A 136,006-nucleotide genomic window follows, 5' to 3' on the forward strand; every position below is an offset into this window, starting at 1 on the left:
CAAATAAAGCACATTATCACAGCAGGAGTTGCCAACTGGTGCAGTAACAAATGTCTTGCAAATTACCATTTTTTAGTAAGCAGGAAAGTTTTTCAGTTTTGAAAAAAATCAGCACATAGTTTTGCTGTCCTCTGAATAAATCATCATATACAAAATTTGTGTTTTGGTATAATTTGGCCAAAACCAAGCTGGTTTCTCTGATTTGACCTTCGTGATTACCTCTATTGCTAGAAACTTAAGAAACACAAGGAAAGGTTTCTGGATGCTGCATTTGATTAGATGAGTTCAACTATACTGCTGGGTTGTTATATTGTACTAGTCCATAGCACAATAGTCATCCCTGACATGCTTTTGGCCTAAGTCAATGAGCCATCTCCCCAGCTGAGATTTCTAGAGGAGGGGTGGTTTTCTCTCTCCTATTTGTCCACCTGGACTAAACTATATTTTGGAATTTTGAATATGCCAGCTTTGTCCAGTTTTGGTGACCAGCGTTTCTTTCAGCCACCAGCTGACAAGGGTATACAGTTAGGATGCTGGGAGCAGTGCTGGAAGAGAAGCAGGAGTGTGATTCTGAAAGACAAGACATAGGTTTTCGTTAAAGCCTGCAAATGCTATCAAAAACATATAGTTTCTAACAATTAATGTGCTTAATATTATGCAGATGAGCAATTCTAGCACTTGAATTATTCATATTATGAACTTAAAGATGGACATGAAGAAAGGGTAGACCTACACGTTTTGTATATAAAAGATACATTTTATGTTTTTTTAATGAGATTTAAATGCATAAGTGATCTATTTGATTTTCAGAGCACTGTAAACTGCTTTATAACTTTTAGCTCTTATAAAATCACTTGTGAACACTGGGTAACAATGGTGATTTCTGATTGGCTGTCAGTGATGTCATACATGTGTCAATATTTCTCATTAAGAACACAGGTATGACCTTTTTACCTTGGAGTTTCCATACTATAATAGCTATAAGGCACTCACGGTTAATAGATTTCTGAGGGATTATTGCAATCTTCGAGTAGCTGAAGTCACTTGGCTTTTGGCTGGTGCCTCGTACTGCACCTGAGGTGTGTGATAATCCCTCAGAAATGCACTGCTTGTTGAATCTCATGGCTTAATTACAAACATTAACTGAAGTCAGCCACACATTAACTAGCTTGCCCAGATGTTTCTGTACCTGATGGATGGATGTGATGACTGATGAAAAGAAATCATGCAAAAAGGTTCGCTTCTGGTGAGTTCATTTGCCATGGAGAAAGAGGAGAGCAAAGTAGTTGCACTACCCACTAACAAGAGAATTGAGACCTCTCAACTGCAGGAGGATGCACAACAAATTCAAAATTCTCCATCTGGGGGAGGAGAAGCTCAATTTAAAATCCTGAGGATCACCACTGCTTCCACCTGCACATTGCCCTGCACCTGGATTTCCCCTTAATGAGACCCATGCCCATGTAGCTCCCTGCTGTACAGTCATAGATCTCAGATGCTATGCAGGCAACTCCTTCTCCAAGGATTTTCTGTGATCCAGGGGAGGCAATTTTGTCCCCCATCAAGGAAAAAAATCTCTTCTTTACAGAACTTAAAGCTCTTTTTCCGACTTGGTTTTTCTTCCCCCAATATTAGCCTTTACTCGCACTTTACTGCTTTAAGGACTGTGATATATTTTTCATATGTTGACATTTGTTGACTCACATTTCCTTTATCGGTCTCTGTAATGCAGATGAGAAACAATGTGTACAACCTTCCTTTTAGTTGGTTTTACAATATTTTCCTTAACAGTATTTACCCAATATATAAGATTCTAACTAATTTAATTTCTGTAAAAGACCAGACTCTTAGAAAATCTACTCGCAAGAGGAAACATCTTGGACAGAGGAAAATTTTTTTGGCAGCCCTTCAGATCCAGGCCAAATACTCAGCTGAAATTATTTGTAAACCCACTCTAAAACCCCACTAACTAATTGATCACTGTCCTAATGTAATGATACCTGCAGCAGTGCTATAAGATTCAAGCCCACAAAGCACGTACAAACATTAACCTAACATCTGCGTCTCTTACTAATAACTTACAGAAATTAGGACTAAAGGTTGTGCAGATTGCCAGCGATCCCTTGACATTAAGGAAGGCCTCAATGGCCCTACTAAGGCAGTTTTCCATATGTTTTGCCTGGGAAGCACAACATATCTGTAAGAGGAACTGAAGTGTAGTAATTTGGTTTCAATCAGTATTTGTTTTCATGCTTAATTTAACATTGATTATAGAGTTGCTATCAGTGCTTCCATAATATTAATAAAGTCATGGTTAAATGGGCTGCATTTAAACATCTGTAAAGAGTAAGTCTTTGTGCTTCCAAGTACAAGCAAGATTCATTTTCTGAAGTTGGAAACAAATATTCCCCTATAAGTATTTCACTATATAATTGCCCTTAGAAGTTTTGCAAACTCTTATAAAAGTTTTGGAAGAAGATTTTAAATTCAATGAACCTTTAGTTTAGTTTTATTACATTTTATTTCTTTGGGTAAACCTTAAATGTGACTGATAAATGATGGTCTTGGTGTGGCTTGCTGTGTGTTCTGTCATTCCAGCAAGAGCAGCATGCAAGGACAATGCAAAGCTGCATGCTTCAGCAGAGTTCTCCTGCCAATGCACTATGTTCCTTTACTTCTCAGTTAAAGGAGAGGTGCTGTATGATATTAAGAGATACCACAGTGTGTGTAGAAGAAGCTGCAGAGCTAGGATAATTTCGCACATAGAGAAAGGATTGCATATAAAGATAGTCATACTGGTTTTCTTCATCTTTGGCATTAGCTGTAGTGGAGGGAATCAATGAAGGATAATACTAATAAATAGAAGAACAGACATCTTTACGTTTCTCTCTCGTTCTACAAGCAAACATGGGATTTCTAATATCACCAAATGGAGAGATATTACATGAACTATTTCATTACCATAACCACAAGACTGCACTCTTTTGTTACATATTCTTATTCTTTTAGACTATGTGTAGGTATTGAGCCCATGGGCATACAAATGAGAGTCTCTTCTTTCTGGTGTTTGTCTTTGAACTTGATCAGTGACACAGAGAAAATGCAGCAAGTTGTGCTCCCTGAGGCTGTTCATCTCCCACCAAAACGTCTTCAGTGGGATAACCACAATTCCTTTTCTTCTGGATTTCTAGTTTTTGTGGGGGTTCTGTCTACTGTTCCACTGTGGTCTTCCACTGGAGATTTGGCAAAACAGGAACAGTTAAAGGAAGAATCAGGTCTGTGATTCAGAATGATCATACTGATCCCAACATCTACAGGTCCCAGGTAGGGCAAGAGATCAGGTTTATTCCCAAAGATGTGCTGGGTCTCTGCTTTGTTACTGAAGACCTGTTCTTGATTTCAAGCAGCACCGCCCCATGTGGGCATCATTAGCAAGCATCCTACCATGTATCCTTTTAGCAGGAAATCTCACTGAAGTACTCAAGTCCTTTCTAATTGTTATGGAACATGTTAATCATAACTCTGAAGAAAAAGTCGCACCCTGTTTTGTTGTCCACTCTGTTGCCTCTTTCCTCCTGCCCATGGAATACACTGCCAACATTCAGCTCAGTCAGCAGAATATGATATGTTTTAGTTATCTCAGCATCTGGATGGAGAGCACTAAAAGGTAACTGAATCCTGACAGGGTTTATGTGCTGCTGGTGAGAAAAAGGACCTGCTTTAAGATTTTTCCTAAGTATCAGTTTCATCTTTCCTAAGACCTCTCAGCTACCTCCAGGTTCTTCTAAACCTTTTGGTCTTCTGGTAAACGAATGTACCAACAGTAGTGAAAATACCTTCCTTCTGTATGCAGTAGGACACCTCCCTTTTCACTCCCAGACAAGCACACTGACTATAGCAAACTACACTCCCACTTAATTTTTTTTATGTTCTGTCAAGAACATAAGAAATTATGTGCCAGGCCAGCCCACAGGTCCAGCCAGCTCACTGTACTGTCTCCAAGAGTGATGGATAATGAGATGTACAAGAAGTCAGAACAGGCAAGCATACCATCATTCATAGTGCTTCAGGATACTCTCTCAGAAATTTGTGGCTCAGAGACTTCCTGAGCCTTTTCCAACCTTACTGCAAATTTTTCATGATGAGGAGCAAGAACCACACATAGTTCTTACAAGGCAGATGAAACATGGATTTATACAGTGGCATAATGATGACTAATCTTTTCTATTCTTTTCCTAATTTTTCCTGAGCTTCTATTTGGTTTTTGTTTTGTTCTGTTTTCTTTTTAACATCATATGTTGAGGTGGAGTTTTGTAGAATTGTTTTATGGAATTATTTGTTCCAAGGATTACTTTTCCTATGTGCACTGCTCTATATTTCTCTAGCCTGAATTTTATCTGCCACTTTATCTGCTGGTCACATTTATTAAATCATTTCTGAAAGTGTATCTTCCATGCATTTTATAAATGCATAAATAGACTTAATCCTTGTAATTCTCATGTCAATTCTATATAAATAATAAATGTGTGCAGTACTAGATTCAGTTTTACCAAAAGTCTCCTTAAAGCCATGTTTTACAAGGACAAGGTTGCAGGAAGACTTTTGGCAAGCATCTCTGAGCAAGCTGAAATATTTTTAGAATTCAAATGGTTATCTCACTTTTATAATTGGGAATCAGAGACAGAGCACTAGGCAGAATTTAGGCAATTGAATATTCTCTTAGGAATTAATTCAATTACTTTGATGTTTGGAAAAGCTCTTTTGTGAGCCCATTAGCAAAGTGTGATATTCTTACAGCAAGGTGTAGAAGAAATTGCTATAAGGTTTTTCAATATTAGCAAATGTTTTAGCACACCACCTCTTTATAATCTTCAACACCTGCTCATTATTTTGAAAGAGAAAGTAAATAAATGAGTAAATAAATAAATGAACAAACACATCCCCAAAATCCTAGCAATAGAATTTTTTCAAAGTCCTCTATAACTCAGGTTTTGGTCTTCATTCATGTCCCAAACAGCTGCAGCATTTCATCTTCTGAAGAGCTCATCTGGCATCTGAGAGCTGAGTGCCATTGTGCTAATGACTCCATAAACAACCCCACCAAATCCTGTATGATAAATTTCTCCCTGATTAGTTAAACAGATATTGTATCATGCCAGAGGAAGGAGTTTTTGTTGACACAGCATCTCCGGAGACAGTGGTATGTTTTCTTTTAGTATTTGAATGTCCAGCAACTGGAGTAGTGAGAATGACAAAATCATTCAATATTATTTAGTCCTGATAATCTTTCTTACCTTCATTTTCTTCTTTCTTCTTTCTTTCTTTTTTTTTTTTTTTTTTAATTTTATTTTTCAAGAGACCTTTTATTACACTGCCAGATTCTGTCTTGTAAAAATGAAATGGAGTTGAGTCTTTGAAGGGCAGAATGTGAAAATATTGTTAGCTCCAATCACAATATGCTTTTTTTAGTCTATGATCCATTGGAGCTACTTCTGTGTTTCAAAAAGGAAAGAAAAAAAAATTGTACTCATTTTATATTTTGAGGTTATTTTATTTTTAGTCCTTGAGTTTTACAGTAAATGCATCGGTGGGTCACTTTTATGCATTATTTTTATATCTTTGTAATACTATTTCCATGACCATGGTGGTTTTATAGTGGAGTTTCCACTTAAGGCCGTTAGTAAATCTTTCCACAGAAGCCAGACCTTTATAAATGACTATTGTTAAAGAAATGTTACTGGCTCAATGGGTGTGACAATAAATGTAGAAAAGACCTGGCTTTTGGTTATTACTCTTGTATCAGCTTTCCCATCCTGACTGGAGGAAAGGAATAATTGTGTCTTCCCTTCCCCTCAATCTCTACACTTTTGTTTGGGCAACGATTAGACACACAGTTTTCAGAGAGAAACAAATGGTGCACAGGGCAGTGTAATCACCATGGCCTGCTCAGACATAAAATATGGACCCTTGGATAGACTTTCAGAATACTATGACGTGTTCTAGATAAACAGCAATTTACTGTAATGGGAATGCGAATTCAGTATGCAACGTCTTGGGTTCCTAAATAGTAATGCTTTTTCCATGACATGTAAGGAACATTGCCAGTGTTAGCTAACCACTGTAAGGAAAGCCCATGGACGTGAACATATGATCGACTGGATTTTACAGTTCTGTGTCCTACAGGGCTCTAATTACCATGCTTTGAATATTAGAGAACTCAACGTGCTTTTAATCAATCCCATGGGCTCTGCTATTTCCATTACTTAGTCTCAATCCCTGTTTAAAAACTGGTACTGAGAATTTGTTTCACATACTTAGTGAATCCCTAAGTGCATTGCTCCTGAAAGCAGACACTCACACTAAATCTCGATAGTTTATATTCATTCCAAATGAAAACAGCAGAACAGTGGGATGACTGTGAGAAACTATGACATAAAGCTGATTCAAGACCTACTCAGACTCTTTGACTGCAACTGAGGGTTAAAGTGCTTTTATCTATGTGTGTTATTTACAAAAGAGCAGACGGAGTCCATACATAACCCTCAACAGAGGAGTCAAGGCTGTCTGAACATCTTCCAGTCCAGCTCCCTTTCTGATCAATGGCCCTCTATTATCATATCAAGACATTCTGTTCAAATATGTGCATGCAGGTCTTAAATAATATTGTCCACTAGGCAAAAGAAAAGCTTTGTTAACTGACACTAATGAAGTAACTAGAGATTAAAACATAGGTAGAAGAAGAACTTGCTGAACAGTGGCCATGACTTGAGAGGAGAAACAAGAAAGTATGTAAGTCGACTTGATATCAGTGTGAACAATCCTGACTTTTTCTGAACTGTATACAGCACAATATGGTGAGATTTTGTTCCCCTATGACAACAATCCCCAGCCGTACCCAGGGATTTAGCCCTTCTGGGAAACTGCAATATGACTACAACATAGGTCAGCAGGTTAGAGATGGATTCAGCAAGGGTCAGCTGAGACAAGTAACCTTGTGGTATGGCCTTCCTTAGTGTGAAATATGATTTGAATCTTGGAATCATCAACTTATGGGGGTGTGCTAGTTCCACTATGTTTTGATATGGCTTTCTCCTTACTCCTACAGGAATGGGAAAGTTTCATTTAATATTTTTATTTTGTGACAATTCTTAAAGTTCCAATTCCTTAGAAACTGGGGATAGCTCATTAATTTTTGACTGGGTACGGACACGGGTAGAATGTTCTAAGAGCACCAATTAGTAATCAAAACCACTTCCAAAATTCAAGATATATTATGAGAAAAAAATATACCAGCACATTCACTGCCTGTATGTCTGAACTTAGATCTCAGATACTTAGAAGAGGGATGTAAAATGCTTGCATGTGAGAGAAGAGATCTTAAGGAACCATCACTAAAGAAGAAAAGAAAGGTTCTTTGCATTCAAGTCCACTTCCCTTCTGTTAAGAACAACAGTTTCTGTTAATAGCTTTTTGTATATGGAAACCTATCCATTTGTACCCAGGCAATGGTCACCTGACCTGTTCAAACCAATCATTAGAAAGCGATCAGATGGACATCTGTTCATCTCTTCTTAGATTTGACCCAAGGTGACAGAAAAAAATCATGAGGGTGAGGGTACGGAAAGATTTTGGCAGGATATAAGCAGCTGCTGCTACCTTCTAGATCCTTGGATTTCAAATGGAGGTGATTTGATTTCCAGCGTGACAGATTTGGTGCTCTCTGTCATACAGGGCCAGATTCAAGAAAAGAAGACCAGAAACATTCCTCTGGGCAATACTACTCTGGTGCTTGTTGCCCATTTGCAAATTGAGGCTTCAGTGAATAAAGGTAGACATTTTTCAGTCCAAAGTGGTGGCTTAAATTTACCTCATTGAATTTAATGTTGAATCTTCATTTGACTTCTGTGAAGTCTGAAACTTAAATTAAGGTGTGAGTCTCTAATTTGGTAAAACCTTAAAAATGCTTGACCTGTTTGCAAGTAACAAAGGGGGTTTTTAGTAAGCTTGGAGTAAATTACAAAAAGGGAAGTAAACATAACTCCTACTGTCATAAATCCCACATGTTTTGTTCTTATTCAGAAGTTTTTGTGTAGGAGATACAATTGATGAACACTCATTAACACTGAAGTGTTTCTCTTCAGAATACTTTCCACATGTGACTTACAGAAATGGCAAAAGTGTATTGAAATTATCTTTTCCATTACAGAGCTTGCTATCTCATTTCTCACTTTCTGAGTAAAATTGTCTGATCATCTCAATCATCTGATTGATGAAGTGTAATTAAATTTGAGGAAGATCTTACCTGAAATGAGTGTTTTGTTGTTGATGATCATTAAAATAGATTATGTATAGGAAGTATATTGTTTTGGATATCTGGGTCTATTTCCTTCTGAAGGATGAATTCAGTAGTCATGTATCATTATTTCTGTCATTCTTGGCTCTGAAAAGCTGTCCTTACTCATTTTCAGTAAGACAAGCGTATTACATTGTAGCCTAGCCTTTAGCTAGATAATATTTGTGAATCTATAGCCACTGGTGGATCTTTTTGCTAAAGCTATGCATAGTGAAGAGAAACAAGGTAAATGTGTCAGCAATCTGCAGAATTTCTGTTCCAGAAATTTCTCATTAAAAATGTCTTTGTTCATCTCTGTCTTCAATTTAAGCTCTAATCCATAGCTCATTAAAAGCAACAGAAAGGACTTCACTGACTTTTGTCCTTGGTATTTATTGATTTTTTTTAGTGGGAAACAGAGATACTCAAGAAGCAAGTAGTGAATCCAGAGAAAACATCTCTGTTTGTTTGTAATCATTAGTTTATCATTTTCACTTTTGCATTGCAATGCAGCTGATGTTCTTCCTGCAAATATCGAGAAGTTTGCTTTCCAAAAAGCAAATGTTGGAATATATTCTATAAGCATCATGTAAGTTCTCATATAAAGTTACATTTTATAGGAAATTTTACTGGTCTTATATCCATTAGCCAAAAATCTCAGGTGCTTAAGTCTGTGGAAAAATAAGCTACTGTCTGTTGAAATTTCAATAAAACAGTGAAAAAAGTTGATGTTAAAGAAAAACTGACATGCAAAACTAATATTATTTTAAAGACTCAAAGGATTTTTTTAAAAATTTTTGATTTATTAGGCACATTAGAATTCTTTAGACTTAATTTCTTTCAAAGATCCTAGATATTTTAAATATTAATTCTCAGTTTGAAGTTGAAGTGGAACAACTTCAGTTCAGAAATTTATCCTTTTCATGTTTGTTTTAAAGAAAACATTTTTTATCTGTTTGTTTTTTGTTTTTTTTTCTAATATTTTCTCTGTAAATATTTCTGATGTAGGGAGTGGCACACAAAAAAATCTATTGGGACATTAATAGTGGCAAAAAGAATTCATGATATGACAAGTAACATGAATGTAACTTACTCTCTAATTTGACATAGATAAGACCAAGATAAAATCATGTACTTTCAGGGACTAAATATGGAATATATTACAAGTCACTGCTTTGGCATTTCTAGAATAGATAACTGCTAAATATTGACATGTGATCACTGAGAACACCTAAAGCATCTTTAAATCTGCTTTTTTAATATAATTACATTTCAATTTAAGAATAGTTTTCACATAGATCGCATAAGCATTTCCACTCTTAACAATCAAATAAACCTCTAAACTCTCACTCGCTCTTTCTTAACTATGAAAAACTGTAAATCTTTACAAAATTTTTTTGTAACAACATATACACCCAGTTAGTTTTATTCCTTATCTTAATGTAAGAAACAAACCAAACAAAATAAGGAAAAAATTGAAATATTCTTAACAAGGTCTGTTTACCCTACATGTCAATCTTGAGCCCTGTCCAAACCCTGTTAAATGAATTGGAAGACTGTGGATCACCGAGTTCCAAAATAACATCTCCCATTTGGAGAATAAAGGCCAATATTTTAAAATACATAATTAAAATTCCCTGTAACTGTTGCTTTGCTAACGACAAAGGCTGAATGAAATGACAAATTTAAAACTGTTCCCCAAAAATTTGTGTATGTGCTTAATCCTTATTTGTGTATAGCTTGTATGAATCATTCCCAATGATAATTATCTGAGGGACTGAAATTCTGATCTTGCCAAGAAAGCTTTGTCATGAACGTTAAATAGACTATCAATGAAAAAAGTGTTGGTTTCTCTCTTCTGGTTTTGAATTGTTCAGTTGTAGTCAGGTTCTCTTTTAAAATTTTCGCTTAATAGTGGTTGTTGTGGTTTGAACTCAGAAAATTGCCATGTGGCCAGTTGTTTACTTCCCCCCAGCCTGGTGAAATAGGAGAGGGACAAAAGAAGAAATTTGTAGGTGGAATAAAAAAAAAAAAAGTAATACTAACGAAACCAACAGTAACAATAGTAGTTGAAAAATTAGTAAAATTGCAGCAGTGACTCACCAAGCGGTGACCGGTACAGAGCTCATTCCCAGCAGTGATCCAACCGCACCAGAAAATCCCTCCAGGCTGACCTGGAAACCAAAACCAAAGATGCCCATGGGAGAGCACTTGTCCGCCTATATCATGATGTCACATGAGATGGAGTGCTCCAATGATCGATCGGGACACAGCCCTCCATCTGTGCTCCCTCTCATCCCAAGGAAAGTTAACTCTATCCTGGCTAAAACCAGGACAGTCTCCACCCCTTATTCCATATCATTTATTTTATGCTCAGGTTCCAAACATTTTCTAAGGAATCACCATCTCTTTTCCTGGGTTTCACAGATGCCATTCCCTCAGTTTGTAGGCCATCCTTCAAAAATGTCTACTGAGTTCATTTAGTCCATAACTTTGAGTTCCATCTGTCATATGACAGTCTTTAAGACGGAGGAATGAGGTGGAGTTGGCTCAGTCAGTGGAGCAGGAGCCTTTGGATGTGGCAGGAGGATGCCACCAATTGCAGCAACAGGATTATTTGACAGTTTGATTCATTGGCTATTTTCATTGGCTAAAATCAAATCTCTTTGAGGCACACATCAGACTTCTCCATCCTTCCACATTACCCACCAAGTGCACCCAGGTTCTTGGGCAAAAGTAATCCCACTCATGGGTTTACCTTTACCCAATGCAGTAGTAACCCAGATGGTCTTCCCCAGCATATTTTTAATGCTCACTATGGGGGCTTTATCCCCATCTACAGTATGTAGGAAGTTTGACTGAGCAGGGCCAGCTTGCTTGGCAGATCCTCTGGTATTGACTAACCAGGTGGCTTTTGCTAAATGCACATCCCAGTGTTCTGGGGCTTCACCCTATTCCAGTGCAGCCTGGATCAGTCCATGGTAAATGGTGGGGCTGTGTCTCCACCCCTGGGGCAGTCGATTCCAGGTGTATTGGACACCCCTCCAGGTAAAAGCAAACTGTGGCCTGCATTCTGCTGCCAGAGGGATGGAGGAAAATGCATTGCCAATATCAATCACGGCGTACCACTTGGCTGCCTTTGACTCGAGTTCATACTGAAGTTCTAGCATGTCTGGCATGGCAGCACTCAGCAGTGGCATGACTTCATTCAGGCCACGATAGTCTGCTGTCAATCTCCACCCTCCATTAGACTTTCACACTGGCCATATGGGGAGTGTGTCTTGTGGATCACTCTTTGGATCTCTAATTGATGAATCAGTTTATGGATAGGGATTACAGAGAGATGTTGCTGTCGGTGCACTGTTGTAGTGGCATTTGGCACCTGTTGTTCTTCAACCCTCAGCAATCCCACAACAGAAGGATCCTCTGAGAGACCAGCTAACACAGACAGCTGTTTAATTTCTTCTGTTTCTAAGGCAGCTATACCAAAAGCCCACTGATACCCTTTTGGGTCCTTAAAATACCCCCTCCTGAGATAATCTATACCAGGAATACATGGAGCATCTGGGCCAGACACGGTGGGGTGTTTTTCCCAATCTTTTCCACTTGGGCTGACCTCGGCATCCAATACAGTCAACTGTTAAGACACCCCTGTCACTCCTGAAATACAAATGGGTTCTGCCTCTTTAAAATTTGACAACATCAGGGTGCATTGAGTACCAGTGTCCACTAAAGCCTCGTGCTGCTGGAGGTCAGATGTGCCAGGCCATCAAATCCACATGGTCCAGTAAACTCAATTGTCCCTGTCCTCCACCTGGCTGGAGGCAGGGACCCTCTAATGTTGGCCATAATATCCGCTAATGACAAATGGGTTAGTGTGGTGTGCATGGGTTTCAGCCTTATCTTGGCCACTCACTTCTTATGAATACAAGTCAGAAGTTCTTCTCATAGAATCGTGAGCAAAGTCAAACTTTCTGCTCTGTTTGGGCACTTGATTACTGGAAACTGGAGGAGCATTTGTCCTAAAATAACTCCATTATGTACTTGTTCCTCTTTCCAACTCACATACCTGCTCTTCTAGGGGGTAGGTATGTTTTCCATCCCATTTCTTCATGTCTTTTCCATAGTCATGCAGGTGATGCCACAGCTTCCCCAGTTGTGTATACCAGTTTTCTCAAGTAGATAAATGACTGCTCCTAATAGCCAAGATACTAGTCTGTGCAGGTGGGGAGTAGGACATGCTCTCTTTAAATTGCTGGAATTCTTGATATAATTTATCCACAGCCACAACAAGGGAAGAAGAGAGACTTTCTTCATATTGTCATAGTCGGCAAGCCAGTTCATCCACTGTTAGTCCCTTTATATCTCTCCAGTCCATTACTGAGGGAATCCTCATTAGTTTCTTTTCCTCCACTGACTAATGTGATTAATTCAGCGGGTTACCACATCTGGTCTGAGGTTGCATGATATGGAGTGCTCCAAAGTTTCATCCAGACTCAGGCTTCCACCTGTGCTCCCCCTCAGCCCAAGAAAAGTTAAGTCTATCCTGGCTGAAATCAGGACAGCAGTCCTGCAGTTTTCCTGCAATTCTAACTCTAAGAAAATGTCTTTTTTCTTTTTTTTTCTTTTTTTTTTAATTTATCCCCCTAACTTTGTGACAAAGAGCTTACTGATGTGCAAATTCAAAAAAATTGCCAGGGCTTTTTCTTTAAATGAAGCAAATTTCATAATGATATCAGAAAATTTTGTATCATTCATGGGCTGTGAGTTGGTTTTCAGGACATAACCATTGATTGCAAAAGTCAGTGTATCAAAACAAATGTAAAATCACAGGTACTTAAGCATTCTGCACTATCATTCAATTCTTTTACACTGAAATTAGTAAAAAAAATATGTGGGCCAAACTCCCCTCTCTTGTAGTAGGTAAACCTTGGTTTCAGCCAGTGCCCTTGAAAGAGAAATAAACAATAATGCAGGTTCCCTTTCCAAGAAGCACATTCCTCCTATAGCAGCTCTGAGGGAGAGGGAGAGATAAAACACAATAAAAAAATCTATCTTTATAGCATTCTCTTTAAATGATATTACATAAGGTTGTCAGAACTCAGGGTGCAAGAGCCCCCTGTTACCATTTTACAGTCAACATTTCCATCCTTCCCATGTATAAATACCACGTAAGTTTTCTTGATGAGGGATACCAATTAAACTCAGACACCAGAGTGAAGAGAGCAAGGTGTATTTTACTGGAAATAACTAAACAATGTAACAGAATAATGCAGAAAACATACACAGAAAGAAAAGACAGAATCGTGCACTTAAACAAAGAGGAAAATACAGGGTAATGCGTCAAATCGTTACTACCTGAGAGAGACAAGAGTGATTAAGAAAGATCCATCACCACTTGCACACGCTACCATCATCCAGACCCGCAGATGCTGGGCAGCCCCGGTTACAGCGAGGATTTGGAGAGCCTTTCCCGGCAAGGGGGAAGTCCTACGCGGTGCCTCCACCCGTAGGTGAGGCGTCCAAAGTCGCTGTGAGCGGGTCCAGCCTTATACGCCCCCAAATCAGCAAGCCAGCATAGCTGGCACCTCTGTATGAGGCGGAACTATCTGGTTTCACTCTCGCATTAGATTCCCCCAGAGCCTGGCCAGGGCTCAAGGGAGAAGCTAAGGGAGTTTCCCTGCTTATCTGATTTATTTATGCTCTCTTTAGAACAAGGCCACCCGCCTGGTCCCAAGGCCGGACAGCCGCCTTCATGGCCTTCTTACCTTGCCTCTACGCGAAGAAGAAGAAAGGTACATCCAGGATAGACATGTTTTCATGACATGCACCGTCAGTAACGAGCATATGATAGCTAAGCTCCATCTTTCATTAATTCCTTACTACGTGATTTCCTTAATGACTACATACTAAGTTAGCAGCTTGGGCTCGGGGCCTGTTGTTCAGGCTTCAGTACTTTAACACTTCAGCACTTTTTACATCAGTATAGGTGGTTTGTTATAACCTAGCATGATGCCTACTAGCACGACGGTTATCAGTTTCCAAATAGACAGGATTGATCTCTAGGTCAGGTCTGGCCTGGGCCTATTGTCCAAGCCTTAGCCCTTCAGCCCGGCGCTTAACGCTTCAAGGGAAGTTCAGCACGCTGGGAAAAGGGATATATAAGACCACTCTTGTGGACACTGTCTGGACAGGGCTAGGCTGGGTTTGGAGAGCCTGGGAGGGTCTCCGGGGTCCCAGCTCTCCCGCAGTGCTGACTGCGGTGGCTGCTGCCTCTTCTTTCCTGCAATGCTGACTGCACCCACCTGGTGGGGCTGTCCTTGGGAAGGGCACCAGAGCTGGAAAAGCCCCTGGAAGAGGGGCGAGGACAAGCTCTTCTCCAGAGGTTTGCCAGAAACTCTCCAGAGCATCCCTCTTTCAGCCCGTGAGATGCTCTCTGTGTCAAGGGAAGGTGCCCACTACTCCACAGTCCTGGGCAACCTGGTCCAGGTGACCCTGCGTGAGCAGGCAGGTTGGACCAGAGGACCTCCACAGGCCCCTCCCAGCCTCAGCTGTTCTATGGGATTCTGTGCTTTCGTCTGACTCCTCAAGCAAACCGAGCTCAGCCCCGATGCCTGCTGGAAAGGATTCTGCCGCAAGGGAGGATGATCCCAAACTCCTCCACTAGGATTCATCCCAAAACAACTTCTACCTAGTCCAGAATATCGTAGTGCACACGCAGACAGAAGGGAGAAAATGTCCTTTAATTGTGGACATCAGGAGCCCAGGAGTCACAGGGGTTCAGTCAGTAACGGGAAATCAGCACCTGCAACGACAGAGCCAGAAAGCACTGGTAAAGCCACAAAGGCAGGAGCAGGCATGGCTTGGTTCCCCTTTCTTTGGGAAACACAGTTGACAAGGAATTGTTGATATCCCAGAAGAGAGCTGCTGCTGGCCTTGGCTCCGCGGTGGCTCTGGCACCTTTTCCCCTCTAAGGGAACGCCCTCAGAGAGCTGTGCGTGTGCAGAGGTGCACAGTGCCCCTGTGCCACACAGCAGGGCTCCCCTGGGGAGCTGCCATGGGGTAATTTCCAAACCCTGCATAGCAGCATCCCTCGCCAGTCAGTTGGACTGGCTTAGAGCAGTGCGGAGAGTTGGCAAAGATGAGCAGCGAAGCCTGGTACACACCCGGGGCTCCTTTTGCACCTTCCTGCTCTTTTTCCTCCTGGCCCTTCTTCTCCTCTCGTCTCTTCTTTGCTGGGTGGCATGGCCTCTCTTCTTCCCAGGTTTCTTCTCGCTTTCTTTTCCCGTGGCCATTGTTTTTCTGAACAGAGCCTGCAAACCTTTCCATCCCACTGCATGATTAGATAGGTAAAGGCAGGATCAACTGGAATCAGTTCTTGATTTAACCAAAGATGACTCGTTTTACCTTCTGTGCTCTGCGAGGCTCTTCAGTTCTCCTGCGCATCCCGGGGAGTCTACCACGGTCTCAGGGGTGCTCAGAGACAAAGCAACGGGTGCCTAAACCAGAAATGTGGTCATTAGCAGGGGGCGAGGGGTGCCCTGAAGTAGTAAGCAACTGTCTGGCACGTTGCTACCTTAGCTCTACAGGGGAGATCCCTTAGGCTGGTTTGCATCGGCCCTTTCTTCCAAGGGTCTCGCTCTGGAGCACGGTGTGCCCGTGGGTGTGGGACAGTCCATCTGTGGGGGCCATTCGGCAGAGAGCCTGTGCTGCCCTGCCAGGCAAGGAAAGGCTTGCCCACTTCCTTCTGCCAGAATTCCTTCTGCCCTCCCAAGACAGAGCTCCGTGGACGTCCCTTTGGTGCAATACCACCTTCTGTGGTGGGAGGCTCTGCTTTGGAAATCTATCTTTCTGTGGCGTTTTGTGGGCATTTCCTCTGATTAAGCGCATGCCTAACGCGTTGGAGAAAATACCTTTCCCGTTTTACTTACAGTGTGTCGTTCCATGGGGGGAAAAGAGAAAATGCCAAACCACGAGAGCCTGAACGCCAGGAAGAGGCACAGCAGCTGCTTGGAGCCAAGAGGAACTACCCTGCTCCTACCTAAGACACACGGTGGCAGCGCTGGTGGAGGGATCTGCCATACCTCCGCCCTTTCTGCTCCCACCGCCGTGTCTGCCCCTGCTGCTCTCTGGAGGACGAGCAGAGGGGCTGGTGCTGGATCCAGGGAGGCTTTTGCCTGCTGCTCCGCTTCTGCTTCGCCCGCAGGGCCATGCTCCTTTTCCAAAGGCAGCTCTGGAAAGCAAAAGCGTGTGCAGCAAAGTGACTTGTTGGAAGTGGCCAACAGCTCAAGCAAAACCCACGGGAAGCCCTCCCCCAGCTGTCTGCTCAGGCTGTGACAGCCCTCAGTCCCTCCTCCTACCTGTGGATGTGTCCACGGGCTCTGGTGACATCTGGCCAGCCATCTCCTCCCCAAAGATGTCGCTGCCGTTTTCAATCAGAAATTCCACCAGCAGCTTCACCTGCACACATCAAAGCCTTGGTTTCAGTGCAGGCGTCTGGAAAGGTGTCAGGCAGCCCTTCCCGCTGCTGACCCTTGCTTCTGCACAGAAGGCTGTGGCTGTGGGGCTGCTCTGCCAGGCAGCCACTCCCCCGGCATTTGCTCGGGAGAGGAGCAAGCTCTGACGGCCCAGGCAGGCTGCAGCCAGCCGGTCAATAGAGCGTACCTTCTCGGTCACCTCCAGCATGGCCTCGAAGGGGAGCAGGGCCTCGTCGGGTGGGCCCAGCAGGTTTGGCCCCAGGCAGATGGCCAGGTTGCTGGAGGTCATTCTGCTGGTGGACACCTGGTGGCCAATGTTCTGCAGCAGTGGGAGCAGCCGCTTGAGGAGGAGGAGATGGGCTGCCGGCAACTTCTCGGCCACCCTGAGGGAGCAGGAACACAACGTTAAGGAAGCAGAAGTTGCCCCCAGCTGTCCCTGAAGCTTGCACAAGGCAGGCGGGAGCCAGTGTCTGTGTTGTGCCCCTTTCCACGTGCTCCCAGTCAGCGATCAGGAAGAAAACAGAGTGTTGCTTCCCAGCGCCCGATTTCCCCCAAGCCCACGCAAGGGAAGGCTCCCTGCCCACGCCCTTTCCCCCAAAATGACACCCCAGCCCAGCAAACGCGAGCTGCCAGAAAATGCAAGCTTCTAAGGAGCCCGTGCCTTTCCAGGCAAGTCCCAGGCCCCCCCCACTCCCTACGCAAGAGGCAGGCTGCTGGCCACACTTACACTCTCAGCTCTTCCACCCTTGCCTGCTGGCTCGGCCTCTCCATGGCTCGCATCCAGTCCTGGTAGAGGTCCACGTCCAGGAGCTTGCCGGGGATGCTGCGGAGAAAGTCCTGCAAGGCCAAGGGCTTCAGGTGAGCCTCTGAAGATCCCGGGCCAGCCAGGAGCTCTTCCAGCGGCAGGGCAGAAGCGCTCACCTTCAGGACGGCAGCCAGCAGGATCTCGGGCTGGCTTGGCAGGTCCACATCTGCGCCGCGGTCCAGGGCCTCCTTCAGGTTCCGAAGTTCCGTCGCGCCGGCAGCTCTGCGGAAGATCCCCTCCGTCGACGGTCCTCGCTGGTGCAGGATGTCCAGGAGCTCCTGCGGGAGACGCAGGAGGACAGCTGCTTGGCTGAAGAAACAAGTGAGGGCAGAGGCCAGAGCTCTGCCCCAGGCTGGGCTCCCTCGCCCCGCAAAGGGCCTGGGACCAGCAGCGTGAGGCGTGGGTGAAGAGCCCAGTCCCCCAGCCAGCCCCGGAGCCGCTGGGGACGCTGCCTCTGGAGCAGCCGGGGGGAGGGCTGGGGCCCCCCTGTGCAGGCTGGCCTACCTGGATGGGCCGGGGCAGCGTGCCGGCCTCCCCGCAGAGGGCTGCCAGGGGCTGCCCAAAGAGCGCCCTGCTGCAGCCGGAGCCCGCCTGCCCTGGCGCCGGGGCAGCGGCCGGGCTCCGCCGCAGAGCAAAGGGCCAGGGCAGCCCCCTCCTGCTGCTGCTGCTGCTGCTGCTGCTGCCGCCGCCGCTCCCTCCCGCTGCAAAGGAAAAGAGAGCAAGAGCCCGTCAGTGGGAACCGCCAGGCCAGCGCTCCCGGAGCCTGCCCAGCCCAGCCCTGCCTGCAGCGCGGCGCTGAGCGCTGCGGCGGGACGGCACGGGCAGGGAGCCGGCAGCTGGAACCAGGGCTCTGGCTCGGCGGCTCCGGCTCGCAGCCTCCTGAGAGCCGGCGGGACAGCCCGGCCCAGCCCTCGCCCTGCCCTCCTCCAGGCTGCCAGCAGCAGCAGCAGAGGGAGGCTCCCTGTCCGGCAGAACCACGTGCAGCGGCCGCTGCCCAGCGGGTGTCCTTGCTCGTCCGGGTGACCTCCGTCCTCCCTTGGGGTGCCCAACCTGCAGGGTGACACTCAGGGAACAAGCGAGCAGGGCTCATTCCCGGCTCTGGCCGAGAAGCAGGGACCCCTCTGCCCGGCTCTGGGGGCAGAGCTCAGGCAGGCAGCACCTCGAGTGCTCAGCACTGTCGAAGGCTCCCGAGCGCTCCGCTCTCTCCTGCTGCAGCGTGATGGGCACCGATTTCCTCTGGGCAGAGGGCAGCAGCAACAGCATCCTCCCTTGTGCAGACGTGCCGGTCCTGGAGAAAAGAAGGCCCTCCCTGCCCTTCGTTCCCAAACTCACCCGATGAGCGGCGAAGTCCCCCTCCCTTGGTAGATGGGGCTGTTGGAGGCCCTTGCTTGGGATCAGCCTGCAAGAACCAGGCTGCGCTTAGAGAGCAGCCCCGCAGCAGAGAGGGCCACCGGCAACGGCCACCCGGCACCAGCAGCCAGAGGGCGGCAGAGCGGGGACTCTCTGCCCTCCCGGGCTCCCTGCCTCACGCAGCAGGTTTCCTCCCAGCACCGCCGGCGAGGACACGCGGCGTTCCTGGTGGCTCCCCAACCCTCTTTGCTCCTGGAGTGGCACCGCGGGACCCTCCCTCCCTCCTGCACAGGCTCACCCCAGCGGCCGCACATCCGTGGCACGCCGGCACAGCCAGAGGCCGGTGAAAGGCAGCCATTCTCACCTCTGCCCGACACTGCATCAGCCGCTCCAGGCTCCTGGCGCTGAATGTCCTCCACTGGGCAGGAGAGAAAGAGTGGAAGGAGGTGAGCAGCGATGCCTCTGCTGCTCGGCTGCAGGGCCAGTGCTCGGGGTCAGCGGCCACACTAGAGAGACACTCACGGCGTGGCGTCGGCTCAGCTCCTTCTGCAGGAGTTTGATGGATGGGACACTGGCCACTCGGGCTCCCTTTCCTCCATCGGGTGTCCTGTGCACCGGGAAGGGGCCAGGAGAGAGCTGGGTGAGCCCCAAGCCACCTCTTGTGTCTTGTCAGGCAACTCTGCCGGAGAGCTGCCCGCAGCCGCAGTGGCAGCTCTCCCCAGCTGGGGAGCTGAGGTCCCCCATTCGGCTGTGCCTGAAGCACCCCCCTAGCTTACCCCAGCAGCTTGCCCACCCACAGCTGCTTCAGTGCGCGGGAGCTGCAGAAAGAGAGGAGAACCCGCGTCAGGCCCCGCTGCCGCCCAGCCTGTCGTCACAGGCAGGCGCCTGCACAGCCTTGCCCCTTGGGAAAGGCAGAGGGGCAGCACAAGCCCAGTGGGGCAGGACAGGCCTGCTGCCCAAGCCCTGGCTCCCTCTGTGCTGCCAGAGCAGCTGCCCCTGCCCTTCCCTTGTGGGGTCCAAAAGGTGACCAGGGGATGCAGGATGTGGGAACGCACCCCCCCATCCCTCCCTGCCGGCGCGCTGCCCGCTCCCTGCCCAGGCTCTGCACGGAGGGCAGAGGCCATTCACAGGGTGGCGTGGGCACGCTTGGGAACCTCTCCTGCCCGGCCGTGGGACGTGGCCCCACGACTCACCCGAAAGTGGCAACGCAGGTGCCGGTGGGCCAGATGAGGAGGATGGAGGCCCTGTCCTCCTCGCTGCCTTCCTCCTCCTCTTCCCCTTTGACCTCCCCCGCTGCCTGCTTCCCGCTGCTCAGCACCCACAGCTGGTCCAGGGCCAGGCGGAGCTGTGGGCGCAGGGTGGTGCCACGTCTGCGGAGAAGAGAGACGGGCAGGGAGCCTGAGGTGGCCGCCTTGGGGTGCCCCCGGGCAGAGCCCGGCCCCCCACCTGCCCTTGGGACGGACGTTGGTGCATCCGGCACCAAGGCCCCAGGGCCCAGGGCTGGTGCCAGAGCGTCCCTGGCCTGGGGCCGGGGCCAGGGATGGGGAAAAGGCAGCTGGGCTCCCAGGGGCTTACTGCAACTTGGCAACCACCAGTTCCTCTTGGAGGAGGAGAAGGCGCCTCTCGCTCCTCTTGCGGCCCCGGGTCAGCCGCACGTCCGTGCTCAGCACCGCCTCGGCCTCGGTGAGAGCCTCCCTGGGGAGCAGAGCGCGGCGGGCATGAGAATGGCCCCGTCTGCGGGGCCCGGCCGTGCCCGGCCGTGCCCGAGCCGCGGCGGGAGCTCACCTGGAGCGCCAGCAGCAGTTGGCCTGACCCATCCTGCCCGGGACAGGAGGACCCTCGCTCTGCACCAAGGATGTGGCCCAGCCGGCCACAGCGAGGACGGGAAGCGGGGTGCCGGTGCCGGGGAGCGCCGCTCGGCCTGGCCCTGCCTCCTCCCGGCGCCGCTCCGTGCCAGCACAGCCCCGTGCTGCCGGCTCTGGCGGCTGTTGGCTCCAACGGACCAACGCTGGGCCCAACGGAAAGTGGGCGGGGCCTCGGGCTGGGGGTTCCATCCAGCATGGCCCTGGCTGCCTTGCCCTGGGGAGCCCAGAGCAGGACAGAGCAGAGGGGAAGGACCCCCCCTCCACCTGCTGCCAGGGGTTTGCCTGCTGCAGCCCAGGAGGCACTTAGCCGCCACTGCCCCAGGGGTACTCTGCTGGCTCCAAGCTGGTCAGCCTCGGGTCCACCGTGACCCCAGGGCTCTGCACAGCTGCCTTCCAGCGGGCTCTCCCCCAGCACATACGGCTCCAAAGGCTTCTTCCTCCCCGGGTCCAGGACGGCGCTCTTCCCTCTTCCCCTTCTTTGACCACAGCAGGCTCCTGCCAGCCCCGTTCTCCAGCCTGCCAAGGGCCCTCCGCTGCAGGAGCCTCCCCTCCCACTCGTGTGCCCTCTGCAAGCTGCCTGAGGCTGTGCTCTGCCCCACCATCCCATCCGGATCCCTGAACGTGGACGGGACGCGCATGGTGCGGGGCAGGGCTTTGTCACAGAACGATCAGAAATTGAGGGGGAAAATCCTTTCTGGTTTTGTTTTTTTGTTTTGTTTTTGGTGTTATATACACAGTGCTTCTCCTTGTCATCCCTTCAAGCCATTTAAAGGTGTACAGGCTCTCTCGTTTTCCCTTTCAGTCTCACACCTCTTGGCAGTACTGACCTCGCATGTAACGTTGGATCGGGCTCTACTCTGGCACAGACTGTTACATAGTAGTAGCCTACATTAGTAGCGAGCAGATTATCTGCATTAATGGTGCTGACACCAGTGACAGGAGGTTGCATCTAGCTGCTGAGCCAAAGGCTAAAACTCACAGGTGTCTGCTGAACTCAGTGGGCTATTGATTGAATTCACCACGTTCCAAAAAGAACAGGTACAGGAGAAAGGCATATTCCATCTTGACTGCTACGATGCATGTTGTAGGAGCTGTTGTAATAGACTATTGTAACTAATTTGTTATGTTACAATAACATAATTGGCGGGTGCAATACACTTGAATGATCTGTAAATATTAAACCATAAAGATGTAAAGTGTGCCATGCGGATTGGAACAGTGTAACCGTGTCTCAGAAACCCCACCTAGAGCTAATATGTAACTGCTGTCTGAAGAAAAGCCCCCCAAAAAGATGAGATCATGAGGCTTTTAAAAGATCCAATAGGAGAAAAGCGCGCCAAGAGACCAAGGCTTCGAGACTTTCGAAAGACCCAATAGGAGGAGGACACGCACCCAAGCAACTCAAATGCCCCAATGGAAAAGAGCAGGACAACTATCTGCCGGGAGGAGATTGGTTAAAGACGATGGCACAAGAGTATAAAAAAACGCTGCTTTTTGGAGCTCGGGGTGCGTGTGGCAGAGGTGCGGCTCTCCTCGCACCCAGCGCTGCTTTGCCTATTGCTTCCCACCCTCAGTCGACTGAACCCAAATAAAGCTATATATATTTATAAAAACTGGCTTTGTCTGATTATAACAGTGTGAAGGGAAACTCTCCACGCCCCTCCACCCACTCCCTTCTAAGAGAAAGCACGAGAGAAAAAAGATGCAACTTCTAGAGCAATGGGGCTTTTAATAGCCAAGGAAATTTCCCTCTATCCCGCCCATCCCGTGAGCTGCTTTGTCTGACACTCTGCCTTGCTCGCTACCAGCATAAGCCTCTTCCCAGAAACATTAAACAAACAAAAAAATTGCTGTACAGCCAGTTCCCTTTGTCAGGCTATGGAAGGCGTAGAATTTCTCTTTGATTCCTCCACAACTTTCCACCTACAACCAAAACCGCAGTGAAGTTTTCCTCCATTTCAAATGCACGCTGATGGCTCTTCCCCAGGGAGCGTCTTTCCTCTGTCACTCTGTGGGCACAGCAAGGCCAGCCCCGAGCCTCACGCACCATCCGAGGCCACCACCCTCCTCCTGTGGCCATGAGCAAGATCCCAAACTCCTTTTCCCCTGCAGGAGAGAGTTGCTAATAGAAATGGATGCACATGGCACAGTCTGTTCCAGAAGAGTCGCAGCTGGTCAAAGCTTTCCGTGCCCTGGGCTGGTGCTTTTCAGGACCAGCTCCTGGGTCAGCTTGCCCCCAGGCCGGCGACAGCTGTATTTCATGCAGGCAACTCAGGTTTAACCCTTTGTCCCCTGAGCATCCGCACAGGTCCAGCAGCGTAGCAAGGCGCAGTGGGCTGCGCTGGAGCAACCCGCTCCGCTGGCCTTGTGGCAAATGTCTGCGTCCCTGCCCTTCTGTTCTCCCTGCAGGGTCCTGCTCAATCCCACGAGCTGTTCTCCCTGGGAATGACCATCGTGGCGAAAGGCAGACTCCACTGTGAGCCGTGACTTTCACCCACCGAGCAGCCAGCACAGCCAGGGACACGCTTGTGCGAAAGGCCCTCCCCGTGGCAAAAAGGGGATCCACGGTCAGCTTTGGACGCCGTGTGTCTGCTGTGCCTGTTGATACCGTGCAGTGCCTCGGTTAAAACAGAAGCGAGGAAGAGAGCTAAAAAAATGCCCTTACAGGAAAAATGCAGGAAATCAGAGTGAGTCTTTGCAGGAAAAGTGCAGGACATGGGCATCTTCTGGCTATTTTACACTCCAACAGGAAAGATTGTGGGCCTGTGTTTTGCCGGTTAGGGATACCAATTAAACTCAGACACCAGAGTGAAGAGAGCAAGGTGTATTTTACTGGAAATAACTAAACAATGTAACAGAATAATGCAGAAAACATACACAGTAAGAAAAGACAGAATCGTGCACTTAAACAAAGAGGAAAATACAGGGTAATGCGTCAAATCGTTACTACCTGAGAGAGACAAGAGTGATTAAGAAAGATCCATCACCACTTGCACACGCTACCATCATCCAGACCCGCAGATGCTGGGCAGCCCCGGTTACAGCGAGGATTTGGAGAGCCTTTCCCGGCAAGGGGGAAGTCCTACGCGGTGCCTCCACCCGTAGGTGAGGCGTCCAAAGTCGCTGTGAGCGGGTCCAGCCTTATACGCCCCCAAATCAGCAAGCCAGCATAGCTGGCACCTCTGTATGAGGCGGAACTGTCTGGTTTCACTCTCGCATTAGATTCCCCCAGAGCCTGGCCAGGGCTCAAGGGAGAAGCTAAGGGAGTTTCCCTGCTTATCTGATTTATTTATGCTCTCTTTAGAACAAGGCCACCCGCCTGGTCCCAAGGCCGGACAGCCGCCTTCATGGCCTTCTTACCTTGCCTCTACGCGAAGAAGAAGAAAGGTACATCCAGGATAGACATGTTTTCATGACATGCACCGTCAGTAACGAGCATATGATAGCTAAGCTCCATCTTTCATTAATTCCTTACTACGTGATTTCCTTAATGACTACATACTAAGTTAGCAGCTTGGGCTCGGGGCCTGTTGTTCAGGCTTCAGTACTTTAACACTTCAGCACTTTTTACATCAGTATAGGTGGTTTGTTATAACCTAGCATGATGCCTACTAGCACGACGGTTATCAGTTTCCAAATAGACAGGATTGATCTCTAGGTCAGGTCTGGCCTGGGCCTATTGTCCAAGCCTTAGCCCTTCAGCCCGGCGCTTAACGCTTCAAGGGAAGTTCAGCACGCTGGGAAAAGGGATATATAAGACCACTCTTGTGGACACTGTCTGGACAGGGCTAGGCTGGGTTTGGAGAGCCTGGGAGGGTCTCCGGGGTCCCAGCTCTCCCGCAGTGCTGACTGCGGTGGCTGCTGCCTCTTCTTTCCTGCAATGCTGACTGCACCCACCTGGTGGGGCTGTCCTTGGGAAGGGCACCAGAGCTGGAAAAGCCCCTGGAAGAGGGGCGAGGACAAGCTCTTCTCCAGAGGTTTGCCAGAAACTCTCCAGAGCATCCCTCTTTCAGCCCGTGAGATGCTCTCTGTGTCAAGGGAAGGTGCCCACTACTCCACAGTCCTGGGCAACCTGGTCCAGGTGACCCTGCGTGAGCAGGCAGGTTGGACCAGAGGACCTCCACAGGCCCCTCCCAGCCTCAGCTGTTCTATGGGATTCTGTGCTTTCGTCTGACTCCTCAAGCAAACCGAGCTCAGCCCCGATGCCTGCTGGAAAGGATTCTGCCGCAAGGGAGGATGATCCCAAACTCCTCCACTAGGATTCATCCCAAAACAACTTCTACCTAGTCCAGAATATCGTAGTGCACACGCAGACAGAAGGGAGAAAATGTCCTTTAATTGTGGACATCAGGAGCCCAGGAGTCACAGGGGTTCAGTCAGTAACGGGAAATCAGCACCTGCAACGACAGAGCCAGAAAGCACTGGTAAAGCCACAAAGGCAGGAGCAGGCATGGCTTGGTTCCCCTTTCTTTGGGAAACACAGTTGACAAGGAATTGTTGATATCCCAGAAGAGAGCTGCTGCTGGCCTTGGCTCCGCGGTGGCTCTGGCACCTTTTCCCCTCTAAGGGAACGCCCTCAGAGAGCTGTGCGTGTGCAGAGGTGCACAGTGCCCCTGTGCCACACAGCAGGGCTCCCCTGGGGAGCTGCCATGGGGTAATTTCCAAACCCTGCATAGCAGCATCCCTCGCCAGTCAGTTGGACTGGCTTAGAGCAGTGCGGAGAGTTGGCAAAGATGAGCAGCGAAGCCTGGTACACACCCGGGGCTCCTTTTGCACCTTCCTGCTCTTTTTCCTCCTGGCCCTTCTTCTCCTCTCGTCTCTTCTTTGCTGGGTGGCATGGCCTCTCTTCTTCCCAGGTTTCTTCTCGCTTTCTTTTCCCGTGGCCATTGTTTTTCTGAACAGAGCCTGCAAACCTTTCCATCCCACTGCATGATTAGATAGGTAAAGGCAGGATCAACTGGAATCAGTTCTTGATTTAACCAAAGATGACTCGTTTTACCTTCTGTGCTCTGCGAGGCTCTTCAGTTCTCCTGCGCATCCCGGGGAGTCTACCACGGTCTCAGGGGTGTTCAGAGACAAAGCAACGGGTGCCTAAACCAGAAATGTGGTCATTAGCAGGGGGCGAGGGGTGCCCTGAAGTAGTAAGCAACTGTCTGGCACGTTGCTACCTTAGCTCTACAGGGGAGATCCCTTAGGCTGGTTTGCATCGGCCCTTTCTTCCAAGGGTCTCGCTCTGGAGCACGGTGTGCCCGTGGGTGTGGGACAGTCCATCTGTGGGGGCCATTCGGCAGAGAGCCTGTGCTGCCCTGCCAGGCAAGGAAAGGCTTGCCCACTTCCTTCTGCCAGAATTCCTTCTGCCCTCCCAAGACAGAGCTCCGTGGACGTCCCTTTGGTGCAATACCACCTTCTGTGGTGGGAGGCTCTGCTTTGGAAATCTATCTTTCTGTGGCGTTTTGTGGGCATTTCCTCTGATTAAGCGCATGCCTAACGCGTTGGAGAAAATACCTTTCCCGTTTTACTTACAGTGTGTCGTTCCATGGGGGGAAAAGAGAAAATGCCAAACCACGAGAGCCTGAACGCCAGGAAGAGGCACAGCAGCTGCTTGGAGCCAAGAGGAACTACCCTGCTCCTACCTAAGACACACGGTGGCAGCGCTGGTGGAGGGATCTGCCATACCTCCGCCCTTTCTGCTCCCACCGCCGTGTCTGCCCCTGCTGCTCTCTGGAGGACGAGCAGAGGGGCTGGTGCTGGATCCAGGGAGGCTTTTGCCTGCTGCTCCGCTTCTGCTTCGCCCGCAGGGCCATGCTCCTTTTCCAAAGGCAGCTCTGGAAAGCAAAAGCGTGTGCAGCAAAGTGACTTGTTGGAAGTGGCCAACAGCTCAAGCAAAACCCACGGGAAGCCCTCCCCCAGCTGTCTGCTCAGGCTGTGACAGCCCTCAGTCCCTCCTCCTACCTGTGGATGTGTCCACGGGCTCTGGTGACATCTGGCCAGCCATCTCCTCCCCAAAGATGTCGCTGCCGTTTTCAATCAGAAATTCCACCAGCAGCTTCACCTGCACACATCAAAGCCTTGGTTTCAGTGCAGGCGTCTGGAAAGGTGTCAGGCAGCCCTTCCCGCTGCTGACCCTTGCTTCTGCACAGAAGGCTGTGGCTGTGGGGCTGCTCTGCCAGGCAGCCACTCCCCCGGCATTTGCTCGGGAGAGGAGCAAGCTCTGACGGCCCAGGCAGGCTGCAGCCAGCCGGTCAATAGAGCGTACCTTCTCGGTCACCTCCAGCATGGCCTCGAAGGGGAGCAGGGCCTCGTCGGGTGGGCCCAGCAGGTTTGGCCCCAGGCAGATGGCCAGGTTGCTGGAGGTCATTCTGCTGGTGGACACCTGGTGGCCAATGTTCTGCAGCAGTGGGAGCAGCCGCTTGAGGAGGAGGAGATGGGCTGCCGGCAACTTCTCGGCCACCCTGAGGGAGCAGGAACACAACGTTAAGGAAGCAGAAGTTGCCCCCAGCTGTCCCTGAAGCTTGCACAAGGCAGGCGGGAGCCAGTGTCTGTGTTGTGCCCCTTTCCACGTGCTCCCAGTCAGCGATCAGGAAGAAAACAGAGTGTTGCTTCCCAGCGCCCGATTTCCCCCAAGCCCACGCAAGGGAAGGCTCCCTGCCCACGCCCTTTCCCCCAAAATGACACCCCAGCCCAGCAAACGCGAGCTGCCAGAAAATGCAAGCTTCTAAGGAGCCCGTGCCTTTCCAGGCAAGTCCCAGGCCCCCCCCACTCCCTACGCAAGAGGCAGGCTGCTGGCCACACTTACACTCTCAGCTCTTCCACCCTTGCCTGCTGGCTCGGCCTCTCCATGGCTCGCATCCAGTCCTGGTAGAGGTCCACGTCCAGGAGCTTGCCGGGGATGCTGCGGAGAAAGTCCTGCAAGGCCAAGGGCTTCAGGTGAGCCTCTGAAGATCCCGGGCCAGCCAGGAGCTCTTCCAGCGGCAGGGCAGAAGCGCTCACCTTCAGGACGGCAGCCAGCAGGATCTCGGGCTGGCTTGGCAGGTCCACATCTGCGCCGCGGTCCAGGGCCTCCTTCAGGTTCCGAAGTTCCGTCGCGCCGGCAGCTCTGCGGAAGATCCCCTCCGTCGACGGTCCTCGCTGGTGCAGGATGTCCAGGAGCTCCTGCGGGAGACGCAGGAGGACAGCTGCTTGGCTGAAGAAACAAGTGAGGGCAGAGGCCAGAGCTCTGCCCCAGGCTGGGCTCCCTCGCCCCGCAAAGGGCCTGGGACCAGCAGCGTGAGGCGTGGGTGAAGAGCCCAGTCCCCCAGCCAGCCCCGGAGCCGCTGGGGACGCTGCCTCTGGAGCAGCCGGGGGGAGGGCTGGGGCCCCCCTGTGCAGGCTGGCCTACCTGGATGGGCCGGGGCAGCGTGCCGGCCTCCCCGCAGAGGGCTGCCAGGGGCTGCCCAAAGAGCGCCCTGCTGCAGCCGGAGCCCGCCTGCCCTGGCGCCGGGGCAGCGGCCGGGCTCCGCCGCAGAGCAAAGGGCCAGGGCAGCCCCCTCCTGCTGCTGCTGCTGCTGCTGCTGCTGCCGCCGCCGCTCCCTCCCGCTGCAAAGGAAAAGAGAGCAAGAGCCCGTCAGTGGGAACCGCCAGGCCAGCGCTCCCGGAGCCTGCCCAGCCCAGCCCTGCCTGCAGCGCGGCGCTGAGCGCTGCGGCGGGACGGCACGGGCAGGGAGCCGGCAGCTGGAACCAGGGCTCTGGCTCGGCGGCTCCGGCTCGCAGCCTCCTGAGAGCCGGCGGGACAGCCCGGCCCAGCCCTCGCCCTGCCCTCCTCCAGGCTGCCAGCAGCAGCAGCAGAGGGAGGCTCCCTGTCCGGCAGAACCACGTGCAGCGGCCGCTGCCCAGCGGGTGTCCTTGCTCGTCCGGGTGACCTCCGTCCTCCCTTGGGGTGCCCAACCTGCAGGGTGACACTCAGGGAACAAGCGAGCAGGGCTCATTCCCGGCTCTGGCCGAGAAGCAGGGACCCCTCTGCCCGGCTCTGGGGGCAGAGCTCAGGCAGGCAGCACCTCGAGTGCTCAGCACTGTCGAAGGCTCCCGAGCGCTCCGCTCTCTCCTGCTGCAGCGTGATGGGCACCGATTTCCTCTGGGCAGAGGGCAGCAGCAACAGCATCCTCCCTTGTGCAGACGTGCCGGTCCTGGAGAAAAGAAGGCCCTCCCTGCCCTTCGTTCCCAAACTCACCCGATGAGCGGCGAAGTCCCCCTCCCTTGGTAGATGGGGCTGTTGGAGGCCCTTGCTTGGGATCAGCCTGCAAGAACCAGGCTGCGCTTAGAGAGCAGCCCCGCAGCAGAGAGGGCCACCGGCAACGGCCACCCGGCACCAGCAGCCAGAGGGCGGCAGAGCGGGGACTCTCTGCCCTCCCGGGCTCCCTGCCTCACGCAGCAGGTTTCCTCCCAGCACCGCCGGCGAGGACACGCGGCGTTCCTGGTGGCTCCCCAACCCTCTTTGCTCCTGGAGTGGCACCGCGGGACCCTCCCTCCCTCCTGCACAGGCTCACCCCAGCGGCCGCACATCCGTGGCACGCCGGCACAGCCAGAGGCCGGTGAAAGGCAGCCATTCTCACCTCTGCCCGACACTGCATCAGCCGCTCCAGGCTCCTGGCGCTGAATGTCCTCCACTGGGCAGGAGAGAAAGAGTGGAAGGAGGTGAGCAGCGATGCCTCTGCTGCTCGGCTGCAGGGCCAGTGCTCGGGGTCAGCGGCCACACTAGAGAGACACTCACGGCGTGGCGTCGGCTCAGCTCCTTCTGCAGGAGTTTGATGGATGGGACACTGGCCACTCGGGCTCCCTTTCCTCCATCGGGTGTCCTGTGCACCGGGAAGGGGCCAGGAGAGAGCTGGGTGAGCCCCAAGCCACCTCTTGTGTCTTGTCAGGCAACTCTGCCGGAGAGCTGCCCGCAGCCGCAGTGGCAGCTCTCCCCAGCTGGGGAGCTGAGGTCCCCCATTCGGCTGTGCCTGAAGCACCCCCCTAGCTTACCCCAGCAGCTTGCCCACCCACAGCTGCTTCAGTGCGCGGGAGCTGCAGAAAGAGAGGAGAACCCGCGTCAGGCCCCGCTGCCGCCCAGCCTGTCGTCACAGGCAGGCGCCTGCACAGCCTTGCCCCTTGGGAAAGGCAGAGGGGCAGCACAAGCCCAGTGGGGCAGGACAGGCCTGCTGCCCAAGCCCTGGCTCCCTCTGTGCTGCCAGAGCAGCTGCCCCTGCCCTTCCCTTGTGGGGTCCAAAAGGTGACCAGGGGATGCAGGATGTGGGAACGCACCCCCCCATCCCTCCCTGCCGGCGCGCTGCCCGCTCCCTGCCCAGGCTCTGCACGGAGGGCAGAGGCCATTCACAGGGTGGCGTGGGCACGCTTGGGAACCTCTCCTGCCCGGCCGTGGGACGTGGCCCCACGACTCACCCGAAAGTGGCAACGCAGGTGCCGGTGGGCCAGATGAGGAGGATGGAGGCCCTGTCCTCCTCGCTGCCTTCCTCCTCCTCTTCCCCTTTGACCTCCCCCGCTGCCTGCTTCCCGCTGCTCAGCACCCACAGCTGGTCCAGGGCCAGGCGGAGCTGTGGGCGCAGGGTGGTGCCACGTCTGCGGAGAAGAGAGACGGGCAGGGAGCCTGAGGTGGCCGCCTTGGGGTGCCCCCGGGCAGAGCCCGGCCCCCCACCTGCCCTTGGGACGGACGTTGGTGCATCCGGCACCAAGGCCCCAGGGCCCAGGGCTGGTGCCAGAGCGTCCCTGGCCTGGGGCCGGGGCCAGGGATGGGGAAAAGGCAGCTGGGCTCCCAGGGGCTTACTGCAACTTGGCAACCACCAGTTCCTCTTGGAGGAGGAGAAGGCGCCTCTCGCTCCTCTTGCGGCCCCGGGTCAGCAGCACGTCCGTGCTCAGCACCGCCTCGGCCTCGGTGAGAGCCTCCCTGGGGAGCAGAGCGCGGCGGGCATGAGAATGGCCCCGTCTGCGGGGCCCGGCCGTGCCCGGCCGTGCCCGAGCCGCGGCGGGAGCTCACCTGGAGCGCCAGCAGCAGTTGGCCTGACCCATCCTGCCCGGGACAGGAGGACCCTCGCTCTGCACCAAGGATGTGGCCCAGCCGGCCACAGCGAGGACGGGAAGCGGGGTGCCGGTGCCGGGGAGCGCCGCTCGGCCTGGCCCTGCCTCCTCCCGGCGCCGCTCCGTGCCAGCACAGCCCCGTGCTGCCGGCTCTGGCGGCTGTTGGCTCCAACGGACCAACGCTGGGCCCAACGGAAAGTGGGCGGGGCCTCGGGCTGGGGGTTCCATCCAGCATGGCCCTGGCTGCCTTGCCCTGGGGAGCCCAGAGCAGGACAGAGCAGAGGGGAAGGACCCCCCCTCCACCTGCTGCCAGGGGTTTGCCTGCTGCAGCCCAGGAGGCACTTAGCCGCCACTGCCCCAGGGGTACTCTGCTGGCTCCAAGCTGGTCAGCCTCGGGTCCACCGTGACCCCAGGGCTCTGCACAGCTGCCTTCCAGCGGGCTCTCCCCCAGCACATACGGCTCCAAAGGCTTCTTCCTCCCCGGGTCCAGGACGGCGCTCTTCCCTCTTCCCCTTCTTTGACCACAGCAGGCTCCTGCCAGCCCCGTTCTCCAGCCTGCCAAGGGCCCTCCGCTGCAGGAGCCTCCCCTCCCACTCGTGTGCCCTCTGCAAGCTGCCTGAGGCTGTGCTCTGCCCCACCATCCCATCCGGATCCCTGAACGTGGACGGGACGCGCATGGTGCGGGGCAGGGCTTTGTCACAGAACGATCAGAAATTGAGGGGGAAAATCCTTTCTGGTTTTGTTTTTTTGTTTTGTTTTTGGTGTTATATACACAGTGCTTCTCCTTGTCATCCCTTCAAGCCATTTAAAGGTGTACAGGCTCTCTCGTTTTCCCTTTCAGTCTCACACCTCTTGGCAGTACTGACCTCGCATGTAACGTTGGATCGGGCTCTACTCTGGCACAGACTGTTACATAGTAGTAGCCTACATTAGTAGCGAGCAGATTATCTGCATTAATGGTGCTGACACCAGTGACAGGAGGTTGCATCTAGCTGCTGAGCCAAAGGCTAAAACTCACAGGTGTCTGCTGAACTCAGTGGGCTATTGATTGAATTCACCACGTTCCAAAAAGAACAGGTACAGGAGAAAGGCATATTCCATCTTGACTGCTACGATGCATGTTGTAGGAGCTGTTGTAATAGACTATTGTAACTAATTTGTTATGTTACAATAACATAATTGGCGGGTGCAATACACTTGAATGATCTGTAAATATTAAACCATAAAGATGTAAAGTGTGCCATGCGGATTGGAACAGTGTAACCGTGTCTCAGAAACCCCACCTAGAGCTAATATGTAACTGCTGTCTGAAGAAAAGCCCCCCAAAAAGATGAGATCATGAGGCTTTTAAAAGATCCAATAGGAGAAAAGCGCGCCAAGAGACCAAGGCTTCGAGACTTTCGAAAGACCCAATAGGAGGAGGACACGCACCCAAGCAACTCAAATGCCCCAATGGAAAAGAGCAGGACAACTATCTGCCGGGAGGAGATTGGTTAAAGACGATGGCACAAGAGTATAAAAAAACGCTGCTTTTTGGAGCTCGGGGTGCGTGTGGCAGAGGTGCGGCTCTCCTCGCACCCAGCGCTGCTTTGCCTATTGCTTCCCACCCTCAGTCGACTGAACCCAAATAAAGCTATATATATTTATAAAAACTGGCTTTGTCTGATTATAACAGTGTGAAGGGAAACCCTCCACGCCCCTCCACCCACTCCCTTCTAAGAGAAAGCACGAGAGAAAAAAGATGCAACTTCTAGAGCAATGGGGCTTTTAATAGCCAAGGAAATTTCCCTCTATCCCGCCCATCCCGTGAGCTGCTTTGTCTGACACTCTGCCTTGCTCGCTACCAGCATAAGCCTCTTCCCAGAAACATTAAACAAACAAAAAAATTGCTGTACAGCCAGTTCCCTTTGTCAGGCTATGGAAGGCGTAGAATTTCTCTTTGATTCCTCCACAACTTTCCACCTACAACCAAAACCGCAGTGAAGTTTTCCTCCATTTCAAATGCACGCTGATGGCTCTTCCCCAGGGAGCGTCTTTCCTCTGTCACTCTGTGGGCACAGCAAGGCCAGCCCCGAGCCTCACGCACCATCCGAGGCCACCACCCTCCTCCTGTGGCCATGAGCAAGATCCCAAACTCCTTTTCCCCTGCAGGAGAGAGTTGCTAATAGAAATGGATGCACATGGCACAGTCTGTTCCAGAAGAGTCGCAGCTGGTCAAAGCTTTCCGTGCCCTGGGCTGGTGCTTTTCAGGACCAGCTCCTGGGTCAGCTTGCCCCCAGGCCGGCGACAGCTGTATTTCATGCAGGCAACTCAGGTTTAACCCTTTGTCCCCTGAGCATCCGCACAGGTCCAGCAGCGTAGCAAGGCGCAGTGGGCTGCGCTGGAGCAACCCGCTCCGCTGGCCTTGTGGCAAATGTCTGCGTCCCTGCCCTTCTGTTCTCCCTGCAGGGTCCTGCTCAATCCCACCAGCTGTTCTCCCTGGGAATGACCATCGTGGCGAAAGGCAGACTCCACTGTGAGCCGTGACTTTCACCCACCGAGCAGCCAGCACAGCCAGGGACACGCTTGTGCGAAAGGCCCTCCCCGTGGCAAAAAGGGGATCCACGGTCAGCTTTGGACGCCGTGTGTCTGCTGTGCCTGTTGATACCGTGCAGTGCCTCGGTTAAAACAGAAGCGAGGAAGAGAGCTAAAAAAATGCCCTTTGCAGGGAAAAGGCAGGAAATCAGAGTGAGTCTTTGCAGGAAAAGTGCAGGACATGGGCATCTTCTGGCTATTTTACACTCCAACAGGAAAGATTGTGGGCCTGTGTTTTGCCGGTTAGGGATACCAATTAAACTCAGACACCAGAGTGAAGAGAGCAAGGTGTATTTTACTGGAAATAACTAAACAATGTAACAGAATAATGCAGAAAACATACACAGAAAGAAAAGACAGAATCGTGCACTTAAACAAAGAGGAAAATACAGGGTAATGCGTCAAATCGTTACTACCTGAGAGAGACAAGAGTGATTAAGAAAGATCCATCACCACTTGCACACGCTACCATCATCCAGACCCGCAGATGCTGGGCAGCCCCGGTTACAGCGAGGATTTGGAGAGCCTTTCCCGGCAAGGGGGAAGTCCTACGCGGTGCCTCCACCCGTAGGTGAGGCGTCCAAAGTCGCTGTGAGCGGGTCCAGCCTTATACGCCCCCAAATCAGCAAGCCAGCATAGCTGGCACCTCTGTATGAGGCGGAACTGTCTGGTTTCACTCTCGCATTAGATTCCCCCAGAGCCTGGCCAGGGCTCAAGGGAGAAGCTAAGGGAGTTTCCCTGCTTATCTGATTTATTTATGCTCTCTTTAGAACAAGGCCACCCGCCTGGTCCCAAGGCCGGACAGCCGCCTTCATGGCCTTCTTACCTTGCCTCTACGCGAAGAAGAAGAAAGGTACATCCAGGATAGACATGTTTTCATGACATGCACCGTCAGTAACGAGCATATGATAGCTAAGCTCCATCTTTCATTAATTCCTTACTACGTGATTTCCTTAATGACTACATACTAAGTTAGCAGCTTGGGCTCGGGGCCTGTTGTTCAGGCTTCAGTACTTTAACACTTCAGCACTTTTTACATCAGTATAGGTGGTTTGTTATAACCTAGCATGATGCCTACTAGCACGACGGTTATCAGTTTCCAAATAGACAGGATTGATCTCTAGGTCAGGTCTGGCCTGGGCCTATTGTCCAAGCCTTAGCCCTTCAGCCCGGCGCTTAACGCTTCAAGGGAAGTTCAGCACGCTGGGAAAAGGGATATATAAGACCACTCTTGTGGACACTGTCTGGACAGGGCTAGGCTGGGTTTGGAGAGCCTGGGAGGGTCTCCGGGGTCCCAGCTCTCCCGCAGTGCTGACTGCGGTGGCTGCTGCCTCTTCTTTCCTGCAATGCTGACTGCACCCACCTGGTGGGGCTGTCCTTGGGAAGGGCACCAGAGCTGGAAAAGCCCCTGGAAGAGGGGCGAGGACAAGCTCTTCTCCAGAGGTTTGCCAGAAACTCTCCAGAGCATCCCTCTTTCAGCCCGTGAGATGCTCTCTGTGTCAAGGGAAGGTGCCCACTACTCCACAGTCCTGGGCAACCTGGTCCAGGTGACCCTGCGTGAGCAGGCAGGTTGGACCAGAGGACCTCCACAGGCCCCTCCCAGCCTCAGCTGTTCTATGGGATTCTGTGCTTTCGTCTGACTCCTCAAGCAAACCGAGCTCAGCCCCGATGCCTGCTGGAAAGGATTCTGCCGCAAGGGAGGATGATCCCAAACTCCTCCACTAGGATTCATCCCAAAACAACTTCTACCTAGTCCAGAATATCGTAGTGCACACGCAGACAGAAGGGAGAAAATGTCCTTTAATTGTGGACATCAGGAGCCCAGGAGTCACAGGGGTTCAGTCAGTAACGGGAAATCAGCACCTGCAACGACAGAGCCAGAAAGCACTGGTAAAGCCACAAAGGCAGGAGCAGGCATGGCTTGGTTCCCCTTTCTTTGGGAAACACAGTTGACAAGGAATTGTTGATATCCCAGAAGAGAGCTGCTGCTGGCCTTGGCTCCGCGGTGGCTCTGGCACCTTTTCCCCTCTAAGGGAACGCCCTCAGAGAGCTGTGCGTGTGCAGAGGTGCACAGTGCCCCTGTGCCACACAGCAGGGCTCCCCTGGGGAGCTGCCATGGGGTAATTTCCAAACCCTGCATAGCAGCATCCCTCGCCAGTCAGTTGGACTGGCTTAGAGCAGTGCGGAGAGTTGGCAAAGATGAGCAGCGAAGCCTGGTACACACCCGGGGCTCCTTTTGCACCTTCCTGCTCTTTTTCCTCCTGGCCCTTCTTCTCCTCTCGTCTCTTCTTTGCTGGGTGGCATGGCCTCTCTTCTTCCCAGGTTTCTTCTCGCTTTCTTTTCCCGTGGCCATTGTTTTTCTGAACAGAGCCTGCAAACCTTTCCATCCCACTGCATGATTAGATAGGTAAAGGCAGGATCAACTGGAATCAGTTCTTGATTTAACCAAAGATGACTCGTTTTACCTTCTGTGCTCTGCGAGGCTCTTCAGTTCTCCTGCGCATCCCGGGGAGTCTACCACGGTCTCAGGGGTGCTCAGAGACAAAGCAACGGGTGCCTAAACCAGAAATGTGGTCATTAGCAGGGGGCGAGGGGTGCCCTGAAGTAGTAAGCAACTGTCTGGCACGTTGCTACCTTAGCTCTACAGGGGAGATCCCTTAGGCTGGTTTGCATCGGCCCTTTCTTCCAAGGGTCTCGCTCTGGAGCACGGTGTGCCCGTGGGTGTGGGACAGTCCATCTGTGGGGGCCATTCGGCAGAGAGCCTGTGCTGCCCTGCCAGGCAAGGAAAGGCTTGCCCACTTCCTTCTGCCAGAATTCCTTCTGCCCTCCCAAGACAGAGCTCCGTGGACGTCCCTTTGGTGCAATACCACCTTCTGTGGTGGGAGGCTCTGCTTTGGAAATCTATCTTTCTGTGGCGTTTTGTGGGCATTTCCTCTGATTAAGCGCATGCCTAACGCGTTGGAGAAAATACCTTTCCCGTTTTACTTACAGTGTGTCGTTCCATGGGGGGAAAAGAGAAAATGCCAAACCACGAGAGCCTGAACGCCAGGAAGAGGCACAGCAGCTGCTTGGAGCCAAGAGGAACTACCCTGCTCCTACCTAAGACACACGGTGGCAGCGCTGGTGGAGGGATCTGCCATACCTCCGCCCTTTCTGCTCCCACCGCCGTGTCTGCCCCTGCTGCTCTCTGGAGGACGAGCAGAGGGGCTGGTGCTGGATCCAGGGAGGCTTTTGCCTGCTGCTCCGCTTCTGCTTCGCCCGCAGGGCCATGCTCCTTTTCCAAAGGCAGCTCTGGAAAGCAAAAGCGTGTGCAGCAAAGTGACTTGTTGGAAGTGGCCAACAGCTCAAGCAAAACCCACGGGAAGCCCTCCCCCAGCTGTCTGCTCAGGCTGTGACAGCCCTCAGTCCCTCCTCCTACCTGTGGATGTGTCCACGGGCTCTGGTGACATCTGGCCAGCCATCTCCTCCCCAAAGATGTCGCTGCCGTTTTCAATCAGAAATTCCACCAGCAGCTTCACCTGCACACATCAAAGCCTTGGTTTCAGTGCAGGCGTCTGGAAAGGTGTCAGGCAGCCCTTCCCGCTGCTGACCCTTGCTTCTGCACAGAAGGCTGTGGCTGTGGGGCTGCTCTGCCAGGCAGCCACTCCCCCGGCATTTGCTCGGGAGAGGAGCAAGCTCTGACGGCCCAGGCAGGCTGCAGCCAGCCGGTCAATAGAGCGTACCTTCTCGGTCACCTCCAGCATGGCCTCGAAGGGGAGCAGGGCCTCGTCGGGTGGGCCCAGCAGGTTTGGCCCCAGGCAGATGGCCAGGTTGCTGGAGGTCATTCTGCTGGTGGACACCTGGTGGCCAATGTTCTGCAGCAGTGGGAGCAGCCGCTTGAGGAGGAGGAGATGGGCTGCCGGCAACTTCTCGGCCACCCTGAGGGAGCAGGAACACAACGTTAAGGAAGCAGAAGTTGCCCCCAGCTGTCCCTGAAGCTTGCACAAGGCAGGCGGGAGCCAGTGTCTGTGTTGTGCCCCTTTCCACGTGCTCCCAGTCAGCGATCAGGAAGAAAACAGAGTGTTGCTTCCCAGCGCCCGATTTCCCCCAAGCCCACGCAAGGGAAGGCTCCCTGCCCACGCCCTTTCCCCCAAAATGACACCCCAGCCCAGCAAACGCGAGCTGCCAGAAAATGCAAGCTTCTAAGGAGCCCGTGCCTTTCCAGGCAAGTCCCAGGCCCCCCCCACTCCCTACGCAAGAGGCAGGCTGCTGGCCACACTTACACTCTCAGCTCTTCCACCCTTGCCTGCTGGCTCGGCCTCTCCATGGCTCGCATCCAGTCCTGGTAGAGGTCCACGTCCAGGAGCTTGCCGGGGATGCTGCGGAGAAAGTCCTGCAAGGCCAAGGGCTTCAGGTGAGCCTCTGAAGATCCCGGGCCAGCCAGGAGCTCTTCCAGCGGCAGGGCAGAAGCGCTCACCTTCAGGACGGCAGCCAGCAGGATCTCGGGCTGGCTTGGCAGGTCCACATCTGCGCCGCGGTCCAGGGCCTCCTTCAGGTTCCGAAGTTCCGTCGCGCCGGCAGCTCTGCGGAAGATCCCCTCCGTCGACGGTCCTCGCTGGTGCAGGATGTCCAGGAGCTCCTGCGGGAGACGCAGGAGGACAGCTGCTTGGCTGAAGAAACAAGTGAGGGCAGAGGCCAGAGCTCTGCCCCAGGCTGGGCTCCCTCGCCCCGCAAAGGGCCTGGGACCAGCAGCGTGAGGCGTGGGTGAAGAGCCCAGTCCCCCAGCCAGCCCCGGAGCCGCTGGGGACGCTGCCTCTGGAGCAGCCGGGGGGAGGGCTGGGGCCCCCCTGTGCAGGCTGGCCTACCTGGATGGGCCGGGGCAGCGTGCCGGCCTCCCCGCAGAGGGCTGCCAGGGGCTGCCCAAAGAGCGCCCTGCTGCAGCCGGAGCCCGCCTGCCCTGGCGCCGGGGCAGCGGCCGGGCTCCGCCGCAGAGCAAAGGGCCAGGGCAGCCCCCTCCTGCTGCTGCTGCTGCTGCTGCTGCTGCCGCCGCCGCTCCCTCCCGCTGCAAAGGAAAAGAGAGCAAGAGCCCGTCAGTGGGAACCGCCAGGCCAGCGCTCCCGGAGCCTGCCCAGCCCAGCCCTGCCTGCAGCGCGGCGCTGAGCGCTGCGGCGGGACGGCACGGGCAGGGAGCCGGCAGCTGGAACCAGGGCTCTGGCTCGGCGGCTCCGGCTCGCAGCCTCCTGAGAGCCGGCGGGACAGCCCGGCCCAGCCCTCGCCCTGCCCTCCTCCAGGCTGCCAGCAGCAGCAGCAGAGGGAGGCTCCCTGTCCAGCAGAACCACGTGCAGCGGCCGCTGCCCAGCGGGTGTCCTTGCTCGTCCGGGTGACCTCCGTCCTCCCTTGGGGTGCCCAACCTGCAGGGTGACACTCAGGGAACAAGCGAGCAGGGCTCATTCCCGGCTCTGGCCGAGAAGCAGGGACCCCTCTGCCCGGCTCTGGGGGCAGAGCTCAGGCAGGCAGCACCTCGAGTGCTCAGCACTGTCGAAGGCTCCCGAGCGCTCCGCTCTCTCCTGCTGCAGTGTGATGGGCACCGATTTCCTCTGGGCAGAGGGCAGCAGCAACAGCATCCTCCCTTGTGCAGACGTGCCGGTCCTGGAGAAAAGAAGGCCCTCCCTGCCCTTCGTTCCCAAACTCACCCGATGAGCGGCGAAGTCCCCCTCCCTTGGTAGATGGGGCTGTTGGAGGCCCTTGCTTGGGATCAGCCTGCAAGAACCAGGCTGCGCTTAGAGAGCAGCCCCGCAGCAGAGAGGGCCACCGGCAACGGCCACCCGGCACCAGCAGCCAGAGGGCGGCAGAGCGGGGACTCTCTGCCCTCCCGGGCTCCCTGCCTCACGCAGCAGGTTTCCTCCCAGCACCGCCGGCGAGGACACGCGGCGTTCCTGGTGGCTCCCCAACCCTCTTTGCTCCTGGAGTGGCACCGCGGGACCCTCCCTCCCTCCTGCACAGGCTCACCCCAGCGGCCGCACATCCGTGGCACGCCGGCACAGCCAGAGGCCGGTGAAAGGCAGCCATTCTCACCTCTGCCCGACACTGCATCAGCCGCTCCAGGCTCCTGGCGCTGAATGTCCTCCACTGGGCAGGAGAGAAAGAGTGGAAGGAGGTGAGCAGCGATGCCTCTGCTGCTCGGCTGCAGGGCCAGTGCTCGGGGTCAGCGGCCACACTAGAGAGACACTCACGGCGTGGCGTCGGCTCAGCTCCTTCTGCAGGAGTTTGATGGATGGGACACTGGCCACTCGGGCTCCCTTTCCTCCATCGGGTGTCCTGTGCACCGGGAAGGGGCCAGGAGAGAGCTGGGTGAGCCCCAAGCCACCTCTTGTGTCTTGTCAGGCAACTCTGCCGGAGAGCTGCCCGCAGCCGCAGTGGCAGCTCTCCCCAGCTGGGGAGCTGAGGTCCCCCATTCGGCTGTGCCTGAAGCACCCCCCTAGCTTACCCCAGCAGCTTGCCCACCCACAGCTGCTTCAGTGCGCGGGAGCTGCAGAAAGAGAGGAGAACCCGCGTCAGGCCCCGCTGCCGCCCAGCCTGTCGTCACAGGCAGGCGCCTGCACAGCCTTGCCCCTTGGGAAAGGCAGAGGGGCAGCACAAGCCCAGTGGGGCAGGACAGGCCTGCTGCCCAAGCCCTGGCTCCCTCTGTGCTGCCAGAGCAGCTGCCCCTGCCCTTCCCTTGTGGGGTCCAAAAGGTGACCAGGGGATGCAGGATGTGGGAACGCACCCCCCCATCCCTCCCTGCCGGCGCGCTGCCCGCTCCCTGCCCAGGCTCTGCACGGAGGGCAGAGGCCATTCACAGGGTGGCGTGGGCACGCTTGGGAACCTCTCCTGCCCGGCCGTGGGACGTGGCCCCACGACTCACCCGAAAGTGGCAACGCAGGTGCCGGTGGGCCAGATGAGGAGGATGGAGGCCCTGTCCTCCTCGCTGCCTTCCTCCTCCTCTTCCCCTTTGACCTCCCCCGCTGCCTGCTTCCCGCTGCTCAGCACCCACAGCTGGTCCAGGGCCAGGCGGAGCTGTGGGCGCAGGGTGGTGCCACGTCTGCGGAGAAGAGAGACGGGCAGGGAGCCTGAGGTGGCCGCCTTGGGGTGCCCCCGGGCAGAGCCCGGCCCCCCACCTGCCCTTGGGACGGACGTTGGTGCATCCGGCACCAAGGCCCCAGGGCCCAGGGCTGGTGCCAGAGCGTCCCTGGCCTGGGGCCGGGGCCAGGGATGGGGAAAAGGCAGCTGGGCTCCCAGGGGCTTACTGCAACTTGGCAACCACCAGTTCCTCTTGGAGGAGGAGAAGGCGCCTCTCGCTCCTCTTGCGGCCCCGGGTCAGCAGCACGTCCGTGCTCAGCACCGCCTCGGCCTCGGTGAGAGCCTCCCTGGGGAGCAGAGCGCGGCGGGCATGAGAATGGCCCCGTCTGCGGGGCCCGGCCGTGCCCGGCCGTGCCCGAGCCGCGGCGGGAGCTCACCTGGAGCGCCAGCAGCAGTTGGCCTGACCCATCCTGCCCGGGACAGGAGGACCCTCGCTCTGCACCAAGGATGTGGCCCAGCCGGCCACAGCGAGGACGGGAAGCGGGGTGCCGGTGCCGGGGAGCGCCGCTCGGCCTGGCCCTGCCTCCTCCCGGCGCCGCTCCGTGCCAGCACAGCCCCGTGCTGCCGGCTCTGGCGGCTGTTGGCTCCAACGGACCAACGCTGGGCCCAACGGAAAGTGGGCGGGGCCTCGGGCTGGGGGTTCCATCCAGCATGGCCCTGGCTGCCTTGCCCTGGGGAGCCCAGAGCAGGACAGAGCAGAGGGGAAGGACCCCCCCTCCACCTGCTGCCAGGGGTTTGCCTGCTGCAGCCCAGGAGGCACTTAGCCGCCACTGCCCCAGGGGTACTCTGCTGGCTCCAAGCTGGTCAGCCTCGGGTCCACCGTGACCCCAGGGCTCTGCACAGCTGCCTTCCAGCGGGCTCTCCCCCAGCACATACGGCTCCAAAGGCTTCTTCCTCCCCGGGTCCAGGACGGCGCTCTTCCCTCTTCCCCTTCTTTGACCACAGCAGGCTCCTGCCAGCCCCGTTCTCCAGCCTGCCAAGGGCCCTCCGCTGCAGGAGCCTCCCCTCCCACTCGTGTGCCCTCTGCAAGCTGCCTGAGGCTGTGCTCTGCCCCACCATCCCATCCGGATCCCTGAACGTGGACGGGACGCGCATGGTGCGGGGCAGGGCTTTGTCACAGAACGATCAGAAATTGAGGGGGAAAATCCTTTCTGGTTTTGTTTTTTTGTTTTGTTTTTGGTGTTATATACACAGTGCTTCTCCTTGTCATCCCTTCAAGCCATTTAAAGGTGTACAGGCTCTCTCGTTTTCCCTTTCAGTCTCACACCTCTTGGCAGTACTGACCTCGCATGTAACGTTGGATCGGGCTCTACTCTGGCACAGACTGTTACATAGTAGTAGCCTACATTAGTAGCGAGCAGATTATCTGCATTAATGGTGCTGACACCAGTGACAGGAGGTTGCATCTAGCTGCTGAGCCAAAGGCTAAAACTCACAGGTGTCTGCTGAACTCAGTGGGCTATTGATTGAATTCACCACGTTCCAAAAAGAACAGGTACAGGAGAAAGGCATATTCCATCTTGACTGCTACGATGCATGTGGTAGGAGCTGTTGTAATAGACTATTGTAACTAATTTGTTATGTTACAATAACATAATTGGCGGGTGCAATACACTTGAATGATCTGTAAATATTAAACCATAAAGATGTAAAGTGTGCCATGCGGATTGGAACAGTGTAACCGTGTCTCAGAAACCCCACCTAGAGCTAATATGTAACTGCTGTCTGAAGAAAAGCCCCCCAAAAAGATGAGATCATGAGGCTTTTAAAAGATCCAATAGGAGAAAAGCGCGCCAAGAGACCAAGGCTTCGAGACTTTCGAAAGACCCAATAGGAGGAGGACACGCACCCAAGCAACTCAAATGCCCCAATGGAAAAGAGCAGGACAACTATCTGCCGGGAGGAGATTGGTTAAAGACGATGGCACAAGAGTATAAAAAAACGCTGCTTTTTGGAGCTCGGGGTGCGTGTGGCAGAGGTGCGGCTCTCCTCGCACCCAGCGCTGCTTTGCCTATTGCTTCCCACCCTCAGTCGACTGAACCCAAATAAAGCTATATATATTTATAAAAACTGGCTTTGTCTGATTATAACAGTGTGAAGGGAAACCCTCCACGCCCCTCCACCCACTCCCTTCTAAGAGAAAGGACGAGAGAAAAAAGATGCAACTTCTAGAGCAATGGGGCTTTTAATAGCCAAGGAAATTTCCCTCTATCCCGCCCATCCCGTGAGCTGCTTTGTCTGACACTCTGCCTTGCTCGCTACCAGCATAAGCCTCTTCCCAGAAACATTAAACAAACAAAAAAATTGCTGTACAGCCAGTTCCCTTTGTCAGGCTATGGAAGGCGTAGAATTTCTCTTTGATTCCTCCACAACTTTCCACCTACAACCAAAACCGCAGTGAAGTTTTCCTCCATTTCAAATGCACGCTGATGGCTCTTCCCCAGGGAGCGTCTTTCCTCTGTCACTCTGTGGGCACAGCAAGGCCAGCCCCGAGCCTCACGCACCATCCGAGGCCACCACCCTCCTCCTGTGGCCATGAGCAAGATCCCAAACTCCTTTTCCCCTGCAGGAGAGAGTTGCTAATAGAAATGGATGCACATGGCACAGTCTGTTCCAGAAGAGTCGCAGCTGGTCAAAGCTTTCCGTGCCCTGGGCTGGTGCTTTTCAGGACCAGCTCCTGGGTCAGCTTGCCCCCAGGCCGGCGACAGCTGTATTTCATGCAGGCAACTCAGGTTTAACCCTTTGTCCCCTGAGCATCCGCACAGGTCCAGCAGCGTAGCAAGGCGCAGTGGGCTGCGCTGGAGCAACCCGCTCCGCTGGCCTTGTGGCAAATGTCTGCGTCCCTGCCCTTCTGTTCTCCCTGCAGGGTCCTGCTCAATCCCACGAGCTGTTCTCCCTGGGAATGACCATCGTGGCGAAAGGCAGACTCCACTGTGAGCCGTGACTTTCACCCACCGAGCAGCCAGCACAGCCAGGGACACGCTTGTGCGAAAGGCCCTCCCCGTGGCAAAAAGGGGATCCACGGTCAGCTTTGGACGCCGTGTGTCTGCTGTGCCTGTTGATACCGTGCAGTGCCTCGGTTAAAACAGAAGCGAGGAAGAGAGCTAAAAAAATGCCCTTACAGGAAAAATGCAGGAAATCAGAGTGAGTCTTTGCAGGAAAAGTGCAGGACATGGGCATCTTCTGGCTATTTTACACTCCAACAGGAAAGATTGTGGGCCTGTGTTTTGCCGGTTAGGGATACCAATTAAACTCAGACACCAGAGTGAAGAGAGCAAGGTGTATTTTACTGGAAATAACTAAACAATGTAACAGAATAATGCAGAAAACATACACAGTAAGAAAAGACAGAATCGTGCACTTAAAGAGGAAAATACAGGGTAATGCGTCAAATCGTTACTACCTGAGAGAGACAAGAGTGATTAAGAAAGATCCATCACCACTTGCACACGCTACCATCATCCAGACCCGCAGATGCTGGGCAGCCCCGGTTACAGCGAGGATTTGGAGAGCCTTTCCCGGCAAGGGGGAAGTCCTACGCGGTGCCTCCACCCGTAGGTGAGGCGTCCAAAGTCGCTGTGAGCGGGTCCAGCCTTATACGCCCCCAAATCAGCAAGCCAGCATAGCTGGCACCTCTGTATGAGGCGGAACTGTCTGGTTTCACTCTCGCATTAGATTCCCCCAGAGCCTGGCCAGGGCTCAAGGGAGAAGCTAAGGGAGTTTCCCTGCTTATCTGATTTATTTATGCTCTCTTTAGAACAAGGCCACCCGCCTGGTCCCAAGGCCGGACAGCCGCCTTCATGGCCTTCTTACCTTGCCTCTACGCGAAGAAGAAGAAAGGTACATCCAGGATAGACATGTTTTCATGACATGCACCGTCAGTAACGAGCATATGATAGCTAAGCTCCATCTTTCATTAATTCCTTACTACGTGATTTCCTTAATGACTACATACTAAGTTAGCAGCTTGGGCTCGGGGCCTGTTGTTCAGGCTTCAGTACTTTAACACTTCAGCACTTTTTACATCAGTATAGGTGGTTTGTTATAACCTAGCATGATGCCTACTAGCACGACGGTTATCAGTTTCCAAATAGACAGGATTGATCTCTAGGTCAGGTCTGGCCTGGGCCTATTGTCCAAGCCTTAGCCCTTCAGCCCGGCGCTTAACGCTTCAAGGGAAGTTCAGCACGCTGGGAAAAGGGATATATAAGACCACTCTTGTGGACACTGTCTGGACAGGGCTAGGCTGGGTTTGGAGAGCCTGGGAGGGTCTCCGGGGTCCCAGCTCTCCCGCAGTGCTGACTGCGGTGGCTGCTGCCTCTTCTTTCCTGCAATGCTGACTGCACCCACCTGGTGGGGCTGTCCTTGGGAAGGGCACCAGAGCTGGAAAAGCCCCTGGAAGAGGGGCGAGGACAAGCTCTTCTCCAGAGGTTTGCCAGAAACTCTCCAGAGCATCCCTCTTTCAGCCCGTGAGATGCTCTCTGTGTCAAGGGAAGGTGCCCACTACTCCACAGTCCTGGGCAACCTGGTCCAGGTGACCCTGCGTGAGCAGGCAGGTTGGACCAGAGGACCTCCACAGGCCCCTCCCAGCCTCAGCTGTTCTATGGGATTCTGTGCTTTCGTCTGACTCCTCAAGCAAACCGAGCTCAGCCCCGATGCCTGCTGGAAAGGATTCTGCCGCAAGGGAGGATGATCCCAAACTCCTCCACTAGGATTCATCCCAAAACAACTTCTACCTAGTCCAGAATATCGTAGTGCACACGCAGACAGAAGGGAGAAAATGTCCTTTAATTGTGGACATCAGGAGCCCAGGAGTCACAGGGGTTCAGTCAGTAACGGGAAATCAGCACCTGCAACGACAGAGCCAGAAAGCACTGGTAAAGCCACAAAGGCAGGAGCAGGCATGGCTTGGTTCCCCTTTCTTTGGGAAACACAGTTGACAAGGAATTGTTGATATCCCAGAAGAGAGCTGCTGCTGGCCTTGGCTCCGCGGTGGCTCTGGCACCTTTTCCCCTCTAAGGGAACGCCCTCAGAGAGCTGTGCGTGTGCAGAGGTGCACAGTGCCCCTGTGCCACACAGCAGGGCTCCCCTGGGGAGCTGCCATGGGGTAATTTCCAAACCCTGCATAGCAGCATCCCTCGCCAGTCAGTTGGACTGGCTTAGAGCAGTGCGGAGAGTTGGCAAAGATGAGCAGCGAAGCCTGGTACACACCCGGGGCTCCTTTTGCACCTTCCTGCTCTTTTTCCTCCTGGCCCTTCTTCTCCTCTCGTCTCTTCTTTGCTGGGTGGCATGGCCTCTCTTCTTCCCAGGTTTCTTCTCGCTTTCTTTTCCCGTGGCCATTGTTTTTCTGAACAGAGCCTGCAAACCTTTCCATCCCACTGCATGATTAGATAGGTAAAGGCAGGATCAACTGGAATCAGTTCTTGATTTAACCAAAGATGACTCGTTTTACCTTCTGTGCTCTGCGAGGCTCTTCAGTTCTCCTGCGCATCCCGGGGAGTCTACCACGGTCTCAGGGGTGCTCAGAGACAAAGCAACGGGTGCCTAAACCAGAAATGTGGTCATTAGCAGGGGGCGAGGGGTGCCCTGAAGTAGTAAGCAACTGTCTGGCACGTTGCTACCTTAGCTCTACAGGGGAGATCCCTTAGGCTGGTTTGCATCGGCCCTTTCTTCCAAGGGTCTCGCTCTGGAGCACGGTGTGCCCGTGGGTGTGGGACAGTCCATCTGTGGGGGCCATTCGGCAGAGAGCCTGTGCTGCCCTGCCAGGCAAGGAAAGGCTTGCCCACTTCCTTCTGCCAGAATTCCTTCTGCCCTCCCAAGACAGAGCTCCGTGGACGTCCCTTTGGTGCAATACCACCTTCTGTGGTGGGAGGCTCTGCTTTGGAAATCTATCTTTCTGTGGCGTTTTGTGGGCATTTCCTCTGATTAAGCGCATGCCTAACGCGTTGGAGAAAATACCTTTCCCGTTTTACTTACAGTGTGTCGTTCCATGGGGGGAAAAGAGAAAATGCCAAACCACGAGAGCCTGAACGCCAGGAAGAGGCACAGCAGCTGCTTGGAGCCAAGAGGAACTACCCTGCTCCTACCTAAGACACACGGTGGCAGCGCTGGTGGAGGGATCTGCCATACCTCCGCCCTTTCTGCTCCCACCGCCGTGTCTGCCCCTGCTGCTCTCTGGAGGACGAGCAGAGGGGCTGGTGCTGGATCCAGGGAGGCTTTTGCCTGCTGCTCCGCTTCTGCTTCGCCCGCAGGGCCATGCTCCTTTTCCAAAGGCAGCTCTGGAAAGCAAAAGCGTGTGCAGCAAAGTGACTTGTTGGAAGTGGCCAACAGCTCAAGCAAAACCCACGGGAAGCCCTCCCCCAGCTGTCTGCTCAGGCTGTGACAGCCCTCAGTCCCTCCTCCTACCTGTGGATGTGTCCACGGGCTCTGGTGACATCTGGCCAGCCATCTCCTCCCCAAAGATGTCGCTGCCGTTTTCAATCAGAAATTCCACCAGCAGCTTCACCTGCACACATCAAAGCCTTGGTTTCAGTGCAGGCGTCTGGAAAGGTGTCAGGCAGCCCTTCCCGCTGCTGACCCTTGCTTCTGCACAGAAGGCTGTGGCTGTGGGGCTGCTCTGCCAGGCAGCCACTCCCCCGGCATTTGCTCGGGAGAGGAGCAAGCTCTGACGGCCCAGGCAGGCTGCAGCCAGCCGGTCAATAGAGCGTACCTTCTCGGTCACCTCCAGCATGGCCTCGAAGGGGAGCAGGGCCTCGTCGGGTGGGCCCAGCAGGTTTGGCCCCAGGCAGATGGCCAGGTTGCTGGAGGTCATTCTGCTGGTGGACACCTGGTGGCCAATGTTCTGCAGCAGTGGGAGCAGCCGCTTGAGGAGGAGGAGATGGGCTGCCGGCAACTTCTCGGCCACCCTGAGGGAGCAGGAACACAACGTTAAGGAAGCAGAAGTTGCCCCCAGCTGTCCCTGAAGCTTGCACAAGGCAGGCGGGAGCCAGTGTCTGTGTTGTGCCCCTTTCCACGTGCTCCCAGTCAGCGATCAGGAAGAAAACAGAGTGTTGCTTCCCAGCGCCCGATTTCCCCCAAGCCCACGCAAGGGAAGGCTCCCTGCCCACGCCCTTTCCCCCAAAATGACACCCCAGCCCAGCAAACGCGAGCTGCCAGAAAATGCAAGCTTCTAAGGAGCCCGTGCCTTTCCAGGCAAGTCCCAGGCCCCCCCCACTCCCTACGCAAGAGGCAGGCTGCTGGCCACACTTACACTCTCAGCTCTTCCACCCTTGCCTGCTGGCTCGGCCTCTCCATGGCTCGCATCCAGTCCTGGTAGAGGTCCACGTCCAGGAGCTTGCCGGGGATGCTGCGGAGAAAGTCCTGCAAGGCCAAGGGCTTCAGGTGAGCCTCTGAAGATCCCGGGCCAGCCAGGAGCTCTTCCAGCGGCAGGGCAGAAGCGCTCACCTTCAGGACGGCAGCCAGCAGGATCTCGGGCTGGCTTGGCAGGTCCACATCTGCGCCGCGGTCCAGGGCCTCCTTCAGGTTCCGAAGTTCCGTCGCGCCGGCAGCTCTGCGGAAGATCCCCTCCGTCGACGGTCCTCGCTGGTGCAGGATGTCCAGGAGCTCCTGCGGGAGACGCAGGAGGACAGCTGCTTGGCTGAAGAAACAAGTGACGGCAGAGGCCAGAGCTCTGCCCCAGGCTGGGCTCCCTCGCCCCGCAAAGGGCCTGGGACCAGCAGCGTGAGGCGTGGGTGAAGAGCCCAGTCCCCCAGCCAGCCCCGGAGCCGCTGGGGACGCTGCCTCTGGAGCAGCCGGGGGGAGGGCTGGGGCCCCCCTGTGCAGGCTGGCCTACCTGGATGGGCCGGGGCAGCGTGCCGGCCTCCCCGCAGAGGGCTGCCAGGGGCTGCCCAAAGAGCGCCCTGCTGCAGCCGGAGCCCGCCTGCCCTGGCGCCGGGGCAGCGGCCGGGCTCCGCCGCAGAGCAAAGGGCCAGGGCAGCCCCCTCCTGCTGCTGCTGCTGCTGCTGCTGCTGCCGCCGCCGCTCCCTCCCGCTGCAAAGGAAAAGAGAGCAAGAGCCCGTCAGTGGGAACCGCCAGGCCAGCGCTCCCGGAGCCTGCCCAGCCCAGCCCTGCCTGCAGCGCGGCGCTGAGCGCTGCGGCGGGACGGCACGGGCAGGGAGCCGGCAGCTGGAACCAGGGCTCTGGCTCGGCGGCTCCGGCTCGCAGCCTCCTGAGAGCCGGCGGGACAGCCCGGCCCAGCCCTCGCCCTGCCCTCCTCCAGGCTGCCAGCAGCAGCAGCAGAGGGAGGCTCCCTGTCCGGCAGAACCACGTGCAGCGGCCGCTGCCCAGCGGGTGTCCTTGCTCGTCCGGGTGACCTCCGTCCTCCCTTGGGGTGCCCAACCTGCAGGGTGACACTCAGGGAACAAGCGAGCAGGGCTCATTCCCGGCTCTGGCCGAGAAGCAGGGACCCCTCTGCCCGGCTCTGGGGGCAGAGCTCAGGCAGGCAGCACCTCGAGTGCTCAGCACTGTCGAAGGCTCCCGAGCGCTCCGCTCTCTCCTGCTGCAGCGTGATGGGCACCGATTTCCTCTGGGCAGAGGGCAGCAGCAACAGCATCCTCCCTTGTGCAGACGTGCCGGTCCTGGAGAAAAGAAGGCCCTCCCTGCCCTTCGTTCCCAAACTCACCCGATGAGCGGCGAAGTCCCCCTCCCTTGGTAGATGGGGCTGTTGGAGGCCCTTGCTTGGGATCAGCCTGCAAGAACCAGGCTGCGCTTAGAGAGCAGCCCCGCAGCAGAGAGGGCCACCGGCAACGGCCACCCGGCACCAGCAGCCAGAGGGCGGCAGAGCGGGGACTCTCTGCCCTCCCGGGCTCCCTGCCTCACGCAGCAGGTTTCCTCCCAGCACCGCCGGCGAGGACACGCGGCGTTCCTGGTGGCTCCCCAACCCTCTTTGCTCCTGGAGTGGCACCGCGGGACCCTCCCTCCCTCCTGCACAGGCTCACCCCAGCGGCCGCACATCCGTGGCACGCCGGCACAGCCAGAGGCCGGTGAAAGGCAGCCATTCTCACCTCTGCCCGACACTGCATCAGCCGCTCCAGGCTCCTGGCGCTGAATGTCCTCCACTGGGCAGGAGAGAAAGAGTGGAAGGAGGTGAGCAGCGATGCCTCTGCTGCTCGGCTGCAGGGCCAGTGCTCGGGGTCAGCGGCCACACTAGAGAGACACTCACGGCGTGGCGTCGGCTCAGCTCCTTCTGCAGGAGTTTGATGGATGGGACACTGGCCACTCGGGCTCCCTTTCCTCCATCGGGTGTCCTGTGCACCGGGAAGGGGCCAGGAGAGAGCTGGGTGAGCCCCAAGCCACCTCTTGTGTCTTGTCAGGCAACTCTGCCGGAGAGCTGCCCGCAGCCGCAGTGGCAGCTCTCCCCAGCTGGGGAGCTGAGGTCCCCCATTCGGCTGTGCCTGAAGCACCCCCCTAGCTTACCCCAGCAGCTTGCCCACCCACAGCTGCTTCAGTGCGCGGGAGCTGCAGAAAGAGAGGAGAACCCGCGTCAGGCCCCGCTGCCGCCCAGCCTGTCGTCACAGGCAGGCGCCTGCACAGCCTTGCCCCTTGGGAAAGGCAGAGGGGCAGCACAAGCCCAGTGGGGCAGGACAGGCCTGCTGCCCAAGCCCTGGCTCCCTCTGTGCTGCCAGAGCAGCTGCCCCTGCCCTTCCCTTGTGGGGACCGAAAGGTGACCAGGGGATGCAGGATGTGGGAACGCACCCCCCCATCCCTCCCTGCCGGCGCGCTGCCCGCTCCCTGCCCAGGCTCTGCACGGAGGGCAGAGGCCATTCACAGGGTGGCGTGGGCACGCTTGGGAACCTCTCCTGCCCGGCCGTGGGACGTGGCCCCACGACTCACCCGAAAGTGGCAACGCAGGTGCCGGTGGGCCAGATGAGGAGGATGGAGGCCCTGTCCTCCTCGCTGCCTTCCTCCTCCTCTTCCCCTTTGACCTCCCCCGCTGCCTGCTTCCCGCTGCTCAGCACCCACAGCTGGTCCAGGGCCAGGCGGAGCTGTGGGCACAGGGTGGTGCCACGTCTGCGGAGAAGAGAGACGGGCAGGGAGCCTGAGGTGGCCGCCTTGGGGTGCCCCCGGGCAGAGCCCGGCCCCCCACCTGCCCTTGGGACGGACGTTGGTGCATCCGGCACCAAGGCCCCAGGGCCCAGGGCTGGTGCCAGAGCGTCCCTGGCCTGGGGCCGGGGCCAGGGATGGGGAAAAGGCAGCTGGGCTCCCAGGGGCTTACTGCAACTTGGCAACCACCAGTTCCTCTTGGAGGAGGAGAAGGCGCCTCTCGCTCCTCTTGCGGCCCCGGGTCAGCCGCACGTCCGTGCTCAGCACCGCCTCGGCCTCAGTGAGAGCCTCCCTGGGGAGCAGAGCGCGGCGGGCATGAGAATGGCCCCGTCTGCGGGGCCCGGCCGTGCCCGGCCGTGCCCGAGCCGCGGCGGGAGCTCACCTGGAGCGCCAGCAGCAGTTGGCCTGACCCATCCTGCCCGGGACAGGAGGACCCTCGCTCTGCACCAAGGATGTGGCCCAGCCGGCCACAGCGAGGACGGGAAGCGGGGTGCCGGTGCCGGGGAGCGCCGCTCGGCCTGGCCCTGCCTCCTCCCGGCGCCGCTCCGTGCCAGCACAGCCCCGTGCTGCCGGCTCTGGCGGCTGTTGGCTCCAACGGACCAACGCTGGGCCCAACGGAAAGTGGGCGGGGCCTCGGGCTGGGGGTTCCATCCAGCATGGCCCTGGCTGCCTTGCCCTGGGGAGCCCAGAGCAGGACAGAGCAGAGGGGAAGGACCCCCCCTCCACCTGCTGCCAGGGGTTTGCCTGCTGCAGCCCAGGAGGCACTTAGCCGCCACTGCCCCAGGGGTACTCTGCTGGCTCCAAGCTGGTCAGCCTCGGGTCCACCGTGACCCCAGGGCTCTGCACAGCTGCCTTCCAGCGGGCTCTCCCCCAGCACATACGGCTCCAAAGGCTTCTTCCTCCCCGGGTCCAGGACGGCGCTCTTCCCTCTTCCCCTTCTTTGACCACAGCAGGCTCCTGCCAGCCCCGTTCTCCAGCCTGCCAAGGGCCCTCCGCTGCAGGAGCCTCCCCTCCCACTCGTGTGCCCTCTGCAAGCTGCCTGAGGCTGTGCTCTGCCCCACCATCCCATCCGGATCCCTGAACGTGGACGGGACGCGCATGGTGCGGGGCAGGGCTTTGTCACAGAACGATCAGAAATTGAGGGGGAAAATCCTTTCTGGTTTTGTTTTTTTGTTTTGTTTTTGGTGTTATATACACAGTGCTTCTCCTTGTCATCCCTTCAAGCCATTTAAAGGTGTACAGGCTCTCTCGTTTTCCCTTTCAGTCTCACACCTCTTGGCAGTACTGACCTCGCATGTAACGTTGGATCGGGCTCTACTCTGGCACAGACTGTTACATAGTAGTAGCCTACATTAGTAGCGAGCAGATTATCTGCATTAATGGTGCTGACACCAGTGACAGGAGGTTGCATCTAGCTGCTGAGCCAAAGGCTAAAACTCACAGGTGTCTGCTGAACTCAGTGGGCTATTGATTGAATTCACCACGTTCCAAAAAGAACAGGTACAGGAGAAAGGCATATTCCATCTTGACTGCTACGATGCATGTTGTAGGAGCTGTTGTAATAGACTATTGTAACTAATTTGTTATGTTACAATAACATAATTGGCGGGTGCAATACACTTGAATGATCTGTAAATGTTAAACCATAAAGATGTAAGTGTGCCATGCGGATTGGAACAGTGTAACCGTGTCTCAGAAACCCCACCTAGAGCTAATATGTAACTGCTGTCTGAAGAAAAGCCCCCCAAAAAGATGAGATCATGAGGCTTTTAAAAGATCCAATAGGAGAAAAGCGCGCCAAGAGACCAAGGCTTCGAGACTTTCGAAAGACCCAATAGGAGGAGGACACGCACCCAAGCAACTCAAATGCCCCAATGGAAAAGAGCAGGACAACTATCTGCCGGGAGGAGATTGGTTAAAGACGATGGCACAAGAGTATAAAAAAACGCTGCTTTTTGGAGCTCGGGGTGCGTGTGGCAGAGGTGCGGCTCTCCTCGCACCCAGCGCTGCTTTGCCTATTGCTTCCCACCCTCAGTCGACTGAACCCAAATAAAGCTATATATATTTATAAAAACTGGCTTTGTCTGATTATAACAGTGTGAAGGGAAACCCTCCACGCCCCTCCACCCACTCCCTTCTAAGAGAAAGGACGAGAGAAAAAAGATGCAACTTCTAGAGCAATGGGGCTTTTAATAGCCAAGGAAATTTCCCTCTATCCCGCCCATCCCGTGAGCTGCTTTGTCTGACACTCTGCCTTGCTCGCTACCAGCATAAGCCTCTTCCCAGAAACATTAAACAAACAAAAAAATTGCTGTACAGCCAGTTCCCTTTGTCAGGCTATGGAAGGCGTAGAATTTCTCTTTGATTCCTCCACAACTTTCCACCTACAACCAAAACCGCAGTGAAGTTTTCCTCCATTTCAAATGCACGCTGATGGCTCTTCCCCAGGGAGCGTCTTTCCTCTGTCACTCTGTGGGCACAGCAAGGCCAGCCCCGAGCCTCACGCACCATCCGAGGCCACCACCCTCCTCCTGTGGCCATGAGCAAGATCCCAAACTCCTTTTCCCCTGCAGGAGAGAGTTGCTAATAGAAATGGATGCACATGGCACAGTCTGTTCCAGAAGAGTCGCAGCTGGTCAAAGCTTTCCGTGCCCTGGGCTGGTGCTTTTCAGGACCAGCTCCTGGGTCAGCTTGCCCCCAGGCCGGCGACAGCTGTATTTCATGCAGGCAACTCAGGTTTAACCCTTTGTCCCCTGAGCATCCGCACAGGTCCAGCAGCGTAGCAAGGCGCAGTGGGCTGCGCTGGAGCAACCCGCTCCGCTGGCCTTGTGGCAAATGTCTGCGTCCCTGCCCTTCTGTTCTCCCTGCAGGGTCCTGCTCAATCCCACCAGCTGTTCTCCCTGGGAATGACCATCGTGGCGAAAGGCAGACTCCACTGTGAGCCGTGACTTTCACCCACCGAGCAGCCAGCACAGCCAGGGACACGCTTGTGCGAAAGGCCCTCCCCGTGGCAAAAAGGGGATCCACGGTCAGCTTTGGACGCCGTGTGTCTGCTGTGCCTGTTGATACCGTGCAGTGCCTCGGTTAAAACAGAAGCGAGGAAGAGAGCTAAAAACATGCCCTTACAGGAAAAATGCAGGAAATCAGAGTGAGTCTTTGCAGGAAAAGTGCAGGACATGGGCATCTTCTGGCTATTTTACACTCCAACAGGAAAGATTGTGGGCCTGTGTTTTGCCGGTTAGGGATACCAATTAAACTCAGACACCAGAGTGAAGAGAGCAAGGTGTATTTTACTGGAAATAACTAAACAATGTAACAGAATAATGCAGAAAACATACACAGTAAGAAAAGACAGAATCGTGCACTTAAACAAAGAGGAAAATACAGGGTAATGCGTCAAATCGTTACTACCTGAGAGAGACAAGAGTGATTAAGAAAGATCCATCACCACTTGCACACGCTACCATCATCCAGACCCGCAGATGCTGGGCAGCCCCGGTTACAGCGAGGATTTGGAGAGCCTTTCCCGGCAAGGGGGAAGTCCTACGCGGTGCCTCCACCCGTAGGTGAGGCGTCCAAAGTCGCTGTGAGCGGGTCCAGCCTTATACGCCCCCAAATCAGCAAGCCAGCATAGCTGGCACCTCTGTATGAGGCGGAACTATCTGGTTTCACTCTCGCATTAGATTCCCCCAGAGCCTGGCCAGGGCTCAAGGGAGAAGCTAAGGGAGTTTCCCTGCTTATCTGATTTATTTATGCTCTCTTTAGAACAAGGCCACCCGCCTGGTCCCAAGGCCGGACAGCCGCCTTCATGGCCTTCTTACCTTGCCTCTACGCGAAGAAGAAGAAAGGTACATCCAGGATAGACATGTTTTCATGACATGCACCGTCAGTAACGAGCATATGATAGCTAAGATCCATCTTTCATTAATTCCTTACTACGTGATTTCCTTAATGACTACATACTAAGTTAGCAGCTTGGGCTCGGGGCCTGTTGTTCAGGCTTCAGTACTTTAACACTTCAGCACTTTTTACATCAGTATAGGTGGTTTGTTATAACCTAGCATGATGCCTACTAGCACGACGGTTATCAGTTTCCAAATAGACAGGATTGATCTCTAGGTCAGGTCTGGCCTGGGCTTATTGTCCAAGCCTTAGCCCTTCAGCCCGGCGCTTAACGCTTCAAGGGAAGTTCAGCACGCTGGGAAAAGGGATATATAAGACCACTCTTGTGGACACTGTCTGGACAGGGCTAGGCTGGGTTTGGAGAGCCTGGGAGGGTCTCCGGGGTCCCAGCTCTCCCGCAGTGCTGACTGCGGTGGCTGCTGCCTCTTCTTTCCTGCAATGCTGACTGCACCCACCTGGTGGGGCTGTCCTTGGGAAGGGCACCAGAGCTGGAAAAGCCCCTGGAAGAGGGGCGAGGACAAGCTCTTCTCCAGAGGTTTGCCAGAAACTCTCCAGAGCATCCCTCTTTCAGCCCGTGAGATGCTCTCTGTGTCAAGGGAAGGTGCCCACTACTCCACAGTCCTGGGCAACCTGGTCCAGGTGACCCTGCGTGAGCAGGCAGGTTGGACCAGAGGACCTCCACAGGCCCCTCCCAGCCTCAGCTGTTCTATGGGATTCTGTGCTTTCGTCTGACTCCTCAAGCAAACCGAGCTCAGCCCCGATGCCTGCTGGAAAGGATTCTGCCGCAAGGGAGGATGATCCCAAACTCCTCCACTAGGATTCATCCCAAAACAACTTCTACCTAGTCCAGAATATCGTAGTGCACACGCAGACAGAAGGGAGAAAATGTCCTTTAATTGTGGACATCAGGAGCCCAGGAGTCACAGGGGTTCAGTCAGTAACGGGAAATCAGCACCTGCAACGACAGAGCCAGAAAGCACTGGTAAAGCCACAAAGGCAGGAGCAGGCATGGCTTGGTTCCCCTTTCTTTGGGAAACACAGTTGACAAGGAATTGTTGATATCCCAGAAGAGAGCTGCTGCTGGCCTTGGCTCCGCGGTGGCTCTGGCACCTTTTCCCCTCTAAGGGAACGCCCTCAGAGAGCTGTGCGTGTGCAGAGGTGCACAGTGCCCCTGTGCCACACAGCAGGGCTCCCCTGGGGAGCTGCCATGGGGTAATTTCCAAACCCTGCATAGCAGCATCCCTCGCCAGTCAGTTGGACTGGCTTAGAGCAGTGCGGAGAGTTGGCAAAGATGAGCAGCGAAGCCTGGTACACACCCGGGGCTCCTTTTGCACCTTCCTGCTCTTTTTCCTCCTGGCCCTTCTTCTCCTCTCGTCTCTTCTTTGCTGGGTGGCATGGCCTCTCTTCTTCCCAGGTTTCTTCTCGCTTTCTTTTCCCGTGGCCATTGTTTTTCTGAACAGAGCCTGCAAACCTTTCCATCCCACTGCATGATTAGATAGGTAAAGGCAGGATCAACTGGAATCAGTTCTTGATTTAACCAAAGATGACTCGTTTTACCTTCTGTGCTCTGCGAGGCTCTTCAGTTCTCCTGCGCATCCCGGGGAGTCTACCACGGTCTCAGGGGTGCTCAGAGACAAAGCAACGGGTGCCTAAACCAGAAATGTGGTCATTAGCAGGGGGCGAGGGGTGCCCTGAAGTAGTAAGCAACTGTCTGGCACGTTGCTACCTTAGCTCTACAGGGGAGATCCCTTAGGCTGGTTTGCATCGGCCCTTTCTTCCAAGGGTCTCGCTCTGGAGCACGGTGTGCCCGTGGGTGTGGGACAGTCCATCTGTGGGGGCCATTCGGCAGAGAGCCTGTGCTGCCCTGCCAGGCAAGGAAAGGCTTGCCCACTTCCTTCTGCCAGAATTCCTTCTGCCCTCCCAAGACAGAGCTCCGTGGACGTCCCTTTGGTGCAATACCACCTTCTGTGGTGGGAGGCTCTGCTTTGGAAATCTATCTTTCTGTGGCGTTTTGTGGGCATTTCCTCTGATTAAGCGCATGCCTAACGCGTTGGAGAAAATACCTTTCCCGTTTTACTTACAGTGTGTCGTTCCATGGGGGGAAAAGAGAAAATGCCAAACCACGAGAGCCTGAACGCCAGGAAGAGGCACAGCAGCTGCTTGGAGCCAAGAGGAACTACCCTGCTCCTACCTAAGACACACGGTGGCAGCGCTGGTGGAGGGATCTGCCATACCTCCGCCCTTTCTGCTCCCACCGCCGTGTCTGCCCCTGCTGCTCTCTGGAGGACGAGCAGAGGGGCTGGTGCTGGATCCAGGGAGGCTTTTGCCTGCTGCTCCGCTTCTGCTTCGCCCGCAGGGCCATGCTCCTTTTCCAAAGGCAGCTCTGGAAAGCAAAAGCGTGTGCAGCAAAGTGACTTGTTGGAAGTGGCCAACAGCTCAAGCAAAACCCACGGGAAGCCCTCCCCCAGCTGTCTGCTCAGGCTGTGACAGCCCTCAGTCCCTCCTCCTACCTGTGGATGTGTCCACGGGCTCTGGTGACATCTGGCCAGCCATCTCCTCCCCAAAGATGTCGCTGCCGTTTTCAATCAGAAATTCCACCAGCAGCTTCACCTGCACACATCAAAGCCTTGGTTTCAGTGCAGGCGTCTGGAAAGGTGTCAGGCAGCCCTTCCCGCTGCTGACCCTTGCTTCTGCACAGAAGGCTGTGGCTGTGGGGCTGCTCTGCCAGGCAGCCACTCCCCCGGCATTTGCTCGGGAGAGGAGCAAGCTCTGACGGCCCAGGCAGGCTGCAGCCAGCCGGTCAATAGAGCGTACCTTCTCGGTCACCTCCAGCATGGCCTCGAAGGGGAGCAGGGCCTCGTCGGGTGGGCCCAGCAGGTTTGGCCCCAGGCAGATGGCCAGGTTGCTGGAGGTCATTCTGCTGGTGGACACCTGGTGGCCAATGTTCTGCAGCAGTGGGAGCAGCCGCTTGAGGAGGAGGAGATGGGCTGCCGGCAACTTCTCGGCCACCCTGAGGGAGCAGGAACACAACGTTAAGGAAGCAGAAGTTGCCCCCAGCTGTCCCTGAAGCTTGCACAAGGCAGGCGGGAGCCAGTGTCTGTGTTGTGCCCCTTTCCACGTGCTCCCAGTCAGCGATCAGGAAGAAAAGAGTGTTGCTTCCCAGCGCCCGATTTCCCCCAAGCCCACGCAAGGGAAGGCTCCCTGCCCACGCCCTTTCCCCCAAAATGACACCCCAGCCCAGCAAACGCGAGCTGCCAGAAAATGCAAGCTTCTAAGGAGCCCGTGCCTTTCCAGGCAAGTCCCAGGCCCCCCCCACTCCCTACGCAAGAGGCAGGCTGCTGGCCACACTTACACTCTCAGCTCTTCCACCCTTGCCTGCTGGCTCGGCCTCTCCATGGCTCGCATCCAGTCCTGGTAGAGGTCCACGTCCAGGAGCTTGCCGGGGATGCTGCGGAGAAAGTCCTGCAAGGCCAAGGGCTTCAGGTGAGCCTCTGAAGATCCCGGGCCAGCCAGGAGCTCTTCCAGCGGCAGGGCAGAAGCGCTCACCTTCAGGACGGCAGCCAGCAGGATCTCGGGCTGGCTTGGCAGGTCCACATCTGCGCCGCGGTCCAGGGCCTCCTTCAGGTTCCGAAGTTCCGTCGCGCCGGCAGCTCTGCGGAAGATCCCCTCCGTCGACGGTCCTCGCTGGTGCAGGATGTCCAGGAGCTCCTGCGGGAGACGCAGGAGGACAGCTGCTTGGCTGAAGAAACAAGTGACGGCAGAGGCCAGAGCTCTGCCCCAGGCTGGGCTCCCTCGCCCCGCAAAGGGCCTGGGACCAGCAGCGTGAGGCGTGGGTGAAGAGCCCAGTCCCCCAGCCAGCCCCGGAGCCGCTGGGGACGCTGCCTCTGGAGCAGCCGGGGGGAGGGCTGGGGCCCCCCTGTGCAGGCTGGCCTACCTGGATGGGCCGGGGCAGCGTGCCGGCCTCCCCGCAGAGGGCTGCCAGGGGCTGCCCAAAGAGCGCCCTGCTGCAGCCGGAGCCCGCCTGCCCTGGCACCGGGGCAGCGGCCGGGCTCCGCCACAGAGCAAAGGGCCAGGGCAGCCCCCTCCTGCTGCTGCTGCTGCTGCTGCTGCTGCCGCCGCCGCTCCCTCCCGCTGCAAAGGAAAAGAGAGCAAGAGCCCGTCAGTGGGAACCGCCAGGCCAGCGCTCCCGGAGCCTGCCCAGCCCAGCCCTGCCTGCAGCGCGGCGCTGAGCGCTGCGGCGGGACGGCACGGGCAGGGAGCCGGCAGCTGGAACCAGGGCTCTGGCTCGGCGGCTCCGGCTCGCAGCCTCCTGAGAGCCGGCGGGACAGCCCGGCCCAGCCCTCGCCCTGCCCTCCTCCAGGCTGCCAGCAGCAGCAGCAGAGGGAGGCTCCCTGTCCAGCAGAACCACGTGCAGCGGCCGCTGCCCAGCGGGTGTCCTTGCTCGTCCGGGTGACCTCCGTCCTCCCTTGGGGTGCCCAACCTGCAGGGTGACACTCAGGGAACAAGCGAGCAGGGCTCATTCCCGGCTCTGGCCGAGAAGCAGGGACCCCTCTGCCCGGCTCTGGGGGCAGAGCTCAGGCAGGCAGCACCTCGAGTGCTCAGCACTGTCGAAGGCTCCCGAGCGCTCCGCTCTCTCCTGCTGCAGTGTGATGGGCACCGATTTCCTCTGGGCAGAGGGCAGCAGCAACAGCATCCTCCCTTGTGCAGACGTGCCGGTCCTGGAGAAAAGAAGGCCCTCCCTGCCCTTCGTTCCCAAACTCACCCGATGAGCGGCGAAGTCCCCCTCCCTTGGTAGATGGGGCTGTTGGAGGCCCTTGCTTGGGATCAGCCTGCAAGAACCAGGCTGCGCTTAGAGAGCAGCCCCGCAGCAGAGAGGGCCACCGGCAACGGCCACCCGGCACCAGCAGCCAGAGGGCGGCAGAGCGGGGACTCTCTGCCCTCCCGGGCTCCCTGCCTCACGCAGCAGGTTTCCTCCCAGCACCGCCGGCGAGGACACGCGGCGTTCCTGGTGGCTCCCCAACCCTCTTTGCTCCTGGAGTGGCACCGCGGGACCCTCCCTCCCTCCTGCACAGGCTCACCCCAGCGGCCGCACATCCGTGGCACGCCGGCACAGCCAGAGGCCGGTGAAAGGCAGCCATTCTCACCTCTGCCCGACACTGCATCAGCCGCTCCAGGCTCCTGGCGCTGAATGTCCTCCACTGGGCAGGAGAGAAAGAGTGGAAGGAGGTGAGCAGCGATGCCTCTGCTGCTCGGCTGCAGGGCCAGTGCTCGGGGTCAGCGGCCACACTAGAGAGACACTCACGGCGTGGCGTCGGCTCAGCTCCTTCTGCAGGAGTTTGATGGATGGGACACTGGCCACTCGGGCTCCCTTTCCTCCATCGGGTGTCCTGTGCACCGGGAAGGGGCCAGGAGAGAGCTGGGTGAGCCCCAAGCCACCTCTTGTGTCTTGTCAGGCAACTCTGCCGGAGAGCTGCCCGCAGCCGCAGTGGCAGCTCTCCCCAGCTGGGGAGCTGAGGTCCCCCATTCGGCTGTGCCTGAAGCACCCCCCTAGCTTACCCCAGCAGCTTGCCCACCCACAGCTGCTTCAGTGCGCGGGAGCTGCAGAAAGAGAGGAGAACCCGCGTCAGGCCCCGCTGCCGCCCAGCCTGTCGTCACAGGCAGGCGCCTGCACAGCCTTGCCCCTTGGGAAAGGCAGAGGGGCAGCACAAGCCCAGTGGGGCAGGACAGGCCTGCTGCCCAAGCCCTGGCTCCCTCTGTGCTGCCAGAGCAGCTGCCCCTGCCCTTCCCTTGTGGGGTCCAAAAGGTGACCAGGGGATGCAGGATGTGGGAACGCACCCCCCCATCCCTCCCTGCCGGCGCGCTGCCCGCTCCCTGCCCAGGCTCTGCACGGAGGGCAGAGGCCATTCACAGGGTGGCGTGGGCACGCTTGGGAACCTCTCCTGCCCGGCCGTGGGACGTGGCCCCACGACTCACCCGAAAGTGGCAACGCAGGTGCCGGTGGGCCAGATGAGGAGGATGGAGGCCCTGTCCTCCTCGCTGCCTTCCTCCTCCTCTTCCCCTTTGACCTCCCCCGCTGCCTGCTTCCCGCTGCTCAGCACCCACAGCTGGTCCAGGGCCAGGCGGAGCTGTGGGCGCAGGGTGGTGCCACGTCTGCGGAGAAGAGAGACGGGCAGGGAGCCTGAGGTGGCCGCCTTGGGGTGCCCCCGGGCAGAGCCCGGCCCCCCACCTGCCCTTGGGACGGACGTTGGTGCATCCGGCACCAAGGCCCCAGGGCCCAGGGCTGGTGCCAGAGCGTCCCTGGCCTGGGGCCGGGGCCAGGGATGGGGAAAAGGCAGCTGGGCTCCCAGGGGCTTACTGCAACTTGGCAACCACCAGTTCCTCTTGGAGGAGGAGAAGGCGCCTCTCGCTCCTCTTGCGGCCCCGGGTCAGCAGCACGTCCGTGCTCAGCACCGCCTCGGCCTCGGTGAGAGCCTCCCTGGGGAGCAGAGCGCGGCGGGCATGAGAATGGCCCCGTCTGCGGGGCCCGGCCGTGCCCGGCCGTGCCCGAGCCGCGGCGGGAGCTCACCTGGAGCGCCAGCAGCAGTTGGCCTGACCCATCCTGCCCGGGACAGGAGGACCCTCGCTCTGCACCAAGGATGTGGCCCAGCCGGCCACAGCGAGGACGGGAAGCGGGGTGCCGGTGCCGGGGAGCGCCGCTCGGCCTGGCCCTGCCTCCTCCCGGCGCCGCTCCGTGCCAGCACAGCCCCGTGCTGCCGGCTCTGGCGGCTGTTGGCTCCAACGGACCAACGCTGGGCCCAACGGAAAGTGGGCGGGGCCTCGGGCTGGGGGTTCCATCCAGCATGGCCCTGGCTGCCTTGCCCTGGGGAGCCCAGAGCAGGACAGAGCAGAGGGGAAGGACCCCCCCTCCACCTGCTGCCAGGGGTTTGCCTGCTGCAGCCCAGGAGGCACTTAGCCGCCACTGCCCCAGGGGTACTCTGCTGGCTCCAAGCTGGTCAGCCTCGGGTCCACCGTGACCCCAGGGCTCTGCACAGCTGCCTTCCAGCGGGCTCTCCCCCAGCACATACGGCTCCAAAGGCTTCTTCCTCCCCGGGTCCAGGACGGCGCTCTTCCCTCTTCCCCTTCTTTGACCACAGCAGGCTCCTGCCAGCCCCGTTCTCCAGCCTGCCAAGGGCCCTCCGCTGCAGGAGCCTCCCCTCCCACTCGTGTGCCCTCTGCAAGCTGCCTGAGGCTGTGCTCTGCCCCACCATCCCATCCGGATCCCTGAACGTGGACGGGACGCGCATGGTGCGGGGCAGGGCTTTGTCACAGAACGATCAGAAATTGAGGGGGAAAATCCTTTCTGGTTTTGTTTTTTTGTTTTGTTTTTGGTGTTATATACACAGTGCTTCTCCTTGTCATCCCTTCAAGCCATTTAAAGGTGTACAGGCTCTCTCGTTTTCCCTTTCAGTCTCACACCTCTTGGCAGTACTGACCTCGCATGTAACGTTGGATCGGGCTCTACTCTGGCACAGACTGTTACATAGTAGTAGCCTACATTAGTAGCGAGCAGATTATCTGCATTAATGGTGCTGACACCAGTGACAGGAGGTTGCATCTAGCTGCTGAGCCAAAGGCTAAAACTCACAGGTGTCTGCTGAACTCAGTGGGCTATTGATTGAATTCACCACGTTCCAAAAAGAACAGGTACAGGAGAAAGGCATATTCCATCTTGACTGCTACGATGCATGTTGTAGGAGCTGTTGTAATAGACTATTGTAACTAATTTGTTATGTTACAATAACATAATTGGCGGGTGCAATACACTTGAATGATCTGTAAATATTAAACCATAAAGATGTAAAGTGTGCCATGCGGATTGGAACAGTGTAACCGTGTCTCAGAAACCCCACCTAGAGCTAATATGTAACTGCTGTCTGAAGAAAAGCCCCCCAAAAAGATGAGATCATGAGGCTTTTAAAAGATCCAATAGGAGAAAAGCGCGCCAAGAGACCAAGGCTTCGAGACTTTCGAAAGACCCAATAGGAGGAGGACACGCACCCAAGCAACTCAAATGCCCCAATGGAAAAGAGCAGGACAACTATCTGCCGGGAGGAGATTGGTTAAAGACGATGGCACAAGAGTATAAAAAAACGCTGCTTTTTGGAGCTCGGGGTGCGTGTGGCAGAGGTGCGGCTCTCCTCGCACCCAGCGCTGCTTTGCCTATTGCTTCCCACCCTCAGTCGACTGAACCCAAATAAAGCTATATATATTTATAAAAACTGGCTTTGTCTGATTATAACAGTGTGAAGGGAAACCCTCCACGCCCCTCCACCCACTCCCTTCTAAGAGAAAGCACGAGAGAAAAAAGATGCAACTTCTAGAGCAATGGGGCTTTTAATAGCCAAGGAAATTTCCCTCTATCCCGCCCATCCCGTGAGCTGCTTTGTCTGACACTCTGCCTTGCTCGCTACCAGCATAAGCCTCTTCCCAGAAACATTAAACAAACAAAAAAATTGCTGTACAGCCAGTTCCCTTTGTCAGGCTATGGAAGGCGTAGAATTTCTCTTTGATTCCTCCACAACTTTCCACCTACAACCAAAACCGCAGTGAAGTTTTCCTCCATTTCAAATGCACGCTGATGGCTCTTCCCCAGGGAGCGTCTTTCCTCTGTCACTCTGTGGGCACAGCAAGGCCAGCCCCGAGCCTCACGCACCATCCGAGGCCACCACCCTCCTCCTGTGGCCATGAGCAAGATCCCAAACTCCTTTTCCCCTGCAGGAGAGAGTTGCTAATAGAAATGGATGCACATGGCACAGTCTGTTCCAGAAGAGTCGCAGCTGGTCAAAGCTTTCCGTGCCCTGGGCTGGTGCTTTTCAGGACCAGCTCCTGGGTCAGCTTGCCCCCAGGCCGGCGACAGCTGTATTTCATGCAGGCAACTCAGGTTTAACCCTTTGTCCCCTGAGCATCCGCACAGGTCCAGCAGCGTAGCAAGGCGCAGTGGGCTGCGCTGGAGCAACCCGCTCCGCTGGCCTTGTGGCAAATGTCTGCGTCCCTGCCCTTCTGTTCTCCCTGCAGGGTCCTGCTCAATCCCACGAGCTGTTCTCCCTGGGAATGACCATCGTGGCGAAAGGCAGACTCCACTGTGAGCCGTGACTTTCACCCACCGAGCAGCCAGCACAGCCAGGGACACGCTTGTGCGAAAGGCCCTCCCCGTGGCAAAAAGGGGATCCACGGTCAGCTTTGGACGCCGTGTGTCTGCTGTGCCTGTTGATACCGTGCAGTGCCTCGGTTAAAACAGAAGCGAGGAAGAGAGCTAAAAACATGCCCTTACAGGAAAAATGCAGGAAATCAGAGTGAGTCTTTGCAGGAAAAGTGCAGGACATGGGCATCTTCTGGCTATTTTACACTCCAACAGGAAAGATTGTGGGCCTGTGTTTTGCCGGTTAGGGATACCAATTAAACTCAGACACCAGAGTGAAGAGAGCAAGGTGTATTTTACTGGAAATAACTAAACAATGTAACAGAATAATGCAGAAAACATACACAGTAAGAAAAGACAGAATCGTGCACTTAAAGAGGAAAATACAGGGTAATGCGTCAAATCGTTACTACCTGAGAGAGACAAGAGTGATTAAGAAAGATCCATCACCACTTGCACACGCTACCATCATCCAGACCCGCAGATGCTGGGCAGCCCCGGTTACAGCGAGGATTTGGAGAGCCTTTCCCGGCAAGGGGGAAGTCCTACGCGGTGCCTCCACCCGTAGGTGAGGCGTCCAAAGTCGCTGTGAGCGGGTCCAGCCTTATACGCCCCCAAATCAGCAAGCCAGCATAGCTGGCACCTCTGTATGAGGCGGAACTGTCTGGTTTCACTCTCGCATTAGATTCCCCCAGAGCCTGGCCAGGGCTCAAGGGAGAAGCTAAGGGAGTTTCCCTGCTTATCTGATTTATTTATGCTCTCTTTAGAACAAGGCCACCCGCCTGGTCCCAAGGCCGGACAGCCGCCTTCATGGCCTTCTTACCTTGCCTCTACGCGAAGAAGAAGAAAGGTACATCCAGGATAGACATGTTTTCATGACATGCACCGTCAGTAACGAGCATATGATAGCTAAGCTCCATCTTTCATTAATTCCTTACTACGTGATTTCCTTAATGACTACATACTAAGTTAGCAGCTTGGGCTCGGGGCCTGTTGTTCAGGCTTCAGTACTTTAACACTTCAGCACTTTTTACATCAGTATAGGTGGTTTGTTATAACCTAGCATGATGCCTACTAGCACGACGGTTATCAGTTTCCAAATAGACAGGATTGATCTCTAGGTCAGGTCTGGCCTGGGCCTATTGTCCAAGCCTTAGCCCTTCAGCCCGGCGCTTAACGCTTCAAGGGAAGTTCAGCACGCTGGGAAAAGGGATATATAAGACCACTCTTGTGGACACTGTCTGGACAGGGCTAGGCTGGGTTTGGAGAGCCTGGGAGGGTCTCCGGGGTCCCAGCTCTCCCGCAGTGCTGACTGCGGTGGCTGCTGCCTCTTCTTTCCTGCAATGCTGACTGCACCCACCTGGTGGGGCTGTCCTTGGGAAGGGCACCAGAGCTGGAAAAGCCCCTGGAAGAGGGGCGAGGACAAGCTCTTCTCCAGAGGTTTGCCAGAAACTCTCCAGAGCATCCCTCTTTCAGCCCGTGAGATGCTCTCTGTGTCAAGGGAAGGTGCCCACTACTCCACAGTCCTGGGCAACCTGGTCCAGGTGACCCTGCGTGAGCAGGCAGGTTGGACCAGAGGACCTCCACAGGCCCCTCCCAGCCTCAGCTGTTCTATGGGATTCTGTGCTTTCGTCTGACTCCTCAAGCAAACCGAGCTCAGCCCCGATGCCTGCTGGAAAGGATTCTGCCGCAAGGGAGGATGATCCCAAACTCCTCCACTAGGATTCATCCCAAAACAACTTCTACCTAGTCCAGAATATCGTAGTGCACACGCAGACAGAAGGGAGAAAATGTCCTTTAATTGTGGACATCAGGAGCCCAGGAGTCACAGGGGTTCAGTCAGTAACGGGAAATCAGCACCTGCAACGACAGAGCCAGAAAGCACTGGTAAAGCCACAAAGGCAGGAGCAGGCATGGCTTGGTTCCCCTTTCTTTGGGAAACACAGTTGACAAGGAATTGTTGATATCCCAGAAGAGAGCTGCTGCTGGCCTTGGCTCCGCGGTGGCTCTGGCACCTTTTCCCCTCTAAGGGAACGCCCTCAGAGAGCTGTGCGTGTGCAGAGGTGCACAGTGCCCCTGTGCCACACAGCAGGGCTCCCCTGGGGAGCTGCCATGGGGTAATTTCCAAACCCTGCATAGCAGCATCCCTCGCCAGTCAGTTGGACTGGCTTAGAGCAGTGCGGAGAGTTGGCAAAGATGAGCAGCGAAGCCTGGTACACACCCGGGGCTCCTTTTGCACCTTCCTGCTCTTTTTCCTCCTGGCCCTTCTTCTCCTCTCGTCTCTTCTTTGCTGGGTGGCATGGCCTCTCTTCTTCCCAGGTTTCTTCTCGCTTTCTTTTCCCGTGGCCATTGTTTTTCTGAACAGAGCCTGCAAACCTTTCCATCCCACTGCATGATTAGATAGGTAAAGGCAGGATCAACTGGAATCAGTTCTTGATTTAACCAAAGATGACTCGTTTTACCTTCTGTGCTCTGCGAGGCTCTTCAGTTCTCCTGCGCATCCCGGGGAGTCTACCACGGTCTCAGGGGTGCTCAGAGACAAAGCAACGGGTGCCTAAACCAGAAATGTGGTCATTAGCAGGGGGCGAGGGGTGCCCTGAAGTAGTAAGCAACTGTCTGGCACGTTGCTACCTTAGCTCTACAGGGGAGATCCCTTAGGCTGGTTTGCATCGGCCCTTTCTTCCAAGGGTCTCGCTCTGGAGCACGGTGTGCCCGTGGGTGTGGGACAGTCCATCTGTGGGGGCCATTCGGCAGAGAGCCTGTGCTGCCCTGCCAGGCAAGGAAAGGCTTGCCCACTTCCTTCTGCCAGAATTCCTTCTGCCCTCCCAAGACAGAGCTCCGTGGACGTCCCTTTGGTGCAATACCACCTTCTGTGGTGGGAGGCTCTGCTTTGGAAATCTATCTTTCTGTGGCGTTTTGTGGGCATTTCCTCTGATTAAGCGCATGCCTAACGCGTTGGAGAAAATACCTTTCCCGTTTTACTTACAGTGTGTCGTTCCATGGGGGGAAAAGAGAAAATGCCAAACCACGAGAGCCTGAACGCCAGGAAGAGGCACAGCAGCTGCTTGGAGCCAAGAGGAACTACCCTGCTCCTACCTAAGACACACGGTGGCAGCGCTGGTGGAGGGATCTGCCATACCTCCGCCCTTTCTGCTCCCACCGCCGTGTCTGCCCCTGCTGCTCTCTGGAGGACGAGCAGAGGGGCTGGTGCTGGATCCAGGGAGGCTTTTGCCTGCTGCTCCGCTTCTGCTTCGCCCGCAGGGCCATGCTCCTTTTCCAAAGGCAGCTCTGGAAAGCAAAAGCGTGTGCAGCAAAGTGACTTGTTGGAAGTGGCCAACAGCTCAAGCAAAACCCACGGGAAGCCCTCCCCCAGCTGTCTGCTCAGGCTGTGACAGCCCTCAGTCCCTCCTCCTACCTGTGGATGTGTCCACGGGCTCTGGTGACATCTGGCCAGCCATCTCCTCCCCAAAGATGTCGCTGCCGTTTTCAATCAGAAATTCCACCAGCAGCTTCACCTGCACACATCAAAGCCTTGGTTTCAGTGCAGGCGTCTGGAAAGGTGTCAGGCAGCCCTTCCCGCTGCTGACCCTTGCTTCTGCACAGAAGGCTGTGGCTGTGGGGCTGCTCTGCCAGGCAGCCACTCCCCCGGCATTTGCTCGGGAGAGGAGCAAGCTCTGACGGCCCAGGCAGGCTGCAGCCAGCCGGTCAATAGAGCGTACCTTCTCGGTCACCTCCAGCATGGCCTCGAAGGGGAGCAGGGCCTCGTCGGGTGGGCCCAGCAGGTTTGGCCCCAGGCAGATGGCCAGGTTGCTGGAGGTCATTCTGCTGGTGGACACCTGGTGGCCAATGTTCTGCAGCAGTGGGAGCAGCCGCTTGAGGAGGAGGAGATGGGCTGCCGGCAACTTCTCGGCCACCCTGAGGGAGCAGGAACACAACGTTAAGGAAGCAGAAGTTGCCCCCAGCTGTCCCTGAAGCTTGCACAAGGCAGGCGGGAGCCAGTGTCTGTGTTGTGCCCCTTTCCACATGCTCCCAGTCAGCGATCAGGAAGAAAACAGAGTGTTGCTTCCCAGCGCCCGATTTCCCCCAAGCCCACGCAAGGGAAGGCTCCCTGCCCACGCCCTTTCCCCCAAAATGACACCCCAGCCCAGCAAACGCGAGCTGCCAGAAAATGCAAGCTTCTAAGGAGCCCGTGCCTTTCCAGGCAAGTCCCAGGCCCCCCCCACTCCCTACGCAAGAGGCAGGCTGCTGGCCACACTTACACTCTCAGCTCTTCCACCCTTGCCTGCTGGCTCGGCCTCTCCATGGCTTGCATCCAGTCCTGGTAGAGGTCCACGTCCAGGAGCTTGCCGGGGATGCTGCGGAGAAAGTCCTGCAAGGCCAAGGGCTTCAGGTGAGCCTCTGAAGATCCCGGGCCAGCCAGGAGCTCTTCCAGCGGCAGGGCAGAAGCGCTCACCTTCAGGACGGCAGCCAGCAGGATCTCGGGCTGGCTTGGCAGGTCCACATCTGCGCCGCGGTCCAGGGCCTCCTTCAGGTTCCGAAGTTCCGTCGCGCCGGCAGCTCTGCGGAAGATCCCCTCCGTCGACGGTCCTCGCTGGTGCAGGATGTCCAGGAGCTCCTGCGGGAGACGCAGGAGGACAGCTGCTTGGCTGAAGAAACAAGTGAGGGCAGAGGCCAGAGCTCTGCCCCAGGCTGGGCTCCCTCGCCCCGCAAAGGGCCTGGGACCAGCAGCGTGAGGCGTGGGTGAAGAGCCCAGTCCCCCAGCCAGCCCCGGAGCCGCTGGGGACGCTGCCTCTGGAGCAGCCGGGGGGAGGGCTGGGGCCCCCCTGTGCAGGCTGGCCTACCTGGATGGGCCGGGGCAGCGTGCCGGCCTCCCCGCAGAGGGCTGCCAGGGGCTGCCCAAAGAGCGCCCTGCTGCAGCCGGAGCCCGCCTGCCCTGGCGCCGGGGCAGCGGCCGGGCTCCGCCGCAGAGCAAAGGGCCAGGGCAGCCCCCTCCTGCTGCTGCTGCTGCTGCTGCTGCTGCCGCCGCCGCTCCCTCCCGCTGCAAAGGAAAAGAGAGCAAGAGCCCGTCAGTGGGAACCGCCAGGCCAGCGCTCCCGGAGCCTGCCCAGCCCAGCCCTGCCTGCAGCGCGGCGCTGAGCGCTGCGGCGGGACGGCACGGGCAGGGAGCCGGCAGCTGGAACCAGGGCTCTGGCTCGGCGGCTCCGGCTCGCAGCCTCCTGAGAGCCGGCGGGACAGCCCGGCCCAGCCCTCGCCCTGCCCTCCTCCAGGCTGCCAGCAGCAGCAGCAGAGGGAGGCTCCCTGTCCGGCAGAACCATGTGCAGCAGCCGCTGCCCAGCGGGTGTCCTTGCTCGTCCGGGTGACCTCCGTCCTCCCTTGGGGTGCCCAACCTGCAGGGTGACACTCAGGGAACAAGCGAGCAGGGCTCATTCCCGGCTCTGGCCGAGAAGCAGGGACCCCTCTGCCCGGCTCTGGGGGCAGAGCTCAGGCAGGCAGCACCTCGAGTGCTCAGCACTGTCGAAGGCTCCCGAGCGCTCCGCTCTCTCCTGCTGCAGCGTGATGGGCACCGATTTCCTCTGGGCAGAGGGCAGCAGCAACAGCATCCTCCCTTGTGCAGACGTGCCGGTCCTGGAGAAAAGAAGGCCCTCCCTGCCCTTCGTTCCCAAACTCACCCGATGAGCGGCGAAGTCCCCCTCCCTTGGTAGATGGGGCTGTTGGAGGCCCTTGCTTGGGATCAGCCTGCAAGAACCAGGCTGCGCTTAGAGAGCAGCCCCGCAGCAGAGAGGGCCACCGGCAACGGCCACCCGGCACCAGCAGCCAGAGGGCGGCAGAGCGGGGACTCTCTGCCCTCCCGGGCTCCCTGCCTCACGCAGCAGGTTTCCTCCCAGCACCGCCGGCGAGGACACGCGGCGTTCCTGGTGGCTCCCCAACCCTCTTTGCTCCTGGAGTGGCACCGCGGGACCCTCCCTCCCTCCTGCACAGGCTCACCCCAGCGGCCGCACATCCGTGGCACGCCGGCACAGCCAGAGGCCGGTGAAAGGCAGCCATTCTCACCTCTGCCCGACACTGCATCAGCCGCTCCAGGCTCCTGGCGCTGAATGTCCTCCACTGGGCAGGAGAGAAAGAGTGGAAGGAGGTGAGCAGCGATGCCTCTGCTGCTCGGCTGCAGGGCCAGTGCTCGGGGTCAGCGGCCACACTAGAGAGACACTCACGGCGTGGCGTCGGCTCAGCTCCTTCTGCAGGAGTTTGATGGATGGGACACTGGCCACTCGGGCTCCCTTTCCTCCATCGGGTGTCCTGTGCACCGGGAAGGGGCCAGGAGAGAGCTGGGTGAGCCCCAAGCCACCTCTTGTGTCTTGTCAGGCAACTCTGCCGGAGAGCTGCCCGCAGCCGCAGTGGCAGCTCTCCCCAGCTGGGGAGCTGAGGTCCCCCATTCGGCTGTGCCTGAAGCACCCCCCTAGCTTACCCCAGCAGCTTGCCCACCCACAGCTGCTTCAGTGCGCGGGAGCTGCAGAAAGAGAGGAGAACCCGCGTCAGGCCCCGCTGCCGCCCAGCCTGTCGTCACAGGCAGGCGCCTGCACAGCCTTGCCCCTTGGGAAAGGCAGAGGGGCAGCACAAGCCCAGTGGGGCAGGACAGGCCTGCTGCCCAAGCCCTGGCTCCCTCTGTGCTGCCAGAGCAGCTGCCCCTGCCCTTCCCTTGTGGGGACCGAAAGGTGACCAGGGGATGCAGGATGTGGGAACGCACCCCCCCATCCCTCCCTGCCGGCGCGCTGCCCGCTCCCTGCCCAGGCTCTGCACGGAGGGCAGAGGCCATTCACAGGGTGGCGTGGGCACGCTTGGGAACCTCTCCTGCCCGGCCGTGGGACGTGGCCCCACGACTCACCCGAAAGTGGCAACGCAGGTGCCGGTGGGCCAGATGAGGAGGATGGAGGCCCTGTCCTCCTCGCTGCCTTCCTCCTCCTCTTCCCCTTTGACCTCCCCCGCTGCCTGCTTCCCGCTGCTCAGCACCCACAGCTGGTCCAGGGCCAGGCGGAGCTGTGGGCACAGGGTGGTGCCACGTCTGCGGAGAAGAGAGACGGGCAGGGAGCCTGAGGTGGCCGCCTTGGGGTGCCCCCGGGCAGAGCCCGGCCCCCCACCTGCCCTTGGGACGGACGTTGGTGCATCCGGCACCAAGGCCCCAGGGCCCAGGGCTGGTGCCAGAGCGTCCCTGGCCTGGGGCCGGGGCCAGGGATGGGGAAAAGGCAGCTGGGCTCCCAGGGGCTTACTGCAACTTGGCAACCACCAGTTCCTCTTGGAGGAGGAGAAGGCGCCTCTCGCTCCTCTTGCGGCCCCGGGTCAGCCGCACGTCCGTGCTCAGCACCGCCTCGGCCTCGGTGAGAGCCTCCCTGGGGAGCAGAGCGCGGCGGGCATGAGAATGGCCCCGTCTGCGGGGCCCGGCCGTGCCCGGCCGTGCCCGAGCCGCGGCGGGAGCTCACCTGGAGCGCCAGCAGCAGTTGGCCTGACCCATCCTGCCCGGGACAGGAGGACCCTCGCTCTGCACCAAGGATGTGGCCCAGCCGGCCACAGCGAGGACGGGAAGCGGGGTGCCGGTGCCGGGGAGCGCCGCTCGGCCTGGCCCTGCCTCCTCCCGGCGCCGCTCCGTGCCAGCACAGCCCCGTGCTGCCGGCTCTGGCGGCTGTTGGCTCCAACGGACCAACGCTGGGCCCAACGGAAAGTGGGCGGGGCCTCGGGCTGGGGGTTCCATCCAGCATGGCCCTGGCTGCCTTGCCCTGGGGAGCCCAGAGCAGGACAGAGCAGAGGGGAAGGACCCCCCCTCCACCTGCTGCCAGGGGTTTGCCTGCTGCAGCCCAGGAGGCACTTAGCCGCCACTGCCCCAGGGGTACTCTGCTGGCTCCAAGCTGGTCAGCCTCGGGTCCACCGTGACCCCAGGGCTCTGCACAGCTGCCTTCCAGCGGGCTCTCCCCCAGCACATACGGCTCCAAAGGCTTCTTCCTCCCCGGGTCCAGGACGGCGCTCTTCCCTCTTCCCCTTCTTTGACCACAGCAGGCTCCTGCCAGCCCCGTTCTCCAGCCTGCCAAGGGCCCTCCGCTGCAGGAGCCTCCCCTCCCACTCGTGTGCCCTCTGCAAGCTGCCTGAGGCTGTGCTCTGCCCCACCATCCCATCCGGATCCCTGAACGTGGACGGGACGCGCATGGTGCGGGGCAGGGCTTTGTCACAGAACGATCAGAAATTGAGGGGGAAAATCCTTTCTGGTTTTGTTTTTTTGTTTTGTTTTTGGTGTTATATACACAGTGCTTCTCCTTGTCATCCCTTCAAGCCATTTAAAGGTGTACAGGCTCTCTCGTTTTCCCTTTCAGTCTCACACCTCTTGGCAGTACTGACCTCGCATGTAACGTTGGATCGGGCTCTACTCTGGCACAGACTGTTACATAGTAGTAGCCTACATTAGTAGCGAGCAGATTATCTGCATTAATGGTGCTGACACCAGTGACAGGAGGTTGCATCTAGCTGCTGAGCCAAAGGCTAAAACTCACAGGTGTCTGCTGAACTCAGTGGGCTATTGATTGAATTCACCACGTTCCAAAAAGAACAGGTACAGGAGAAAGGCATATTCCATCTTGACTGCTACGATGCATGTGGTAGGAGCTGTTGTAATAGACTATTGTAACTAATTTGTTATGTTACAATAACATAATTGGCGGGTGCAATACACTTGAATGATCTGTAAATGTTAAACCATAAAGATGTAAGTGTGCCATGCGGATTGGAACAGTGTAACCGTGTCTCAGAAACCCCACCTAGAGCTAATATGTAACTGCTGTCTGAAGAAAAGCCCCCCAAAAAGATGAGATCATGAGGCTTTTAAAAGATCCAATAGGAGAAAAGCGCGCCAAGAGACCAAGGCTTCGAGACTTTCGAAAGACCCAATAGGAGGAGGACACGCACCCAAGCAACTCAAATGCCCCAATGGAAAAGAGCAGGACAACTATCTGCCGGGAGGAGATTGGTTAAAGACGATGGCACAAGAGTATAAAAAAACGCTGCTTTTTGGAGCTCGGGGTGCGTGTGGCAGAGGTGCGGCTCTCCTCGCACCCAGCGCTGCTTTGCCTATTGCTTCCCACCCTCAGTCGACTGAACCCAAATAAAGCTATATATATTTATAAAAACTGGCTTTGTCTGATTATAACAGTGTGAAGGGAAACCCTCCACGCCCCTCCACCCACTCCCTTCTAAGAGAAAGGACGAGAGAAAAAAGATGCAACTTCTAGAGCAATGGGGCTTTTAATAGCCAAGGAAATTTCCCTCTATCCCGCCCATCCCGTGAGCTGCTTTGTCTGACACTCTGCCTTGCTCGCTACCAGCATAAGCCTCTTCCCAGAAACATTAAACAAACAAAAAAATTGCTGTACAGCCAGTTCCCTTTGTCAGGCTATGGAAGGCGTAGAATTTCTCTTTGATTCCTCCACAACTTTCCACCTACAACCAAAACCGCAGTGAAGTTTTCCTCCATTTCAAATGCACGCTGATGGCTCTTCCCCAGGGAGCGTCTTTCCTCTGTCACTCTGTGGGCACAGCAAGGCCAGCCCCGAGCCTCACGCACCATCCGAGGCCACCACCCTCCTCCTGTGGCCATGAGCAAGATCCCAAACTCCTTTTCCCCTGCAGGAGAGAGTTGCTAATAGAAATGGATGCACATGGCACAGTCTGTTCCAGAAGAGTCGCAGCTGGTCAAAGCTTTCCGTGCCCTGGGCTGGTGCTTTTCAGGACCAGCTCCTGGGTCAGCTTGCCCCCAGGCCGGCGACAGCTGTATTTCATGCAGGCAACTCAGGTTTAACCCTTTGTCCCCTGAGCATCCGCACAGGTCCAGCAGCGTAGCAAGGCGCAGTGGGCTGCGCTGGAGCAACCCGCTCCGCTGGCCTTGTGGCAAATGTCTGCGTCCCTGCCCTTCTGTTCTCCCTGCAGGGTCCTGCTCAATCCCACCAGCTGTTCTCCCTGGGAATGACCATCGTGGCGAAAGGCAGACTCCACTGTGAGCCGTGACTTTCACCCACCGAGCAGCCAGCACAGCCAGGGACACGCTTGTGCGAAAGGCCCTCCCCGTGGCAAAAAGGGGATCCACGGTCAGCTTTGGACGCCGTGTGTCTGCTGTGCCTGTTGATACCGTGCAGTGCCTCGGTTAAAACAGAAGCGAGGAAGAGAGCTAAAAACATGCCCTTACAGGAAAAATGCAGGAAATCAGAGTGAGTCTTTGCAGGAAAAGTGCAGGACATGGGCATCTTCTGGCTATTTTACACTCCAACAGGAAAGATTGTGGGCCTGTGTTTTGCCGGTTAGGGATACCAATTAAACTCAGACACCAGAGTGAAGAGAGCAAGGTGTATTTTACTGGAAATAACTAAACAATGTAACAGAATAATGCAGAAAACATACACAGTAAGAAAAGACAGAATCGTGCACTTAAACAAAGAGGAAAATACAGGGTAATGCGTCAAATCGTTACTACCTGAGAGAGACAAGAGTGATTAAGAAAGATCCATCACCACTTGCACACGCTACCATCATCCAGACCCGCAGATGCTGGGCAGCCCCGGTTACAGCGAGGATTTGGAGAGCCTTTCCCGGCAAGGGGGAAGTCCTACGCGGTGCCTCCACCCGTAGGTGAGGCGTCCAAAGTCGCTGTGAGCGGGTCCAGCCTTATACGCCCCCAAATCAGCAAGCCAGCATAGCTGGCACCTCTGTATGAGGCGGAACTGTCTGGTTTCACTCTCGCATTAGATTCCCCCAGAGCCTGGCCAGGGCTCAAGGGAGAAGCTAAGGGAGTTTCCCTGCTTATCTGATTTATTTATGCTCTCTTTAGAACAAGGCCACCCGCCTGGTCCCAAGGCCGGACAGCCGCCTTCATGGCCTTCTTACCTTGCCTCTACGCGAAGAAGAAGAAAGGTACATCCAGGATAGACATGTTTTCATGACATGCACCGTCAGTAACGAGCATATGATAGCTAAGCTCCATCTTTCATTAATTCCTTACTACGTGATTTCCTTAATGACTACATACTAAGTTAGCAGCTTGGGCTCGGGGCCTGTTGTTCAGGCTTCAGTACTTTAACACTTCAGCACTTTTTACATCAGTATAGGTGGTTTGTTATAACCTAGCATGATGCCTACTAGCACGACGGTTATCAGTTTCCAAATAGACAGGATTGATCTCTAGGTCAGGTCTGGCCTGGGCCTATTGTCCAAGCCTTAGCCCTTCAGCCCGGCGCTTAACGCTTCAAGGGAAGTTCAGCACGCTGGGAAAAGGGATATATAAGACCACTCTTGTGGACACTGTCTGGACAGGGCTAGGCTGGGTTTGGAGAGCCTGGGAGGGTCTCCGGGGTCCCAGCTCTCCCGCAGTGCTGACTGCGGTGGCTGCTGCCTCTTCTTTCCTGCAATGCTGACTGCACCCACCTGGTGGGGCTGTCCTTGGGAAGGGCACCAGAGCTGGAAAAGCCCCTGGAAGAGGGGCGAGGACAAGCTCTTCTCCAGAGGTTTGCCAGAAACTCTCCAGAGCATCCCTCTTTCAGCCCGTGAGATGCTCTCTGTGTCAAGGGAAGGTGCCCACTACTCCACAGTCCTGGGCAACCTGGTCCAGGTGACCCTGCGTGAGCAGGCAGGTTGGACCAGAGGACCTCCACAGGCCCCTCCCAGCCTCAGCTGTTCTATGGGATTCTGTGCTTTCGTCTGACTCCTCAAGCAAACCGAGCTCAGCCCCGATGCCTGCTGGAAAGGATTCTGCCGCAAGGGAGGATGATCCCAAACTCCTCCACTAGGATTCATCCCAAAACAACTTCTACCTAGTCCAGAATATCGTAGTGCACACGCAGACAGAAGGGAGAAAATGTCCTTTAATTGTGGACATCAGGAGCCCAGGAGTCACAGGGGTTCAGTCAGTAACGGGAAATCAGCACCTGCAACGACAGAGCCAGAAAGCACTGGTAAAGCCACAAAGGCAGGAGCAGGCATGGCTTGGTTCCCCTTTCTTTGGGAAACACAGTTGACAAGGAATTGTTGATATCCCAGAAGAGAGCTGCTGCTGGCCTTGGCTCCGCGGTGGCTCTGGCACCTTTTCCCCTCTAAGGGAACGCCCTCAGAGAGCTGTGCGTGTGCAGAGGTGCACAGTGCCCCTGTGCCACACAGCAGGGCTCCCCTGGGGAGCTGCCATGGGGTAATTTCCAAACCCTGCATAGCAGCATCCCTCGCCAGTCAGTTGGACTGGCTTAGAGCAGTGCGGAGAGTTGGCAAAGATGAGCAGCGAAGCCTGGTACACACCCGGGGCTCCTTTTGCACCTTCCTGCTCTTTTTCCTCCTGGCCCTTCTTCTCCTCTCGTCTCTTCTTTGCTGGGTGGCATGGCCTCTCTTCTTCCCAGGTTTCTTCTCGCTTTCTTTTCCCGTGGCCATTGTTTTTCTGAACAGAGCCTGCAAACCTTTCCATCCCACTGCATGATTAGATAGGTAAAGGCAGGATCAACTGGAATCAGTTCTTGATTTAACCAAAGATGACTCGTTTTACCTTCTGTGCTCTGCGAGGCTCTTCAGTTCTCCTGCGCATCCCGGGGAGTCTACCACGGTCTCAGGGGTGCTCAGAGACAAAGCAACGGGTGCCTAAACCAGAAATGTGGTCATTAGCAGGGGGCGAGGGGTGCCCTGAAGTAGTAAGCAACTGTCTGGCACGTTGCTACCTTAGCTCTACAGGGGAGATCCCTTAGGCTGGTTTGCATCGGCCCTTTCTTCCAAGGGTCTCGCTCTGGAGCACGGTGTGCCCGTGGGTGTGGGACAGTCCATCTGTGGGGGCCATTCGGCAGAGAGCCTGTGCTGCCCTGCCAGGCAAGGAAAGGCTTGCCCACTTCCTTCTGCCAGAATTCCTTCTGCCCTCCCAAGACAGAGCTCCGTGGACGTCCCTTTGGTGCAATACCACCTTCTGTGGTGGGAGGCTCTGCTTTGGAAATCTATCTTTCTGTGGCGTTTTGTGGGCATTTCCTCTGATTAAGCGCATGCCTAACGCGTTGGAGAAAATACCTTTCCCGTTTTACTTACAGTGTGTCGTTCCATGGGGGGAAAAGAGAAAATGCCAAACCACGAGAGCCTGAACGCCAGGAAGAGGCACAGCAGCTGCTTGGAGCCAAGAGGAACTACCCTGCTCCTACCTAAGACACACGGTGGCAGCGCTGGTGGAGGGATCTGCCATACCTCCGCCCTTTCTGCTCCCACCGCCGTGTCTGCCCCTGCTGCTCTCTGGAGGACGAGCAGAGGGGCTGGTGCTGGATCCAGGGAGGCTTTTGCCTGCTGCTCCGCTTCTGCTTCGCCCGCAGGGCCATGCTCCTTTTCCAAAGGCAGCTCTGGAAAGCAAAAGCGTGTGCAGCAAAGTGACTTGTTGGAAGTGGCCAACAGCTCAAGCAAAACCCACGGGAAGCCCTCCCCCAGCTGTCTGCTCAGGCTGTGACAGCCCTCAGTCCCTCCTCCTACCTGTGGATGTGTCCACGGGCTCTGGTGACATCTGGCCAGCCATCTCCTCCCCAAAGATGTCGCTGCCGTTTTCAATCAGAAATTCCACCAGCAGCTTCACCTGCACACATCAAAGCCTTGGTTTCAGTGCAGGCGTCTGGAAAGGTGTCAGGCAGCCCTTCCCGCTGCTGACCCTTGCTTCTGCACAGAAGGCTGTGGCTGTGGGGCTGCTCTGCCAGGCAGCCACTCCCCCGGCATTTGCTCGGGAGAGGAGCAAGCTCTGACGGCCCAGGCAGGCTGCAGCCAGCCGGTCAATAGAGCGTACCTTCTTGGTCACCTCCAGCATGGCCTCGAAGGGGAGCAGGGCCTCGTCGGGTGGGCCCAGCAGGTTTGGCCCCAGGCAGATGGCCAGGTTGCTGGAGGTCATTCTGCTGGTGGACACCTGGTGGCCAATGTTCTGCAGCAGTGGGAGCAGCCGCTTGAGGAGGAGGAGATGGGCTGCCGGCAACTTCTCGGCCACCCTGAGGGAGCAGGAACACAACGTTAAGGAAGCAGAAGTTGCCCCCAGCTGTCCCTGAAGCTTGCACAAGGCAGGCGGGAGCCAGTGTCTGTGTTGTGCCCCTTTCCACGTGCTCCCAGTCAGCGATCAGGAAGAAAAGAGTGTTGCTTCCCAGCGCCCGATTTCCCCCAAGCCCACGCAAGGGAAGGCTCCCTGCCCACGCCCTTTCCCCCAAAATGACACCCCAGCCCAGCAAACGCGAGCTGCCAGAAAATGCAAGCTTCTAAGGAGCCCGTGCCTTTCCAGGCAAGTCCCAGGCCCCCCCCACTCCCTACGCAAGAGGCAGGCTGCTGGCCACACTTACACTCTCAGCTCTTCCACCCTTGCCTGCTGGCTCGGCCTCTCCATGGCTCGCATCCAGTCCTGGTAGAGGTCCACGTCCAGGAGCTTGCCGGGGATGCTGCGGAGAAAGTCCTGCAAGGCCAAGGGCTTCAGGTGAGCCTCTGAAGATCCCGGGCCAGCCAGGAGCTCTTCCAGCGGCAGGGCAGAAGCGCTCACCTTCAGGACGGCAGCCAGCAGGATCTCGGGCTGGCTTGGCAGGTCCACATCTGCGCCGCGGTCCAGGGCCTCCTTCAGGTTCCGAAGTTCCGTCGCGCCGGCAGCTCTGCGGAAGATCCCCTCCGTCGACGGTCCTCGCTGGTGCAGGATGTCCAGGAGCTCCTGCGGGAGACGCAGGAGGACAGCTGCTTGGCTGAAGAAACAAGTGACGGCAGAGGCCAGAGCTCTGCCCCAGGCTGGGCTCCCTCGCCCCGCAAAGGGCCTGGGACCAGCAGCGTGAGGCGTGGGTGAAGAGCCCAGTCCCCCAGCCAGCCCCGGAGCCGCTGGGGACGCTGCCTCTGGAGCAGCCGGGGGGAGGGCTGGGGCCCCCCTGTGCAGGCTGGCCTACCTGGATGGGCCGGGGCAGCGTGCCGGCCTCCCCGCAGAGGGCTGCCAGGGGCTGCCCAAAGAGCGCCCTGCTGCAGCCGGAGCCCGCCTGCCCTGGCACCGGGGCAGCGGCCGGGCTCCGCCGCAGAGCAAAGGGCCAGGGCAGCCCCCTCCTGCTGCTGCTGCTGCTGCTGCTGCTGCCGCCGCCGCTCCCTCCCGCTGCAAAGGAAAAGAGAGCAAGAGCCCGTCAGTGGGAACCGCCAGGCCAGCGCTCCCGGAGCCTGCCCAGCCCAGCCCTGCCTGCAGCGCGGCGCTGAGCGCTGCGGCGGGACGGCACGGGCAGGGAGCCGGCAGCTGGAACCAGGGCTCTGGCTCGGCGGCTCCGGCTCGCAGCCTCCTGAGAGCCGGCGGGACAGCCCGGCCCAGCCCTCGCCCTGCCCTCCTCCAGGCTGCCAGCAGCAGCAGCAGAGGGAGGCTCCCTGTCCAGCAGAACCACGTGCAGCGGCCGCTGCCCAGCGGGTGTCCTTGCTCGTCCGGGTGACCTCCGTCCTCCCTTGGGGTGCCCAACCTGCAGGGTGACACTCAGGGAACAAGCGAGCAGGGCTCATTCCCGGCTCTGGCCGAGAAGCAGGGACCCCTCTGCCCGGCTCTGGGGGCAGAGCTCAGGCAGGCAGCACCTCGAGTGCTCAGCACTGTCGAAGGCTCCCGAGCGCTCCGCTCTCTCCTGCTGCAGTGTGATGGGCACCGATTTCCTCTGGGCAGAGGGCAGCAGCAACAGCATCCTCCCTTGTGCAGACGTGCCGGTCCTGGAGAAAAGAAGGCCCTCCCTGCCCTTCGTTCCCAAACTCACCCGATGAGCGGCGAAGTCCCCCTCCCTTGGTAGATGGGGCTGTTGGAGGCCCTTGCTTGGGATCAGCCTGCAAGAACCAGGCTGCGCTTAGAGAGCAGCCCCGCAGCAGAGAGGGCCACCGGCAACGGCCACCCGGCACCAGCAGCCAGAGGGCGGCAGAGCGGGGACTCTCTGCCCTCCCGGGCTCCCTGCCTCACGCAGCAGGTTTCCTCCCAGCACCGCCGGCGAGGACACGCGGCGTTCCTGGTGGCTCCCCAACCCTCTTTGCTCCTGGAGTGGCACCGCGGGACCCTCCCTCCCTCCTGCACAGGCTCACCCCAGCGGCCGCACATCCGTGGCACGCCGGCACAGCCAGAGGCCGGTGAAAGGCAGCCATTCTCACCTCTGCCCGACACTGCATCAGCCGCTCCAGGCTCCTGGCGCTGAATGTCCTCCACTGGGCAGGAGAGAAAGAGTGGAAGGAGGTGAGCAGCGATGCCTCTGCTGCTCGGCTGCAGGGCCAGTGCTCGGGGTCAGCGGCCACACTAGAGAGACACTCACGGCGTGGCGTCGGCTCAGCTCCTTCTGCAGGAGTTTGATGGATGGGACACTGGCCACTCGGGCTCCCTTTCCTCCATCGGGTGTCCTGTGCACCGGGAAGGGGCCAGGAGAGAGCTGGGTGAGCCCCAAGCCACCTCTTGTGTCTTGTCAGGCAACTCTGCCGGAGAGCTGCCCGCAGCCGCAGTGGCAGCTCTCCCCAGCTGGGGAGCTGAGGTCCCCCATTCGGCTGTGCCTGAAGCACCCCCCTAGCTTACCCCAGCAGCTTGCCCACCCACAGCTGCTTCAGTGCGCGGGAGCTGCAGAAAGAGAGGAGAACCCGCGTCAGGCCCCGCTGCCGCCCAGCCTGTCGTCACAGGCAGGCGCCTGCACAGCCTTGCCCCTTGGGAAAGGCAGAGGGGCAGCACAAGCCCAGTGGGGCAGGACAGGCCTGCTGCCCAAGCCCTGGCTCCCTCTGTGCTGCCAGAGCAGCTGCCCCTGCCCTTCCCTTGTGGGGTCCAAAAGGTGACCAGGGGATGCAGGATGTGGGAACGCACCCCCCCATCCCTCCCTGCCGGCGCGCTGCCCGCTCCCTGCCCAGGCTCTGCACGGAGGGCAGAGGCCATTCACAGGGTGGCGTGGGCACGCTTGGGAACCTCTCCTGCCCGGCCGTGGGACGTGGCCCCACGACTCACCCGAAAGTGGCAACGCAGGTGCCGGTGGGCCAGATGAGGAGGATGGAGGCCCTGTCCTCCTCGCTGCCTTCCTCCTCCTCTTCCCCTTTGACCTCCCCCGCTGCCTGCTTCCCGCTGCTCAGCACCCACAGCTGGTCCAGGGCCAGGCGGAGCTGTGGGCGCAGGGTGGTGCCACGTCTGCGGAGAAGAGAGACGGGCAGGGAGCCTGAGGTGGCCGCCTTGGGGTGCCCCCGGGCAGAGCCCGGCCCCCCACCTGCCCTTGGGACGGACGTTGGTGCATCCGGCACCAAGGCCCCAGGGCCCAGGGCTGGTGCCAGAGCGTCCCTGGCCTGGGGCCGGGGCCAGGGATGGGGAAAAGGCAGCTGGGCTCCCAGGGGCTTACTGCAACTTGGCAACCACCAGTTCCTCTTGGAGGAGGAGAAGGCGCCTCTCGCTCCTCTTGCGGCCCCGGGTCAGCAGCACGTCCGTGCTCAGCACCGCCTCGGCCTCGGTGAGAGCCTCCCTGGGGAGCAGAGCGCGGCGGGCATGAGAATGGCCCCGTCTGCGGGGCCCGGCCGTGCCCGGCCGTGCCCGAGCCGCGGCGGGAGCTCACCTGGAGCGCCAGCAGCAGTTGGCCTGACCCATCCTGCCCGGGACAGGAGGACCCTCGCTCTGCACCAAGGATGTGGCCCAGCCGGCCACAGCGAGGACGGGAAGCGGGGTGCCGGTGCCGGGGAGCGCCGCTCGGCCTGGCCCTGCCTCCTCCCGGCGCCGCTCCGTGCCAGCACAGCCCCGTGCTGCCGGCTCTGGCGGCTGTTGGCTCCAACGGACCAACGCTGGGCCCAACGGAAAGTGGGCGGGGCCTCGGGCTGGGGGTTCCATCCAGCATGGCCCTGGCTGCCTTGCCCTGGGGAGCCCAGAGCAGGACAGAGCAGAGGGGAAGGACCCCCCCTCCACCTGCTGCCAGGGGTTTGCCTGCTGCAGCCCAGGAGGCACTTAGCCGCCACTGCCCCAGGGGTACTCTGCTGGCTCCAAGCTGGTCAGCCTCGGGTCCACCGTGACCCCAGGGCTCTGCACAGCTGCCTTCCAGCGGGCTCTCCCCCAGCACATACGGCTCCAAAGGCTTCTTCCTCCCCGGGTCCAGGACGGCGCTCTTCCCTCTTCCCCTTCTTTGACCACAGCAGGCTCCTGCCAGCCCCGTTCTCCAGCCTGCCAAGGGCCCTCCGCTGCAGGAGCCTCCCCTCCCACTCGTGTGCCCTCTGCAAGCTGCCTGAGGCTGTGCTCTGCCCCACCATCCCATCCGGATCCCTGAACGTGGACGGGACGCGCATGGTGCGGGGCAGGGCTTTGTCACAGAACGATCAGAAATTGAGGGGGAAAATCCTTTCTGGTTTTGTTTTTTTGTTTTGTTTTTGGTGTTATATACACAGTGCTTCTCCTTGTCATCCCTTCAAGCCATTTAAAGGTGTACAGGCTCTCTCGTTTTCCCTTTCAGTCTCACACCTCTTGGCAGTACTGACCTCGCATGTAACGTTGGATCGGGCTCTACTCTGGCACAGACTGTTACATAGTAGTAGCCTACATTAGTAGCGAGCAGATTATCTGCATTAATGGTGCTGACACCAGTGACAGGAGGTTGCATCTAGCTGCTGAGCCAAAGGCTAAAACTCACAGGTGTCTGCTGAACTCAGTGGGCTATTGATTGAATTCACCACGTTCCAAAAAGAACAGGTACAGGAGAAAGGCATATTCCATCTTGACTGCTACGATGCATGTTGTAGGAGCTGTTGTAATAGACTATTGTAACTAATTTGTTATGTTACAATAACATAATTGGCGGGTGCAATACACTTGAATGATCTGTAAATATTAAACCATAAAGATGTAAAGTGTGCCATGCGGATTGGAACAGTGTAACCGTGTCTCAGAAACCCCACCTAGAGCTAATATGTAACTGCTGTCTGAAGAAAAGCCCCCCAAAAAGATGAGATCATGAGGCTTTTAAAAGATCCAATAGGAGAAAAGCGCGCCAAGAGACCAAGGCTTCGAGACTTTCGAAAGACCCAATAGGAGGAGGACACGCACCCAAGCAACTCAAATGCCCCAATGGAAAAGAGCAGGACAACTATCTGCCGGGAGGAGATTGGTTAAAGACGATGGCACAAGAGTATAAAAAAACGCTGCTTTTTGGAGCTCGGGGTGCGTGTGGCAGAGGTGCGGCTCTCCTCGCACCCAGCGCTGCTTTGCCTATTGCTTCCCACCCTCAGTCGACTGAACCCAAATAAAGCTATATATATTTATAAAAACTGGCTTTGTCTGATTATAACAGTGTGAAGGGAAACCCTCCACGCCCCTCCACCCACTCCCTTCTAAGAGAAAGCACGAGAGAAAAAAGATGCAACTTCTAGAGCAATGGGGCTTTTAATAGCCAAGGAAATTTCCCTCTATCCCGCCCATCCCGTGAGCTGCTTTGTCTGACACTCTGCCTTGCTCGCTACCAGCATAAGCCTCTTCCCAGAAACATTAAACAAACAAAAAAATTGCTGTACAGCCAGTTCCCTTTGTCAGGCTATGGAAGGCGTAGAATTTCTCTTTGATTCCTCCACAACTTTCCACCTACAACCAAAACCGCAGTGAAGTTTTCCTCCATTTCAAATGCACGCTGATGGCTCTTCCCCAGGGAGCGTCTTTCCTCTGTCACTCTGTGGGCACAGCAAGGCCAGCCCCGAGCCTCACGCACCATCCGAGGCCACCACCCTCCTCCTGTGGCCATGAGCAAGATCCCAAACTCCTTTTCCCCTGCAGGAGAGAGTTGCTAATAGAAATGGATGCACATGGCACAGTCTGTTCCAGAAGAGTCGCAGCTGGTCAAAGCTTTCCGTGCCCTGGGCTGGTGCTTTTCAGGACCAGCTCCTGGGTCAGCTTGCCCCCAGGCCGGCGACAGCTGTATTTCATGCAGGCAACTCAGGTTTAACCCTTTGTCCCCTGAGCATCCGCACAGGTCCAGCAGCGTAGCAAGGCGCAGTGGGCTGCGCTGGAGCAACCCGCTCCGCTGGCCTTGTGGCAAATGTCTGCGTCCCTGCCCTTCTGTTCTCCCTGCAGGGTCCTGCTCAATCCCACGAGCTGTTCTCCCTGGGAATGACCATCGTGGCGAAAGGCAGACTCCACTGTGAGCCGTGACTTTCACCCACCGAGCAGCCAGCACAGCCAGGGACACGCTTGTGCGAAAGGCCCTCCCCGTGGCAAAAAGGGGATCCACGGTCAGCTTTGGACGCCGTGTGTCTGCTGTGCCTGTTGATACCGTGCAGTGCCTCGGTTAAAACAGAAGCGAGGAAGAGAGCTAAAAAAATGCCCTTACAGGAAAAATGCAGGAAATCAGAGTGAGTCTTTGCAGGAAAAGTGCAGGACATGGGCATCTTCTGGCTATTTTACACTCCAACAGGAAAGATTGTGGGCCTGTGTTTTGCCGGTTAGGGATACCAATTAAACTCAGACACCAGAGTGAAGAGAGCAAGGTGTATTTTACTGGAAATAACTAAACAATGTAACAGAATAATGCAGAAAACATACACAGTAAGAAAAGACAGAATCGTGCACTTAAACAAAGAGGAAAATACAGGGTAATGCGTCAAATCGTTACTACCTGAGAGAGACAAGAGTGATTAAGAAAGATCCATCACCACTTGCACACGCTACCATCATCCAGACCCGCAGATGCTGGGCAGCCCCGGTTACAGCGAGGATTTGGAGAGCCTTTCCCGGCAAGGGGGAAGTCCTACGCGGTGCCTCCACCCGTAGGTGAGGCGTCCAAAGTCGCTGTGAGCGGGTCCAGCCTTATACGCCCCCAAATCAGCAAGCCAGCATAGCTGGCACCTCTGTATGAGGCGGAACTGTCTGGTTTCACTCTCGCATTAGATTCCCCCAGAGCCTGGCCAGGGCTCAAGGGAGAAGCTAAGGGAGTTTCCCTGCTTATCTGATTTATTTATGCTCTCTTTAGAACAAGGCCACCCGCCTGGTCCCAAGGCCGGACAGCCGCCTTCATGGCCTTCTTACCTTGCCTCTACGCGAAGAAGAAGAAAGGTACATCCAGGATAGACATGTTTTCATGACATGCACCGTCAGTAACGAGCATATGATAGCTAAGCTCCATCTTTCATTAATTCCTTACTACGTGATTTCCTTAATGACTACATACTAAGTTAGCAGCTTGGGCTCGGGGCCTGTTGTTCAGGCTTCAGTACTTTAACACTTCAGCACTTTTTACATCAGTATAGGTGGTTTGTTATAACCTAGCATGATGCCTACTAGCACGACGGTTATCAGTTTCCAAATAGACAGGATTGATCTCTAGGTCAGGTCTGGCCTGGGCCTATTGTCCAAGCCTTAGCCCTTCAGCCCGGCGCTTAACGCTTCAAGGGAAGTTCAGCACGCTGGGAAAAGGGATATATAAGACCACTCTTGTGGACACTGTCTGGACAGGGCTAGGCTGGGTTTGGAGAGCCTGGGAGGGTCTCCGGGGTCCCAGCTCTCCCGCAGTGCTGACTGCGGTGGCTGCTGCCTCTTCTTTCCTGCAATGCTGACTGCACCCACCTGGTGGGGCTGTCCTTGGGAAGGGCACCAGAGCTGGAAAAGCCCCTGGAAGAGGGGCGAGGACAAGCTCTTCTCCAGAGGTTTGCCAGAAACTCTCCAGAGCATCCCTCTTTCAGCCCGTGAGATGCTCTCTGTGTCAAGGGAAGGTGCCCACTACTCCACAGTCCTGGGCAACCTGGTCCAGGTGACCCTGCGTGAGCAGGCAGGTTGGACCAGAGGACCTCCACAGGCCCCTCCCAGCCTCAGCTGTTCTATGGGATTCTGTGCTTTCGTCTGACTCCTCAAGCAAACCGAGCTCAGCCCCGATGCCTGCTGGAAAGGATTCTGCCGCAAGGGAGGATGATCCCAAACTCCTCCACTAGGATTCATCCCAAAACAACTTCTACCTAGTCCAGAATATCGTAGTGCACACGCAGACAGAAGGGAGAAAATGTCCTTTAATTGTGGACATCAGGAGCCCAGGAGTCACAGGGGTTCAGTCAGTAACGGGAAATCAGCACCTGCAACGACAGAGCCAGAAAGCACTGGTAAAGCCACAAAGGCAGGAGCAGGCATGGCTTGGTTCCCCTTTCTTTGGGAAACACAGTTGACAAGGAATTGTTGATATCCCAGAAGAGAGCTGCTGCTGGCCTTGGCTCCGCGGTGGCTCTGGCACCTTTTCCCCTCTAAGGGAACGCCCTCAGAGAGCTGTGCGTGTGCAGAGGTGCACAGTGCCCCTGTGCCACACAGCAGGGCTCCCCTGGGGAGCTGCCATGGGGTAATTTCCAAACCCTGCATAGCAGCATCCCTCGCCAGTCAGTTGGACTGGCTTAGAGCAGTGCGGAGAGTTGGCAAAGATGAGCAGCGAAGCCTGGTACACACCCGGGGCTCCTTTTGCACCTTCCTGCTCTTTTTCCTCCTGGCCCTTCTTCTCCTCTCGTCTCTTCTTTGCTGGGTGGCATGGCCTCTCTTCTTCCCAGGTTTCTTCTCGCTTTCTTTTCCCGTGGCCATTGTTTTTCTGAACAGAGCCTGCAAACCTTTCCATCCCACTGCATGATTAGATAGGTAAAGGCAGGATCAACTGGAATCAGTTCTTGATTTAACCAAAGATGACTCGTTTTACCTTCTGTGCTCTGCGAGGCTCTTCAGTTCTCCTGCGCATCCCGGGGAGTCTACCACGGTCTCAGGGGTGCTCAGAGACAAAGCAACGGGTGCCTAAACCAGAAATGTGGTCATTAGCAGGGGGCGAGGGGTGCCCTGAAGTAGTAAGCAACTGTCTGGCACGTTGCTACCTTAGCTCTACAGGGGAGATCCCTTAGGCTGGTTTGCATCGGCCCTTTCTTCCAAGGGTCTCGCTCTGGAGCACGGTGTGCCCGTGGGTGTGGGACAGTCCATCTGTGGGGGCCATTCGGCAGAGAGCCTGTGCTGCCCTGCCAGGCAAGGAAAGGCTTGCCCACTTCCTTCTGCCAGAATTCCTTCTGCCCTCCCAAGACAGAGCTCCGTGGACGTCCCTTTGGTGCAATACCACCTTCTGTGGTGGGAGGCTCTGCTTTGGAAATCTATCTTTCTGTGGCGTTTTGTGGGCATTTCCTCTGATTAAGCGCATGCCTAACGCGTTGGAGAAAATACCTTTCCCGTTTTACTTACAGTGTGTCGTTCCATGGGGGGAAAAGAGAAAATGCCAAACCACGAGAGCCTGAACGCCAGGAAGAGGCACAGCAGCTGCTTGGAGCCAAGAGGAACTACCCTGCTCCTACCTAAGACACACGGTGGCAGCGCTGGTGGAGGGATCTGCCATACCTCCGCCCTTTCTGCTCCCACCGCCGTGTCTGCCCCTGCTGCTCTCTGGAGGACGAGCAGAGGGGCTGGTGCTGGATCCAGGGAGGCTTTTGCCTGCTGCTCCGCTTCTGCTTCGCCCGCAGGGCCATGCTCCTTTTCCAAAGGCAGCTCTGGAAAGCAAAAGCGTGTGCAGCAAAGTGACTTGTTGGAAGTGGCCAACAGCTCAAGCAAAACCCACGGGAAGCCCTCCCCCAGCTGTCTGCTCAGGCTGTGACAGCCCTCAGTCCCTCCTCCTACCTGTGGATGTGTCCACGGGCTCTGGTGACATCTGGCCAGCCATCTCCTCCCCAAAGATGTCGCTGCCGTTTTCAATCAGAAATTCCACCAGCAGCTTCACCTGCACACATCAAAGCCTTGGTTTCAGTGCAGGCGTCTGGAAAGGTGTCAGGCAGCCCTTCCCGCTGCTGACCCTTGCTTCTGCACAGAAGGCTGTGGCTGTGGGGCTGCTCTGCCAGGCAGCCACTCCCCCGGCATTTGCTCGGGAGAGGAGCAAGCTCTGACGGCCCAGGCAGGCTGCAGCCAGCCGGTCAATAGAGCGTACCTTCTCGGTCACCTCCAGCATGGCCTCGAAGGGGAGCAGGGCCTCGTCGGGTGGGCCCAGCAGGTTTGGCCCCAGGCAGATGGCCAGGTTGCTGGAGGTCATTCTGCTGGTGGACACCTGGTGGCCAATGTTCTGCAGCAGTGGGAGCAGCCGCTTGAGGAGGAGGAGATGGGCTGCCGGCAACTTCTCGGCCACCCTGAGGGAGCAGGAACACAACGTTAAGGAAGCAGAAGTTGCCCCCAGCTGTCCCTGAAGCTTGCACAAGGCAGGCGGGAGCCAGTGTCTGTGTTGTGCCCCTTTCCACGTGCTCCCAGTCAGCGATCAGGAAGAAAACAGAGTGTTGCTTCCCAGCGCCCGATTTCCCCCAAGCCCACGCAAGGGAAGGCTCCCTGCCCACGCCCTTTCCCCCAAAATGACACCCCAGCCCAGCAAACGCGAGCTGCCAGAAAATGCAAGCTTCTAAGGAGCCCGTGCCTTTCCAGGCAAGTCCCAGGCCCCCCCCACTCCCTACGCAAGAGGCAGGCTGCTGGCCACACTTACACTCTCAGCTCTTCCACCCTTGCCTGCTGGCTCGGCCTCTCCATGGCTTGCATCCAGTCCTGGTAGAGGTCCACGTCCAGGAGCTTGCCGGGGATGCTGCGGAGAAAGTCCTGCAAGGCCAAGGGCTTCAGGTGAGCCTCTGAAGATCCCGGGCCAGCCAGGAGCTCTTCCAGCGGCAGGGCAGAAGCGCTCACCTTCAGGACGGCAGCCAGCAGGATCTCGGGCTGGCTTGGCAGGTCCACATCTGCGCCGCGGTCCAGGGCCTCCTTCAGGTTCCGAAGTTCCGTCGCGCCGGCAGCTCTGCGGAAGATCCCCTCCGTCGACGGTCCTCGCTGGTGCAGGATGTCCAGGAGCTCCTGCGGGAGACGCAGGAGGACAGCTGCTTGGCTGAAGAAACAAGTGAGGGCAGAGGCCAGAGCTCTGCCCCAGGCTGGGCTCCCTCGCCCCGCAAAGGGCCTGGGACCAGCAGCGTGAGGCGTGGGTGAAGAGCCCAGTCCCCCAGCCAGCCCCGGAGCCGCTGGGGACGCTGCCTCTGGAGCAGCCGGGGGGAGGGCTGGGGCCCCCCTGTGCAGGCTGGCCTACCTGGATGGGCCGGGGCAGCGTGCCGGCCTCCCCGCAGAGGGCTGCCAGGGGCTGCCCAAAGAGCGCCCTGCTGCAGCCGGAGCCCGCCTGCCCTGGCGCCGGGGCAGCGGCCGGGCTCCGCCGCAGAGCAAAGGGCCAGGGCAGCCCCCTCCTGCTGCTGCTGCTGCTGCTGCTGCTGCCGCCGCCGCTCCCTCCCGCTGCAAAGGAAAAGAGAGCAAGAGCCCGTCAGTGGGAACCGCCAGGCCAGCGCTCCCGGAGCCTGCCCAGCCCAGCCCTGCCTGCAGCGCGGCGCTGAGCGCTGCGGCGGGACGGCACGGGCAGGGAGCCGGCAGCTGGAACCAGGGCTCTGGCTCGGCGGCTCCGGCTCGCAGCCTCCTGAGAGCCGGCGGGACAGCCCGGCCCAGCCCTCGCCCTGCCCTCCTCCAGGCTGCCAGCAGCAGCAGCAGAGGGAGGCTCCCTGTCCGGCAGAACCATGTGCAGCAGCCGCTGCCCAGCGGGTGTCCTTGCTCGTCCGGGTGACCTCCGTCCTCCCTTGGGGTGCCCAACCTGCAGGGTGACACTCAGGGAACAAGCGAGCAGGGCTCATTCCCGGCTCTGGCCGAGAAGCAGGGACCCCTCTGCCCGGCTCTGGGGGCAGAGCTCAGGCAGGCAGCACCTCGAGTGCTCAGCACTGTCGAAGGCTCCCGAGCGCTCCGCTCTCTCCTGCTGCAGCGTGATGGGCACCGATTTCCTCTGGGCAGAGGGCAGCAGCAACAGCATCCTCCCTTGTGCAGACGTGCCGGTCCTGGAGAAAAGAAGGCCCTCCCTGCCCTTCGTTCCCAAACTCACCCGATGAGCGGCGAAGTCCCCCTCCCTTGGTAGATGGGGCTGTTGGAGGCCCTTGCTTGGGATCAGCCTGCAAGAACCAGGCTGCGCTTAGAGAGCAGCCCCGCAGCAGAGAGGGCCACCGGCAACGGCCACCCGGCACCAGCAGCCAGAGGGCGGCAGAGCGGGGACTCTCTGCCCTCCCGGGCTCCCTGCCTCACGCAGCAGGTTTCCTCCCAGCACCGCCGGCGAGGACACGCGGCGTTCCTGGTGGCTCCCCAACCCTCTTTGCTCCTGGAGTGGCACCGCGGGACCCTCCCTCCCTCCTGCACAGGCTCACCCCAGCGGCCGCACATCCGTGGCACGCCGGCACAGCCAGAGGCCGGTGAAAGGCAGCCATTCTCACCTCTGCCCGACACTGCATCAGCCGCTCCAGGCTCCTGGCGCTGAATGTCCTCCACTGGGCAGGAGAGAAAGAGTGGAAGGAGGTGAGCAGCGATGCCTCTGCTGCTCGGCTGCAGGGCCAGTGCTCGGGGTCAGCGGCCACACTAGAGAGACACTCACGGCGTGGCGTCGGCTCAGCTCCTTCTGCAGGAGTTTGATGGATGGGACACTGGCCACTCGGGCTCCCTTTCCTCCATCGGGTGTCCTGTGCACCGGGAAGGGGCCAGGAGAGAGCTGGGTGAGCCCCAAGCCACCTCTTGTGTCTTGTCAGGCAACTCTGCCGGAGAGCTGCCCGCAGCCGCAGTGGCAGCTCTCCCCAGCTGGGGAGCTGAGGTCCCCCATTCGGCTGTGCCTGAAGCACCCCCCTAGCTTACCCCAGCAGCTTGCCCACCCACAGCTGCTTCAGTGCGCGGGAGCTGCAGAAAGAGAGGAGAACCCGCGTCAGGCCCCGCTGCCGCCCAGCCTGTCGTCACAGGCAGGCGCCTGCACAGCCTTGCCCCTTGGGAAAGGCAGAGGGGCAGCACAAGCCCAGTGGGGCAGGACAGGCCTGCTGCCCAAGCCCTGGCTCCCTCTGTGCTGCCAGAGCAGCTGCCCCTGCCCTTCCCTTGTGGGGACCGAAAGGTGACCAGGGGATGCAGGATGTGGGAACGCACCCCCCCATCCCTCCCTGCCGGCGCGCTGCCCGCTCCCTGCCCAGGCTCTGCACGGAGGGCAGAGGCCATTCACAGGGTGGCGTGGGCACGCTTGGGAACCTCTCCTGCCCGGCCGTGGGACGTGGCCCCACGACTCACCCGAAAGTGGCAACGCAGGTGCCGGTGGGCCAGATGAGGAGGATGGAGGCCCTGTCCTCCTCGCTGCCTTCCTCCTCCTCTTCCCCTTTGACCTCCCCCGCTGCCTGCTTCCCGCTGCTCAGCACCCACAGCTGGTCCAGGGCCAGGCGGAGCTGTGGGCGCAGGGTGGTGCCACGTCTGCGGAGAAGAGAGACGGGCAGGGAGCCTGAGGTGGCCGCCTTGGGGTGCCCCCGGGCAGAGCCCGGCCCCCCACCTGCCCTTGGGACGGACGTTGGTGCATCCGGCACCAAGGCCCCAGGGCCCAGGGCTGGTGCCAGAGCGTCCCTGGCCTGGGGCCGGGGCCAGGGATGGGGAAAAGGCAGCTGGGCTCCCAGGGGCTTACTGCAACTTGGCAACCACCAGTTCCTCTTGGAGGAGGAGAAGGCGCCTCTCGCTCCTCTTGCGGCCCCGGGTCAGCCGCACGTCCGTGCTCAGCACCGCCTCGGCCTCGGTGAGAGCCTCCCTGGGGAGCAGAGCGCGGCGGGCATGAGAATGGCCCCGTCTGCGGGGCCCGGCCGTGCCCGGCCGTGCCCGAGCCGCGGCGGGAGCTCACCTGGAGCGCCAGCAGCAGTTGGCCTGACCCATCCTGCCCGGGACAGGAGGACCCTCGCTCTGCACCAAGGATGTGGCCCAGCCGGCCACAGCGAGGACGGGAAGCGGGGTGCCGGTGCCGGGGAGCGCCGCTCGGCCTGGCCCTGCCTCCTCCCGGCGCCGCTCCGTGCCAGCACAGCCCCGTGCTGCCGGCTCTGGCGGCTGTTGGCTCCAACGGACCAACGCTGGGCCCAACGGAAAGTGGGCGGGGCCTCGGGCTGGGGGTTCCATCCAGCATGGCCCTGGCTGCCTTGCCCTGGGGAGCCCAGAGCAGGACAGAGCAGAGGGGAAGGACCCCCCCTCCACCTGCTGCCAGGGGTTTGCCTGCTGCAGCCCAGGAGGCACTTAGCCGCCACTGCCCCAGGGGTACTCTGCTGGCTCCAAGCTGGTCAGCCTCGGGTCCACCGTGACCCCAGGGCTCTGCACAGCTGCCTTCCAGCGGGCTCTCCCCCAGCACATACGGCTCCAAAGGCTTCTTCCTCCCCGGGTCCAGGACGGCGCTCTTCCCTCTTCCCCTTCTTTGACCACAGCAGGCTCCTGCCAGCCCCGTTCTCCAGCCTGCCAAGGGCCCTCCGCTGCAGGAGCCTCCCCTCCCACTCGTGTGCCCTCTGCAAGCTGCCTGAGGCTGTGCTCTGCCCCACCATCCCATCCGGATCCCTGAACGTGGACGGGACGCGCATGGTGCGGGGCAGGGCTTTGTCACAGAACGATCAGAAATTGAGGGGGAAAATCCTTTCTGGTTTTGTTTTTTTGTTTTGTTTTTGGTGTTATATACACAGTGCTTCTCCTTGTCATCCCTTCAAGCCATTTAAAGGTGTACAGGCTCTCTCGTTTTCCCTTTCAGTCTCACACCTCTTGGCAGTACTGACCTCGCATGTAACGTTGGATCGGGCTCTACTCTGGCACAGACTGTTACATAGTAGTAGCCTACATTAGTAGCGAGCAGATTATCTGCATTAATGGTGCTGACACCAGTGACAGGAGGTTGCATCTAGCTGCTGAGCCAAAGGCTAAAACTCACAGGTGTCTGCTGAACTCAGTGGGCTATTGATTGAATTCACCACGTTCCAAAAAGAACAGGTACAGGAGAAAGGCATATTCCATCTTGACTGCTACGATGCATGTGGTAGGAGCTGTTGTAATAGACTATTGTAACTAATTTGTTATGTTACAATAACATAATTGGCGGGTGCAATACACTTGAATGATCTGTAAATGTTAAACCATCAAGATGTAAAGTGTGCCATGCGGATTGGAACAGTGTAACCGTGTCTCAGAAACCCCACCTAGAGCTAATATGTAACTGCTGTCTGAAGAAAAGCCCCCCAAAAAGATGAGATCATGAGGCTTTTAAAAGATCCAATAGGAGAAAAGCGCGCCAAGAGACCAAGGCTTCGAGACTTTCGAAAGACCCAATAGGAGGAGGACACGCACCCAAGCAACTCAAATGCCCCAATGGAAAAGAGCAGGACAACTATCTGCCGGGAGGAGATTGGTTAAAGACGATGGCACAAGAGTATAAAAAAACGCTGCTTTTTGGAGCTCGGGGTGCGTGTGGCAGAGGTGCGGCTCTCCTCGCACCCAGCGCTGCTTTGCCTATTGCTTCCCACCCTCAGTCGACTGAACCCAAATAAAGCTATATATATTTATAAAAACTGGCTTTGTCTGATTATAACAGTGAGAAGGGAAACCCTCCACGCCCCTCCACCCACTCCCTTCTAAGAGAAAGGACGAGAGAAAAAAGATGCAACTTCTAGAGCAATGGGGCTTTTAATAGCCAAGGAAATTTCCCTCTATCCCGCCCATCCCGTGAGCTGCTTTGTCTGACACTCTGCCTTGCTCGCTACCAGCATAAGCCTCTTCCCAGAAACATTAAACAAACAAAAAAATTGCTGTACAGCCAGTTCCCTTTGTCAGGCTATGGAAGGCGTAGAATTTCTCTTCGATTCCTCCACAACTTTCCACCTACAACCAAAACCGCAGTGAAGTTTTCCTCCATTTCAAATGCACGCTGATGGCTCTTCCCCAGGGAGCGTCTTTCCTCTGTCACTCTGTGGGCACAGCAAGGCCAGCCCCGAGCCTCACGCACCATCCGAGGCCACCACCCTCCTCCTGTGGCCATGAGCAAGATCCCAAACTCCTTTTCCCCTGCAGGAGAGAGTTGCTAATAGAAATGGATGCACATGGCACAGTCTGTTCCAGAAGAGTCGCAGCTGTTCAAAGCTTTCCGTGCCCTGGGCTGGTGCTTTTCAGGACCAGCTCCTGGGTCAGCTTGCCCCCAGGCCGGCGACAGCTGTATTTCATGCAGGCAACTCAGGTTTAACCCTTTGTCCCCTGAGCATCCGCACAGGTCCAGCAGCGTAGCAAGGCGCAGTGGGCTGCGCTGGAGCAACCCGCTCCGCTGGCCTTGTGGCAAATGTCTGCGTCCCTGCCCTTCTGTTCTCCCTGCAGGGTCCTGCTCAATCCCACGAGCTGTTCTCCCTGGGAATGACCATCGTGGCGAAAGGCAGACTCCACTGTGAGCCGTGACTTTCACCCACCGAGCAGCCAGCACAGCCAGGGACACGCTTGTGCGAAAGGCCCTCCCCGTGGCAAAAAGGGGATCCACGGTCAGCTTTGGACGCCGTGTGTCTGCTGTGCCTGTTGATACCGTGCAGTGCCTCGGTTAAAACAGAAGCGAGGAAGAGAGCTAAGAAAATGCCCTTACAGGAAAAATGCAGGAAATCAGAGTGAGTCTTTGCAGGAAAAGTGCAGGACATGGGCATCTTCTGGCTATTTTACACTCCAACAGGAAAGATTGTGGGCCTGTGTTTTGCCGGTTAGGGATACCAATTAAACTCAGACACCAGAGTGAAGAGAGCAAGGTGTATTTTACTGGAAATAACTAAACAATGTAACAGAATAATGCAGAAAACATACACAGTAAGAAAAGACAGAATCGTGCACTTAAACAAAGAGGAAAATACAGGGTAATGCATCAAATCGTTACTACCTGAGAGAGACAAGAGTGATTAAGAAAGATCCATCACCACTTGCACACGCTACCATCATCCAGACCCGCAGATGCTGGGCAGCCCCGGTTACAGCGAGGATTTGGAGAGCCTTTCCCGGCAAGGGGGAAGTCCTACGCGGTGCGTCCACCCGTAGGTGAGGCGTCCAAAGTCGCTGTGAGCGGGTCCAGCCTTATACGCCCCCAAATCAGCAAGCCAGCATAGCTGGCACCTCTGTATGAGGCGGAACTATCTGGTTTCACTCTCGCATTAGATTCCCCCAGAGCCTGGCCAGGGCTCAAGGGAGAAGCTAAGGGAGTTTCCCTGCTTATCTGATTTATTTATGCTCTCTTTAGAACAAGGCCACCCGCCTGGTCCCAAGGCCGGACAGCCGCCTTCATGGCCTTCTTACCTTGCCTCTACGCGAAGAAGAAGAAAGGTACATCCAGGATAGACATGTTTTCATGACATGCACCGTCAGTAACGAGCATATGATAGCTAAGCTCCATCTTTCATTAATTCCTTACTACGTGATTTCCTTAATGACTACATACTAAGTTAGCAGCTTGGGCTCGGGGCCTGTTGTTCAGGCTTCAGTACTTTAACACTTCAGCACTTTTTACATCAGTATAGGTTGTTTGTTATAACCTAGCATGATGCCTACTAGCACGACGGTTATCAGTTTCCAAATAGACAGGATTGATCTCTAGGTCAGGTCTGGCCTGGGCCTATTGTCCAAGCCTTAGCCCTTCAGCCCGGCGCTTAACGCTTCAAGGGAAGTTCAGCACGCTGGGAAAAGGGATATATAAGACCACTCTTGTGGACACTGTCTGGACAGGGCTAGGCTGGGTTTGGAGAGCCTGGGAGGGTCTCCGGGGTCCCAGCTCTCCCGCAGTGCTGACTGCGGTGGCTGCTGCCTCTTCTTTCCTGCAATGCTGACTGCACCCACCTGGTGGGGCTGTCCTTGGGAAGGGCACCAGAGCTGGAAAAGCCCCTGGAAGAGGGGCGAGGACAAGCTCTTCTCCAGAGGTTTGCCAGAAACTCTCCAGAGCATCCCTCTTTCAGCCCGTGAGATGCTCTCTGTGTCAAGGGAAGGTGCCCACTACTCCACAGTCCTGGGCAACCTGGTCCAGGTGACCCTGCGTGAGCAGGCAGGTTGGACCAGAGGACCTCCACAGGCCCCTCCCAGCCTCAGCTGTTCTATGGGATTCTGTGCTTTCGTCTGACTCCTCAAGCAAACCGAGCTCAGCCCCGATGCTTGCTGGAAAGGATTCTGCCGCAAGGGAGGATGATCCCAAACTCCTCCACTAGGATTCATCCCAAAACAACTTCTACCTAGTCCAGAATATCGTAGTGCACACGCAGACAGAAGGGAGAAAATGTCCTTTAATTGTGGACATCAGGAGCCCAGGAGTCACAGGGGTTCAGTCAGTAACGGGAAATCAGCACCTGCAACGACAGAGCCAGAAAGCACTGGTAAAGCCACAAAGGCAGGAGCAGGCATGGCTTGGTTCCCCTTTCTTTGGGAAACACAGTTGACAAGGAATTGTTGATATCCCAGAAGAGAGCTGCTGCTGGCCTTGGCTCCGCGGTGGCTCTGGCACCTTTTCCCCTCTAAGGGAACGCCCTCAGAGAGCTGTGCGTGTGCAGAGGTGCACAGTGCCCCTGTGCCACACAGCAGGGCTCCCCTGGGGAGCTGCCATGGGGTAATTTCCAAACCCTGCATAGCAGCATCCCTCGCCAGTCAGTTGGACTGGCTTAGAGCAGTGCGGAGAGTTGGCAAAGATGAGCAGCGAAGCCTGGTACACACCCGGGGCTCCTTTTGCACCTTCCTGCTCTTTTTCCTCCTGGCCCTTCTTCTCCTCTCGTCTCTTCTTTGCTGGGTGGCATGGCCTCTCTTCTTCCCAGGTTTCTTCTCGCTTTCTTTTCCCGTGGCCATTGTTTTTCTGAACAGAGCCTGCAAACCTTTCCATCCCACTGCATGATTAGATAGGTAAAGGCAGGATCAACTGGAATCAGTTCTTGATTTAACCAAAGATGACTCGTTTTACCTTCTGTGCTCTGCGAGGCTCTTCAGTTCTCCTGCGCATCCCGGGGAGTCTACCACGGTCTCAGGGGTGCTCAGAGACAAAGCAACGGGTGCCTAAACCAGAAATGTGGTCATTAGCAGGGGGCGAGGGGTGCCCTGAAGTAGTAAGCAACTGTCTGGCACGTTGCTACCTTAGCTCTACAGGGGAGATCCCTTAGGCTGGTTTGCATCGGCCCTTTCTTCCAAGGGTCTCGCTCTGGAGCACGGTGTGCCCGTGGGTGTGGGACAGTCCATCTGTGGGGGCCATTCGGCAGAGAGCCTGTGCTGCCCTGCCAGGCAAGGAAAGGCTTGCCCACTTCCTTCTGCCAGAATTCCTTCTGCCCTCCCAAGACAGAGCTCCGTGGACGTCCCTTTGGTGCAATACCACCTTCTGTGGTGGGAGGCTCTGCTTTGGAAATCTATCTTTCTGTGGCGTTTTGTGGGCATTTCCTCTGATTAAGCGCATGCCTAACGCGTTGGAGAAAATACCTTTCCCGTTTTACTTACAGTGTGTCGTTCCATGGGGGGAAAAGAGAAAATGCCAAACCACGAGAGCCTGAACGCCAGGAAGAGGCACAGCAGCTGCTTGGAGCCAAGAGGAACTACCCTGCTCCTACCTAAGACACACGGTGGCAGCGCTGGTGGAGGGATCTGCCATACCTCCGCCCTTTCTGCTCCCACCGCCGTGTCTGCCCCTGCTGCTCTCTGGAGGACGAGCAGAGGGGCTGGTGCTGGATCCAGGGAGGCTTTTGCCTGCTGCTCCGCTTCTGCTTCGCCCGCAGGGCCATGCTCCTTTTCCAAAGGCAGCTCTGGAAAGCAAAAGCGTGTGCAGCAAAGTGACTTGTTGGAAGTGGCCAACAGCTCAAGCAAAACCCACGGGAAGCCCTCCCCCAGCTGTCTGCTCAGGCTGTGACAGCCCTCAGTCCCTCCTCCTACCTGTGGATGTGTCCACGGGCTCTGGTGACATCTGGCCAGCCATCTCCTCCCCAAAGATGTCGCTGCCGTTTTCAATCAGAAATTCCACCAGCAGCTTCACCTGCACACATCAAAGCCTTGGTTTCAGTGCAGGCGTCTGGAAAGGTGTCAGGCAGCCCTTCCCGCTGCTGACCCTTGCTTCTGCACAGAAGGCTGTGGCTGTGGGGCTGCTCTGCCAGGCAGCCACTCCCCCGGCATTTGCTCGGGAGAGGAGCAAGCTCTGACGGCCCAGGCAGGCTGCAGCCAGCCGGTCAATAGAGCGTACCTTCTCGGTCACCTCCAGCATGGCCTCGAAGGGGAGCAGGGCCTCGTCGGGTGGGCCCAGCAGGTTTGGCCCCAGGCAGATGGCCAGGTTGCTGGAGGTCATTCTGCTGGTGGACACCTGGTGGCCAATGTTCTGCAGCAGTGGGAGCAGCCGCTTGAGGAGGAGGAGATGGGCTGCCGGCAACTTCTCGGCCACCCTGAGGGAGCAGGAACACAACGTTAAGGAAGCAGAAGTTGCCCCCAGCTGTCCCTGAAGCTTGCACAAGGCAGGCGGGAGCCAGTGTCTGTGTTGTGCCCCTTTCCACGTGCTCCCAGTCAGCGATCAGGAAGAAAACAGAGTGTTGCTTCCCAGCGCCCGATTTCCCCCAAGCCCACGCAAGGGAAGGCTCCCTGCCCACGCCCTTTCCCCCAAAATGACACCCCAGCCCAGCAAACGCGAGCTGCCAGAAAATGCAAGCTTCTAAGGAGCCCGTGCCTTTCCAGGCAAGTCCCAGGCCCCCCCCACTCCCTACGCAAGAGGCAGGCTGCTGGCCACACTTACACTCTCAGCTCTTCCACCCTTGCCTGCTGGCTCGGCCTCTCCATGGCTCGCATCCAGTCCTGGTAGAGGTCCACGTCCAGGAGCTTGCCGGGGATGCTGCGGAGAAAGTCCTGCAAGGCCAAGGGCTTCAGGTGAGCCTCTGAAGATCCCGGGCCAGCCAGGAGCTCTTCCAGCGGCAGGGCAGAAGCGCTCACCTTCAGGACGGCAGCCAGCAGGATCTCGGGCTGGCTTGGCAGGTCCACATCTGCGCCGCGGTCCAGGGCCTCCTTCAGGTTCCGAAGTTCCGTCGCGCCGGCAGCTCTGCGGAAGATCCCCTCCGTCGACGGTCCTCGCTGGTGCAGGATGTCCAGGAGCTCCTGCGGGAGACGCAGGAGGACAGCTGCTTGGCTGAAGAAACAAGTGAGGGCAGAGGCCAGAGCTCTGCCCCAGGCTGGGCTCCCTCGCCCCGCAAAGGGCCTGGGACCAGCAGCGTGAGGCGTGGGTGAAGAGCCCAGTCCCCCAGCCAGCCCCGGAGCCGCTGGGGACGCTGCCTCTGGAGCAGCCGGGGGGAGGGCTGGGGCCCCCCTGTGCAGGCTGGCCTACCTGGATGGGCCGGGGCAGCGTGCCGGCCTCCCCGCAGAGGGCTGCCAGGGGCTGCCCAAAGAGCGCCCTGCTGCAGCCGGAGCCCGCCTGCCCTGGCGCCGGGGCAGCGGCCGGGCTCCGCCGCAGAGCAAAGGGCCAGGGCAGCCCCCTCCTGCTGCTGCTGCTGCTGCTGCTGCTGCCGCCGCCGCTCCCTCCCGCTGCAAAGGAAAAGAGAGCAAGAGCCCGTCAGTGGGAACCGCCAGGCCAGCGCTCCCGGAGCCTGCCCAGCCCAGCCCTGCCTGCAGCGCGGCGCTGAGCGCTGCGGCGGGACGGCACGGGCAGGGAGCCGGCAGCTGGAACCAGGGCTCTGGCTCGGCGGCTCCGGCTCGCAGCCTCCTGAGAGCCGGCGGGACAGCCCGGCCCAGCCCTCGCCCTGCCCTCCTCCAGGCTGCCAGCAGCAGCAGCAGAGGGAGGCTCCCTGTCCAGCAGAACCACGTGCAGCGGCCGCTGCCCAGCGGGTGTCCTTGCTCGTCCGGGTGACCTCCGTCCTCCCTTGGGGTGCCCAACCTGCAGGGTGACACTCAGGGAACAAGCGAGCAGGGCTCATTCCCGGCTCTGGCCGAGAAGCAGGGACCCCTCTGCCCGGCTCTGGGGGCAGAGCTCAGGCAGGCAGCACCTCGAGTGCTCAGCACTGTCGAAGGCTCCCGAGCGCTCCGCTCTCTCCTGCTGCAGTGTGATGGGCACCGATTTCCTCTGGGCAGAGGGCAGCAGCAACAGCATCCTCCCTTGTGCAGACGTGCCGGTCCTGGAGAAAAGAAGGCCCTCCCTGCCCTTCGTTCCCAAACTCACCCGATGAGCGGCGAAGTCCCCCTCCCTTGGTAGATGGGGCTGTTGGAGGCCCTTGCTTGGGATCAGCCTGCAAGAACCAGGCTGCGCTTAGAGAGCAGCCCCGCAGCAGAGAGGGCCACCGGCAACGGCCACCCGGCACCAGCAGCCAGAGGGCGGCAGAGCGGGGACTCTCTGCCCTCCCGGGCTCCCTGCCTCACGCAGCAGGTTTCCTCCCAGCACCGCCGGCGAGGACACGCGGCGTTCCTGGTGGCTCCCCAACCCTCTTTGCTCCTGGAGTGGCACCGCGGGACCCTCCCTCCCTCCTGCACAGGCTCACCCCAGCGGCCGCACATCCGTGGCACGCCGGCACAGCCAGAGGCCGGTGAAAGGCAGCCATTCTCACCTCTGCCCGACACTGCATCAGCCGCTCCAGGCTCCTGGCGCTGAATGTCCTCCACTGGGCAGGAGAGAAAGAGTGGAAGGAGGTGAGCAGCGATGCCTCTGCTGCTCGGCTGCAGGGCCAGTGCTCGGGGTCAGCGGCCACACTAGAGAGACACTCACGGCGTGGCGTCGGCTCAGCTCCTTCTGCAGGAGTTTGATGGATGGGACACTGGCCACTCGGGCTCCCTTTCCTCCATCGGGTGTCCTGTGCACCGGGAAGGGGCCAGGAGAGAGCTGGGTGAGCCCCAAGCCACCTCTTGTGTCTTGTCAGGCAACTCTGCCGGAGAGCTGCCCGCAGCCGCAGTGGCAGCTCTCCCCAGCTGGGGAGCTGAGGTCCCCCATTCGGCTGTGCCTGAAGCACCCCCCTAGCTTACCCCAGCAGCTTGCCCACCCACAGCTGCTTCAGTGCGCGGGAGCTGCAGAAAGAGAGGAGAACCCGCGTCAGGCCCCGCTGCCGCCCAGCCTGTCGTCACAGGCAGGCGCCTGCACAGCCTTGCCCCTTGGGAAAGGCAGAGGGGCAGCACAAGCCCAGTGGGGCAGGACAGGCCTGCTGCCCAAGCCCTGGCTCCCTCTGTGCTGCCAGAGCAGCTGCCCCTGCCCTTCCCTTGTGGGGACCGAAAGGTGACCAGGGGATGCAGGATGTGGGAACGCACCCCCCCATCCCTCCCTGCCGGCGCGCTGCCCGCTCCCTGCCCAGGCTCTGCACGGAGGGCAGAGGCCATTCACAGGGTGGCGTGGGCACGCTTGGGAACCTCTCCTGCCCGGCCGTGGGACGTGGCCCCACGACTCACCCGAAAGTGGCAACGCAGGTGCCGGTGGGCCAGATGAGGAGGATGGAGGCCCTGTCCTCCTCGCTGCCTTCCTCCTCCTCTTCCCCTTTGACCTCCCCCGCTGCCTGCTTCCCGCTGCTCAGCACCCACAGCTGGTCCAGGGCCAGGCGGAGCTGTGGGCGCAGGGTGGTGCCACGTCTGCGGAGAAGAGAGACGGGCAGGGAGCCTGAGGTGGCCGCCTTGGGGTGCCCCCGGGCAGAGCCCGGCCCCCCACCTGCCCTTGGGACGGACGTTGGTGCATCCGGCACCAAGGCCCCAGGGCCCAGGGCTGGTGCCAGAGCGTCCCTGGCCTGGGGCCGGGGCCAGGGATGGGGAAAAGGCAGCTGGGCTCCCAGGGGCTTACTGCAACTTGGCAACCACCAGTTCCTCTTGGAGGAGGAGAAGGCGCCTCTCGCTCCTCTTGCGGCCCCGGGTCAGCCGCACGTCCGTGCTCAGCACCGCCTCGGCCTCGGTGAGAGCCTCCCTGGGGAGCAGAGCGCGGCGGGCATGAGAATGGCCCCGTCTGCGGGGCCCGGCCGTGCCCGGCCGTGCCCGAGCCGCGGCGGGAGCTCACCTGGAGCGCCAGCAGCAGTTGGCCTGACCCATCCTGCCCGGGACAGGAGGACCCTCGCTCTGCACCAAGGATGTGGCCCAGCCGGCCACAGCGAGGACGGGAAGCGGGGTGCCGGTGCCGGGGAGCGCCGCTCGGCCTGGCCCTGCCTCCTCCCGGCGCCGCTCCGTGCCAGCACAGCCCCGTGCTGCCGGCTCTGGCGGCTGTTGGCTCCAACGGACCAACGCTGGGCCCAACGGAAAGTGGGCGGGGCCTCGGGCTGGGGGTTCCATCCAGCATGGCCCTGGCTGCCTTGCCCTGGGGAGCCCAGAGCAGGACAGAGCAGAGGGGAAGGACCCCCCCTCCACCTGCTGCCAGGGGTTTGCCTGCTGCAGCCCAGGAGGCACTTAGCCGCCACTGCCCCAGGGGTACTCTGCTGGCTCCAAGCTGGTCAGCCTCGGGTCCACCGTGACCCCAGGGCTCTGCACAGCTGCCTTCCAGCGGGCTCTCCCCCAGCACATACGGCTCCAAAGGCTTCTTCCTCCCCGGGTCCAGGACGGCGCTCTTCCCTCTTCCCCTTCTTTGACCACAGCAGGCTCCTGCCAGCCCCGTTCTCCAGCCTGCCAAGGGCCCTCCGCTGCAGGAGCCTCCCCTCCCACTCGTGTGCCCTCTGCAAGCTGCCTGAGGCTGTGCTCTGCCCCACCATCCCATCCGGATCCCTGAACGTGGACGGGACGCGCATGGTGCGGGGCAGGGCTTTGTCACAGAACGATCAGAAATTGAGGGGGAAAATCCTTTCTGGTTTTGTTTTTTGGTTTTGTTTTTGGTGTTATATACACAGTGCTTCTCCTTGTCATCCCTTCAAGCCATTTAAAGGTGTACAGGCTCTCTCGTTTTCCCTTTCAGTCTCACACCTCTTGGCAGTACTGTCCTTGCATGTAACGTTGGATCGGGCTCTACTCTGGCACAGACTGTTACATAGTAGTAGCCTACATTAGTAGCGAGCAGATTATCTGCATTAATGGTGCTGACACCAGTGACAGGAGGTTGCATCTAGCTGCTGAGCCAAAGGCTAAAACTCACAGGTGTCTGCTGAACTCAGTGGGCTATTGATTGAATTCACCATGTTCCAAAAAGAACAGGTACAGGAGAAAGGCATATTCCATCTTGACTGCTACGATGCATGTGGTAGGAGCTGTTGTAATAGACTATTGTAACTAATTTGTTATGTTACAATAACATAATTGGCGGGTGCAATACACTTGAATGATCTGTAAATGTTAAACCATAAAGATGTAAAGTGTGCCATGCGGATTGGAACAGTGTAACCGTGTCTCAGAAACCCCACCTAGAGCTAATATGTAACTGCTGTCTGAAGAAAAGCCCCCCAAAAAGATGAGATCATGAGGCTTTTAAAAGATCCAATAGGAGAAAAGCGCGCCAAGAGACCAAGGCTTCGAGACTTTCGAAAGACCCAATAGGAGGAGGACACGCACCCAAGCAACTCAAATGCCCCAATGGAAAAGAGCAGGACAACTATCTGCCGGGAGGAGATTGGTTAAAGACGATGGCACAAGAGTATAAAAAAACGCTGCTTTTTGGAGCTCGGGGTGCGTGTGGCAGAGGTGCGGCTCTCCTCGCACCCAGCGCTGCTTTGCCTATTGCTTCCCACCCTCAGTCGACTGAACCCAAATAAAGCTATATATATTTATAAAAACTGGCTTTGTCTGATTATAACAGTGTGAAGGGAAACCCTCCACGCCCCTCCACCCACTCCCTTCTAAGAGAAAGGACGAGAGAAAAAAGATGCAACTTCTAGAGCAATGGGGCTTTTAATAGCCAAGGAAATTTCCCTCTATCCCGCCCATCCCGTGAGCTGCTTTGTCTGACACTCTGCCTTGCTCGCTACCAGCATAAGCCTCTTCCCAGAAACATTAAACAAACAAAAAAATTGCTGTACAGCCAGTTCCCTTTGTCAGGCTATGGAAGGCGTAGAATTTCTCTTCGATTCCTCCACAACTTTCCACCTACAACCAAAACCGCAGTGAAGTTTTCCTCCATTTCAAATGCACGCTGATGGCTCTTCCCCAGGGAGCGTCTTTCCTCTGTCACTCTGTGGGCACAGCAAGGCCAGCCCCGAGCCTCACGCACCATCCGAGGCCACCACCCTCCTCCTGTGGCCATGAGCAAGATCCCAAACTCCTTTTCCCCTGCAGGAGAGAGTTGCTAATAGAAATGGATGCACATGGCACAGTCTGTTCCAGAAGAGTCGCAGCTGTTCAAAGCTTTCCGTGCCCTGGGCTGGTGCTTTTCAGGACCAGCTCCTGGGTCAGCTTGCCCCCAGGCCGGCGACAGCTGTATTTCATGCAGGCAACTCAGGTTTAACCCTTTGTCCCCTGAGCATCCGCACAGGTCCAGCAGCGTAGCAAGGCGCAGTGGGCTGCGCTGGAGCAACCCGCTCCGCTGGCCTTGTGGCAAATGTCTGCGTCCCTGCCCTTCTGTTCTCCCTGCAGGGTCCTGCTCAATCCCACGAGCTGTTCTCCCTGGGAATGACCATCGTGGCGAAAGGCAGACTCCACTGTGAGCCGTGACTTTCACCCACCGAGCAGCCAGCACAGCCAGGGACACGCTTGTGCGAAAGGCCCTCCCCGTGGCAAAAAGGGGATCCACGGTCAGCTTTGGACGCCGTGTGTCTGCTGTGCCTGTTGATACCGTGCAGTGCCTCGGAAGCGAGGAAGAGAGCTAAGAAAATGCCCTTACAGGAAAAATGCAGGAAATCAGAGTGAGTCTTTGCAGGAAAAGTGCAGGACATGGGCATCTTCTGGCTATTTTACACTCCAACAGGAAAGATTGTGGGCCTGTGTTTTGCCGGTTAGGGATACCAATTAAACTCAGACACCAGAGTGAAGAGAGCAAGGTGTATTTTACTGGAAATAACTAAACAATGTAACAGAATAATGCAGAAAACATACACAGTAAGAAAAGACAGAATCGTGCACTTAAACAAAGAGGAAAATACAGGGTAATGCGTCAAATCGTTACTACCTGAGAGAGACAAGAGTGATTAAGAAAGATCCATCACCACTTGCACACGCTACCATCATCCAGACCCGCAGATGCTGGGCAGCCCCGGTTACAGCGAGGATTTGGAGAGCCTTTCCCGGCAAGGGGGAAGTCCTACGCGGTGCGTCCACCCGTAGGTGAGGCGTCCAAAGTCGCTGTGAGCGGGTCCAGCCTTATACGCCCCCAAATCAGCAAGCCAGCATAGCTGGCACCTCTGTATGAGGCGGAACTGTCTGGTTTCACTCTCGCATTAGATTCCCCCAGAGCCTGGCCAGGGCTCAAGGGAGAAGCTAAGGGAGTTTCCCTGCTTATCTGATTTATTTATGCTCTCTTTAGAACAAGGCCACCCGCCTGGTCCCAAGGCCGGACAGCCGCCTTCATGGCCTTCTTACCTTGCCTCTACGCGAAGAAGAAGAAAGGTACATCCAGGATAGACATGTTTTCATGACATGCACCGTCAGTAACGAGCATATGATAGCTAAGCTCCATCTTTCATTAATTCCTTACTACGTGATTTCCTTAATGACTACATACTAAGTTAGCAGCTTGGGCTCGGGGCCTGTTGTTCAGGCTTCAGTACTTTAACACTTCAGCACTTTTTACATCAGTATAGGTGGTTTGTTATAACCTAGCATGATGCCTACTAGCACGACGGTTATCAGTTTCCAAATAGACAGGATTGATCTCTAGGTCAGGTCTGGCCTGGGCCTATTGTCCAAGCCTTAGCCCTTCAGCCCGGCGCTTAACGCTTCAAGGGAAGTTCAGCACGCTGGGAAAAGGGATATATAAGACCACTCTTGTGGACACTGTCTGGACAGGGCTAGGCTGGGTTTGGAGAGCCTGGGAGGGTCTCCGGGGTCCCAGCTCTCCCGCAGTGCTGACTGCGGTGGCTGCTGCCTCTTCTTTCCTGCAATGCTGACTGCACCCACCTGGTGGGGCTGTCCTTGGGAAGGGCACCAGAGCTGGAAAAGCCCCTGGAAGAGGGGCGAGGACAAGCTCTTCTCCAGAGGTTTGCCAGAAACTCTCCAGAGCATCCCTCTTTCAGCCCGTGAGATGCTCTCTGTGTCAAGGGAAGGTGCCCACTACTCCACAGTCCTGGGCAACCTGGTCCAGGTGACCCTGCGTGAGCAGGCAGGTTGGACCAGAGGACCTCCACAGGCCCCTCCCAGCCTCAGCTGTTCTATGGGATTCTGTGCTTTCGTCTGACTCCTCAAGCAAACCGAGCTCAGCCCCGATGCCTGCTGGAAAGGATTCTGCCGCAAGGGAGGATGATCCCAAACTCCTCCACTAGGATTCATCCCAAAACAACTTCTACCTAGTCCAGAATATCGTAGTGCACACGCAGACAGAAGGGAGAAAATGTCCTTTAATTGTGGACATCAGGAGCCCAGGAGTCACAGGGGTTCGGTCAGTAACGGGAAATCAGCACCTGCAACGACAGAGCCAGAAAGCACTGGTAAAGCCACAAAGGCAGGAGCAGGCATGGCTTGGTTCCCCTTTCTTTGGGAAACACAGTTGACAAGGAATTGTTGATATCCCAGAAGAGAGCTGCTGCTGGCCTTGGCTCCGCGGTGGCTCTGGCACCTTTTCCCCTCTAAGGGAACGCCCTCAGAGAGCTGTGCGTGTGCAGAGGTGCACAGTGCCCCTGTGCCACACAGCAGGGCTCCCCTGGGGAGCTGCCATGGGGTAATTTCCAAACCCTGCATAGCAGCATCCCTCGCCAGTCAGTTGGACTGGCTTAGAGCAGTGCGGAGAGTTGGCAAAGATGAGCAGCGAAGCCTGGTACACACCTGGGGCTCCTTTTGCACCTTCCTGCTCTTTTTCCTCCTGGCCCTTCTTCTCCTCTCGTCTCTTCTTTGCTGGGTGGCATGGCCTCTCTTCTTCCCAGGTTTCTTCTCGCTTTCTTTTCCCGTGGCCATTGTTTTTCTGAACAGAGCCTGCAAACCTTTCCATCCCACTGCATGATTAGATAGGTAAAGGCAGGATCAACTAGAATCAGTTCTTGATTTAACCAAAGATGACTCGTTTTACCTTCTGTGCTCTGCGAGGCTCTTCAGTTCTCCTGCGCATCCCGGGGAGTCTACCACGGTCTCAGGGGTGCTCAGAGACAAAGCAACGGGTGCCTAAACCAGAAATGTGGTCATTAGCAGGGGGCGAGGGGTGCCCTGAAGTAGTAAGCAACTGTCTGGCACGTTGCTACCTTAGCTCTACAGGGGAGATCCCTTAGGCTGGTTTGCATCGGCCCTTTCTTCCAAGGGTCTCGCTCTGGAGCACGGTGTGCCCGTGGGTGTGGGACAGTCCGTTTGTGGGGCCATTCGGCAGAGAGCCTGTGCTGCCCTGCCAGGCAAGGAAAGGCTTGCCCACTTCCTTCTGCCAGAATTCCTTCTGCCCTCCCAAGACAGAGCTCCGTGGACGTCCCTTTGGTGCAATACCACCTTCTGTGGTGGGAGGCTCTGCTTTGGAAATCTATCTTTCTGTGGCGTTTTGTGGGCATTTCCTCTGATTAAGCGCATGCCTAACGCGTTGGAGAAAATACCTTTCCCGTTTTACTTACAGTGTGTCGTTCCATGGGGGGAAAAGAGAAAATGCCAAACCACGAGAGCCTGAACGCCAGGAAGAGGCACAGCAGCTGCTTGGAGCCAAGAGGAACTACCCTGCTCCTACCTAAGACACACGGTGGCAGCGCTGGTGGAGGGATCTGCCATACCTCCGCCCTTTCTGCTCCCACCGCCGTGTCTGCCCCTGCTGCTCTCTGGAGGACGAGCAGAGGGGCTGGTGCTGGATCCAGGGAGGCTTTTGCCTGCTGCTCCGCTTCTGCTTCGCCCGCAGGGCCATGCTCCTTTTCCAAAGGCAGCTCTGGAAAGCAAAAGCGTGTGCAGCAAAGTGACTTGTTGGAAGTGGCCAACAGCTCAAGCAAAACCCACGGGAAGCCCTCCCCCAGCTGTCTGCTCAGGCTGTGACAGCCCTCAGTCCCTCCTCCTACCTGTGGATGTGTCCACGGGCTCTGGTGACATCTGGCCAGCCATCTCCTCCCCAAAGATGTCGCTGCCGTTTTCAATCAGAAATTCCACCAGCAGCTTCACCTGCACACATCAAAGCCTTGGTTTCAGTGCAGGCGTCTGGAAAGGTGTCAGGCAGCCCTTCCCGCTGCTGACCCTTGCTTCTGCACAGAAGGCTGTGGCTGTGGGGCTGCTCTGCCAGGCAGCCACTCCCCCGGCATTTGCTCGGGAGAGGAGCAAGCTCTGACGGCCCAGGCAGGCTGCAGCCAGCCGGTCAATAGAGCGTACCTTCTCGGTCACCTCCAGCATGGCCTCGAAGGGGAGCAGGGCCTCGTCGGGTGGGCCCAGCAGGTTTGGCCCCAGGCAGATGGCCAGGTTGCTGGAGGTCATTCTGCTGGTGGACACCTGGTGGCCAATGTTCTGCAGCAGTGGGAGCAGCCGCTTGAGGAGGAGGAGATGGGCTGCCGGCAACTTCTCGGCCACCCTGAGGGAGCAGGAACACAACGTTAAGGAAGCAGAAGTTGCCCCCAGCTGTCCCTGAAGCTTGCACAAGGCAGGCGGGAGCCAGTGTCTGTGTTGTGCCCCTTTCCACGTGCTCCCAGTCAGCGATCAGGAAGAAAACAGAGTGTTGCTTCCCAGCGCCCGATTTCCCCCAAGCCCACGCAAGGGAAGGCTCCCTGCCCACGCCCTTTCCCCCAAAATGACACCCCAGCCCAGCAAACGCGAGCTGCCAGAAAATGCAAGCTTCTAAGGAGCCCGTGCCTTTCCAGGCAAGTCCCAGGCCCCCCCCACTCCCTACGCAAGAGGCAGGCTGCTGGCCACACTTACACTCTCAGCTCTTCCACCCTTGCCTGCTGGCTCGGCCTCTCCATGGCTTGCATCCAGTCCTGGTAGAGGTCCACGTCCAGGAGCTTGCCGGGGATGCTGCGGAGAAAGTCCTGCAAGGCCAAGGGCTTCAGGTGAGCCTCTGAAGATCCCGGGCCAGCCAGGAGCTCTTCCAGCGGCAGGGCAGAAGCGCTCACCTTCAGGACGGCAGCCAGCAGGATCTCGGGCTGGCTTGGCAGGTCCACATCTGCGCCGCGGTCCAGGGCCTCCTTCAGGTTCCGAAGTTCCGTCGCGCCGGCAGCTCTGCGGAAGATCCCCTCCGTCGACGGTCCTCGCTGGTGCAGGATGTCCAGGAGCTCCTGCGGGAGACGCAGGAGGACAGCTGCTTGGCTGAAGAAACAAGTGAGGGCAGAGGCCAGAGCTCTGCCCCAGGCTGGGCTCCCTCGCCCCGCAAAGGGCCTGGGACCAGCAGCGTGAGGCGTGGGTGAAGAGCCCAGTCCCCCAGCCAGCCCCGGAGCCGCTGGGGACGCTGCCTCTGGAGCAGCCGGGGGGAGGGCTGGGGCCCCCCTGTGCAGGCTGGCCTACCTGGATGGGCCGGGGCAGCGTGCCGGCCTCCCCGCAGAGGGCTGCCAGGGGCTGCCCAAAGAGCGCCCTGCTGCAGCCGGAGCCCGCCTGCCCTGGCGCCGGGGCAGCGGCCGGGCTCCGCCGCAGAGCAAAGGGCCAGGGCAGCCCCCTCCTGCTGCTGCTGCGGCTGCTGCTGCTGCCGCCGCCGCTCCCTCCCGCTGCAAAGGAAAAGAGAGCAAGAGCCCGTCAGTGGGAACCGCCAGGCCAGCGCTCCCGGAGCCTGCCCTGCCCTGCCCTGCCCTGCCCAGCCCTGCCTGCAGCGCGGCGCTGAGCGCTGCGGCGGGACGGCACGGGCAGGGAGCCGGCAGCTGGAACCAGGGCTCTGGCTCGGCGGCTCCGGCTCGCAGCCTCCTGAGAGCCGGCGGGACAGCCCGGCCCAGCCCTCGCCCTGCCCTCCTCCAGGCTGCCAGCAGCAGCAGCAGAGGGAGGCTCCCTGTCCGGCAGAACCACGTGCAGCGGCCGCTGCCCAGCGGGTGTCCTTGCTCGTCCGGGTGACCTCCGTCCTCCCTTGGGGTGCCCAACCTGCAGGGTGACACTCAGGGAACAAGCGAGCAGGGCTCATTCCCGGCTCTGGCCGAGAAGCAGGGACCCCTCTGCCCGGCTCTGGGGGCAGAGCTCAGGCAGGCAGCACCTCGAGTGCTCAGCACTGTCGAAGGCTCCCGAGCGCTCCGCTCTCTCCTGCTGCAGCGTGATGGGCACCGATTTCCTCTGGGCAGAGGGCAGCAGCAACAGCATCCTCCCTTGTGCAGACGTGCCGGTCCTGGAGAAAAGAAGGCCCTCCCTGCCCTTCGTTCCCAAACTCACCCGATGAGCGGCGAAGTCCCCCTCCCTTGGTAGATGGGGCTGTTGGAGGCCCTTGCTTGGGATCAGCCTGCAAGAACCAGGCTGCGCTTAGAGAGCAGCCCCGCAGCAGAGAGGGCCACCGGCAACGGCCACCCGGCACCAGCAGCCAGAGGGCGGCAGAGCGGGGACTCTCTGCCCTCCCGGGCTCCCTGCCTCACGCAGCAGGTTTCCTCCCAGCACCGCCGGCGAGGACACGCGGCGTTCCTGGTGGCTCCCCAACCCTCTTTGCTCCTGGAGTGGCACCGCGGGACCCTCCCTCCCTCCTGCACAGGCTCACCCCAGCGGCCGCACATCCGTGGCACGCCGGCACAGCCAGAGGCCGGTGAAAGGCAGCCATTCTCACCTCTGCCCGACACTGCATCAGCCGCTCCAGGCTCCTGGCGCTGAATGTCCTCCACTGGGCAGGAGAGAAAGAGTGGAAGGAGGTGAGCAGCGATGCCTCTGCTGCTCGGCTGCAGGGCCAGTGCTCGGGGTCAGCGGCCACACTAGAGAGACACTCACGGCGTGGCGTCGGCTCAGCTCCTTCTGCAGGAGTTTGATGGATGGGACACTGGCCACTCGGGCTCCCTTTCCTCCATCGGGTGTCCTGTGCACCGGGAAGGGGCCAGGAGAGAGCTGGGTGAGCCCCAAGCCACCTCTTGTGTCTTGTCAGGCAACTCTGCCGGAGAGCTGCCCGCAGCCGCAGTGGCAGCTCTCCCCAGCTGGGGAGCTGAGGTCCCCCATTCGGCTGTGCCTGAAGCACCCCCCTAGCTTACCCCAGCAGCTTGCCCACCCACAGCTGCTTCAGTGCGCGGGAGCTGCAGAAAGAGAGGAGAACCCGCGTCAGGCCCCGCTGCCGCCCAGCCTGTCGTCACAGGCAGGCGCCTGCACAGCCTTGCCCCTTGGGAAAGGCAGAGGGGCAGCACAAGCCCAGTGGGGCAGGACAGGCCTGCTGCCCAAGCCCTGGCTCCCTCTGTGCTGCCAGAGCAGCTGCCCCTGCCCTTCCCTTGTGGGGTCCAAAAGGTGACCAGGGGATGCAGGATGTGGGAACGCACCCCCCCATCCCTCCCTGCCGGCGCGCTGCCCGCTCCCTGCCCAGGCTCTGCACGGAGGGCAGAGGCCATTCACAGGGTGGCGTGGGCACGCTTGGGAACCTCTCCTGCCCGGCCGTGGGACGTGGCCCCACGACTCACCCGAAAGTGGCAACGCAGGTGCCGGTGGGCCAGATGAGGAGGATGGAGGCCCTGTCCTCCTCGCTGCCTTCCTCCTCCTCTTCCCCTTTGACCTCCCCCGCTGCCTGCTTCCCGCTGCTCAGCACCCACAGCTGGTCCAGGGCCAGGCGGAGCTGTGGGCGCAGGGTGGTGCCACGTCTGCGGAGAAGAGAGACGGGCAGGGAGCCTGAGGTGGCCGCCTTGGGGTGCCCCCGGGCAGAGCCCGGCCCCCCACCTGCCCTTGGGACGGACGTTGGTGCATCCGGCACCAAGGCCCCAGGGCCCAGGGCTGGTGCCAGAGCGTCCCTGGCCTGGGGCCGGGGCCAGGGATGGGGAAAAGGCAGCTGGGCTCCCAGGGGCTTACTGCAACTTGGCAACCACCAGTTCCTCTTGGAGGAGGAGAAGGCGCCTCTCGCTCCTCTTGCGGCCCCGGGTCAGCCGCACGTCCGTGCTCAGCACCGCCTCGGCCTCGGTGAGAGCCTCCCTGGGGAGCAGAGCGCGGCGGGCATGAGAATGGCCCCGTCTGCGGGGCCCGGCCGTGCCCGGCCGTGCCCGAGCCGCGGCGGGAGCTCACCTGGAGCGCCAGCAGCAGTTGGCCTGACCCATCCTGCCCGGGACAGGAGGACCCTCGCTCTGCACCAAGGATGTGGCCCAGCCGGCCACAGCGAGGACGGGAAGCGGGGTGCCGGTGCCGGGGAGCGCCGCTCGGCCTGGCCCTGCCTCCTCCCGGCGCCGCTCCGTGCCAGCACAGCCCCGTGCTGCCGGCTCTGGCGGCTGTTGGCTCCAACGGACCAACGCTGGGCCCAACGGAAAGTGGGCGGGGCCTCGGGCTGGGGGTTCCATCCAGCATGGCCCTGGCTGCCTTGCCCTGGGGAGCCCAGAGCAGGACAGAGCAGAGGGGAAGGACCCCCCCTCCACCTGCTGCCAGGGGTTTGCCTGCTGCAGCCCAGGAGGCACTTAGCCGCCACTGCCCCAGGGGTACTCTGCTGGCTCCAAGCTGGTCAGCCTCGGGTCCACCGTGACCCCAGGGCTCTGCACAGCTGCCTTCCAGCGGGCTCTCCCCCAGCACATACGGCTCCAAAGGCTTCTTCCTCCCCGGGTCCAGGACGGCGCTCTTCCCTCTTCCCCTTCTTTGACCACAGCAGGCTCCTGCCAGCCCCGTTCTCCAGCCTGCCAAGGGCCCTCCGCTGCAGGAGCCTCCCCTCCCACTCGTGTGCCCTCTGCAAGCTGCCTGAGGCTGTGCTCTGCCCCACCATCCCATCCGGATCCCTGAACGTGGACGGGACGCGCATGGTGCGGGGCAGGGCTTTGTCACAGAACGATCAGAAATTGAGGGGGAAAATCCTTTCTGGTTTTGTTTTTTGGTTTTGTTTTTGGTGTTATATACACAGTGCTTCTCCTTGTCATCCCTTCAAGCCATTTAAAGGTGTACAGGCTCTCTCGTTTTCCCTTTCAGTCTCACACCTCTTGGCAGTACTGACCTCGCATGTAACGTTGGATCGGGCTCTACTCTGGCACAGACTGTTACATAGTAGTAGCCTACATTAGTAGCGAGCAGATTATCTGCATTAATGGTGCTGACACCAGTGACAGGAGGTTGCATCTAGCTGCTGAGCCAAAGGCTAAAACTCACAGGTGTCTGCTGAACTCAGTGGGCTATTGATTGAATTCACCACGTTCCAAAAAGAACAGGTACAGGAGAAAGGCATATTCCATCTTGACTGCTACGATGCATGTGGTAGGAGCTGTTGTAATAGACTATTGTAACTAATTTGTTATGTTGGGCAGGGCGGGTACAATACACTTGAATGATCTGTAAATGTTAAACCATAAAGATGTAAAGTGTGCCATGCGGATTGGAACAGTGTAACCGTGTCTCAGAAACCCCACCTAGAGCTAATATGTAACTGCTGTCTGAAGAAAAGCCCCCCAAAAAGATGAGATCATGAGGCTTTTAAAAGATCCAATAGGAGAAAAGCGCGCCAAGAGACCAAGGCTTCGAGACTTTCGAAAGACCCAATAGGAGGAGGACACGCACCCAAGCAACTCAAATGACCCAATGGAAAAGAGCAGGACAACTATCTGCCGGGAGGAGATTGGTTAAAGACGATGGCACAAGAGTATAAAAAAACGCTGCTTTTTGGAGCTCGGGGTGCGTGTGGCAGAGGCGCGGCTCTCCTCGCACCCAGCGCTGCTTTGCCTATTGCTTCCCACCCTCAGTCGACTGAACCCAAATAAAGCTATATATATTTATAAAAACTGGCTTTGTCTGATTATAACAGTGAGAAGGGAAACCCTCCACGCCCCTCCACCCACTCCCTTCTAAGAGAAAGGACGAGAGAAAAAAGATGCAACTTCTAGAGCAATGGGGCTTTTAATAGCCAAGGAAATTTCCCTCTATCACGCCCATTCCATGAGGTACAGATACCTTTAATCTCTTTTCTCCACTGGGTCTTGCTAAACCACTTTTTTACTGAATCATATTTATAACGTGTACCTAAAGGTGATGAACATATTTATGCTGTTTGTACAGTGAAAGATCTAACATATGCTTTTTTTATTTGTTATCGAATATGGTGCAGGTTTTTTAAAAGCTAAGAGACCAACCTTTATTTTTACCAGCAAATGTTTTTCTTTGGGTTACTGTGTTACTAGAACTTCCCTATCTTTATGTAATTTATAGTAATATATTTTCATAAGGAATCATAAAATATAAAATCTTTTAAATTACATATGTAAAATAAAGGAAATGTATTTTAATGGGTTCCATCTTTGGGACTCATAAATGTGTTTCTTCATGTAAGGCCCTATCAAAGATCACTCAAATTAATAGAAAGGGTTTCAGAGATTTCTATAGATTTCAGATTGGTCCCTTGTTAAAATTTAATTTCACACAGTTTAACTGAAATAAGTGACATGTGGAGCTGATTTGTTGCAGTTTTTATTTCTTGTGAAAAATTTCAAGGAAAAATAATCCATTAAAGAAATGTTTTTCCATTTGCAGTAAAAGCACCTACTAACCCCAAACTTAATGTTTTGGCTGTGTCTTTGGCAACAAGGAAAACAGTTCTGACATTTCTAGATATGCTATCTAGCATATAATGTTAAATAATAAAGCCATTTTAGAAATATCTAGAATGCTCATAATCAACTTGTTAGCATACTTGAGTGAAAATAGACAAATATCTAATTTTTACCTCAGTTAGAGTGCTCCTAGATATTGACTTAATTTCTGAATAGGGCTTTTTCATGCTTTTCATTCCCACTCACATGATTTCTGTGCTGACTAATCCTGTCTTAATTCCCCCAGTTTTTCAGTTCATGATGTATGGTCCCTTATACCTTCACATGGCCCAGAATTATGAGAATTACTTTCCAATCTGACTTGTGTACATCATACTTTGCTACAAAACCATAATAAACTCCTAAATCTCTACCTTCAAATCTTGTCTTTCTGCAGGCATTGAAGATTTATGACTTTGTTCGCAAGACAAAAAATACTATGTGTAAACGCAGCAAATGGTTGTAGGTAAGCAATATGGACAAGCTAGGCGGTTCTTTGGGGCTTTCTGGTTTAGAAGTAAATAGTAAAAGTTTTATGAGTAGCAAGACAGAGTTCAAGAGCTTTTCATCTTTATAAAGTATTTATGTAAAATACATTGTTAGGTTACTTCTCCACACAGTATGCCTCATTTACAAACACACAGGGTTTCTTCTTATTACTGACCATTTCAGCTAGGCCAGGTCCGGACATTAAGATGGTTTCTTTCCTTGTTTCAAAACATGGAAAGTCTGTGGACCAAAGAAGTCCTTCAGCTATGCCTGTGCTAACCCATATTGTTAAGTGATGCCATCAATGACAGATACTCAGTGACTGTGATGTAGATATACCTCATATGTACAATGGTATAGTAGACAAGGTAAAAGGATCTGGAATGTAAAAAGCAATAATATTGCTGCTACACAACATAATAAAATCTAGCTCTCTGCTTCAGCTCTGAAAATAAAAATAAGGAACATATAAAAAATCTTTCTTTATTGGTGCTTAGTCTCAAGGACGGATTATTACAAATGATAATGGAAGCAAGGGAGCCTTTTTCTGGTAATTAATGGTCATGTGCAGAGAGCCAGTAACAGAGGAGAAATATCTGAGCTCCTGGTCATTTACTGATATCTCAGATCAGAAAAATAAAAGACATAAAAGTAAATCCTGACTTTTAACATAGTCAGCGGTAGTTCTTACTGGTGCTTTCTTAGAGGAAATGCCTGTACAGTAACTAAGTGTGATACTTCATATTTTGGTACTTCCCAACTTGCTTATGTGCCCACTGTTGCATTCAAATAAACAGGACTTCTAGTGACTGCAGGAGGGGACTCCATAAACTTAATGACAAGATTTCAAATGCTCACAGACATTTATGACTACATTTATGCTTAGTTTCTAGTCTACTTTTATTTTACCACAAAACTGGCTGCTCTGAAGCCACGGAACAGGGAAGGCTCAGGGAGCACAATGTGAGTGTCTGAGCAGCCCGGAGGGTTGAGAGGCTCGTCCAATTAGTTGAGCCATTTGAAGGCTGACCAATTTGTACCAAAACTAGGCCGTTCAAAGTTTTTGCTTGCGTTTGCAAAGGGATGTGTATGTTTCCACTGACTCATGAAGAAGTCTGACTTTGGAAAGCTATTTTAAATTAAGGAGAAGCATTCCAAACTACCAAGAACATTCAAAATCAAACTTGACTACCTTCTGTAATAGCCACATTTTCCACCTCCAGAGGAGACTTGCTTCAGCCTCAAAGAAGGAGAAATAATGACATCCAGTGGTGTCTTACCTCCCCAAACATGTCTGTTATGTTCTTCAGCTTACCTGCCCAGCACCAAAGTAGAAAATACTCAGTGAACAACCATACACCACCACTCCATATGGTCCAAACTGCAGATGTAGTACAATTACAAGTGTTGAAATATACATGTAAACCACCCCACTTGTATACTCTGCTCACTAGGCTTGCTAACAGAAGGATACACATTCCAATTTCTATTAAGAAGCTCAGAGTAATTATTTGGGAACTTAGTCAAAATACTGATTAGAACATTTAATCAGAATATCAACAAGAAACAGCCCTTATTTTCCAAAGAGTAGAAGTAAATACTGTGTATTTATACAGCATAGATGAGGGATTTTTTTAAAAAATGGTGTCAGAAATCCTTCAAGTCCTATATACTCTCTATAAATGCATAGCTATATGGTGTAAATAGGTATGTATACCTGTATCATGACTTACTAGTCAAATCCTCACACAACTTATTCACTTTATTTAGAAATGCTTTTTGTTCTTGGCAAAATGGACTTAATCACAAATAGGGTCTGATACATACATTAATGGGGTGTGTCTTTTAGATCAGACTTCAAAATCTACCACATATCATTAGCTTGGATGCTCATTACTTTCTGTAACTCATTTTTTTAAAAAATTAAGGTTTGTCTCATTCATTCTTTGTCTAATATTTTCTGACCAAGAAATGTCAGTATTTCCATTCTACTGTTCATATTATTAGTGGTATTGCTATTGTAGCAACACATGGGAACCTGACTCAGGGACTGACTCCCATTGTGCCAAGTGCCGTCCACACACAGAACAAAAGCTGGTTCCCGCTCCAGGTCTTTAAGCTTGTTAAGTGCTTTGGGCTGAAAAGCTTTGAGTGGATATAAAATATTACAGCTCATGCACAAAATTTGTTTAAAAAGATAATCAGGTTCTAAAGGGAGCTGATTCAACAAATGTGTGTAGTAATATATCAAATTTCACTTGTGGTCCCCTGTGATTTCATAACGATATGTGCAACACTTAATTCTCACTTATACTAAAGCCAGTTTGCATTGCTTTTACAATGAAAAGCTTAAAGTAAATTCAAAAATGGCCCCAGGGGATGCATTCTTTTTGTGCTGCTATGGCCAATGATAGAGTTGAAAATGGATGGATACTCGGAGCTATTCATTCTCCCTGGGCATGGGAAAGGGCACAAAGACACCAAAGTATCCATGTCCTGCTGATCTCTGCAAGTGTTGCCACCCTCTCTCTCCTTCTCACTATCTTTTCCTGTCTGCTGTGATGCTCTCTAGCTGTCCTTCTGTGCCTATTTTAGAGTTCACACAAAAATCAGACATATTCATCTGTCTGAACTGAACTATATAGAATTATCCAATTTTAAGAACATCTGGAGACTCCAGGAGATTTTCTGGAATTCTTTTCTTTAACAATGCTTTAATAGTTGTGCATGAAGTCATAGCCATCCAAGGACTTTCAGACTGGATTGTGCTCAGCTCAATTGTTAATACCTAGAAGATAATAATGTAATAATGGATCAGCCCAGCAGTCCACCTACTCTGCTCTCCTGTTTCCTGCAGAAGCTTATGATTACCCAAAGAAGATACCAATGATCTCCAGTATATCCTGCTAGCTTCTGTCAGTCTGAGGTTTATGGATATTTGAGCCTGAGGCTGTATGCTGGTGTTTTCATTGTCTTCAATGACTCTCTCAATAATTTGTCTAATGATTTTTGAACATATATGAAATTTTGGTACCTACAGCATTCTTTATTCTCAATACAGCACTGTTTGATAGTCACCTGCAGAGTGAACAAATAATCATAGTTTTTTTATTTATTTTAGAACCTGGCATGTGACCAGGTTTTGGGGTTTCTTTAGTTCCTGTGCTATGAGAGGCAGTGAACTACTGTCACTTTCTCACTGTCTCACTGCCACTTTGAAGATCTTCCCCATACACTTCCTTCCCATCAGACACCCACTGCTGCAGCTCAGCTTGCTGGCTGACAGTGAAGTCACTGAGAACAAAGCCACTCATGGAGACATGTCAACTCCTGTTAGGACTGCTTCACTTAGACAGGAACAAGATACATAAATGAGACAACTTTTGGTAATAAAGTTACAACTTTTCATGTAGTTTAGATTGAAAGAAACTTTCTGTGCAAAGGCTGCCACTTACATTAACTTAAATAAGGAACTGACATTAAAAAAAAAAAAAAAAAAAAAAAAAAGTACCTAACCATTAGATTATCAAAGTTTTAAAGAGCAATTACAGCATCAGCAAGGATTTGAGAAGATTCCTTCTTAGGTTGAATGTCTGTTGCTCTTCCAAAGCAGTGAAGAAGTCATAGCTAATGCCATGGCTCTCACAAGATGGATCTCAAGGGCACAGGAGAAACCCGGCTGCACAACCACCCAAAATATTATCTGTTTGGGACTCCCCACTCCACCCTTAAGTGTAGAATAGCTTGAGAATTAGGTATTTTTAATTTGTTATAACTTGCAAGAACTGGCTTCATTGGCAACTGCAAAGAGGCTGGGACTGTATCACAGCCTAATAAAAGCCCCAGTAAACTTTTTAAACTAGTTCACACATCTGCAGTCTGATGGGGGGCATTACCTAATGTGTGCTGTTTCTGCTGTGCTCCCCACTATCCCCTCAGTTGTCACAGGGGGGAAAGTGTTACTATGATGTCCCCCAGGCATTTTTATGGCCTTCTCTGAACCACCACCATCTTCAGACAAACCTCATGAGAATTTATTGGAGGGATATAGGTAATTCTCTGAAGTGCCTATAATTCTCACTTCTCAAGATTCTTTGAAGGTATTATAACCTACCTCCGGTCCACAGACTCCTTCAAAGGGAGATAAAAATACGTGTCTGGTATTTTTATACCTTGGATAAAAATAATCAAGCTATTCCTTTGGGTCCAGTCAGAGTTTTAAAGTGTTTGTTCCTCCAAGTGCTATGATTTCACCACACAGTCCACAAAAATAAAGCCCATAATTAATTTCCAAGATTTGAAAATGAATGGAGACATTTAAACCTGTCCACATCGAGGAGGGTGGGGAGCTCTTAGTAGGTTTGTATGTCATTAGAAGGTGAAGTAGATTTAGCTAACAGTGTTGGTCATCCTTGCTTCTTGTATGTATAAGTGTGCTATGTCCAGTGGGATTTACAGTGGGACTGCACAGTATTTTACGAGGTGATAAGGTGGGTTGTCAGACTTTTCCCAACTGAGGCAGATTTCCAATGGTCAAAGACCATAATAGATAATACAAAGGTACAATTTTTTACTTTAAATATAGATATATAGCTCCTTTACGTGGCCTACAGACTCACACCTCACCATGTTGCATATGCTTCCCAGACATCATGCTTCCAGCAACGGCAAAAGAGTCTGAAAAGCTGCACTATAAAACCATCCAAATAGACTTCATTTACAGAGCTTGCAATATTTCAAGACACATTTTAAAGATGTGCAAGCTGCCTTCCTTTCTGTATTATTTCCATTCAAAGGAAGTCATTACAGTAAAATGCTGAGGGGCCAGGGGGAAGCAACGTCTGGCAGGGCCTGGTAGAAATTTACTTTGAACTCTGATGAAGAACATTTCCACTCTGTTTATTACTAAATCCACTGACCATAGATGATCCAAGGCTCATAAACTCAGGTATGATGGAACTCCCTAGGGAACTATCAGAAAGAGAGAAAGGTTCTGCATGAGTGTGCATGTGCTCTGTGTGTGTGTGTGTTATTTCTCTTTCATTCTGGGTGTGAGAAAAACAGTGACTGAATGACAAAAATTGTTATGTGCTCTCAGAAAAGTAATGGTACACAGCAGCTATTCTCAGAATGAAGAGAAAAATGCTTATTAAAATATCAGCATAACCTTTTTTCTTCCCCAGTTTTTCTGAGCTATTTGGAAGTACCCTTTTTATACTTTAGAACAGTTTTGTGGATTATGACAGGCTTTTCAGCAAATTTATTTCAGAAAGGAAAATCTGTCTTACATCACAAAGTCCAACCTGACAAAATCAGGATGAGGGAGAAGCCCCAGTGCTTTTTTTTTTTTTTTCCTTCTCCCTTCATCTACTTTAATTGATTACCTCACTTTATGAATTCTGTTTGTTATCTTCTCATGACATTCCTGGACCATACAAGCTTCAATCCTATATGAAAATTATTATCTTCTGTTCATCTTTATGTTAATGGGAGTTGGAAGATCCAGTTGAGCAGGATTGAAAGAGAAGTGGCTAAAGCTGCCATTAGATGGTAATCCAAAACTCTGATCCTGAAAACCTCTGATCAGTTACCACTTCTCTGTAGAGATATTTAAGCTTCATTAGCATATTACTTTTTTCTTTAATTCCTCAGATATCAGTCCAAAGAGGCGAACATTAAGCTACCAGTAATGCTGCTCCCTGGAGTAGGAGAGAAACCACAGATCCCAAGGGTTTTTTTAAGGATATTTTATCCACTAACTGCTAAATGTAGAACAAGCCATGAAGCAAGAATTGGCACCTAGGTCGTTCTTCCCCGGTGACTATCCCGATGAGGTGGCTACAGGAATGGCTCTTTTTCCCTGCTCTAGCAAGAGGGGAAGCTCAGTGTCCCCAAGGCAGTGATAGATGCCGACTGCAGCAACTTCAGACAAAAGTGGGAGCTGAGCCCAGGTCTCCTGCATTCTTAGGAATACTGAGCCCCTGGCTGTGATTTTAAGAGTGAAGCATGACTCTGGTTTGGCTCAGAAAGGACAGACAAGGCGCTCCTTTCAGACAAGGACACAGTAAATTCCCCTTTGGCACCAAAGCTTCAGAGAAAAGCTGAGTTAAGACAAAGTCCTGCCCTCAGAGTGTCTTATTTGTACATTTAGGCTAGGAAATTTCCTGGTCAACATGCAGGTTATTTTGGAGTGCTGCTCTGGAGCAGCATGGAATGGTCACCAAAGAGCAAGTCACAGGCATAACCTCCTAGAAGCTACTCACTGATGTGGATTTGAAGTTGATACCTCTAGGAAAAGTTAGCTAGATCTGCTTGGTAAAAACATTTAAGAAAATAAGTTAATTTTAAAGGAACTTAAATACACGCCCTTACTTAAAATCTAGCAAAGGACTGCTAAATCAAAACCCGAACACTCTTGTCATCTGAAATTGATATTTGGTGTGACTAAAAATGCCCATCAAATTGCTTCATTTTTAAGTCTCAACGACTGCACAGAGGAAAAAGCAATAAACGTTAACAAAAATTTTACAGGCTTTTTTGTGAGCTTTGACTTAGGTTTATAAAAACAAGGCTAATACCTGAAAAATAAAAGATGAATTCTTATCTTCCTTGTCAAGTTTTTATAATCCCCTGTTTGTGTTTGCTTAATCTTGTGAAAACAGAAGAACCATTCAGAAAAGTGGTTTACTCAAACAGCTCTTTCCAGGGGTAAAGAAATAATGAATTAACACAAACCAAATAATTTTAGCACTTGCAGTTACTCTCAACAGCAAAATAGGTTACAATAAAATAGGGAAGGTGTATTCACACCAGTGTTTTTGCTTAGATGTATGTTTCCCTATTGTGGATATGTTAGATCCTTTTCTTTGTTGATTGTGGAACAAAATAGTATATAACATGGCTGAACATAGTTTTTTATTATTACTGTAATTATGTCATCTATTACCATCATCTTAGCATACAGTTAGGATTGGGACGTGCTTGGCATGGTTCAGACATAAACTAATGAACAAGTCTCTCATTTAAACAACATATGCCGTCCACATAGTGGTAAGATACAGGAGATGGGGCTGGAACTCAGCTGAGATGACAGAGAGGGAAAGAGTGACGGTTGAAGGAATAGCCAAATATAATAAATACCTATTAAAATCAATAACAGCTTTTCCATCGGCTTAAGTAACTTTTGGACCAAATCCTAAATGTACCATTTGGAGGATTTATGGGCTTCTTTTAATAGACATGAACAAAAGTCTTTTTTATTAAATTATGCATTTGCTGCTGTGGCTTATGGAAACGGCATGCATATCTACTACTAGTGTGACGGACCTCAGTTCTGACAACACTTACACATTTGTTCAGCTTCACATGGTGAATAGGCTTAGTGTGTAAACTTAAGCATGTGTACAGGGCTGAGGCTTTTCTTAATTGTATAATAATTTTATCTGGAGATGTACCAAATCCAGACCTACTTTTCTCTGGCATTTGTTTTTGCTTTTAATGTTGACTCTCTTTCTGGTCCCTTGAACCTGCAGAGAGCACCACAGGGAGCTGTACCCATGCAGAACAGCCTGATGGACCCTCATGGAGAAGCAACACAGAGTATGGGCCTCTTGCTCTCAGACTTCACAACTATACAAATGACGTGGTACCACTAAAAAAAAGAAAACCAAGCCTGCTGAGTGCTTTGAAAGAACAGCTATACTCAGGAGATAGTTTTCCCAGCTTTGAATCTCAAGTAAACAAAGACACATCTCCTGAGAGGCTTAAACTTGTGAGAAAAACAGTATTTCAAAACCAGTATGCTTAGGTTATTCTGTTGGGCAGGTTTAGGTCACTGTACACTCATCACATAGGTTTTCTAACTTACTTTTTCAGGCATCAAACATACACAATAAACTAAGAGACAACCTATGTGCAGGATCATGGACATAAAACATAGACATTAAAGCACCTCAAAGTACAGTTTCATGACACAGTCAAGTTCATCTGTCACTGCTGTACCAAAGGGATGGTGGTCCCTCAGCATTAACTCCTGCTCCATCCCATAGGCTCCTGCTGTCTTGTTGGGCCAGCTCTTGAACTGATTCAACTCACCAAGAACTGGCAAAGTAACTGGGGAAAAAAAAAAAAAAAAAAAGAAGTGAAACATGAACTGATTCAGGGAAGATGCTAGGTAGCTTGCAAGACTCAACACAGGCTGGCAACATGGGTGGGAGGATGAGTGAAAGATGGCAGGACATCCCAGAGTGTTATCTTCACACATAGCTTGAGAGATAACAGCACTGAGGGCTCAGCTGCTGGGAAGGAAATAAAAGCCACTTCCTTCCAAAACAAGCTTCCAACAATGGTGGTTTCAACCATGGAGGTGGCTATGAAATGATGTGTTCACTTTTCATTGTGAGCCCCTATAGCTGGCCATGAACTAACTGATAATATAATAATTTTTTTCTAAGGTGAAAAAGAGGTAGATATGTAACTTAACTATAAAGAAACATATCATGTATCACATGGTCTCAGTTAGAGAAGTCTGTAAAGGACTCTGTCCCATGCTTAATCACATGCTTATACCATTAGTGATGCCAGGAAGGTGTTTATGCTGCTGGCAATATGAAGATGGATAAATATGTGCTCAAAAATTAAGAACAGATTTAACTGTTTTTAAGAATTCTAACCTTAAAATGGTGTTGATGATACATGGAGAACTTTGGAAAACATTAGTTGCAGAAATCTACAACTTCTATAGACAAAAATATTGCTTACTTTGGAGATTTTTGTCTTTCGTGTTCTTTTCTTAAAAGAATTTACTTTGAAAGGGAATTTATTATATTCTGTATAAAATAGTTGTAAAAATTAATGCTTTTATGTTATAATGTTTGTTTCTCACACTCTGAGCACTTTGCTCTTAAAAACTGAAACCAGTGATTTAGTTGAAAAGGTTTCTAAAACTGCTGAGGGAAAGACCCAGTTCTATCTTCACTAAAGTGCTTGAATCACCAAATCCTACTGACGCTTTCGGTTTGTCATTTTAATGCCAGGAATATCCACAGGCTTCATGATGTAATGCTTCTTCCACATTAAGCTTAAAGATATACTGAGCAGATACGTCTGACTCACTCGAAATCAGAATATTCAGAAATTTTAATTTATCTGTGCTATGCTGTCCTTTGCTTTCACATGGCTTCTTCATTTAAATTATTCACATTTTCAAATTTAAGGGCTGCCTGTGAAAATAAGGGATTGTTCCAGATGAATTTGAGTTGATAGAAGGAAGTAGGATAGCAGAATAGAGAAGGACAATGTGCTTGTGGGGCAACGGCAGGGAACAGAGAAAAAATAAAAATGAGGGAACTGGTATGGAGTGTCCTTGTTAACCTCTTCCAGATAACGGAAGACTACGATTTAGAAGAAGACTAGAAATTAAATCACTAGTGAAAGTCTTTCAAGGTTCAGAAGCATGTAGTTACATTCTTATTTTTTCAAATTCCAGGGTTGTACATTTCTAAAGTCCTGCCAGGGATAAAAGTAGATGTGCCAAAATACTGTGAGAAAGATTCATTTCAAAAGTTGCTGGACCTAACAGAAGCTGGACGTGGAAAGAAATCATGAGAAATCCATATTGCTTGAGATTTATTGACAGTTTTGTAGATCCCAGATGTTTTAATGATTTATATAAGCTACAAATATTTGAGGTCTTATCCAGAATTAATTCCAATATTTTAAAAATTTGTCTATCACTTGTCTTAATGGCCCACTGGACCTGGAATGATGAAATGAGTCTGTTTTCCCTTAAAACACAGAGCAGTTGATGAGGCCAGTGGGAGAGCCAAGTGGAAATGGGATAGTTGTTCAGATTTACCCTTCAACCGGGGACGCAGGCAAACCATTGCTTGTCTATAGTGTCAACTCATTTACAACAGAAATACAGATCTGGACATAGATGGGATACCTATTTTCCCAGCCCACCTTGATTTTATTATCAAGGTGGGAAACCGCTTTGAAGTTGAGATCCAAAGTAGCAGTTGGATCTGTAACCTTCTTGCTCTCTTATTCTTTGTATATAATCAGCAGTCATAGCGTTATTTCTGCAAATACAGTAGCTGTTCTCTGGGTGATTTTCTCACAGTGGTAGCACAGCAGGGGGAAAAAAAAATCAAATATGCTGTAAAAGTTATTATCAAAGTTACTTTACCTCTTTAAAATGTGGAAATCCTTATTCTTCTGGCATTACTATGGAACAATTTAAGAAACAAAATGTATTCAATATTTTGCATGGAGTGACTTCCATCAAACTTTGAGGGAAGTTAATAAATCAACAGAAATCACTTAACTGCAGCATTTTCATGGGTCCAGTGGAATTCTAAGCAAATAGCAAGTTTGCAAGAATGAAAAGTCACTTATATTATACACACAATCTAATGTTCAAAGGAGTGTAAAAGATGCTTAAGTGTTAATATTTTATGTAGCCTTCACTCTCAGTAGTAATTGCAAGCCATTAAAAAGAATGTTAAACCATAGCTGTTAGCACTGGCACAGCCCCAGGTAAACACTGAACCCTCACAGAAGGGGGTTAATTGGTACAAGAAGAGGTAATTTATTAAGGAACACTGAGACCCTGTATACACCCAAAGATCAGACTGAACTGCAAAAATCTTGTGTGAATATTACATCTGATAATCAGATTTCTTCCTTACAGTGCACTTTAGAGTCTCAACCTATTCAGAAAACTGAAAAATCAACAAGGTTTTTCTATGTGGCTCCAATAAACCTTTACCTGGTGCCCCTCAGTCTGCCTCTTACCCCCTCTCCTCTCCCTGGAAAGTCTGTTGCTCACTAAAACAGAAGCTTACTGACAAGAAAAAACAACACAACAATCAGACCAAGTATGTGGGATTCCCATTGCTTTCTTTTGCTAAGTTTTGCACACTGTGCTAGAGCCTTACTAGTCTTGCATAGGTCCAATTACCTTTTCCTGGAATGATAAGCTTGTGTTTTTATTAATTTTCTTAAAAGACCATCTTTTACAAGGTTTCTGATCCCCTAAGGCATAGTAAGGCAAATGGAAATGGGTAGCAGTCAGTTCTTCTCACCCCACTGTCTGGTGAACAACTGCTTTTAATGACCATGCAGAAAAACAGAGTATAGTTGTTTAGACATCAGGAAAGTCCTGCCTTCAAATCTCCACATGCCACTGTAAGTCTGGGATGTACCTTCCTTCCAAGAAGCCTTAGGAGCATTATGCACATTAGCAGCACTCCATTAAGGAAATCTACCCGGAAAATCTGCAGACTCAAGACCCAGATACAGTCTCCAAGCTGAAAGAAAGAGTAGCAGCTTTTTATGTTTCCCTCTCCCTGGCATAACGTTTTTCTTGATCTGCCATGTAGACATCTCCTGCATATCTGGTGTTTAAATTTTACTTGAAAGGTGCACAAAGTACATGACAGATGTGCAGTTTTAAAAGGCCAAATTTTATGATTTTTTTTTTAGAAATTTTGTACATAAAGTCAGATTCAAAGCCCATTGAGGTCACTGGCATTATCCCACTGTGCTCGGCAGGATTTGGACCAGGACCATGAACTAGACTATCTTGAAATCAGTGTTTAAAAGCCTAAACAAACTAAAACCAGGCTTGTGAGACCCTCCCCCCATTCTACATTTTGCCTCCCATGGAAAAGTTGCAAAAAAGCAGGAAATGAGGAATCTGATAGCTAGAAAGTTTTCTAGATCTGATCCCCAAGTTTTCCTCTTGAAGAGGAATCTCTAGAAGAAGCAAGAGTTACATCTGTTCAAATTACTTTATTAATCTATAGTAAAAGGGAAGGCTAATCCATTAAAGTGATTTGCAATTTTGTCTGTTTTGACACAATTTATTTTGCATTACTAAATGCCGTTATGCAGGGAGGTGTTATTATTTCTCATATAAGAAATTATTTACCTCTAAAATTAAATGCACTGACAGCTATACCTTACATTTTCATAGGTTTGGTTTAAGTATTTAATTTCTATCAGTGTAGATCTCACTCCTGTAGCTTTTTTTACTGTTATCATGTACTTTTAATAAAAAATGACACTAGTATAGAATTATGCCAATGAAAGAAAAAAATATATATACTTTAGTGATTATAAGGACTTCAAATATTGTGCTTTTGGATTCTCATATAATAAGCCCAAACCAAGCCTCAATTTTGAGAAACTCAACCAGAAAAATCTTTGTGAATTTATACATAGTAATGTTTTCACTTCTAAGTGCTGGTTCATAAGATTTAACAATGACTTTGTGTGTAAAATAAAAGCATCTTAAAATTATGTTCAGATTAAAATACAATTTTAAATTAATCCTAATCTTTTTTAAATTACTTTTGCTAGTTCAGATATTCTCTTCAATTTATTTTGTAAGCTTTCTTGTTTATTCATCATTTTTATTGTTCAACTAAAAGCCCTGGAGGCTTTCAAAGAAATGTTCAAGTATTTGTCCACATCCGCATTAAAAATATTATTCTAATTTTTTATTTTCCATTAAAATGTCATCCAATAATCCATTACATAATTTCAGCCTTTATTTTTCCATGACTTGTATGAACAGAGCTACTTAAATATGAAGGACTGAGAAGGAAGAACAGAGAAGGACTGGTGGATGATGTGGTGGTTGGAGACCAACTAGGGCACAGCAATCATGAAATAATCAAGTTCTCTATTCTTAGAGAGGCCAGGAGAGGGGGCAGCAGAACTGATGTCCTGGACTTCCAAAGGGCTGACTTTGTCTTGTTTTGGCATCTACTTGACAGAAACCCTTGGGAGATGGTCCTGAAGGGTATAGGGGTCCAGGAAGGCTGGGCACTCTTCAAGAAGAAAGTCTTAATGGCTCAGGAACAGGCTGCCTCCAGGTGTTGTAAGAGAAGCTGGCAACAGAGAAGACCACCCTGGCTGAACAGGGAGCTTTGGCTGCAACTCAGGGAGAAAAGGGGAGTTTACAGCCTTTGGATGAAGGGGCTAGCCACACACAGTGATTACAAAGATGCTGTGATGCTATGCAGAGTGGAAAACCAGAGGTCTGAAGCCCAGCTGGAAATTAATCTGTCTTCAGCAGTAACGGATAACAAGAAATGTTTCTATAAGTATGTGAGCAGCAAAAGAAAGACCAGGGAGAGCCTCCATCCCCTGCTAGATGCAGGAGGAAACATGGTAACAAGTGATGAGGAGAAGGCTGAGGTGCTTAATGCATTCTTTGCCTCAGTCTTTAATAACAAGACTAGTTGTATTGAGGGAATCCAGCCTCCTCAGCCAGAAGACAGAGACTGGGAGAAAGACCTCCTGCAATCCAGGAGGAGACAGTCAGTGACCTACTGCATCACACAGACACACACAATTCTGTGGGACCAGATGGGATACACCCCAGGGTGCTGAAGGAGCTGGCTGGGTGCTCGCCAAGCTGCTTTCCATCACTTACCAGCAGTCCTGGCTGACTGGGGAGGTCCCGACAGGCTGGAAATGGGCAAATGTGGCACCCATATATGAAAAGGGTCAGAAGGATGATATGGGAAACTACAGACCTGTCAGCTTGACGTCAGTGCCCGGGAGGCTGATGGAGCAGTTCACCCTGAGTACCATTACAAAACACGTGCGGGACAACCAAATGCTTAGGCCCAGTCAGCATGGGGTTATGAAAGGCAGGTCCTGCCTGCCAAACCTGATATCCTTATATGACAGGGCGACCTGCTTACTGGATGAGGGAAAGGCTGTGGATGTTGTTTACCTTGACTTCAGTAAGGCCTTTGACACCAGCATTTTCCCACAGCATTCTCCTGGTGAAACTGGCTGCTCGAGGCTTGGATGGGCACACGCTTTGCTGGGTAAAAAACTGTCTGGATGGCCGGGCCCAAAGAGTTGTGGTGAACGGAGTTAAATCCAGCTGGCAGCTGGTCACGAGTGGTGTCCCCCAGGGCTCAGTTTTGGGGCCACTCCTGTTTAACATCTTTATTGATGATCTAGACGAGGGGATCAAGTGCACCCTCAGTCAGTTTGCAGATGACACCAAGTTGGGTGGGAGCGTTGATCTGCTCGAGGGTAGGGAGGCTCTGCAGAGAGACCTGGACAGGCTGGAGCCATGGGCTGAGGCCAGCTGGGGGAGTTTCACTAAGGCCAAATGCCGGGGGCTGCCCTTGGGCCACAACAACCCCCAGCAGCGCTACAGGCTTGGGGAGGAGTGGCTGGAGAGCTGCCAGTCAGAGAGGGACCTGGGGGTGTGATTGACAGCCGGCTGGACAGGAGCCAGCAGTGTGCCCAGGTGGCCAAGAAGGCCAATGGCATCCTGGCTTGTGTCAGCAATAGCGTGGCCAGCAGGGACAGGGAAGGGATCTCACCCCTGTACTCGGCACTGGTGAGGCCGCACCTCGATTCCTGTGTTCAGTTTTGGGCCCCTCCCTACAAAAAGGACACTGAATGACTCGAGCGTGTCCAGAGAAGGGCAACGAAGCTGGTGCAGGGTCTGGAGCACAGGTCGTACGGGGAGCGGCTGAGGGAACTGGGGGTGTTTAGTCTGGAGAAGAGGAGGCTGAGGGGAGACCTCATTGCCCTCTACAGCTTCCTGAAAGGAGGTTGCAGAGAGCTGGGGATGAGTCTCTTTAGCCAAGTAATAAGTGATAGGACAAGAGTAATAGCCTCAAGCTGCACCAGGGGAAGGTTTAGATTGGATATTAGGAAACATTTCTTTCCAGAACGGGTTGTTGGGCGTTGGAATGGGCTGCCCAGGGAGGTGGTGGAGTCCCCATCCCTGGAGGTGTTTAAGAGTTGTGTCGACATAGAGCTGAGGGATATGGTGTAGTTGGGAACTGTCAATGTTGGGTTGATGGTTGGACTGGATGATCTTCAAGGTCTTTTCCAACTTAGATGATTCTGTGAATCTGTGAATGGATTGGAAGTAAAAGCAAGCAGTTTATTTGGGAAAAGCTATTAGGCTGCAAGGTAATATCCGGAGTATCCCTGCACAAACTGACTCAGTAAGTCAGAAAAGTGTTAATAATAGTTGTAATAACACCACATATGATAAAATGTCATTCTTCCAAAGAAAAATCTATTCTACATGGATTCAAGGACATTAATAGAAATTGTAGAGCTTTCAAAGTTTTCCTGATTTTTTTTTTTTAAATGTGAAAAAAAAAAAAAACAGTCTTAAGTTTGGTGGTTTGTGGGTTTTTTGCTTGTTTGATTATTTGTGGGGTGTTTTTTTGCAGGGGGGGAGACATGCAACATAGTGCTTCTGTAATACAAGGCAGCACTACTAAGGATTATTCTGTCCTGTTTGGTCCCTGCTAAGTAGGTGTTCTGCTTGGACATCTCTCATAACATGTTATCGTGTGGAATTCCCAGGATACACTGTATAGTTTGTTAGAACTGGAGAAGAAAGTGCATTGTAGAAGATGGAATCCATTGAAGGAGGAGCTCAGCTACAAAATCCTTGCTTTTTTGGGGACTGTGTAACTCAACACACAAGTATAGGTTAACAAATAATTTACACAGAACATTTCAGCTCAGCACAAAAAAATTCTTAACATTCCCATTAAGTGCAAGCCAGGCTGAAAGGAATTTTTCACTAAATATTATGACATTTCTGCAAAATAAGCATTTATTATGGCAGATTCTAATTTTATACAAAACCATTATGGACCCTAAAACTTCCCTAGGTGTCAAGAAGTTCTTGTTTAAGTTGCCTGTCACTTCTTTCTGCACAGGTGCCCAAGTTGTGTGCAGGTTGGCATATGTTAAAGCACACTTAAAACAGCAATGAAATGGTAAACAAGTACTCCAGAAATGTCAAGATACTGTCCTAAACATGTTGCTTTTCAGCAATGCCATAGCGCATGAAGCTGGGAGCATGTTTCCTAGATGATTACATTGCCATGACATGGAAGCTACCTCAAAATCTACTACTACAATGATCTATAAAGAACTCCCATGTCTTGTAATGGCTTTTGGCACCCAAATACACCAAGGTGGTGTAGAGCAGGTATATGCAACAAAAATTAGCATATATTATTTTTATATATTTGTACAGCACTGCAGGATACTAGATACCTTGCAGATGAGTACAAAGACAAGGTGCAAAAATATAAGATACTGTACATACAAGATCTAAGGAATGGAAATTAAGAAGCAACTTTACTGATACAGAGGTTTTTTACCATGAACTTGAATTTCTATTGAAGGAGTTGTTCAAAGCTGCAGTTTGATTTATGACCTCTGATATGTTTGTAAAATATAATGAACCTCTCATGACAGCTCACTTTTGCCTTGTACACCTGTTGCTAATAAACATACATATATATATATCAGTGTGATAGTACCATCCTTAGGATTAGAAACTGAACCTCACATGAACCATCAGCACACAATAAGATACTTTTTATTAAGATAAATATTTTGAGGATAAAAGCTATTTGGTATACTACTACAGAAAATTTCCTAATGATGTTAAGAGTTATTGCTTTAACAGCCCATAAAAATATGTTTTCATCTGAACTATTCTTCACTACATTCCTTAGTTTTGTTTATATTGCAGCTCTTTTGCAGGCTGAAGTGAAGCAATATTTTAGCTAAGAACATTATATCATGATATACAGCGTTATCAAGAGCAGTATATGCCTTTCAAAGCAGATATAATGCTCCATTTGCATTCACCATATGAGTTCACTTTTGAAAATAAATCTTCAGATAACCCACAAAACAGGGAGGCAATACCGGGGAGTAACCAGAGGCAGTGGAGTTAGTGGATAAAAAAGGGGCTCTGGGGAAACTCCTTCTAATGTTACTCACACAAATATATATCATGCACTTCTGCTGAAACATAAAGATTTATCTTTCTTATATGCACATATGCCATAAACCATATGAATGAAAGTATGGTATTGTTTTATACAAAAGAAAGAAATAAAGAGATTCTTAAATTTTGAAGTCAGATGTTCAAAAGGTAAAAGATGCTCCCAACAACCTAGCTTGTTCTGCTTTTTTTCTCTTCTCTCCTTCCTGGAATTCCCTATATACATCTGGGTCTTTAATTACATGGTCACATGCTGTCCTAGACAAGATTTTTGTCTGAGTCCATGTACATTCAAGGGAACAACCCTTTGGGTCATCTATTTTAGATATATCTATAATTTTCAAAAAATTAATCAAAATCAAATTCTGCTCAAAACTAATCCAGAAAAAGGATCTACATTGACTTAAAAAATGTAATTCAATATGTTCACCCAACTATGCAATGTGAATGCATGATGAGAGACAGAAAAGATTTATTGGCACTCATTTGGGATGATGTATATAATTCTCTCATATCTTCACCATTTATAATACAGTCATCCCAAAATGATACCACTGAAGCCTGCATTTCAGATCATATAATCATGTGCTTGGACTGTGTATGGTGCACACAGTAATTTAAAGAAAATACAACTTAAGAACTCAGTTATACAAAATATGAACAGATTTTACAAATTTCAGATCTTTTTCCTAGGTATACTCTATGTTTAAGAGATCAGGTGCTTTAGCTGCTGGCTCTAGCTGATTGGGACTCAGCAAAAGCCATTAAAACTTCATATAGTGATCTCAGATTGCTTTTGTATGCATAAAAATGCCATGATTTTAAGGCTTACTCTTGCCTGACTTTTCTGGACTAGGAGCAGGTCAGATGGGAAACCTGGAAAAGATTGTTTTCCAAATCTTCCATTTTTGGTCTGACAAGCAGTGAGATAAGTATCTGAAACACATCATTTATCTAAGATGAAATATTGTCCATTTTGGCCATAATACTGTGATGAGAAATTCCAGATTCAAAAAAGTTGGGAAGCAGTGATATATAGGATGCTTCAGATTCCTTAATGACATCCATTCAAAAAAGGGTAATAGCACAGGATATCAGGCGTAATTTCAGTAGATACTAATTAGCCAGCATCTTTTAATGGAGAAAAGTGATTGTGACTTTATCCCATAACTAATTCTCACAGATGAAGTGGGAAACCTTCACTGTATGGCTCTGGACAGGAAATCAAGATCTCGGTTTTTGCCCTTACCACCACTTCAATTTTTTGCTGTGGCAAGTGTGTTAGAAGTAAATCTTGTTCCTGCTTGGATCTGTGAGAATTCTCCAGCTGGGACAGAATTTCCCCTTTAATCATTTTATGCCATCTCTAAAAAGAGCACTTGAGGAAAATGTATCAAAGCACTTATGATGTCTTTTCTTTAAGTAACAAAAGTTCTGCTGGGATTGTACTTGCAGTTTGGGGTGAAAGAAAATAATTTTCAGCCACCATGGCTGCTCCACTTCCTTATGATCCCACTTGTTGAGTTAGTTTACATGGACAGAATACCTCAAATGAATTTTCTAAAATTACAGTCTCTATTAAGTATACAAAGAATTAAAAGTACAACTGTTGCAAGGTGTCATGATTTTCACCCAGTAAAAAATCTGAATAGCATTTTCAGTTTAGCAGAAACGTATTTTGCTTCTATTCTTTGTCTGTATCTACATAAATCTAGATACGCATCTCTACCTCCTGATATTTATATCCATTATACTCCTTGATAGTCATAGCAAGAGTAAGGACACATACTATAACAGAAAGGAAAGACAACACTGCTTCCTCAGAAGCTTTAGTCTGGCTAATGCTGTAAGGAGTGTGTGGCTCTGCTTTATGACTGGATTAGAATATAGCTGATGTTCTATGAAAAAAAGTGTACAGGGTTTGCATAAACCCACTTTAACAAGCTAAAATCTGACCTTCTTGTTTGGACAGTCTATGATACCCATCATAAAGTCTTCTGGGAAGAGCTTGAGTCCATTTGGTTTTAAATAGCAGTTAAATTACAGAGTCTGCACTAGACAGTAAAGCCTATTTGCTTGAGTATCTTTAGGGTGTGTTTCAGCCCAGTGGCAAGACTGGTCTGGAAAGATTTTGCAAGAGCAGAGGTCTTGAAGGTACGGTATTATCTCAGTCAGACCTAATCCAGCCTGTTAGCTGAAAATGTACAAACACTACCAGGCTCATATACCTTCAGTGAGAAGACATATGCCTATCCCTTCCCTGATGGACACTGAATCTTTAGATGGGAAACACACTGTGCTCATTGTAGAAACATTTCCTTACAGTTATTTTTTACAGCTTCTATGAGAAATTATTGGACAGTCAGGATCAAGATGAGATTGATACCATGAAAAATTTCCTGTTTCAAGAACTGAGGTGCTGTGCTCTTTATTTTTGGTGACATTTTCTCAGCTGAACCAGGAAAAATAAAACATTTGATTCTTCCTTCTTCACCAGATGTGGAAGAAAGACCCACAATTTCTGGATATAAAGGTATCATATGAACTCCGGATCAGTGAAGCATGTCTGTGTATGAACTCAGAATTCCCAGCAGGCTTCGAGAAGAGTTATTTTTCTTTCAGGGATACCATTTGTTTTCCATTATAGCCACCTTCTGTTAACATTTTTCTGAGATGAGACCTTGTATCTAATTGTATGCATCCACAGCTCAGCCTATGACTGACTTTCCTGGCACCACATGTCTGTGTTTGACCCGAATCCAAGTTACTCCAGGAACTCTGTGACTATCTACAATCATTTCTTCTTCCCCCGCCCCACAAAAAAAAGCCTATCTGGGAAGAGATAATTGAATTCCCTCCTACCTGAAAACCAGTAATAATGTTATCATGATCCCACAGAAAGATTACAGGAGCTTGTAGAGGAAAATGTCTTCAAATCTAAGTGGGATATCTCTCACTTGCTTGTGCAACCCTCCTTCTTAAAATGAATTGTTTCATGTGTCTAAATTTACCCTTTCTACATGAAGACTGCAGACAGGAAAGGATGGTCTAGTTTAGTCCTTTCAGCTTTATTCATTGCTGGCTCTCTCTTCTCATTTTGTGATGGAAGTGTATTTCTATCTTTTGACTTCTAGCATATTTTCTCTTGACTTTTAAATTTCTGTCTGAAAATCCTTTTCTAGCTCATCTGCATTGCTAGTAGACAATCCTTTAATCTGAGTGTAAATTACATACCTGACTTCTGCTTTTGAGACTTTCAGATCATCAAAAAATTTCCCTAATAGTTTCTTACTAGACTTCCCTCATTTCCTTTGCATCGATATAGCTGGCAAGTGTCTTTTTAGAACAACTGCTTGAAGTAATTTCCATCTCTCCTGCAGCTTCTGTTTTTGTTTGTTGTTCTTTTCTTGCTCACTCACCATTCATAGAATATAAAATTCAGACATTTAATAATCACTTTCATTCAAATCACATTTCACTTCTAAGCACTCGGTCTTATTGGTCCTTATCCATCAGTACTGTATGTAAAATAGTTACTGCTATAGCAGCTTCCTTCTGCTTTTGAGACAAAATGTCTTCAGCGCATTTGTCCAAAAGGTTCCAGCTACCTTTTCACCTAGCAGCTTTCAGTAGGGTTATGGCATTTCTCTTGTTCTTCTTAACTCTGTTTACACTTAGAGGCATAGAAAAAATTAATTTCTTATGTTTTTCCAAAAACACAGCTTGGTTTGTCCAATGCAGTCCTCACAGTCACAGGCAACCATGCAAAAATGACCCTCTTCTAGCAGTCCACAAATCAAACTGCATGCATCACAGCATACCACAGGTAATATGTGTGTGTATACATATATATATACACACTAGAACAAATACCTCTAGTAAAAGACAGAAAGACTCAACTGTGTTTTCTAGAATGAGGAGGAGAGTTAAAATACATCATGAGCTACCTCTGCAATAGTAGCTCCTGGATGATCATAGCAAATATGCACATCCTTGAACTAAAACACATAAAAAGTCTTTTTTTCCCCCATCCTTCCAAAACAAGTTAATCCCTTCTGTAGATAGTGTTTCCTGTGATTTGCCTCTGAGCTTTTGTTATGTGATAAAACACTCCTTCTTGATCTTCTGCTCTTTTTCTTTTATTAAATTGACGTGCAGATATGTTCACATCATAGTTATCTAATCTGTGATATTTCTGAAATACTGAAAATTGAAAGATTTGAAGATAAATATTCACTGGGAAGGTATAGAGAAAGTTCAAGCAGGAACAGCACTAGCTCCTGACAAACATTGTGTCCATAAATAGGATGAGCATCTGAAATGATAGGCAGTTTCTCTCCTGTCTTATCTTTCCATGTGGAGGTGGAATTAAGGAATTCATATGTGAAAAGCTTGAAAGTTCCCATTCTGAACAAGATGCCAAAACTTTATCTGATTAAAGCAGTATGTAGGCCATTTTCATGGGAACACAGATAGACAGATGCAAATTGGAGGTCCAACTCCAGATACCTCCATCTACAAGACCTGCAGATAAGTGCTGAGGAAATAGAGCCAAGACTGATACAAGCCCTGCTCATTTTGAAAAAAATAGTTTTTCTCCTGGTCAACTTCAAAAATATCTTCAGTTTGCCTTGCAATGTATAGACCTTTTTGATACCTGCTGCAAGCTGGGA

General features: G+C 54.1%; 10 protein-coding genes across 10 annotated transcripts; all 10 read right to left on the reverse strand.

Annotated features, from left to right (window-relative positions):
* Positions 1–17,532: 17,532 nt before the first annotated feature.
* Positions 17,533–21,467, reverse strand: LOC141957687 (T-cell activation Rho GTPase-activating protein-like). Its single transcript, XM_074899597.1, has 4 exons — positions 21,429–21,467; positions 18,119–18,169; positions 17,731–17,892; positions 17,533–17,646 (listed from the first exon to the last, which is right to left on the reverse strand). The coding sequence occupies exons 1-4, from the start codon at positions 21,465–21,467 to the stop codon at positions 17,533–17,535; spliced, it is 366 nt and encodes a 121-aa protein (XP_074755698.1).
* Positions 21,468–27,621: 6,154 nt separating this feature from the next.
* Positions 27,622–31,556, reverse strand: LOC141957694 (T-cell activation Rho GTPase-activating protein-like). Its single transcript, XM_074899612.1, has 4 exons — positions 31,518–31,556; positions 28,208–28,258; positions 27,820–27,981; positions 27,622–27,735 (listed from the first exon to the last, which is right to left on the reverse strand). Exons 1-4 carry the CDS (start codon positions 31,554–31,556, stop codon positions 27,622–27,624), a joined length of 366 nt encoding a protein of 121 aa, XP_074755713.1.
* A 6,155-nt stretch (positions 31,557–37,711) lies between these two features.
* Positions 37,712–41,646, reverse strand: LOC141957702 (T-cell activation Rho GTPase-activating protein-like). The gene is made up of 4 exons (XM_074899622.1): positions 41,608–41,646; positions 38,298–38,348; positions 37,910–38,071; positions 37,712–37,825 (listed from the first exon to the last, which is right to left on the reverse strand). The coding sequence occupies exons 1-4, from the start codon at positions 41,644–41,646 to the stop codon at positions 37,712–37,714; spliced, it is 366 nt and encodes a 121-aa protein (XP_074755723.1).
* A 6,150-nt stretch (positions 41,647–47,796) lies between these two features.
* Positions 47,797–51,731, reverse strand: LOC141957708 (T-cell activation Rho GTPase-activating protein-like). Its single transcript, XM_074899635.1, has 4 exons — positions 51,693–51,731; positions 48,383–48,433; positions 47,995–48,156; positions 47,797–47,910 (listed from the first exon to the last, which is right to left on the reverse strand). Exons 1-4 carry the CDS (start codon positions 51,729–51,731, stop codon positions 47,797–47,799), a joined length of 366 nt encoding a protein of 121 aa, XP_074755736.1.
* Positions 51,732–57,882: 6,151 nt separating this feature from the next.
* Positions 57,883–62,128, reverse strand: LOC141957714 (T-cell activation Rho GTPase-activating protein-like). Its single transcript, XM_074899645.1, has 4 exons — positions 62,007–62,128; positions 58,469–58,583; positions 58,081–58,242; positions 57,883–57,996 (listed from the first exon to the last, which is right to left on the reverse strand). The coding sequence occupies exons 1-4, from the start codon at positions 62,126–62,128 to the stop codon at positions 57,883–57,885; spliced, it is 513 nt and encodes a 170-aa protein (XP_074755746.1).
* A 5,839-nt stretch (positions 62,129–67,967) lies between these two features.
* On the reverse strand, positions 67,968–71,902 carry LOC141957747 (T-cell activation Rho GTPase-activating protein-like). The gene is made up of 4 exons (XM_074899725.1): positions 71,864–71,902; positions 68,554–68,604; positions 68,166–68,327; positions 67,968–68,081 (listed from the first exon to the last, which is right to left on the reverse strand). Exons 1-4 carry the CDS (start codon positions 71,900–71,902, stop codon positions 67,968–67,970), a joined length of 366 nt encoding a protein of 121 aa, XP_074755826.1.
* Positions 71,903–78,053: 6,151 nt separating this feature from the next.
* On the reverse strand, positions 78,054–81,988 carry LOC141957754 (T-cell activation Rho GTPase-activating protein-like). Its single transcript, XM_074899739.1, has 4 exons — positions 81,950–81,988; positions 78,640–78,690; positions 78,252–78,413; positions 78,054–78,167 (listed from the first exon to the last, which is right to left on the reverse strand). Exons 1-4 carry the CDS (start codon positions 81,986–81,988, stop codon positions 78,054–78,056), a joined length of 366 nt encoding a protein of 121 aa, XP_074755840.1.
* Positions 81,989–88,142: 6,154 nt separating this feature from the next.
* On the reverse strand, positions 88,143–92,077 carry LOC141957760 (T-cell activation Rho GTPase-activating protein-like). Its single transcript, XM_074899751.1, has 4 exons — positions 92,039–92,077; positions 88,729–88,779; positions 88,341–88,502; positions 88,143–88,256 (listed from the first exon to the last, which is right to left on the reverse strand). The coding sequence occupies exons 1-4, from the start codon at positions 92,075–92,077 to the stop codon at positions 88,143–88,145; spliced, it is 366 nt and encodes a 121-aa protein (XP_074755852.1).
* A 6,154-nt stretch (positions 92,078–98,231) lies between these two features.
* Positions 98,232–102,166, reverse strand: LOC141957768 (T-cell activation Rho GTPase-activating protein-like). The gene is made up of 4 exons (XM_074899762.1): positions 102,128–102,166; positions 98,818–98,868; positions 98,430–98,591; positions 98,232–98,345 (listed from the first exon to the last, which is right to left on the reverse strand). Exons 1-4 carry the CDS (start codon positions 102,164–102,166, stop codon positions 98,232–98,234), a joined length of 366 nt encoding a protein of 121 aa, XP_074755863.1.
* A 6,144-nt stretch (positions 102,167–108,310) lies between these two features.
* On the reverse strand, positions 108,311–117,834 carry LOC141957775 (T-cell activation Rho GTPase-activating protein-like). Its single transcript, XM_074899775.1, has 4 exons — positions 117,721–117,834; positions 108,897–108,947; positions 108,509–108,670; positions 108,311–108,424 (listed from the first exon to the last, which is right to left on the reverse strand). The coding sequence occupies exons 1-4, from the start codon at positions 117,832–117,834 to the stop codon at positions 108,311–108,313; spliced, it is 441 nt and encodes a 146-aa protein (XP_074755876.1).
* Positions 117,835–136,006: the final 18,172 nt, after the last annotated feature.

This window comes from Athene noctua, chromosome 1 (genome assembly GCF_965140245.1).
Source record: "Athene noctua chromosome 1, bAthNoc1.hap1.1, whole genome shotgun sequence".
NCBI classification, from domain to species: domain Eukaryota; kingdom Metazoa; phylum Chordata; class Aves; order Strigiformes; family Strigidae; genus Athene; species Athene noctua.

Bases quoted from the DNA above. Each gene is read 5' to 3' on its own strand.
- LOC141957687 (XM_074899597.1), bottom strand. From the start codon at position 21,467: ATGCGCGTCCCGTCCACGTTCAGGGATCCGGATGGGATG. The intron at 18,170-21,428 runs GTGGGGCAGAGC...CTCTTTGGGCAG, and splicing joins TCAGGGATCCGGATGGGATG to CCCCTGGCAGCCCTCTGCGG. The intron at 17,893-18,118 runs GTAGGCCAGCCT...CGTCTCCCGCAG, and splicing joins CGCTGCCCCGGCCCATCCAG to GAGCTCCTGGACATCCTGCA.
- LOC141957694 (XM_074899612.1), bottom strand. From the start codon at position 31,556: ATGCGCGTCCCGTCCACGTTCAGGGATCCGGATGGGATG. The intron at 27,982-28,207 runs GTAGGCCAGCCT...CGTCTCCCGCAG, and splicing joins CGCTGCCCCGGCCCATCCAG to GAGCTCCTGGACATCCTGCA. The intron at 27,736-27,819 runs GTGAGCGCTTCT...TTGGCCTTGCAG, and splicing joins TGCTGGCTGCCGTCCTGAAG to GACTTTCTCCGCAGCATCCC.
- LOC141957702 (XM_074899622.1), bottom strand. From the start codon at position 41,646: ATGCGCGTCCCGTCCACGTTCAGGGATCCGGATGGGATG. The intron at 38,072-38,297 runs GTAGGCCAGCCT...CGTCTCCCGCAG, and splicing joins CGCTGCCCCGGCCCATCCAG to GAGCTCCTGGACATCCTGCA. The intron at 37,826-37,909 runs GTGAGCGCTTCT...TTGGCCTTGCAG, and splicing joins TGCTGGCTGCCGTCCTGAAG to GACTTTCTCCGCAGCATCCC.
- LOC141957708 (XM_074899635.1), bottom strand. From the start codon at position 51,731: ATGCGCGTCCCGTCCACGTTCAGGGATCCGGATGGGATG. The intron at 48,434-51,692 runs GTGGGGCAGAGC...CTCTTTGGGCAG, and splicing joins TCAGGGATCCGGATGGGATG to CCCCTGGCAGCCCTCTGCGG. The intron at 48,157-48,382 runs GTAGGCCAGCCT...CGTCTCCCGCAG, and splicing joins CGCTGCCCCGGCCCATCCAG to GAGCTCCTGGACATCCTGCA.
- LOC141957714 (XM_074899645.1), bottom strand. From the start codon at position 62,128: ATGCAACCTCCTGTCACTGGTGTCAGCACCATTAATGCAGATAATCTG. The intron at 58,584-62,006 runs GTCAGTACTGCC...TCTGTGGCGGAG, and splicing joins GATCCAACGTTACATGCGAG to CCCGGCCGCTGCCCCGGTGC. The intron at 57,997-58,080 runs GTGAGCGCTTCT...TTGGCCTTGCAG, and splicing joins TGCTGGCTGCCGTCCTGAAG to GACTTTCTCCGCAGCATCCC.
- LOC141957747 (XM_074899725.1), bottom strand. From the start codon at position 71,902: ATGCGCGTCCCGTCCACGTTCAGGGATCCGGATGGGATG. The intron at 68,605-71,863 runs GTGGGGCAGAGC...CTCTTTGGGCAG, and splicing joins TCAGGGATCCGGATGGGATG to CCCCTGGCAGCCCTCTGCGG. The intron at 68,082-68,165 runs GTGAGCGCTTCT...TTGGCCTTGCAG, and splicing joins TGCTGGCTGCCGTCCTGAAG to GACTTTCTCCGCAGCATCCC.
- LOC141957754 (XM_074899739.1), bottom strand. From the start codon at position 81,988: ATGCGCGTCCCGTCCACGTTCAGGGATCCGGATGGGATG. The intron at 78,691-81,949 runs GTGGGGCAGAGC...CTCTTTGGGCAG, and splicing joins TCAGGGATCCGGATGGGATG to CCCCTGGCAGCCCTCTGCGG. The intron at 78,168-78,251 runs GTGAGCGCTTCT...TTGGCCTTGCAG, and splicing joins TGCTGGCTGCCGTCCTGAAG to GACTTTCTCCGCAGCATCCC.
- LOC141957760 (XM_074899751.1), bottom strand. From the start codon at position 92,077: ATGCGCGTCCCGTCCACGTTCAGGGATCCGGATGGGATG. The intron at 88,503-88,728 runs GTAGGCCAGCCT...CGTCTCCCGCAG, and splicing joins CGCTGCCCCGGCCCATCCAG to GAGCTCCTGGACATCCTGCA. The intron at 88,257-88,340 runs GTGAGCGCTTCT...TTGGCCTTGCAG, and splicing joins TGCTGGCTGCCGTCCTGAAG to GACTTTCTCCGCAGCATCCC.
- LOC141957768 (XM_074899762.1), bottom strand. From the start codon at position 102,166: ATGCGCGTCCCGTCCACGTTCAGGGATCCGGATGGGATG. The intron at 98,592-98,817 runs GTAGGCCAGCCT...CGTCTCCCGCAG, and splicing joins CGCTGCCCCGGCCCATCCAG to GAGCTCCTGGACATCCTGCA. The intron at 98,346-98,429 runs GTGAGCGCTTCT...TTGGCCTTGCAG, and splicing joins TGCTGGCTGCCGTCCTGAAG to GACTTTCTCCGCAGCATCCC.
- LOC141957775 (XM_074899775.1), bottom strand. From the start codon at position 117,834: ATGAGTGGCTTTGTTCTCAGTGACTTCACTGTCAGCCAGCAAGCTGAG. The intron at 108,948-117,720 runs GTGAGAAAGTGA...CTCTTTGGGCAG, and splicing joins TTCAAAGTGGCAGTGAGACA to CCCCTGGCAGCCCTCTGCGG. The intron at 108,671-108,896 runs GTAGGCCAGCCT...CGTCTCCCGCAG, and splicing joins CGCTGCCCCGGCCCATCCAG to GAGCTCCTGGACATCCTGCA.